General features: G+C 38.6%; 8 protein-coding genes across 15 annotated transcripts; 3 read left to right on the forward strand and 5 right to left on the reverse strand.

Moving 5' to 3' along the window:
- Nucleotides 1–9,997: 9,997 nt before the first annotated feature.
- Nucleotides 9,998–14,568, reverse strand: LOC124187195 (cell division cycle protein 20 homolog). The gene is made up of 7 exons (XM_046579555.1): nucleotides 14,047–14,568; nucleotides 13,375–13,511; nucleotides 12,477–12,571; nucleotides 12,087–12,372; nucleotides 11,692–11,989; nucleotides 11,279–11,595; nucleotides 9,998–11,166 (listed from the first exon to the last, which is right to left on the reverse strand). The coding sequence occupies exons 1-7, from the start codon at nucleotides 14,157–14,159 to the stop codon at nucleotides 10,838–10,840; spliced, it is 1,575 nt and encodes a 524-aa protein (XP_046435511.1). The 5' UTR covers nucleotides 14,160–14,568; the 3' UTR covers nucleotides 9,998–10,837.
- Nucleotides 14,569–15,558: 990 nt separating this feature from the next.
- On the reverse strand, nucleotides 15,559–22,068 carry LOC124187191 (germinal-center associated nuclear protein). The gene is made up of 4 exons (XM_046579544.1): nucleotides 20,184–22,068; nucleotides 17,106–19,763; nucleotides 16,630–16,911; nucleotides 15,559–16,539 (listed from the first exon to the last, which is right to left on the reverse strand). Exons 1-4 carry the CDS (start codon nucleotides 21,587–21,589, stop codon nucleotides 15,945–15,947), a joined length of 4,941 nt encoding a protein of 1,646 aa, XP_046435500.1. The 5' UTR covers nucleotides 21,590–22,068; the 3' UTR covers nucleotides 15,559–15,944.
- A 90-nt stretch (nucleotides 22,069–22,158) lies between these two features.
- LOC124187196 (methylthioribulose-1-phosphate dehydratase) lies at nucleotides 22,159–23,966 on the forward strand. The gene is made up of 5 exons (XM_046579556.1): nucleotides 22,159–22,365; nucleotides 22,494–22,588; nucleotides 23,027–23,295; nucleotides 23,370–23,571; nucleotides 23,759–23,966. Exons 1-5 carry the CDS (start codon nucleotides 22,336–22,338, stop codon nucleotides 23,874–23,876), a joined length of 714 nt encoding a protein of 237 aa, XP_046435512.1. The 5' UTR covers nucleotides 22,159–22,335; the 3' UTR covers nucleotides 23,877–23,966.
- LOC124187194 (CWF19-like protein 1) lies at nucleotides 23,898–25,946 on the reverse strand. Its single transcript, XM_046579554.1, has 3 exons — nucleotides 25,162–25,946; nucleotides 24,401–25,058; nucleotides 23,898–24,328 (listed from the first exon to the last, which is right to left on the reverse strand). The coding sequence occupies exons 1-3, from the start codon at nucleotides 25,779–25,781 to the stop codon at nucleotides 24,029–24,031; spliced, it is 1,578 nt and encodes a 525-aa protein (XP_046435510.1). The 5' UTR covers nucleotides 25,782–25,946; the 3' UTR covers nucleotides 23,898–24,028.
- Nucleotides 25,947–29,089: 3,143 nt separating this feature from the next.
- LOC124187193 (protein single-minded) lies at nucleotides 29,090–90,010 on the forward strand. Of its 8 annotated transcripts, none has more exons than XM_046579551.1 (9): nucleotides 29,090–29,933; nucleotides 70,201–70,575; nucleotides 75,533–75,618; nucleotides 75,722–75,814; nucleotides 77,060–77,284; nucleotides 82,218–82,429; nucleotides 82,551–82,657; nucleotides 85,539–86,111; nucleotides 87,290–90,010. In XM_046579551.1, exons 2-9 carry the CDS (start codon nucleotides 70,401–70,403, stop codon nucleotides 88,003–88,005), a joined length of 2,187 nt encoding a protein of 728 aa, XP_046435507.1. In that variant the 5' UTR covers nucleotides 29,090–29,933; nucleotides 70,201–70,400; the 3' UTR covers nucleotides 88,006–90,010. The 8 variants fall into 8 exon arrangements, with proteins under 8 accessions (XP_046435507.1, XP_046435509.1, XP_046435503.1 ...); XM_046579553.1 differs by lacking the exon at nucleotides 29,090–29,933 and adding an exon at nucleotides 44,797–44,837; XM_046579547.1 differs by lacking the exon at nucleotides 29,090–29,933 and adding an exon at nucleotides 45,038–45,061.
- A 20,306-nt stretch (nucleotides 90,011–110,316) lies between these two features.
- On the reverse strand, nucleotides 110,317–113,229 carry LOC124186245 (transmembrane protein 267). The gene is made up of 2 exons (XM_046577794.1): nucleotides 112,173–113,229; nucleotides 110,317–110,802 (listed from the first exon to the last, which is right to left on the reverse strand). The coding sequence occupies exons 1-2, from the start codon at nucleotides 112,458–112,460 to the stop codon at nucleotides 110,470–110,472; spliced, it is 621 nt and encodes a 206-aa protein (XP_046433750.1). The 5' UTR covers nucleotides 112,461–113,229; the 3' UTR covers nucleotides 110,317–110,469.
- Nucleotide 113,230: 1 nt separating this feature from the next.
- On the forward strand, nucleotides 113,231–114,757 carry LOC124186247 (c-Myc-binding protein). Its single transcript, XM_046577796.1, has 3 exons — nucleotides 113,231–113,421; nucleotides 113,688–113,809; nucleotides 114,098–114,757. The coding sequence occupies exons 1-3, from the start codon at nucleotides 113,392–113,394 to the stop codon at nucleotides 114,240–114,242; spliced, it is 297 nt and encodes a 98-aa protein (XP_046433752.1). The 5' UTR covers nucleotides 113,231–113,391; the 3' UTR covers nucleotides 114,243–114,757.
- A 72-nt stretch (nucleotides 114,758–114,829) lies between these two features.
- On the reverse strand, nucleotides 114,830–117,122 carry LOC124186246 (prefoldin subunit 3). The gene is made up of 2 exons (XM_046577795.1): nucleotides 116,933–117,122; nucleotides 114,830–116,121 (listed from the first exon to the last, which is right to left on the reverse strand). Exons 1-2 carry the CDS (start codon nucleotides 117,014–117,016, stop codon nucleotides 115,630–115,632), a joined length of 576 nt encoding a protein of 191 aa, XP_046433751.1. The 5' UTR covers nucleotides 117,017–117,122; the 3' UTR covers nucleotides 114,830–115,629.
- Between the last annotated feature and the right edge of the window lie 5,282 nt (nucleotides 117,123–122,404).

The raw sequence follows: 122,404 nt of genomic DNA on the forward strand, positions 1-122,404 counted from the left end.
TCCAATTAGTCAGAAAAAGGTCATACAAATCGAATCGGAGACCCAAAATTTTTGGTCGAAAAATGAAGAAAAAGTAAGGCTAACCCCTTTGCATTTTTTGCGAAAATTTTCGCGATTTCCAAAAGTGCTGGAATCGATTCATTGTGGCACTAATCCGACGTAATTTTGCGAGAGAAATCGATTGGGCGCAGTCCCAATACGCTGCGATTATTGTATAAAAAGTTACAGCCAGAAAACGAGAACCTGTGTTTTCGACATTTTTCAGCAGGTGCTTTTTCCTTCGCCATTTCTCTCCTGTTGATCCCACGCTCTTTTCGCTGCGTTTTCTGAGTCCCGGAGGGTCCAATTAGTCAGAAAAAGGTCATACAAATCGAATCGGAGACCCAAAATTTTTGGTCGAAAAATGAAGAAAAAGTAAGGCTAACCCCTTTGCATTTTTTGCGAAAATTTTCGCGATTTCCAAAAGTGCTGGAATCGATTCATTGTAGCACTAATCCGACGTAATTTTGCGAGAGAAATCGATTGGGCGCAGTCCCAATACGCTGCGATTATTGTATAAAAAGTTACAGCCAGAAAACGAGAACCTGTGTTTTCGACATTTTTCAGCAGGTGCTTTTTCCTTCGCCATTTCTCTCCTGTTGATCCCACGCTCTTTTCGCTGCGTTTTCTGAGTTCCGGAGGGTCCAATTAGTCAGAAAAAGGTCATACAAATCGAATCGGAGACCCAAAATTTTTGGTCGAAAAATGAAGAAAAAGTAAGGCTAACCCCTTTGCATTTTTTGCGAAAATTTTCGCGATTTCCAAAAGTGCTGGAATCGATTCATTGTGGCACTAATCCGACGTAATCTTGCGTGAGAAATCGATTGGGCGTAGTCCCGATACGCTGCGATTATTGTATAAAAAGTTACAGCCAGAAAACGAGAACCTGTGTTTTCGACATTTTTCAGCAGGTGCTTTTTCCTTCGCCATTTCTCTCCTGTTGATCCCACGCTCTTTCCGCTGCGTTTTCTGAGTTCCGGAGGGTCCAATTAGTCGGAAAAAGGTCATACAAATCGAATCGGAGACCCAAAATTTTTGGTCGAAAAATGAAGAAAAAGTAAGGCTAACCCCTTTGCATTTTTTGCGAAAATTTTCGCGATTTCCAAATGTGCTGGAATCGATTCATTGTGGCACTAATCCGACGTAATTTTGCGAGAGAAATCGATTGGGCGCAGTCCCAATACGCTGCGATTATTGTATAAAAAGTTACAGCCAGAAAACGAGAACCTGTGTTTTCGACATTTTTCAGCAGGTGCTTTTTCCTTCGCCATTTCTCTCCTGTTGATCCCACGCTCTTTTCGCTGCGTTTTCTGAGTTCCGGAGGGTCCAATTAGTCAGAAAAAGGTCATACAAATCAAATCGGAGACCCAAAATTTTTGGTCGAAAAATGAAGAAAAAGTAAGGCTAACCCCTTTGCATTTTTTGCGAAAATTTTCGCGATTTCCAAAAGTGCTGGAATCGATTCATTGTGGCACTAATCCGACGTAATCTTGCGAGAGAAATCGATTGGGCGCAGTCCCAATACGCTGCGATTATTGTATAAAAAGTTACAGCCAGAAAACGAGAACATGTGTTTTCGACATTTTTCAGCAGGTGCTTTTTCCTTCGCCATTTCTCTCCTGTTGATCCCACGCTCTTTTCGCTGCGTTTTCTGAGTTCCGGAGGGTCCAATTAGTCAGAAAAAGGTCATACAAATCGAATCGGAGACCCAAAATTTTTGGTCGAAAAATGAAGAAAAAGTAAGGCTAACCCCTTTGCATTTTTTGCGAAAATTTTCGCGATTTCCAAATGTGCTGGAATCGATTCATTGTGGCACTAATCCGACGTAATTTTGCGAGAGAAATCGATTGGGCGCAGTCCCAATACGCTGCGATTATTGTATAAAAAGTTACAGCCAGAAAACGAGAACCTGTGTTTTCGACATTTTTCAGCAGGTGCTTTTTCCTTCGCCATTTCTCTCCTGTTGATCCCACGCTCTTTTCGCTGCGTTTTCTGAGTTCCGGAGGGTCCAATTAGTCAGAAAAAGGTCATACAAATCAAATCGGAGACCCAAAATTTTTGGTCGAAAAATGAAGAAAAAGTAAGGCTAACCCCTTTGCATTTTTTGCGAAAATTTTCGCGATTTCCAAAAGTGCTGGAATCGATTCATTGTGGCACTAATCCGACGTAATCTTGCGAGAGAAATCGATTGGGCGCAGTCCCAATACGCTGCGATTATTGTATAAAAAGTTACAGCCAGAAAACGAGAACATGTGTTTTCGACATTTTTCAGCAGGTGCTTTTTCCTTCGCCATTTCTCTCCTGTTGATCCCACGCTCTTTTCGCTGCGTTTTCTGAGTTCCGGAGGGTCCAATTAGTCAGAAAAAGGTCATACAAATCGAATCGGAGACCCAAAATTTTTGGTCGAAAAATGAAGAAAAAGTAAGGCTAACCCCTTTGCATTTTTTGCGAAAATTTTCGCGATTTCCAAAAGTGCTGGAATCGATTCATTGTGGCACTAATCCGACGTAATTTTGCGAGAGAAATCGATTGGGCGCAGTCCCAATACGCTGCGATTATTGTATAAAAAGTTACAGCCAGAAAACGAGAACCTGTGTTTTCGACATTTTTCAGCAGGTGCTTTTTCCTTCGCCATTTCTCTCCTGTTGATCCCACGCTCTTTTCGCTGCGTTTTCTGAGTTCCGGAGGGTCCAATTAGTCAGAAAAAGGTCATACAAATCAAATCGGAGACCCAAAATTTTTGGTCGAAAAATGAAGAAAAAGTAAGGCTAACCCCTTTGCATTTTTTGCGAAAATTTTCGCGATTTCCAAAAGTGCTGGAATCGATTCATTGTGGCACTAATCCGACGTAATCTTGCGAGAGAAATCGATTGGGCGCAGTCCCAATACGCTGCGATTATTGTATAAAAAGTTACAGCCAGAAAACGAGAACATGTGTTTTCGACATTTTTCAGCAGGTGCTTTTTCCTTCGCCATTTCTCTCCTGTTGATCCCACGCTCTTTTCGCTGCGTTTTCTGAGTTCCGGAGGGTCCAATTAGTCAGAAAAAGGTCATACAAATCGAATCGGAGACCCAAAATTTTTGGTCGAAAAATGAAGAAAAAGTAAGGCTAACCCCTTTGCATTTTTTGCGAAAATTTTCGCGATTTCCAAAAGTGCTGGAATCGATTCATTGTGGCACTAATCCGACGTAATTTTGCGAGAGAAATCGATTGGGCGCAGTCCCAATACGCTGCGATTATTGTATAAAAAGTTACAGCCAGAAAACGAGAACCTGTGTTTTCGACATTTTTCAGCAGGTGCTTTTTCCTTCGCCATTTCTCTCCTGTTGATCCCACGCTCTTTTCGCTGCGTTTTCTGAGTTCCGGAGGGTCCAATTAGTCAGAAAAAGGTCATACAAATCAAATCGGAGACCCAAAATTTTTGGTCGAAAAATGAAGAAAAAGTAAGGCTAACCCCTTTGCATTTTTTGCGAAAATTTTCGCGATTTCCAAAAGTGCTGGAATCGATTCATTGTGGCACTAATCCGACGTAATCTTGCGAGAGAAATCGATTGGGCGCAGTCCCAATACGCTGCGATTATTGTATAAAAAGTTACAGCCAGAAAACGAGAACATGTGTTTTCGACATTTTTCAGCAGGTGCTTTTTCCTTCGCCATTTCTCTCCTGTTGATCCCACGCTCTTTTCGCTGCGTTTTCTGAGTTCCGGAGGGTCCAATTAGTCAGAAAAAGGTCATACAAATCGAATCGGAGACCCAAAATTTTTGGTCGAAAAATGAAGAAAAAGTAAGGCTAACCCCTTTGCATTTTTTGCGAAAATTTTCGCGATTTCCAAAAGTGCTGGAATCGATTCATTGTGGCACTAATCCGACGTAATTTTGCGAGAGAAATCGATTGGGCGCAGTCCCAATACGCTGCGATTATTGTATAAAAAGTTACAGCCAGAAAACGAGAACCTGTGTTTTCGACATTTTTCAGCAGGTGCTTTTTCCTTCGCCATTTCTCTCCTGTTGATCCCACGCTCTTTTCGCTGCGTTTTCTGAGTTCCGGAGGGTCCAATTAGTCAGAAAAAGGTCATACAAATCAAATCGGAGACCCAAAATTTTTGGTCGAAAAATGAAGAAAAAGTAAGGCTAACCCCTTTGCATTTTTTGCGAAAATTTTCGCGATTTCCAAAAGTGCTGGAATCGATTCATTGTGGCACTAATCCGACGTAATTTTGCGAGAGAAATCGATTGGGCGCAGTCCCAATACGCTGCGATTATTGTATAAAAAGTTACAGCCAGAAAACGAGAACCTGTGTTTTCGACATTTTTCAGCAGGTGCTTTTTCCTTCGCCATTTCTCTCCTGTTGATCCCACGCTCTTTTCGCTGCGTTTTCTGAGTTCCGGAGGGTCCAATTAGTCAGAAAAAGGTCATACAAATCGAATCGGAGACCCAAAATTTTTGGTCGAAAAATGAAGAAAAAGTAAGGCTAACCCCTTTGCATTTTTTGCGAAAATTTTCGCGATTTCCAAAAGTGCTGGAATCGATTCATTGTGGCACTAATCCGACGTAATTTTGCGAGAGAAATCGATTGGGCGCAGTCCCAATACGCTGCGATTATTGTATAAAAAGTTACAGCCAGAAAACGAGAACCTGTGTTTTCGACATTTTTCAGCAGGTGCTTTTTCCTTCGCCATTTCTCTCCTGTTGATCCCACGCTCTTTTCGCTGCGTTTTCTGAGTTCCGGAGGGTCCAATTAGTCAGAAAAAGGTCATACAAATCAAATCGGAGACCCAAAATTTTTGGTCGAAAAATGAAGAAAAAGTAAGGCTAACCCCTTTGCATTTTTTGCGAAAATTTTCGCGATTTCCAAAAGTGCTGGAATCGATTCATTGTGGCACTAATCCGACGTAATCTTGCGAGAGAAATCGATTGGGCGCAGTCCCAATACGCTGCGATTATTGTATAAAAAGTTACAGCCAGAAAACGAGAACATGTGTTTTCGACATTTTTCAGCAGGTGCTTTTTCCTTCTCCATTTCTCTCCTGTTGATCCCACGCTCTTTTCGCTGCGTTTTCTGAGTTCCGGAGGGTCCAATTAGTCAGAAAAAGGTCATACAAATCGAATCGGAGACCCAAAATTTTTGGTCGAAAAATGAAGAAAAAGTAAGGCTAACCCCTTTGCATTTTTTGCGAAAATTTTCGCGATTTCCAAATGTGCTGGAATCGATTCATTGTGGCACTAATCCGACGTAATTTTGCGAGAGAAATCGATTGGGCGCAGTCCCAATACGCTGCGATTATTGTATAAAAAGTTACAGCCAGAAAACGAGAACCTGTGTTTTCGACATTTTTCAGCAGGTGCTTTTTCCTTCGCCATTTCTCTCCTGTTGATCCCACGCTCTTTTCGCTGCGTTTTCTGAGTTCCGGAGGGTCCAATTAGTCAGAAAAAGGTCATACAAATCAAATCGGAGACCCAAAATTTTTGGTCGAAAAATGAAGAAAAAGTAAGGCTAACCCCTTTGCATTTTTTGCGAAAATTTTCGCGATTTCCAAAAGTGCTGGAATCGATTCATTGTGGCACTAATCCGACGTAATCTTGCGAGAGAAATCGATTGGGCGCAGTCCCAATACGCTGCGATTATTGTATAAAAAGTTACAGCCAGAAAACGAGAACATGTGTTTTCGACATTTTTCAGCAGGTGCTTTTTCCTTCGCCATTTCTCTCCTGTTGATCCCACGCTCTTTTCGCTGCGTTTTCTGAGTTCCGGAGGGTCCAATTAGTCAGAAAAAGGTCATACAAATCGAATCGGAGACCCAAAATTTTTGGTCGAAAAATGAAGAAAAAGTAAGGCTAACCCCTTTGCATTTTTTGCGAAAATTTTCGCGATTTCCAAAAGTGCTGGAATCGATTCATTGTGGCACTAATCCGACGTAATTTTGCGAGAGAAATCGATTGGGCGCAGTCCCAATACGCTGCGATTATTGTATAAAAAGTTACAGCCAGAAAACGAGAACCTGTGTTTTCGACATTTTTCAGCAGGTGCTTTTTCCTTCGCCATTTCTCTCCTGTTGATCCCACGCTCTTTTCGCTGCGTTTTCTGAGTTCCGGAGGGTCCAATTAGTCAGAAAAAGGTCATACAAATCAAATCGGAGACCCAAAATTTTTGGTCGAAAAATGAAGAAAAAGTAAGGCTAACCCCTTTGCATTTTTTGCGAAAATTTTCGCGATTTCCAAAAGTGCTGGAATCGATTCATTGTGGCACTAATCCGACGTAATTTTGCGAGAGAAATCGATTGGGCGCAGTCCCAATACGCTGCGATTATTGTATAAAAAGTTACAGCCAGAAAACGAGAACCTGTGTTTTCGACATTTTTCAGCAGGTGCTTTTTCCTTCGCCATTTCTCTCCTGTTGATCCCACGCTCTTTTCGCTGCGTTTTCTGAGTTCCGGAGGGTCCAATTAGTCAGAAAAAGGTCATACAAATCGAATCGGAGACCCAAAATTTTTGGTCGAAAAATGAAGAAAAAGTAAGGCTAACCCCTTTGCATTTTTTGCGAAAATTTTCGCGATTTCCAAATGTGCTGGAATCGATTCATTGTGGCACTAATCCGACGTAATTTTGCGAGAGAAATCGATTGGGCGCAGTCCCAATACGCTGCGATTATTGTATAAAAAGTTACAGCCAGAAAACGAGAACCTGTGTTTTCGACATTTTTCAGCAGGTGCTTTTTCCTTCGCCATTTCTCTCCTGTTGATCCCACGCTCTTTTCGCTGCGTTTTCAGAGTCCCGGAGGGTCCAATTAGTCAGAAAAAGGTCATACAAATCGAATCGGAGACCCAAAATTTTTGGTCGAAAAATGAAGAAAAAGTAAGGCTAACCCCTTTGCATTTTTTGCGAAAATTTTCGCGATTTCCAAAAGTGCTGGAATCGATTCATTGTGGCACTAATCCGACGTAATTTTGCGAGAGAAATCGATTGGGCGCAGTCCCAATACGCTGCGATTATTGTATAAAAAGTTACAGCCAGAAAACGAGAACCTGTGTTTTCGACATTTTTCAGCAGGTGCTTTTTCCTTCGCCATTTCTCTCCTGTTGATCCCACGCTCATTTCGCTGCGTTTTCTGAGTTCCGGAGGGTCCAATTAGTCAGAAAAAGGTCATACAAATCGAATCGGAGACCCAAAATTTTTGGTCGAAAAATGAAGAAAAAGTAAGGCTAACCCCTTTGCATTTTTTGCGAAAATTTCCGCGATTTCCAAAAGTGCTGGAATCGATTCATTGTGGCACTAATCCGACGTAATTTTGCGAAAGACATCGATTGGGCGCAGTCCCAATACGCTGCGATTATTGTATAAAAAGTTACAGCCAGAAAACGAGAACCCGTGTTTTCGACATTTTTCAGCAGGTGCTTTTTCCTTCGCCATTTCTCTCCTGTTGATCCCACGCTCTTTTCGCTGCGTTTTCTGAGTTCCGGAGGGTCCAATTAGTCAGAAAAAGGTCATACAAATCGAATCGGAGACCCAAAATTTTTGGTCGAAAAATGAAGAAAAAGTAAGGCTAACCCCTTTGCATTTTTTGCGAAAATTTTCGCGATTTCCAAAAGTGCTGGAATCGATTCATTGTGGCACTAATCCGACGTAATTTTGCGAGAGAAATCGATTGGGCGCAGTCCCAATACGCTGCGATTATTGTATAAAAAGTTACAGCCAGAAAACGAGAACCTGTGTTTTCGACATTTTTCAGCAGGTGCTTTTTCCTTCGCCATTTCTCTCCTGTTGATCCCACGCTCATTTCGCTGCGTTTTCTGAGTTCCGGAGGGTCCAATTAGTCAGAAAAAGGTCATACAAATCGAATCGGAGACCCAAAATTTTTGGTCGAAAAATGAAGAAAAAGTAAGGCTAACCCCTTTGCATTTTTTGCGAAAATTTTCGCGATTTCCAAAAGTGCTGGAATCGATTCATTGTGGCACTAATCCGACGTCATTTTGCGAGAGAAATCGATTGGGCGCAGTCCCAATACGCTGCGATTATTGTATAAAAAGTTACAGCCAGAAAACGAGAACCTGTGTTTTCGACATTTTTCAGCAGGTGCTTTTTCCTTCGCCATTTCTCTCCTGTTGATCCCACGCTCTTTTCGCTGCGTTTTCTGAGTTCCGGAGGGTCCAATTAGTCAGAAAAAGGTCATACAAATCGAATCGGAGACCCAAAATTTTTGGTCGAAAAATGAAGAGAAAGTAAGGCTAACCCCTTTGCATTTTTTGCGAAAATTTTCGCGATTTCCAAAAGTGCTGGAATCGATTCGTTGTGGCACTAATCCGACGTAATTTTGCGAGAGAAATCGATTGGGCGCAGTCCCAATACGCTGCGATTATTGTATAAAAAGTTACAGCCAGAAAACGAGAACCTGTGTTTTCGACATTTTTCAGCAGGTGCTTTTTCCTTCGCCATTTCTCTCCTGTTGATCCCACGCTCTTTTCGCTGCGTTTTCTGAGTTCCGGAGGGTCCAATTAGTCAGAAAAAGGTCATACAAATCGAATCGGAGACCCAAAATTTTTGGTCGAAAAATGAAGAAAAAGTAAGGCTAACCCCTTTGCATTTTTTGCGAAAATTTTCGCGATTTCCAAAAGTGCTGGAATCGATTCGTTGTGGCACTAATCCGACGTAATTTTGCGAGAGAAATCGATTGGGCGCAGTCCCAATACGCTGCGATTATTGTATAAAAAGTTACAGCCAGAAAACGAGAACCTGTGTTTTCGACATTTTTCAGCAGGTGCTTTTTCCTTCGCCATTTCTCTCCTGTTGATCCCACGCTCTTTTCGCTGCGTTTTCTGAGTTCCGGAGGGTCCAATTAGTCAGAAAAAGGTCATACAAATCGAATCGGAGACCCAAAATTTTTGGTCGAAAAATGAAGAAAAAGTAAGGCTAACCCCTTTGCATTTTTTGCGAAAATTTTCGCGATTTCCAAAAGTGCTGGAATCGATTCATTGTGGCACTAATCCGACGTAATTTTGCGAGAGAAATCGATTGGGCGCAGTCCCAATACGCTGCGATTATTGTATAAAAAGTTACCGCCAGAAAACGAGAACCTGTGTTTTCGACATTTTTCAGCAGGTGCTTTTTCCTTCGCCATTTCTCTCCTGTTGATCCCACGCTCTTTTCGCTGCGTTTTCTGAGTTCCGGAGGGTCCAATTAGTCAGAAAAAGGTCATACAAATCGAATCGGAGACCCAAAATTTTTGGTCGAAAAATGAAGAAAAAGTAAGGCTAACCCCTTTGCATTTTTTGCGAAAATTCTCGCGATTTTGAAAAGTGCAAGATTAAACGATTTGTCCACCATTCCGACGTAATTTTACGTGAGGAATCGTTCAAAAGCAGTGCCAATGCGCTGCAATTTTTCATTAAGAATATGAATCAGACATGCGAACCGCACACGAAGAATATCGTTCCCGTAGCAAAATTCGCCAACAATTCCTTATATCAACTCAGCAGATCGAGCATTTCCATGGACATGACAGGACGAATTAGCATTCTACAGACTGACCAAGAAGGCCTGATTAGAAGGCCGTTAGACGAGATTTTAAAGCGAAATGATATAGTTGTGCACAATTCTAGTGTAAACTGATAAATTTACATGTATTTTGCACAGTCTTTTATTCTCAAATGTACTAACACTTAATTATTAACTGAAAAGATTTTATTGTAGTTAATGGTTAATTGTTAAAATGGCACCAATTCATTATTTGAAACTTAGTGAATTCCTCATGGTAAGAATTAGAATTTGGTGTACGAAAAAAAAACTCCTCACACGCGAAGAAGTCATGGATACATTACTTTCGCATGCAAAAAATCGTTATCGTATAATTAAAGAGCATTCTTATCATCCATCAATATATATCATGAATATCTTTGCTCGAGTCAAGTATATGATTGTATAATCACGTAGAATTGCTTCTTTGCAATCAAAATAATTGAATTTTATTGAATTAAATGTGATACAATTAAACTACGAACATGATTGTAATCAATCATAAATTAGGAAACATTTATACTAAGTGTTCGTCGAACAAAAAATTTCCAATCACCGAAATACATGTTCGTATAATACAATCTTAGTTACCGTAAAGACTATATTTGTACAATAATCACCTGTTCTGCGTAAATGTGTACAAGTCAGTCAATAGGGATTTCGATATTATTTGCAATTGCACAGAATAATCTAATATAATAAGAATTTCATATTTCTTATTTGTAGACAAACCATTCTGTGACATTTATTGTTTGGGAAACGGGAGGTCAACTCTTTTGCCGCCTTCATCTGACTTGAGCACGTTTACATGATGCACATAATAACGAAATAGATACATTACTATTGTCTATATTGATTATATTTAAAGCGAAGTTCTTATGAAGGCAATGTGTATTGTTCACCTATAATCCTTCACCTCACAGTCACGGTTACAAGTACTATAATTACAATGAACACATTACCAAACGTTAAGTCAAGAAAAAGATGAATTTGTGCGCGGATAACACAGATAATCGTATGGGCATTTTGAATACGAAGTCAACAAAGAAACCGCAGTGTGAAATAATGGTTAGAAAAATACAGTGATATTCATTGCTTACACACGTCATTATTAACTATAATATCATTTTACAAAAGTATTGAAAAGTCTTTATTCTCTAAAACTAATTTCCGCCGTTACAAGCTAAGGTAGAGTTTACACAATAAAATATTATACGTTCATTGAAAATAAATTATACAAAAAAATTAATTTACTCTAATCAATGATCGAGTCCTACAAGAATTACGTTTTATCGGATGGATTGTTTGAGTCTAGATGCAACGGATTTGACTTCCGTTATCTCCTTCTTCTTGTGCGGGTCGGGCTGGAAGCATTTCCATAGTCTCAAAGTTTCGTCTGCTCCTGCACTTAGGACCGTCGTACCGTCCGGCGACATGGCCAAATGCAACACTCTGCTAGAGTGCCCTGTTAGTTCCGCGACCTTTGTCATTCCCGGATATTTCCATATGGTCAATTGATTCTGAGCGTAACCATGGCCAGATACGATTTCCTTGTATGTGGTTGACCAGAGCAGTGAACATACTTGTGACTTTGTGTCTATCGTGTTGACACAGGCACCTGTAACAGAACAGGAACAAACTTTGATTCACAACTTCGAATCTGACTTCAACATATCGTCTTCATGTATTCATAATTCTTTCTTTTTCACAATCACAAAATGCGAATATACCTGTATTGCAATTCCAGAATCGTATAGTTCTATCCGCAGTTCCACCGCCACTGGCCAAGATATTATTCTGCCACGGGCACCAAGCGAGAGCCTTCACAGCAGCCTGATGTTGATTAAGGGAGTAAATAGGCTGGGTATGCGAGTGATTTTGGCCAGCAACCGCAGACCAAACCATCAACATATTGTCGTTTGCTCCACTAGCGAGATATTTCCCATCAGGTGACCACTTCAAGCCACAAACTTCTTGGGCGTGTGCGTTTATGGAAGCGACTATGTGATCCCGTTGTCTAACATCATGGTGTACGATTTGCCCAGATCTGTGGAAACGGTTTAACATTTTTCACTCAAGTAACAATAAATTAAAAGCAATTAAAGAACTGAAACCCACGTTTGTGCGCAACTTTAATTCTTACCTGCATCCAGTTGATAATACATGCGAATTCCATGCCAGGGAACCAACTCTGGAGACGTGCCCATTCATCACTCGCACTCTTTTCATTTGACTGCAATCCCATAGCTCAGTATTTCCTGTTGTTGTACCTACAGCTAAGTATGGTCCCTCTTGAATCCATCCCACAGAACACACGTAGTCAGAGCCTTCTAGCTCCAGAAGTTGTTCAATGGTTCCTGATCCTGCATTCCATAGATATACGTTTGCTCCCAGAGCTACTGCTAACAGGTTTGACGATGACCAGTCAACGAGATTTAGATCTGAAGTGGGGGAAAAATTGATAATAAATTTTTAAAAAAGATGATATACGTAAGTCACATAGCTATTTGATGCCTGGTACATGGTAAACCGACTTACAGTAATCATCTATGATATCTGGAGCATCCAAAATCCTGTCTGGTGCCTGCGGAATGTATCTTGTAGAAGCTTTGACACTGGCAGGTGTCTTTGTTTGGCTATAGACAACTCTGAGTGGATTTTGATAGCCTTCGGGTGGTGCTGGGGCTTTATTTTGGTAGGAGAGAACCCTCATGCTGTTAATGTCACCACCGTGCAAATTTTCCCCTATTAGGCGCTGCATTTCTCTCTTTGAAGGACTAATCGTTTCACCCTTATCTGCGTCATCAGTATTTTGTTGCTGAAGCTGAGTAACATTAGGAAATGAGAATAAGTTACCAAGTATAACAGAGTTATTCTTATCCTGCCATTATACAAAGCTAGAATTGTTTTCACTCTCTTCAAAATTACCTTGTAGTGGCCCAAGTCAAAATTCGTCGTTGATCTCGAGGGTATGAACCTATCCCCTCCACTAGGGGTCTTCGCTGGAGTCGTTGAAGCTCGACCTATCACCAAAAGCAGGTTCAACATTTCAGCCACTACACACAGACAACACACACAGCAATATTAATCACACAGTACAAGCATACTAGGCAATCAACAAGGGGCAGATAATAATAAAAAGTATTGAAGATATTTAATAATTGCTACATCATGCTACAGAGATGTCAAAAATTTTCGAAAGCATTTGACAAATAACAATAAACATGGGAAAAGCGTGATATGACATTTAGAATATGCCTTATTAAGGTGTTTTATTTTCTACAAAGTTTGAAATTTCAGCTTTGTAATACTTTTTTTTAATGATATTCATCATAAAATGTGAGGCTGGCTGATGCTTTCTTCTGAAACCTTTGATGATTTTTTGATAAAAAATTATGTTTTGGCTTAGGTCTGATAATTTCTTTGGAAATGCTCGATAATTTACCATTGATGATGACATATCGTAAAATAAAACTAATAAAATGTACTAATATAATTTTGTGTTGAAGTAAAAAATAAATTTATTAATGAATAACAACCAAATGGAAGTGGGACCTAATGCATTTGAAATAAAAAAAAAAAAGGTTTCGGTCAGGATCGTATAGTCTAATCATCTATGATTACTTACACAAACAATTCGAATTGCAGGTTTAAAATGAAACTTGCAAGTGATTTTTCTGGATTTTGAAACTTGTAATAACCATGAGTCAAAGATACAGGTTAAAAATGAGGTACTAACTACTGCCGCACATACACCTCATTCGTACAAAAAATCCAATAGCATACACATTATACATATTGAAGACAAACTGAAAATTGTACTCACTGGGAGATTTTTTCGTGGCCTTAGCCGGTGTTTTTTTACCCCGTGTTTCAGATCGTTTGGTCGGTGTTTTACTCGTTGTTGAATTTGCAAATGATCCACTCATTATTTTTCGTGACGAATTTAGGCTCACGTTGATGCTGTAAAATTAAACATTGTAAAATTAATGAGGAGAAAATAAAAATCAAAGAGAAATGTTGACAAATATTTCTCCTATCAGAAACCAAGCTTAATTGAGAATTAGAAGTCATTTTCTGACAAGAAATCTATTACATACGGACCGTTAAAAATTTCAAATACTCCACAGCGATTTAAGGCGACATTTCAATTTTACTTGACCGACTGGAATTACTCGAGTAAAAAATTATTTTCGCAATATTCAAATCATTTGATTATCTGGCAAAATGCAATCACGATATCTCGTACCGAATCATAAAAAATAGAGAAGACAAATGTATTCGGTAGTGTTAATTTTCATATCTAAAGAAAGAGAAAAAACTGTCAATCTCCGTTACCGACGGTTCGTAGTTTCTGCAGTTAAGACGCTGTGGAAGTGAAAAAAAAGTTTTATCCACGTTCTTCACCGAGTAGTAGAGGGAAAAAAACCGGAGATATGAAATAGCGAGGTAAAAATTTGGAAAGGTAAAAAAACAAAGCAAAGAGCCCAATCAATACCTTGAATTCGATGCTTCCAAACATTTCTTCTGCCACCTGGGAACAGGGCCCTTAACCGGCTCGTCCATGCGGGTTAAGCTGTTGAGCTCTTTCATGTACTTGAGATGAGACATGTTACTTGAAATATTAATAGCAAATTCTACAAGCAGCACGTGTAAACACGTATAATTGATAACAGAGAAGGCAGGTGTTTAGTAAATTGGTATAGCAGTTGAGACGGACACTCAATTCAACATCACAGCTGCTTTTCTTCCCTCGGGTATCCGTCGGTGATCCGCAGGCTCCAGAGTTTTCGGTTAAATTGTACTCGCGGTTCTCGTCAAAAATTCACACTGATTCAATGCCGCGAGTTTATCTTGGATCTTGTTGTCCCTTAAGCGTGAAACACGACGCCACGAGTATCCGCCACAGGTAAAAAATCCGTTCAAAAACCACGGCGTAAGTGCGCGAGATTCGCTTCGACCATTTAAATCGTCAACAAAACACCCGAAACGACCGTTGGGCTTTAAATGAACTCGACATTCGAAGCAATTCGAAGCTTCGACGTTTTACCGCTGAGGACTCTGATGCTGTCTATACACAAGACATCCGATTGGCTGCCGCTACTTACCACAGATTGAGCGAAGCTGATTGGCTCGTCAAGCGGTGAGGGTTCCTGGAGGGAATCAATTCGAATCAACAATAGCTTACAATCGGCGAGTCACTTAGCCATGGCTAATGAAGCCGTGACTAATAATAAGCTTGAGGAGCTCATTAAAAATAATCTCTTTCACTGCTGCTGACGCTGACCATTACTCTTTCTTCCTCCCCGTCCGTATGACTCATTATCCCGTATTATGGTTTGCGGAAATGTCGATAGTGTCGTAAATGACGCATAACGTAATACACATTCACAAACAGCTACATAATTATATCCGAGTATCCTGTAACGTCCGTAATTTAACCGGCTAAACATCGAATCCAGACGCAAATTCGGGACAGATTAATACCTGAATAAGTCACTAACGATTACACGGAAAACGGGGAAAAATCGATTTGTATTCGATGTTCGAAACATGTAAAAGAATTTGAACATTTTGCATTTGATATAGAAAATTTTATCACGATGGGATAAAATGCGGAAAATGGGGGGGATTCAAAAAAGGGGACCAAAATGACGATTTTCAGATTTTAAAAAACCCTGTAACATTCTGCTAAATGGTAATATTCCTAAGATTGTAACAGAGAAAATCATGTTCTTTTGATAGGTAGTTCAAAAGCATCTTAGAGTATAAAAAATTCGATAATTGCACAGCCTGACATTCTCGAGTTTTTATATGCAAAATTATTCTATCTGAAGATATTACAAAGCAATCTTTTATTCAATATTCTTGTCCCCTTAAATAAAATTTGGAAGTAGTTCTCTCAAGATTATAATAAACAGCATTCTTTGTATGAAAAATAATTCGTTTTCATCTGCATGTATTTTTGGCCATACTCTTTATCAAAATTATTCCAACAGGCGGAGAAAAATATAATTTACACAACATTTTATTTGAATAATTATATGTACACAACTAATTTTTAAATTGTCACTGTAGTTGTTCTTGCCCGAGTATGGTTTTTTTCCTCTGCTTGTATTGGAGGGAGTTTATTTTGCGAAATGTACAAACTTACCATAATTACAATGAAACTTACAATTTAGTTTAGATAATAATTTTATTAAGATAGCACTTGGGTTGAAAAATCAATTAAATTTCTTATAACTCGATGTAAATAATGAATTTGAGGCCGTTTCAATTATTTATTGCGGTTTTTTTTTTAACAAAGTAGAAAGGCTTTTTACTACATTATTTTAAATAAATATTTCACTCTTTTGTGTAAATGTCAAGTGCTATTAATTTATCCTACACCTAGCGTCAATTCAAAATATTTAGATCTTCGTCTAGTAAAGCTTGTTCCAAGAGCTTGTTCAGCGCTTTATTTTTCATTTTCTGTTTTTCCATATCGAGTTCAAACTGTTTACACATACCGTGTACAGTCATAACTCGGTCTTGACTTTCTTTACAATATTCAGCTAGGCTGTCATTACGATCATAGAAACTATCTACATCTAAATCATCGTTAAAATCGGGTTGCAATCGCTGCCGCTTTTCGAACGGTTCATTCATAAAAGTTTTTTCACTCGCTTGGTTTTGGATGTCAAGTTCCTTTTGTGAAATGTATTCCAACAATATACTCGATTTAAACCACCACGGCAACGTACGGAAATGTTTGACGTGATTTTTATTATACACTACTCTTAAATCCGTTTCGAGCAATAAAATCTTTCTCTTCGCGATCTCTAGAATCACCTCTATAAAACTAAGGCTTTTCGAGTTGTCGGTCATGAAAAAGAGAGCGTTCATAACTTTGTAAGCCAAGTCATCGCAATTATAGTCAGGTAATGCTTTCGAACAGTAGTTTTTTATTGCATTGTGAAGTTCCGACATGTTTGCTATTGGCCACTGATATCTGGAAAAGCACAAAATTATAAAATAAAGTTGTAGTAAGAATACATAGACAGCTTTACTGAACGTTAAAAATCGGTCAACAAATTCTTACTTCCAATCCGGCAGTCGAAAACTGTTCATAATTTGCTCAAGCTCAGATCTATTTTGCTCGTTCTTCCATGCGTTATCAAAATACTCATAGCTGTATGGCAGGTCCACCTGGTCACTCAACAGCGACTTAAATTCTCTTGGAAACTCAGTATATTGTAAGGACTCTGGGTCCAAAAATATATCGGTAAGATGCGTAACAGCTTCATTATGCAAGTTAATGATAAAAGCAGGATCGTCTAACGCTGAGGCTAGATGTTTGTTGAAGTTGGAGTGTCCTTGTATTCTGTATAAACAAAGTGAATGAATGAGAATATAGTTTGATTTCTATTAAAGCAGAACTACACGTGAAGTTAGGGAAACACAGGTAACAGAAATTATAATTGAGGCATTAGCTTCAGTAATGTGAAAACATTACAGTTCCTAATTTCTAAGAACGTATAGCGGTAATGAGGAGATTGATTAGTGAAAGTGCCTCACCTTAGCCATAATTCTTGAGTTAAACAAGCGCTCAACACCTGGTTAAGATAATCCATTTCCAAAGGTACAACAGGTGATTTATTTGTTGTTAACCAGAGTGCAGCACTTTGGATTAATCTGAGTATTTGACTTTTGTTAATTTCTTTTTCGAATACGACAGTATACTCAGATACATAGCCAGATTCCAATAGAATCTCTAAATCAAGCTCCAACTCTACATTCTCTGGCACCAGGTCATCAGGTCCCAGGAATACAATCGCTATTGGTATAGGCATGAGCTTGGATCTGGACAAAATGGTTTTTGACAAACGTCGCTTGACTGTATTCAAGTTCTCTGAAGAGGCTGCCAAAAATAACAAACCATCAGTTCCGACCAAATTATAATCATTGATTATACCCTCAAAGTGTCTTATGCATATGTTCAAGGTTTCGTACTCGTTCGGACTGTAGGTCTTCATTATCGGCTCTTGCGTATAGTTTTCAGGATTTAGGTAGGTGTTCATTATTTTTTTATACTGCCACAGTTGAACCTGGTGCTCGACGTCGGGCCATGATATAACAAGCTTCCAAAATACATTGGGGATCAGTTCGTTGTCGGACGATTTTAAATTCTCCTTTATTCCGGCATATATTATCACTTCGACTGGTGCAAGATTGTCTTCCTGTGGTGGTGAATCGGTTCTTAATCTTTTTCTCCTCATGTTGTCGAGTACCATATCCTGCTCAGGGTGATATAACAGTCTGGCGCACTCGCTGACCGAGTGATTTTGTAGCCAGACCGGTGTGTCGTCGAGAGCTTCTCTTTGACGTCTCTTTTTAGTGACATTTTGCCTCCAAGTCTTGTAATACTTTTTCATTATTCGATGTTCGATTCGTTTCGATATTCTGTTCAATCCATCTTGGATACGTATTTCTTCCTTTAGAAGTTCCGTACAAAGTTGCAACACAATTTGGTCTACTAAAGATTCTGTTTCGTTTTTGCTCAGCACGTCGTACATTTTTTGAAGATCGATCGCTTCCTTTAGCACAGATTCGCATATTTCCTTCATCATCTCGTCTTCTACCTCATCCAGGATTTGTTTGGCTTCTTTTTCTACCTCCTTCAACCTCTTTGCTCGTTCCAATTCCTTCAGTTTCTGTTTCTCAGCTTCAAGCTGTCTCTGCATCTCTTCTAATTTCTTTTTGTTCAACTCTACCTCAATTCTTTCTCTTTCTTTTTTTTCAAATTCCCTTGTCGCATCTGTTTTTACTGTTTTGGTACCTACAATTTGCACTCCGCTATCAGGTTTTCCAAAAATATTCTTCGGCGTAATCTCCGAAAATGTACTTTTTTTCTGAGGCATACAAAACGGGGAAATATCTTTAGTTTTCGACGTCTCGAGTCCATGTTGTAAACCTGTATTATTTTCGCTAATTGGTTTCTGGTTCCCAATCTGAGCTGTGCCTTGACTCAGCTTTGAAAATGCTCCAAAATTATGACTCTTAAATTTATCTCCATCCCCCAAATTTTGACAAGGCTTCACATCAGAAATTGAAGCCTTGTTTTCAAGTGGTAAACTGGTATCTGCTCTGAATACAAACGGTGTGTTAGTTTCCGACTTTTGGAAAGCAGTGGATGGTTTTATAAATGAAAATTGTACCTTTTGTACAGGAGCTTGGTCAAAGACAGTGGGAAACAATGGCGGAATTTTATCACTTTTATTAAGAACATCGCCGAAGCCAGCAGATTTGCTCGAAGATTCAGCCAAAAGTGTTTGGTTTGGTTTTCTGGTCCCAGTATCAGTTTGATCCTCTGATTTCAACTGTGGTCTTAATTTCTGCGAAGACTTAATCGTGTCTTCCTCCATAAATTCATAGGGATCATTTTTGACCGGGCCTGTTTTACATTTGTACTGTTTAGTTTGATCCTCGACGTTAATGGCGCTGGGTTGCAGGTATCCTTTTGAATCAAAACTGTCGTGGGGAATATGATTTTTGTAAATTTTCTCAGGCATTCTACCACCTGCGATGCATTGCCCGACACTCAGACGATGCCGGGTTCGTTTGGATTCCACAGTGAGAATAGCTCTGCCCTGTTCAATGGACGATTCAGGCTCGCTGAAATTTTCTTTGGTTAAAACAATGTCCATTTCATCCGTGGAAATGTTGAGCCCAACTTGTTTACAGAAGTTAACGGCTTCGTTTTCATCTTCAAATCCAAGGATGTCAATTAGTTCATAGAGTGGAAACGGGTTGAATGTGACTCTGCAGTAAGCCTTGACCATTACAGACAGGGCCTTGACCCTGACCTGCTGGAAGTACCGCAGCAGAATGCAGGCGTTAAGGTAAGTCGTCTTTTTGACAAGCTTAAAGAACTTGGAAAAGTTGTGAGAGTCAATGGACGAGTAAACTTCAATGGTGAATCTGACTTCGGGAGACTTTTGTATATCGGGTGGCAGCTTTTGGAGGTCCCACATGAAGTTAGCGTTGTCTAAATTGAGCAGCACGATATACCCCCTAAATTCTGCTTCATTTTCGCACGTGACTCCTTTCACCCTGAGGTCGTGGTACATGTACTTCAACGTCTGCAAGCACTTGGTCAAGTTCTCGGTATTTATCTTCTTGTCAAAGACGGACGGCCCCTCAGCGCACAGACGTTCCGAACAGAATATGTGAAACCTATAAAATTGATATCTCCATGAATGTATTGTCAAGATGTTAGAGCAAAATGAGGTATGAAGTAGTGAATTGGTTTGCCGAAGACTTCGTTAAAGTATGAAATAAGAATAAGTTAAATAATATATGTATTTTTTCTTTTACTTTTTACATTTTATAGAATGTATATATATATTAACTTTTTTCAATCTGCACATCATCTAAAAATGAAATGCAAAAACAAATATATAAATATCGATTAAAAGAAGACTATCAAATTCATTAATTATTTTTCATATCAATTATAATTCATGTTATATACTTAATTCTCCTTGATTAATGTTTAAAATTTATATATTTTTATGCCACATAGTGATTTTGTATTAAATGTATGGAGTGTAAACCTGTTTTTAAGTAATTAAAATGAGATTAAATAAAATAAACCTTGCGCATTGTTCAACCAGCTCAACGCTATCTACACAGCACAGTTCCTGCTGAGTTATATCTTTGCGAATGCCCCTCGTCCTGTCCCATAGGAAGTGAAACCACTCTGCCAGGTTTGTGCTCTCTGCCATGCACATGTCCATGATCTCGTGCAGCAGGTAGCTCATCGTCATTTTCAACGACGCGACAGGCCTCAATTCATGGGCCAGCGGTTCCTCCTGATCAGCTGATGACCTCGAATATTGCTTTACAGCCTTGGTGTGATTTATCCTGTATTCTCTGCTCTCGAGCTGCTCGTATAGCGCTACTTGCCGCTGCGCTTCGCGCATCAGTCGCTCCTTCTCGGGACACATATCAGGACAAGTGCCTATAGTTATTTTGGCTGCCGCCAAACTGTTTGGCTTTATTTGTTTTAGTCTTATTAATCTATCTCTCGCTTCCAGCACCTTGTACTTCTCTTCTGCGGTGTAAGCCGCTTGACGAATGATGTTTTGCAGCTCCTCGGCGCTTGCTTTAGGCACAATCGCCTGAGGCTCGTGTTCGGGTCTCTCAGACTTCAGGGCAGCCTTGGACGGCAGCTTCTCGTTTTTTGTGACCTCCCTAGACTTTTTCAATTTCGGTTTAGGGGGTAGTAAGACCTGTGGTGTTTTAACGCCGTGCATATTGTACTCCAGCCCCATCATAGCCTGGAGTTCAGCATTCACCGTGTACTTGTCGGCGGTGATGAGATTTCTCACAGCCTCTTCATCAGATTTGACTGTCCTTTTCGTTGAAGATTTAGGCGCAACTTCCGAACTCGTCCAAGACACGTCAAACATCTTTCCCGCAAATTGACCAGCTTTGTGAAACGCGGCGTTTGCCGCCGCCCTGTTAGTGTAGTGGACGGTGATGGTGGTCTTACGAGGTTTCAATGTAATCTTCACCGTTTGGCCAAACTGGGTGAAATATTCCTTCGCCGCCGTTTTGGTCAACAGTTGCTCGGGGACATTGGTGCATGTGATTGATTTTCTCGTGTCCTCTTTAACCGCAGAACGCGACTTGGCATGTTCTTTGAGATGACGGTAATCCTCGATGAGTTTATCCGTGGCCTCGAAGGGTTGCAGCGCTGAAGTGAAAAGGCCCGAAGGTGCGTTGTAAAGCTTTCTGACCGCCTTTAGTTCCTGCACCGTTTCCTCGCCAGAGTCTTCGATTTGTGAGCTGAGTTGCGAGGCGCTTGCTGGAGGTGCGAAAATGAACGAGTTCTCCTGGTTCTGGCGGGCGGAAAATACATGCTCAGAATTCACCCCGAAGTTTATTACCTTGTCAGGACTTGATACGAAACTTGGTGTAGCGAAGGTAAAGCTTTCAGAGGTTATCGTCCCTCCGTCCTCTTCCAGGTATTCCCGCAGCTCCGTTTCTTCCGACATTCTGACGATTCGCTTGTTTTTCGTATCTCGGGGTGAAAAACGTCGCCTCTGACTGTCGCTTGTTTCTGCTCTGCAGCCGCAAAGGCGAAAAGACGTGACGCAGCGCGATTAGAGAATCTTCAACAGAGACGAAGCAGCAGTTTCGTAAATTGATATTTCGGAACGGAGAATCAGGATGTCAATGATTCGACGTCTTTTTGCTCTCTGTGGATGATTTTCTAACCCAATTTCACGTTTTAGATCATCATGAAAAGGGTGAAAAACTTCACCTGCGATTGTCACTTGTTTTCGTCTGCGATCAGAGAATCTTCAACAGAGACGAACCAGCAGCTTCGTAATTCGATACAGGGAATCAGGATGTCAATGAATTGACATCATGTTGCTATCGATGGACGATTCGCTAGCCCAATTTCACGTTTTAGATCTTCATTTAGGCGGTTATGATGCGAAATTTGCGCGTAAACTGTGTACAATCACAGTCCTCACGCAGTTTCTCAAGCTAACCTAACCTAGTCAACCCAAACATAACCTAACCCTAAGTTAACGTCAACCTAACCTGGCCTAAACTCGATAAATATGCGTTATATTTTCAGAGTTCGAAGGCCCGTTTCGAAATGATCTCGTCAGGAAGATAAGGAAATTCTTATCATCTACTAAATATTCACAGTTGAGTCGAAAAATACTCGAACTCATCATTCAACGACGTGCTTCAGTGTCATAAATTATCATAATCTTTGCAATTCGCTATGGACTTCTACGACGCAAATTACCCGAAGGTATGAATTACCGAAGTGTTAGATAATTCGATCTGATTGTTGCTACTTTGAGTATAATCGTTGCGTTCTTTGAACGGAAAATTTGAAATCTGGAAACCGAATGATGAGAAATCAACTTTATTTTCTAGGAGCATCCTCGCAATTTGATTCCTGAACTTTGTAGGCAGTTTTATCACCTTGGATGGGTGACTGGAACTGGAGGCGGTATCTCTATTAAGGATGGGTTATTATCCTCATCAATTTAAAAAATAATTCAGCATGCAAGGAGAAATTCCAGGATGTCCAATAGTTACTGTAATTTTTTAAATCAAGGAATTATCGCAAGACTATGAATTACTTGGAATTCTATGATACAATATTGAAATCGAACGTGAATTTGAACTAAAAAGCAGTCTCGTTTACAAACTGGGACTTGTTTCTTTTGAAACTTTTACAATCTGCCAAATAAATTGCACTTGTAAATGGATGGCATATTCAGAAGCGAATTTACTTTTTATAATTTCTACATTCAATCAGCATATCTCATTTCTAAGATAATTATAATAAAATAATCAACTCTATTTTTAACATTTGACTGGACATCCTGGAAGTTTGATAATGTTAGCTGATCCAAGAGAAAATATCAAAGATTTATTAAATTAGTTTTTCATTTTTTGAATAGCGACGAAATTTATATAGCGCCTTCTGGTGTACAGAAAGAGCGTATCAGTCCTGACGAGATGTTTATTCACGATATAAGAGGGACCGTCAAGAAGACTCCTCCCGATGAGAAAAAGCTGAAACCATCGCAGTGCACGCCTTTGTTTATGTGCGCTTATACTGCAAGAAATGCAGGGGCGGTTATACACACCCATTCCAAATTTGCAGTCATGGTAACGCTGCTTTGGCCAGAAACAGAATTCCGCATCACTCATCTAGAGATGATAAAAGGTAGTTGTCAATAACTGCAGCAGTTGTTTGCTTGTACATTGGCTGGCATACTGAATAGATAATTCACCTTTTAGGAATTAGAAATCAGAAAACAGGACGTGCTTATCGCTACGACGAAGAGCTGGTTGTGCCGATTATAGAAAATACTCCGTTTGAGGAAGACTTGAAAGATCGTATGGCAGAGATTATTGAAAAATATCCAGAAACTTGCGCCATTCTGGTCAGAAGGCACGGCGTTTATGTATGGGGCGACACCTGGCAACAAGCTAAGACAATGTAAAAAAAAAGATTATCACTTTTCAGAAGAATTTAAAGAATGGTGTTGATATATGTGACCACATTTCCAAAACTGTGAATCAAGTTTGTTTTTTTACTAAAATTTGTCCATGCGTAAGAGTTATTCAATTTCTATTATTCAACATACTCAAATTACTAACGAATATCGATTTTCTTTCGCTTACAGGACAGAATGCTACGACTACTTGTTCGACATCGCTGTTCAGATGAAACAGCATAATTTAAACCCTTTGGCAACACCCGAGCAATACGAGTTACGGTTTCAGCGTACAGAGATTCAATAAAATATGTTTTAAAGGACGTCGAACTTTGGAGGCATTTCATATATTTACAATTTACGAAAATAAAAAGCATTTGGTGAATATGAAATGTGATTTCCATCAGCACCAAGTGGGCGATACTGCACTTTGCGTGTCTTTCAGGATTATCTCCTGTTTCATGCAGCAGGATCATACTCTTGAAATTGCTGTCTAATTTTTTTTGCCAACTGAGTTTCTTCCTCCTTGTCCAACTGGCAATCCTTCCAGTCTGCGCGATCGCTCATGTCCAATATCCGATCGCTTGCTAATGCTTCACGCCCAAACTGGATGGGGAAACTTTTCCTGATTCTGTGGTAGAGCATTTCACCACTTGGAAGTTCAACGTAAAAATAGGGCGTTCCTGCCGGGGCTATTTGTTCGAGCTGAGTTCGCGGCGGGAGTTCATCTAGTTGGAAATTACTGCTCTGCGAAAACTCCTATTGGGAAATAACAGAAAAGAAATTGAAACGTGACAAAGTTTGCTTGGTCGTTTTAATTACTCATCGTACCTCGAATGTTTCCTTTAAGGCAGGTTCCTGATTTTTGTGAACAGGAACAGCCTGTAGCTGACAGTGTGAAGTCTTGTAATTTCTTTCAAAGAATACTGGTACCCTGTCGGTACTGGCATAATACTTGGCCACGGCTTTCTTGAAAGCTTTCATTTCTTTGGCAACGTTATCTGGCAAGATGGAAAGACTGGCGTGATGTGTCACGGGCAGTATCAAGAAGTGATCGTCGACCAATCCACCCTTGGCTAAAGCGAGGTAAACTTCAGTGCCAACGGAAATGACCAAGTGTTTTGATACTTCAGGACTGGAAAGGCAAAACCAGCACTTGGCCTGGTCAAATTCAGGCCTGGGTTTTTTGTGAAAACCGCCATCGCGATTTTTGGATCGTTTTTTATCGTCCTTGGAGTCCATGTCATAAAAGAACTGGGTATTTCTCGAGTCATCCGCCTGATTGGAGTGCTTAGAATTCAGCAAAGATAGCGGATAAGGACTCTGCGTTTCGTCTGTCGTTCCTAGCGCCAGATCACAGAGTCTTGTGCGATCAACAGGTGTGAGATTCAGGGCGTAAAGCCATTTCTTTTTCTGTGTATTGCCGACTGAAGCCAGACCTATAAATCTTGAGGCTATCTCGATGCTGTCTCCATTCGGTGCGTGGTTCCTATTGAAATGAATCAGAGAATAAGGAAAATTTCTTAATACAAATCGCCAAACTTGAAACTTTTATTCAAACATGTGATAAACTTTGAAAAAAACCAATTCACCTGTACGGAGGTCTTTCGTAATGTATATCCTCAAGTCCACTGATGTGATATCTTGGTTTGATATGGGCAGCGAGCCACGCCACGAGTTTGGAGCCATGATATTTGAACTGTGGATTGTTGGGATCGAGATTTGTGACGTCTTGCGGCCAGGGAGAGCTGAGAAGAATATCAACGCCCCTGAAGCTGGGCTGTCCTTTAAGGCAAATATCTCTGATGGCCGTAACGTCGGTCTGGTTGAAATTGTAAGTGCCAGAGGATCTGGCAGAGTTTGAGTTTTCCACACCGCTGATGTAGGCGATCTTCAGCCCCGACGATGAATTGTAGAGACCTCGTCTGCCGAGGTAGGTAAGATTGGGGCATATTTCGCACCCATCTATATCGGGATAGTGCTCGACGTCTGCTTCTGTGTTTGGACCGATAACATAAGTTGGCACAGAGATGTGTCTCATACCATTTTTGTACGGCTCCAGTTCGATGTTAGTTGGACCGAAGAAGTTCCCCACGCAAAGCAGAAAGTCAAACGGTCCAGACTTCTTGTTTATTACCTCGATCTTTGTGAATAACGCTTTGAAGTTTCCTCTCACATCTCCGCATACCAACACTTTCTGCTTGTCAGACATTTCTCAGTTACTTCGGATATTTTTACCTGTGCAGAGATCAGGATGTCAACAACTCGATGGATGGTACCGATGATGCCTAACGCTCGGTACAATTTGACAGTAAACAGTGTAACAGACGAGAATTTTTCAACACAGTTTTTTAGGTTAGGTATCAAGTCGGTCGGTAACATGACGAGCTTGATGGAACGTGCGTTTTCACGATAACGCAACACTTTCCGTTTCTGTTTTACCGACGGTAAATGCGCATAGGTATCCCAATCACATCTTACACACGCGCAAACGGTAAATCATTCGAATTTCAAAATTCGAAGTGTCCGATCGAATCTTAACAAGGTTCGTTGGCTAGAGATTATTTCACCGGTAAGTTCTTTCGTAACGCATGATGACAAGTCTATAGATCAATGAAACTTATCAAGCGATACAATTTGGTTACTCTTCTATTTTTTTTTTGCAGATCTGATTATTTTCTGCAACTTTTATACGTGCGTACGAAATGACATTTGAGAAAATATAGGGGGAATTATACCAATGTATAAAATCTTCATCGTGTGATAGGCAAATTATTTTCCGATTAAGTAAGAGAGAAATATCCTAGGGAAAAAGTCACGTAAGTTTACGATCTTACTCTTGAAAAATAAAATCCGCATCCGGGGTAGTTCAAAGCATTGAATTCAAATTTCGATACAATTGATTTGCAGCTCTGTTCTTATTTTCGTGGAAGATGTAAGAATTGGAAGCCTCATATCAGAAACAGCACAGTAAGATAGGAACAATGATCAATCCTTTACTCCGAATTCATACAAAAGCTACAATAAAAGAAATTACAATAATCTTCGTGTTTTCGCAATGCAACGTATATATACAGTTTTCGTATAATGGGAGATCTGGATTCATGAGTAGTTGTACAGACATTTCGCCTTCCTAAATAACGAACCGTTCCCACGTACACTAGGCGGAATTATTCACCTGATTTACGACGTGGAAAGCGTTGTTACAGCTTGAGTAAGAATTTTCCCACAGTGCACTTGCAACACCCACGAGCAATAACCTCGTCCTACCTGTCATACACATCTATACCAATACACGGTTTCTTCTTCAGCGTGAAAAATTTTTGAAGCAAGAATTTCGTGTACCAGCATAGTAATTACAACCTGCCTGGACAGTTTGTCCCAGTAGGAGACTCGTGGGAATCCTCGGTTTGTAACTATACTGTACTTAGTTTTCGGGTACTGGAAGCGAGTTTGCCGTAGACTCGGAACAGCACATCTGGAAGCGATTTGCCTGTTATAAAATTCCTCGGCATGGGACGCGTATATATATATATATATACCTGGTGGAAAATGTACCTGCGATTCTATGGCCATGCACTGTAGCGACAGGCGTCCGTGCACCTTCTTCTACTCACCACCATAACGACGGAGAATTCAATTTACATGGTATGTCTACACAGGTGAGTTGGTACCTACACAAGTACCTACTGCAAGTGCATGGTATTGTTTACGTTTACGGGTGAACCGAGTTAACACCGTGAGAAACTTGCAAGATTTTTCAAATTCCGAATTTATTAGGATAGAATCGATACTCTCTGGGAATTTTCAGCTACCGTACACTGGGAAATATCAGAATTATGTATGGGTATTACAATCATACACGACATTGGCTGCTCAGGTGCTCGGGCAATGCTTTTAGGAACTAGTGAGTGAGTTGTCAGTGACTATTGATTTACGATTTGTATTTTCAATGATGGTTCATGTCTTCGCATAGCAAACACCCCAAACTCTCGGTTTTATAAAAGAAGGAAGAAGCGTAATTACTGTATAAAACAGATGTGATATCTTTGTAGAGCTATTGGGAGGTATTATAATGGAAATTTGATAAGATTATTGACACGCAATAATTGAAAGACGTTAGGTGTATACATTAAAAACAAAACGATCAAGAAGCCTGTATAAAACTACAGTCTTATAAAGTAACGGAGAAACACAAATTCAACAGCAGAGAATTTAAATCGGAATGTAAGCTCTGATCGAGACTTGCATTATACATATACACGTGTTTAGCTATGTCGGACTGTTTTTTCTCTCAATGATGTACCTGTAGCTGGGATAATATAATATGAAGCTAGGATTTATGTTATTTACTGCAAATTCAAGTTAAAATAATATTCCTTATCTATTTTCTTTGTGAACACAATGTTATCGGATGACGATATTACACAGAAAGTTAGTTTCTTTCAAAATACCAGGCACCATGATGTATCATACGTCCAGTTAAAAGATACGTCAATACCACTGTATAAAAGAAGACAGAAAGAAAACGTTTAGAACACCGCCAATTTTATACAGCGTAGTCTTGATTCTTATTGTTGCACTCATACAGATTATACCGATTTTAATACAGTATAAGTACAGTTAAAAATTGAGTTCATCTTATTCTATGCTTCGTATGGACAATGTAGGTAGGTCGATATTTCAGCCTGACGCAAAAAGAAACGAAATGAGACGAGTTCGACTATATTATCTGAATTTTTACTCAATACATAGAAGATTCGGAGTGAAGTGAGTATAAAGCTGGATCTCAAGTTGGGCTAATTAAATTAAATCACCAGCAGCGCAATTATCTCCCGTTCAGCAGACATCGCGCATCCCTGAAGCCGAAGCTATTCCCCCACGCTTGTAACTTCGTTTCCGTGAGAGACCGCACGCCATCAAGAAGGGTAGGTATAGGTACGTATAAGCGCATGTCGAAGGACCGGAAGAGTACAAAAAAGGAAAATAAAAAAAAAAAAAAAAAAAGAATGAATTTATACGTTCACCTTGGTGTCTAGAATGTTGTAAAAGAAATTGGTGTAAAAGCCCTTAAGCTAGTCGCGGATGAAACGAGGAGGGTTGCCAACGCCGTACGCGGCGTACGGCGTAGAAGAATATCAGTCGGGTTGATTTTCGGTTGAAAAAGAGTCACCCTGTTTAAAATCCCGGCTTACACACACAGGCGAAGCTCCTGCGTGCGCAGATTCCTCTGCGCAGTCAGGCCGGGAGGGAAAAACGGGAAGTGGGCGTGTCGGCTCCGCCCAAAAACGCGGCGCCGGCCAATCAGGATCCGAGGGGCGTGGCCAGCGCCACCGCATCGCAATTACACGCGCTAACAGCCCCCTCTTTCGACGTATACGGACGAGGGGGATCCCCCGTTGTGTGAGGAAAGTAAAACGTGGCGGGGATTGGCGGAGGGAATTGAAAGGGGCAGGGCGACGATGTTTTACGAAGCTGGGAGGAACGCGTTCGTTGGGGAGTCAACCGCGCACCGTGAACCGGAATCTCTCCGGTGAAAATACTACCAACGTTTAGGCATTGTTTTAAAATGGTAGAAAACGGGACACGTGCGCCTATTGCGTTATTTTAGATAAATGAATCGTATAATCGAACGGCATTGTCGTCAACGCCGAGTCGAGGGGAGTAATATTACGTAGTAAGATTTTTGAGGGTTGTAAGAGGGAAGCTGCGGGGCGGGATTTTTGAAACTGAATTTCAAAACATCGACATATCACGCTCGCGGGTTTTAAAAACCATTTTTTTTTTTTTTATTTAACCAACATTACTCGAGTGCTACGAGTGCGAAACACCGGGAATTGTTACAGGTGAACGTAAAATGTATCGAACCCATTGGGGTGATCGCGGCCATAACAACAACGGGCATCAGTCGAGGGTAAACGAGAATCGAAAGCAGCGGCGGTCGGTTTTTAAAATTTGAGAGGAATCTCGGCGAGATTTTTTAAATCAAATAATACCGGGAACCCAGTTCCAATTGTTAAACCTGATTAAATGCAAACTGTTATGGAAACTCACCTTGAATATCACGACGGTATTTAATCAACGCACTCGAATTAAAACAGTTCCGTGATACGAGGTCGTTTCTACGTAATGTATGATTATATTAATGAAAACCGAACAAGTGTGTCGATGGAAAATGTTGGCAAAAAGTGCAGTTTATAATTCTAACTTTGCGTTAATACCATAAAGAAACGTTTATTATAACATATTTATACATGCAACAAGAGGAATTGGATCTCCAAGAAAAGGTTCTACCCTACATTGGATCTCATAGCCCATCACCCGACGTGCTGACACAACAATTACAGATCACTTCACAGCGAAGGTTCGTTCACCATGGTTGATAACTTTCTCACCTTCTCATATTTATACTCGTATATATATATATATATATTCATTGCATACACCAGCACATCGTTTATAGGTACTTATAGGAAAACGTTCTCGTTTTGATCGAATTCAATGGTTACAATTATTGCGATAGGTACGTTCGTTCGACTCTTACAAAGGTGCAACTGATTATAAGCCAAAAGTTATAATCTTCCATTTTCACAAGCTGAGACTCACACAATGTCGGAGAATTCTACGGTGTCAATAAAAGTCCGCACACGATTGGTGTGAAATTAAACGTCATTGGTGTAAGTCGATCCATTCTCGATCACACCAAGTGGTCTTAAAATCAACACAAAAATGGTGTGGACTTCTGAGGAATACATTCGTTGTTACATTTAACACCGCATTTCAAACAGTGCATAATATTCAACCATATACGTGATTCGTTGTAACGAGAAAGATACGTTGATGTCTAAATAATACTGTATAACCTTCTACGTACGGTAGTATACGTTTCACACATTATTCCATGAAACAGTCTTTTAAACTCAACGGTGCACTTCGTAAGCTTCCAAATGTGTGTTATCACCATCGTCAATCTCCGTTTCCACTTGGCTGCTTACGCATCAACGATGTGGAAAATATCGCTGCAGGCCAAGCTCCAAGCTTTAATCTGAAAGTGAAAACCCGACGAACGCGTTGAATTTCGTGTATTATCCAACGAGCCATTGGGTTTCCGATTCGAGCCTGAAAAAAACCGGCAACCCAAAAAAGCGCACGAATAAACACCCCTGATTAGGGGCGAGTGAGGTAACATTAGGGCATGGAGCAGGCGGACTGCGGAGTGTTGTTATATTAAGTTATTCACGAGGTGTTCCGACCCAGGACTTGATCGTAGTCTTCGGTCCCGAGTCACGTTCAATTGCAAATCGTGGTTCCCGGTCGAATCTTGGTTCTTCGTTGGAAGACCAGTCGGATAGTCATGATTGCAGCGGTCGGAGCTGGTGATACTGTGGTGCTGGACGACGTCTGTTCGTTCAACTATAAACTCATTTTTCACGTAGTCAAGTTCGACGAATCCAAGTCCAATTAATTCATCGGTCATCGCCGTTGTTTCATCTCTCCCAGTCGTTAATGTCCGTACAAGTGTCGTAATACTGTTGCGGTCTAAAATTATACTTGTCAATCCAATGTCGATGAGTGAACCTTTCGGTTCATTGCAATGTGTAACTTATATCCATGGATCGGAGTCTCTCGGATCAACTGATTGTGAGCCGCGGTTCAACCGTCGCGAGTTTCAACGCTGTTTCAATCGTGGTGAAAGTGATCGAAATCAAAGCTTTTCAAATATGTTCCAAGTGAAATATCGACTCGATTTTGGATAATTTATAGAGAGCGTATATTATGCACTTATAAACGAGCAACCGCACGAGAGTTTTATCTAAAGATCCTTCAGGACTCAATTGAAAATGTTTCTTTGCACTCGGAATGTCGCAGTTCCAATTTCAGATATTAAACCAACCAATGCAGCTAATCAATTTGTGATGATTTTAAATAACTCAGAGTTATGAAGGTATTGAAAAAAATTTATCAACAGAACTTTCTCAAAAAGGATATTAACAAACTAACGAAAAATTGTTGATTTAACATTGATCGATTGCTTCTATAAAGGAGCTCAATTATATACGATATCAATTTGTTTCGTAACTTAACGAATCCGCTTTTGTCCAAAATTAACGAATGTTCGAATATCGATTCTGTCTTTTAGAATTCTGTTCTTCTTTTTCTTTTTCAGAAAATATCTAAACAGTTTTACGGAATAAAGTTATTTAACGAACGATATGTTTTAATTTTCGGTAAATGATAATCGCGGTGACTTTTTAAATCTCGTTTCGAATTTCATACACCTAATTACTCGCATGCAAAATTTATTCCCCAATGAAAACAAGTTTTCTAAATCACGGTGTGTGCAGATCGTGTGATTTTCATGAAACGTTACAGTTGATATTCTCCTAACTGACAATGAGATCAGCTACAAGTGACAGTGTTTTTGGATAAATATACAAATCATAGGTGAGTCAAATCCTTAAAAATAGAAAAAAGTGTTCCTTTCGAACAAGCTGCACTTTATACATGTGTAGAAAAATTATAAAATATATAAACTCGATCTTCGACTATTCTATCGTCTGTGTTTCGTCTTTCTATCAGTTTCAAGTTTTCTATCCTGCACGATTTGCAAAAATTTAACTCATATCATAAAGATAACGACAGCGATCGATTTTACATGGTCGAATTGACCGACGGTACAAATTTTCAAAAATAAAAAAAACAACCAGGCATTAATACCAAATTTTAAACAATTCTGTCCATTACCGACGCGTATTTCGATATCTGTAGATGGAAAATTTTGTAAAAAATTTAGCAAATCGTAAATCTCTACAACTTGACCCACAATCATGTACGCATAAAATTCTGTATAAATTCATCGAATTTTTTCACCATTACTGAATTTTTTATTTCATCGTCGCAAAACTGGTTTTCACGCATCCGGTAATGTTGATTGTGTGTACATATAATAACGATGATTATCGATTATTAATCACACGCGTAAAACCGATCGGTTAGCAGAGTACAATAATAATGTACAAATATATATTGCTGCCGCGATTTACGCACAATCTTCGCATGCTAATCATCCGTCGTTCCGAGACGTAAAACACGCGACAACGGTCTAAAATAAACAAATATGGGTAACGTTTATTCTGTAGTTTTCATTTCACCGTGTGTAGAATCTACTCAACGCCTATATGTATATGAGGTATTCCATGCCAACTGAGAGGACAGAAAATCATTCTTTGCTCCGAATATCGTGAAAGTGAAATTCTGTAACAGATACGATTTTGTAGGGCATCGATTGCGTTGTGATCGGAAACGAAGAAGATTAATGATTTTTGAAACCGTAATATAAAATGAACGTTTCGTTTACATTGATATTTATTATTCAAACGTCGAGTCATTGAAAATTTCATTCGTCGGTCGGATCGTTGAAAAACTTTCCGCGCGTTCAAATTTTTTTTCCGATCAACTCGCATTTAATTACAGGCGTATATTTTCCGTCGATCGTTCGTAGAGTGAGAATATTTTCCGATCCTCGCGACAAAAACTAGCTTCAAGAATCAAGGACCTGCAGGATTGTCGGGTCCCGTATCGTCGCGAGTGCGCAACGAGAAGCGTCGATCGATCGAATATAATCTGTCGATGAATCTGAGGTGCGCGTTATCTGCGCCAAGATATCTTAAATCAATTCATCCCTCCGTTCGTCGATCGAAAACGACGGATGATCTCAAGTCGTGGGAATTCTATCGATGCTGAGTAATTTCTCCTCTCCTCACACGCCGCATCGTTTAATGTTACAGAGCGATCCTACATCGACAGAATATTAATTGTCATCTCGAGAAACCTAAAAAGATCTGTAACTACGTTGGACAATTGGATTATCTTATATTGTAAGAATATAGATATCGGTATACGAATGTAACCTTTTCTTATAGTTTTTCCTTCAATTTTGTACAATTCGTTGCTACAATTACAATTAATAAAAAAAAAAATGTCCAAGAGAATCGACATTCGTGTTATCAAATTAAACCAGCGTGAGTTTTTCGTCTCGATTTTTATCCGGCATCTCGCCGCCGATCGGATCGATCCCAGGATAATCTTCAATCCTAAAGTGAAATTTTTTCACGATCGTTATATTTTCGAAGCTGGAAACAAAGAAAAAAAAAAAAATATGCAGACTGCTGGCCGAGCAGCGAGTAGGTGCCTACCTACAACAAAGGACAGAGCAAACGAGTGTTATACGACTCGGTGTCGTGTTCATTTTTTCATTGGTTCCCTTTCCTGCTAACTAACTTTGTCCACACACTCTCCAGCAACGCGGCTGCCGCAGGACTGCGTCCGTGAACTTCTTCCAGCAAGATAGACAATCGGGGTTTGGAATGAAATTTTTTTTTTTATTTCATACTCTTGCAGATTGGAAAAAAAAATATTTTTGACGTATTTTTTATTTTTTCGATTCAATCAAAATTGTCATCAATATAACAGATTGAAAACTGTAACATTGTGACGTAACCCGTGTTAAGATATATATATATATAAATCGGTGAAATTCAATCACCTATAACATGAAAAATTATCATTTTTAACGAAAAACAAAAAATACGTCGTCATTATTTTGGCTTGCACTGCATTATGCACCCATAAAAATGTAGAGAAAAAATTCATTCAAAATCCCAATTGGAATTTCATTATACCGACACCGATAATGTGGAAAACATTGTGTGACAAATTTTTAGGAAGGTTTTTATTCTCGTCACGTGAAACGAATTCGTTGATTTTTCTCAACACGCGTGAATTTTTTAAATAATTTTCTCATTATTTTGAAATTTCGTCGAGTTTTCGTAAAAACGTTGTACAGTACAAATAAAAAGTTTCCGGGGCATTGAACGAACAGTTTCGTAAATACAGACCTTAAAAATTTTCGAAAACCGTCATTTCCAAATAATGTGAAAATTCTTTGAAAATTCACGTGTAATCTTAAAAGTCAACGAATTCACTTCACATGACACAAAAAAAAAGATTCCCTGAGGCTGTTGTTTCATTCGTTCGTTCACCATCGGCAGCTCAAATAAAATACTGCTAAACAGTTTTTTTTTTTTTTAACGTCTTCTTCTCGCCTCCCAAATTCTGACTTAAACGATCCGACCGATTAAAATCCTTAATGGCAGAGGCATGTCGCCCAATAATTCGTATTCAGAAAGCGTAAGAACAAGATATTTAAATGTGGAAAATCACCGAAGTGATTTCGCTTTGTCGGCGTGGGTTTCAACTGAACAGCGAATCATTCGTAATTTGCCCATCAATGCCGGTCTTAAGGTAGTCAGGTAGTAATTTCGGGAATGTTTAATCCACACGAGTTTTAATTATACAATTTTTCGATTAATTTTAAACAATCCCGTAAAGTTTGAAAATGATTCACCGTTTAGTAACCGATTTTTTTTATCTTTTTTTATTTCGAACTTGAGCTATTTTATATTGTGCAGATACAGGAACTGGGATATAAAAACTGATAGTTTCGAATTGGTTGTCTTAGAATAAAATGTTTATAGGATGGGAATGGATATTGAATAAAGTAAAATGGATATTTAGGAATAACATGTCAATTTTTTGCGAATCTTGTCCGTCGTTTAATAATTAAAAACGTAATCTAAAATAAAAATAAAAATAAAAAAAAAAAAAAGAATCCGATTGTAATTTTGGTTAGGTTTTACATCATAAAATTAATTATTTTCTGCTGTTTGCATACGGTATTGCTAAAGCACTTTACTTTTGTCGTTATCTTTTTTGCAAACATCCCCTTAAATCGTAACTTATCTGACATTTTGCCATAGTCCAATTTTTACCTAGACACCCAGACATCTACAATATTTACACACGAGTAGCCATAATTCTCTTGTCCGTTTTTCCAAAAATTGACACGAACAAAGAATCCAACAATGGTCCTTGAATTTATTGCGTTTACGAACGATCAGATTTGAACGTGAGAAAGATTTCTCGTACCTAAAAAAAAAAAAACATTATCACCCTGCTCGAGTTACACGATATGTGTAACACACAGTGGTGGTTGTATGCCGGCCGTTTGTCTAGGTGTTCATAGCTGTTGTACACACCTTGTACCTGGCTGTGTCGAGTGAATAGTGAATGGGACCATATAATCAGTAACCCATTGCCAAAACTCGTAACACACCCGCATGTCTCTTCTTTCTCAACGTGGTGGGTCTGAGATGTCTATTGTAACGGTTTTTTCTTTTTCTACTTTGGATCGGATGTCGAGTTTTAAATATCAACACTCTCAGCCACGGATGATGTTATAAATCATCTTCTTCGTCTCTGGGAGCAAATTCATAGCGTGACGAAAATCGTACGCGAGACATAACGATTAAATCGAAAATATGGTCTCTGTAATATTTAGGCTTTTAAAGTCGATCGAATTTTTGTCTCCAACGATGAATGTGCGAATCGATGTGAACAATGTTCGTGAAATGACGTTCAACGACATACTTTGCAGCCAATTTCTTAGTCTCCCAAAAATAGTATATTTATAAGCAGTGAATTTCGTTACTTCTGAGCATGAAACGAAATATCGATCATGCCAATTTCGGTAACTGATTATTAAATGGAAAATATGGTCCGTTACGAAGTCTGGCTTACGAAGACAATCGAACGTTGGTCTCGAATCGCGTTCGATGCTTCATCTTTTCAGGCAACTCTGTAGTGTGAAGAAACAGTCCATTGGACAGTGAATTGTCCTGATTTCGGAGGTTTTGAAAAAAAAATTGACCCATCATAGAAAGGTACTAATTGATGAATTAAAAATACAGTCTTCTACAGTTTCCGGCTGGTATCCAAGCACAATAAAATGTCGGTATTGAACAATGACCGTGGTCATTACGAATATGATGAAAGCTTCGTGAAAACATGTCACGTTTCCAGAGGAAAGACCGTTGCAGTCCATTTTTCATCGAAAACGAATCAGCGATGCTGCTGTTGTGGCTTTTTTATTTAGACTTGAGAGAGTAGTTTGAAAAAATGGGAGCGTCGAATGAGAAAACTTGGTTTGTACTCTTACGAGAAAGCAAACCTTGGTTCTCATTTATTTGGTTTAATTGGTTCCTGTGACATCCTGGACCCATCGTGTCTTTGGATGAAGTCCTGTTGACTTACGACGACAGTCACGAACATCGTCGGCTCCACGATTTGATAAGGTGTGTCAGAATTGAATACCGATATTCGCTCAGTCTGCGCAGATCCAAGACGACGTCACGGAAGTCACCTAAGCACGTTACTCGAGGTTCGAGCTTACTTATTTCCGGTATATTCTGTTCGCTGAAAATAACAATATAACCATTAAATGCCAAAATGTCAAGGCTACAAGGCTATGACGTCACCTTGGACATGTTCTTTGATTGGTTAAAGTGAAACCTACGTCCATTGTTTAACCTTATTCCCTCGCACGTCATGATCGTCCCAAGCAATTCCAAGGAGCAGTAAGAGAAGAAAGAATCTGCGACTCTGAGAGTAGAGGAAGGAGGTTGCGGTTTCCTCAAGTCGTTTACCGTCTCCCTAAGACGTGGAGGACGTGATCCTTTCGCGTCCTGGCAAGCCAGGGACGCGCCCTTGAATGATATTCCTCCTGCAGTAGTTTTATTTCGAACCCTAAGACCCAGGAAAGTTTAAAGTTATACGTAATGGGCGTCGACGCAGCTGTCGAGGCTCGTTTTCGTTCCTTGGAGAAGGAGACTTTCACAGGCGGATGGTTTGTCTAGTTTCTGTTTTACGAAATTAACGCCCGTTCTCTCGAAGACATCGAGGGGACGGCAAAAATCCTCCCCGAGTGTGTTTCTTCTAGGTTTTAGTTTTTTTTTTTTATTTATTTTTTTTCCCTTTCCTTCTTTTTATTTTCCAGCCACTCCACGGGGTGGAAAAGTCTCGAATCCCTGGATTAAGATGTTGCGTATTTTCAATCTTTTTTACGTGTTCCCAAAGACAGCCGGGTATAACCTATATGCATACCTTGTAACGACAGTTAATCAAGACTTCTAACCAGACCGTATTTCAAACCTCTCTTCACTCCGGGCTTTCAATTTTATTTTCGTACGGTTTAAACGGGTTCGGAATTTAACTCGTTGCTGGTTTTCTTTTTTTTTCCTTTTTTTACTTTCCACTTCACTTAGGATATAATTAATACCTACGGCAGTTTTAGATTTTTAGGTTACAACGACAGGTGCGCTCTACACTTGAGTACGATGTGAAGAAATAGAAACGAAATTTGAAAAATTGTGAGTACAAATTTTCAAAAAAACATTAAAAAACACAGCAATCACGATTGACAGTTGCGAAACAACGAATAGCCAAATACAAATTTTTCTTTCGATTGTTCACAAAAATTAAAATTCATTATAATACAATGTGATGTTCGGTGAATTATGCCGATTGTCACGCGAGAAAAGATGACGATTAGAAACGATTTGAAATATCACTTGACCGGAAGCTTTTATCACCGCTACACATTTGAAACGCTTATAAAATGGTGATTCTGATCATGCTTTAACAGTACAAGATTTTTCCCACGGTATTTGAGTTTCGTATTTGAGAATGTAACGCAAACACTCGTAATTTTCAATATTTTAAGCTCCGTTCCAGATTGCGAGGAGAAAAATAAAAAAAAAAAAAATAAGAAATTTACGGTGAGATTAAAACTTGAAAGAAATAACTCAAAAATAATCCGAAACTTATGGAATCCTTAAATAATAGGACACAGTTTAACCGATTAATCGATTAACGGGGTCGGCTGTTTTTTTAAAACATTTTTTTAAGACAAACTATTCAAATAAAGTTTCTCATCATTTTCGCATTGTATTTATAAACATATCAACAAACTTTTTATTTTACGAGCTGAAGAAATGCAAAAAAAAATGCAACATGAAATTTGTTTTTTTTTTTCGTAAAACAAAAACTACCAAAGCAATCGTGATTATCTTAGTTCGCGTTCTTTTACGTACGTTCCTTTCGAACGGCATAAATCAGGTTACATACACTATTTCGTCTGCAAAAAATTCACCCAAGGTTATTTAAACGTCAATAAATATAACGTGAAAGTTATGAAAAATTTTACATCTCAATCGTTCGGCGTAAAAAAGCCCCCAATAAATCCTTTGAAAAACAACCATCACACTAGACGAACTTCTCAATCGAAAAAAACTGTTAATCGATTAATCGCGTAGCGACACTATAATAGTCAAACTTTTGAAGACATACGATACAAAGAATTTAAGAGTCCGTGTCTATTGCGCATAAATTTACAATTTTATACCAGAGAGATGAATGTGCGATTCGCGTGTATAATGATGTTTACATATATACATGCAAATCTGTGAAAAAAGTACATGTTCGCATTAAAAAAAAAAAAAAAAAAAAACAATGTTGACCTGCAAATGACCTGTAAACCTCCACCGAATCAGAAGTAAGATGGCACGGTATTTTTTTCCCCCCTTAGAACCACGAAACTTTTATTTCGAACATCTTTCTCTAAAATGGCTGGTTCTCGAGATATTCTGCTGTGTCCACTTGAATGGACCACCCTGTATATACATATATATTAAAGTGGTCCTCATTCAGGGTGTTGGAGAATTTTTGGCAGACCATCCTCCAAATCAACTTCAAACAATTCGAAAACAATCGCCTAATTTTTTCAGATTTTTACATCGAATCTAAGATGGTCCGCATTGTGATCGAAGTTTCTTACGGAAATTAACACGGGTAAAACTTTTTCTCTCGGTATATATTTTATTGCAAGAGTGACAATGTTCCAAATAATCTGTAACCGCGAGGTTTTGGTGAGAATTAGTGCTACTGTCTGGGAAAAAATAGACATCATCGTACGAGGCAATCTAGACGAATTGCACAACCACGAAACCTGACTTTCTTCTTTTATTCAGAGGAAGTGCAATTCGTCTAGATTGCCTCGTACGATGATGTCTATTTTTTTTTTCATACAGCGTCGCCAACGCCGACTGAAACCTCGCAGTTGCAGATTTTTTTGGAACATTATTACTTTCACGATAAAATATATAGTGCGAAAAAAAGTTTTTCTCACGTCATTTCCGTAAGAAACTTCGATCACAATCCGGGCTATCTCAGACTTGCTGTAAGAATCTGAAAAAATTTGGCGACTCTTTTCAGATGATTTGAAATTGATTTTAGTGATGGGGCGGTAAAAATTCGTCAACACCCTAAACGAGGACCACCCTAGTATACATACATATATATATATATATGTATATATATTCCATGTATAATATGTACAATATATACAGCTTGCCGAGCGTCGTAATTCAAGAACGAGTGTGTGGGTGGTGGTCTAGGGCCGGTAGGTAGGTACATATAGCTAATAATAGTGAGTTTGTAATGGCAATAGCAATAATTGAATGAACCGAACGGCTCGGTCCATGGCTTACAACATCCTGGCACGTGCGTAAACAGTTCTTAGGCAATTCAGGGTAAGACCTGCGGCCTGCAGGAGTAGAGGAGAACATTCGGTTACTACGCAAACTCCAAGAAGCTACCTGCCCTACACCAACCTTACGCGTGTATGTACAAGGACTGCGTTCGTTAACCGAGGCAAATTATTATTCAACGAACGCGGAAAAGCCCAACCTATTACGATATTTATACACCGTGACAATATCTTGAAATTTGAGAATCAACCGCGCGTGCGCCAAATAATTAAATCTCATTGGTCGGCGAAATCTTCACGCAGCGATATTCTTGTCTGCGACGCAGGCCGGCCAACCTAAGCAAAATGTCTACGTTTGAATTTTCAAAGAGCGTGAGCGTTAAGTTCCGACCGTTCTTTGAAGAATCAACTTTCCGTCCCAATAACAAATGCTTCCGAAACCTTTCCGAGTCACCACCTCTCAATTATTTGAGATTCTAACCTCGAAAATTCGTATCAACTACGTCGCCGGCAGAAACAAAGTTCGACGGCTGAAAACTCGGGTTGGCAAGCCTGCGCGAACAGCCGATAAAACTCGCGCATGCGCGGTTGATTTTTAAGTTTCAAGATATATTTATATCCATATGTTATCTACGCTGAACGATAGAAATAGACGCGAACTAGATTTGTTTCGAAAAATTTATTATCGTTGATTTTTCCTCCTCGATGTTGTTAACTACTACACGTGTGTAGCCTCGGGAAGTTGAAGTATTATAATCGATATTTATTTAACTTATACGTCGATTATATTAACAATCCAATATGGCGGAACGAGTTGTTTGCTTTTTTTTCTCGGGCTATTTCTCGTGTACACTCAAAAAAGTACCGTAATCAACGGAGAGAGAAAGAGAGAAAAAACAACAATGATCAGTTAAATTATTAACATACGGTTAAATGCTTAATTTGTTGACTGAAAAATGCTCGAGGTTGAAATTCGGTTTTATTTTTTCTTCTTCTTTTTCTTTTGTCATGTATTTACTCTTGACTAAATTGTCTATTTCGCAGATTCAACAATTCTTTTCGCCCGTGTGATTTTTAATTATGCGAACGCGTATATAAACTCATAGATCGATTTGGAACATCCATTTTAAATTTTATATATATATATACATATATGTATATTTTTTTTCAAGTCCAGTTTTTGCTATCTTATTGCTGGCACAATTGATCGAATGAGAAATTGTCCCATAATTGGGATACAATTTTACTGGATAAATTTATACATCAAGAGGAATGATATTAAATTTGAGGGGAGAAAGAGAAAAAAAGGAAAGAAAAGAAATCGTACGTTGAGAGATTAAAAAGTTTACTAAAAAGGAATAAGAAAACGTCGAATGAAAAAGAAATTGTAGAAAAATCTTCGATCGAATCGTTATCTAAATTTTCACACCCATAGACTTATTTGGTACGTATAACGTATCGCGTTTAACGGGTTAAACAGAGAAAAGGAGAGAGGGTGTAAATTAAAATAAATCACCGCTTTGTCGACGGCAATAAATTAGTCTCCGTATGCGATGCGTGTATAATACACACCCGGTTTGCGTGGCTGCAATGAACGGGCAAGAAACGAATAACAACAAACACAGGAAAGCATAAATTTCAGACCTACAAATCCTTTTCGAGATAACTTGAGCGTAAATTTGATATTATACATGGATATATACATATCGGGTTGATATCGACACGCGTACAACGTTCGAGTTAAAAACGAACCGTTCTTTAACTAACATGTAGCGTAATTTTTACGAACATATACGATGCATTCCACGCCAATTCTACCTGGGTTTTTTACCCTTGACCTCTCAGATTAGGCGCGCGATTTTTTCTATGATTTTTCTCACTTGCGAGGATACTGTTTCTTTTTTTTCCGTTCAATTTGAATTTCGTACAATTTTTAGAAACGATTTTATCGACCGACCAAAATTAAAAATTTGAAAAAAATCTGAAAAATCCTGCGTCGGATATAAAAATTTTTAATCTTGTAACCTGAGTGTGCCAATTTTCCCTTGTTACTGTTTTCAAGCTTTTTCCGAAAAAAAACGTTAAAAAAATTAGAGAAGCTTAAAAATTTTTATATCTGACGAAGGATTTTTCAGAATTTTTTCAAATTTTAAATTTTGGTCGGTCGATAAAATCGTTTGTAAAAATTGTAGAAAATTCAAATTGAGTCCAAAAAAAAAAAAGAAAAAAACCGAGTACCTTTCAAAGTGAGAACGATCATGGAACAAATCGCGCGACAAATCTAAGAGGTCGAATTTTCGTGGAATGCCCCATATGTATACAAGTTAGCTACATTAAATTTCGACTCCATATACGCGTCTCGTATTATATTTAAACCCATAACAAAACGCCACGGCAATCGGCACAATGGAATTCTTTGTACCTCGTACCTCGGTTTCAAATTATGGAACGACGTAAAATTTTTCACATCTCAAGTCACGGTTGGTTGGAAAAAAATTTCATCCACTTACTTCTTAATCTTCTTTCTCGTTTTTGTCGCCCGTTGAAATCGTTTTTTATCCGGTAACAAAATATCTACAATTATCCAGAAATAAGAAGTTGTTACGGAAAGGTGTTTTTGTCTCACGAATTTCTATCTTTCGCTTTAATTTTATTACGGTTTACTCATTCATCTTGTTCGTTACGAGAAGTCTTGTAGAATTTATCTTAAGATAAATTGGGGATTTGTTTAAGATGTTTGCTTTTAAGTTTTGTGAATTTTTGAAATCTTTAGCTGGTTAAATCGTGATCTTTGGTTCTCTGGTAAGACTTTTCCATTTTCGATAAACTAAAGTTTGCCAGAAACTCTCTAACGAAATTTTACAACAAAGGTGGAACGACTTAAATTGAACAACGAATTCGAATAATCTTTTTCCAGTACACTTGACGATGAAAGCGATATTAAATTCGTAAATAACTTTATTCATTATTCACAAAACGTATCAATTTCTCCAATATCTTTTACCGAACAGGTTAAATAATTTTATTGCAAACAATTTCGTTTTGTCGACTATAGTTGGGTAAATTTTAGTAACGAGCTAGTTTTTCAAGTAAACTCGTGTAATAAATAATAATAAATATAATTACAAACAGTTACTCGTACCAGTTTTTTCTTTCAAAAATCTTTTCAATATCGATTGGAATTCAATTTGCTCTCAGATGATTTCTACACGGTGAATAAAAAAATAACAAGCATAAATAAAAAAAAACATATCGTCGAATCGGAATCAATATTTCATTACCGATAATTAATTTTTTGCATTATTTTATTATCGATAATCGCGATGAAATCTTTGAAAAACAAAATCGGTTCGCATAATATCCACCTACGGTTTGTTTTAACAAGGTTTTTGTAATTTTTAAAAGAAGAGAAAGAGGGATCCGGATTTTCCTAGATCTTTAAAACTGACCGAACAGCTGTGACGCATTTTTTCACATTCATCTTTCTCACTTTCTTTCTGTTTCTTTGGGTTATAACATACCGTAAAGCCAAGGGACTGCTAAACGTTTCGACATGTGTAGAAACACGAAATTCGATATTTCGTACAAACGAAACTTCCCGCGTCAGATATTATATGCCTAGTAGTTATATATATATATGTATACACGTATACATATAAACATATAAACATATAATATACTGTTTAGAATCTTGACACTCTTTGCTACTTAATTCAATACTTAACTCACAAAAAGCACAAATACATGAATATGAAGGTTAAAAATATCACATAAATGATTTTTGTGCTTTTTGTGAGTCAAGTATCGAATTGATTAGCAAAAAAAAAAGTTTGCAGGCTCAAATTAACAGAATTAAAGTAATTTTACGTAAAAAAATAACATAAATATGGCATATGATTTTTTTTTTGTAGTTTTATTGGAAAATATTTGAAATTTTTGATTAGCGTTATTTTTGATCGCCGATATCTTTGAAACGGCTGATCTGAGGAACTTTGATCTTCGGACGTTTTTCGTAGAGCGTGAAATTTCCAACAAATCTCTATCTTCGGATTGTTGTTACGATGAACCGTTCCAAAGTAATAAAAATGCAAAAATAAAAAAAAAATTTCCCGTGTTATTTAAATGGAAAATAAAGAAATGGATAGAGGCAAACCTTACTATTGATATTAAGAGCTCATATTGGCGTCAAAATTTTTGTTTTCAGGTATACTATCAATTTTTGGACACCGTAAGAAAAAAAGAAAAAAAAAAGTTTCGTCTTTTTTTGAAACACCCTAATATATATATATACATATATGCATGTACAGCATATAATATGAAAGCGCACGTGAATGAGAGAAACGAGTGGCGGAAAGAAAGAGGAAAAGAGAAAAAGAGAGAGAGAGAGAGGGCAACGGTAGTGGGGGAGATACGTGACACCCCCGGAGGCCTGAAGAAGTATATCCACCATACATAAGTCAATTTAGTTTTGCTCAGGATCGTTCTCAGCGAATATATTCCGTCCTCGTCGATGCGTCGATAATTCGATATTACCGCACGATTGTATCGACTCGAATAAACGTATACCGCGCGAAAACTGCATACGAGAGTTGCGGTCCCAGGTTTTGCAAATTGGCATGGTGCAACGAATTATTCAAAAAAAGATTTGACAACAAAAAGGTGACAAGAAAAAAACAAAAAAAAAGAATAACAAACAAACAACGAACGAAAGATGTAATTTATCGAAAAATATACGGAAGTGTCGACGCATGAACGATTCGTTATGTGACGTGACGGGGGTTAGGGAGGGGGTGGTGGGGGGATGGAGGGATTTGATTTCGGAGGGTGAGAAAAAAATTAAGTTGTATAAATATATGCATGTATATATATATACATGTGTGTGTGTGTGTTTGTGTCGGATAATTATGTAATACGTTGTAACGTGAGTTTATCAGTTTAAAGAATACGTGATAGCGTAATTACACCTCAGAGTTTTGCGGAAGAATTATTTACAAACGCCCGCACACACACACACACAGAGAGAGAGAGACACGGTTGAATAATGAAACGTAAGTACTTGAATTATACAGAATTTAAAAGTAAGAGAGAACGAGAATGAGGAAAAAATTTTTTTGAAAAAATATCGTATTGTTACGGTTGAAAATATTTCACGTTGAATTAGAAATGAATATTGAATTGGAAAATTTATTTCGAATACACGCGTCGTTTTTTTTTTTTTAATTTTATTATTACCATCTGATTATCCGTTATTATTAGAGTCCGATTATTTTCGTTTACGTCAAATGAAAGCGCTAGTTTTGAAGAATGAAGAATAAATTTTTAACGTTTGTGTTTTTGTGATATTTTTGTTTTCAACGGTTGAAAATGTCGTCGAAAATATGGAATCCTCACGTCGTGGACAAACGGTTGTTGATATGAATATTATCTGATGCGAAATTCGTGAAATGATTATTAACCCTTAACCTGCTTATTTTCGATATTTCAAATGGTCTGAAAATTGTGAAAAAAAAAATTCACGCCTGTCTTTGAGGCGTCTAGCCGAAGATCCGATAATTTGTTCACCCTATTATTCATTTTAGAGAGAAAGCCGCGCGCCTTTTAGTTTGCAAAATATATCTTGCCGCGAAGATTTTTTTGCATTCTTAATTTTTTTTTTTTTTCCTTTTTTCGAATCAAAATTTACAAAACGCCGGTCGTTTGAACAAAAAGTAACGAATTTGGTTCATCTTTTCGACGGTTTTTCGTTGAAAAAAAAATGGAAAGATTTCAGAAAAACAAAAAAAAAAGCTCCAATGTTGTGTCCAAATTTGATACGGATGGCTTGAAAATTCTTTTTTCAAGAGTGCACGGGGTTTTCGGAAAATCTTTGAGAGTAAAAAAAAAAAAAAAACAAAAAACAAAACATCGAAAAAAACGTTTAAAAATTGATTTTCAGTTCTTCGTTACGAGCGCTTTGATTTTTGCCATCAAAGAAATCAGATTGATTATCTTATTTTAACCAAAAAAAAGAAAATAGCGTGAATCAGTTATTTTTCTACCCGCACGAACGATGAAAATTTGATTTTACGGACAACCTGAGATAATGAAGAATTTTCGAATTTTATAATTATATACGGACGTCACGTATCCAGATACGAAATGTTTTTACACGGTGTACGTATACGAGTGTGTGACTAACTCGTGCGTGTCTACGTGCCAAAATATTTGAAATAAAAAAAAAAAGAAAAAAAAGAAAGAAACGATAGGAAAAAAAAAAAAAATAAAAAAATGAGCGATTAAACACGGATGCGGATGGCGAAGAGAGGAGCGAGTGTTTCGCTTTCGTCGTATGCCGGTGGTAATAAAACTCTCGCATCGTCAGCAAAACATGTGTTTTGTATCTTATTGTTAACACCTCGTTGTTATATATATATATATATATATCCAGTGCGAGTCCCAAGGTTATGCACCGCGCGAAAATATTACATTGTCGCAACGATTAACCGCACGTGCGATCAGCGAATCAGACTTGCGAAGATATTTCCGATAGAGAACAAAGAGAGGGAGAGAAAAAAAAAAAAAAAAGAAACCTAAATAGAAAATATTTAACAGACTTATAAAATTAAAACGACACCAACTGTATTGTATATTACAGGTGTCGAAACGATATTCCGAGAGATGTTCGTGTACTACACATACAAAATGCGTAGAAGGGAAAATTTACGTTCGACTAGAATTTTTATAATTTTAGCAAAGCAACTTCTTGTATACGGGGCATTCCATGTCAAATTTACTCCCTTTTTTCCCCTCACCATTTTTCATTCGTTCCGCGATTTTTCGCACGATTCTACCGTAACGTTTCAAGATGGCGTTTCGGTTGTTGAAAATGTTTAAGGTGCTGAAAAAAAAAAAAATAGAAGAAAAAATCGGCCCATCATCGACCGGGTGTCGGTGTGATCGGAATGAGAAACTGGATCTTACGGAATTTTTTCAGATCTTTAAAAACGACCGTTTTCGAAATGGGTTTGAATGATATTTGAAAACAAAAAAAAAAAAAAAAACGTTGGCGAAAAAAATTTGAAACAATTCAGGAGTGCATTTTTTTGGATGGTGGAATCGTACAAGAAATCGCGGAACGAATCGAACATGGTGAGGGTAAAAAAGGGGTAAATTTGACACGGTATGCCCCGTATATTAGGGTGATTAAAAAAAATCATTATTTTTTTCGTAAAAAAATTGGTTGCGAAAAAACGATTCGAAATTACGAAAAAATAATGCCTGCGCGCGGATAAATTTTTTACTCAAGATTTGGATAATAGCGCAAGTCGATTTTATGTATTTGTTTAAGGTTTTTTTGTTTCGTAAAATTTAGATGAGATCGTAATTGCCGGTGTAAATATATATATTTTACGAAGAAACCACAGGATACCTTTTTTGTAGATTTATTGTTAACAAAAAAGCTGTCTCGTTAAATTAGACATAATCCACTATTTCGTGAGATATTTTTCAAAAACGCATCGACTGAAAAAAAAAAAAAAAAACTATATATTTACACCGGCAATTACGATCTCATCTAAATTTTACGAAAAGAAAAAACCTTAAACAAATACATAAAATCGACCTGCGCTATTATCCAAATCTTGAGTAAAAAATTTTTCCGCGCGCAGGCATTATTTTTTCGTAATTTCGAATCCTTTTTTCGTAAAAAAATGATGATTTTTTTTTTAATCACCCTAGTAACCGTTTCAGCGACCTCGCGAATGCCCCATACGTGCACCGAAACATACATGTATATACATATGTATAAACCCTTTTCGCAGTCTAGACCGGCAGGTAAGAATCGGTCTCCTCGAGGCGTACGGCTTGCCGATTTAGTGGCGGATCGAATCCCTCTGAGGTCCGAAGTCGCGAGTCACAGCCTAACTTCAAAACTCAGCCGACTGTTCGCTTTTCTTCACGCCAATAAATTCCCTCTATTTCGCGTTTGAATGAAGAAAAAAAAAAAGAAAAAAAGAAAAAAAAAAGAAAAAAAACCAACACACACGTGTATGTAAATGTTTGAAAATTTCCTTATCTTTTTTTCTCCATTCTTTGCCATCAAATTCACACTCTGCGCAATTACGTTCGATCGAAAATTACACTGTGATTAGTCTTGGTGTTGTTTTTTTTTTGGTTTTTTTTTTTGGTTTTTTTTTTTTCCTATGTGTCATGTTTTTAGAAAAGATCGAGCCGATTTGATCCGTACGCTGTGAGTGATTGTCAGAAAAATCGAATAACGATTTTTTTATCGCACTGTTGTATTGCGAGAATGAATAATTCGTGGGATGATAGCAATGATGGACAAACAAACAATGAAAATTATAAAAATTGTTCAAACTTTTATTTTAAACGCTCGTGTAAAATTGGCGAAACGATTGTCTCAATCATACCAGAATTATTTTACTTGTAATTTTTTTATTATTGTACGTTGATTTTTATGGGAAACTTTCAGGGTTAATGTAAAATCACGAAAAATCAAAAAGTTGGATGTGGATGAATTTTTTTCTTAACGATGAGGCGAGATGAGCGAAAGAGATCGATCGATTCGTTGATAAGATTTATTATGCCGGGTCAAGATATTGGAAGGGAAGAAGAAAAAATTTTCAAAAATAAATAGATGTAGCAAGAAAAGTTTAACAAATTAACATATCGTTGCTGTAAAGCAGAAAATTATACGGATGTAATTAAGAAAAATTAGAATCGCACGAATCGAAAAGAGAGAGAGAGAGAGAGAGAGAGAGAGAGAGAGAGAGATGCATTTCAGGCGTTCTATAAAACATAAATATAAACATAAAATGTGAACAAGTATAAAATACAATAAAACCAACGACAAAGTTGAAACTAAAGTTGAAAAAGAATGAAAAAAAAGTGATAAGAATAGATGAAAGTATATGAAACAGAAATGAGTGATGAAAAAATACAGAAACAAATGAACAAGTCGGAGAATAAATAAATAAGTGAATATACGGATAAATAGATGGAAAACAATTGATAATAAGAAAAAGAACGAATGAAAGTGACAATAAAATAAGTCAAGACGGGGGAGAATTGATAAAACGATTTTTACCGGTGACAAAATAAGAACAACGTTCGCGTACGACGGAAAAAAGAAAGTAACGTAAAATCTGTAAAAAATAACGCAGTAATTGAGAGCCGACACAAGAAATATGAGAAAAAAAAAAAAAGAAATGCATATTTCCAACAGAAAAAATGATAAGTAGTGATAAGGCGGTAATTACGATACAAAAAATAAATAGTTTAAATTCTGATTACAACGACATTGAAAGAGAGAGAGAGAGAGAGAGAGAGAGAGAGAGAGAGAGAGAGAGAGAGAGAGAGAGAGCTAATACAAGTGATTTTAGGTATAATTATTAGACTGGGCCAAAAAAATTGACTTTTTTTTTTTTTGAAAAATATATTGAGAATATCATTCAGTATGGCAAAAAAAAAATTTCATGAAATTTTAAGCCCTTAATATTAACTTTAAGAGGTCTATCGTCGCTATTTTTGATTTTTAGTAATAATTTGATGTTTTACGTCAGAACTGTCGAAATATTGAAGCGAAAAAATTTATGTTCACTTATCCCTTTATAGAATTAAATTCCCTACAAAAAAGGTCGGATTATAGATTTTTGTCAGACAAGCCGTTTCCGAGTAATTAAGCTTAATAAATTGATATAATTAATCGAGAATTAATCGAGAATTAATCGAGAATTAATCGAGAATTAATCGAGAATTAATCGAGAAATTATATCAATTTATTAAGCTTAATTACTCGGAAACGGCTTGTCTGACAAAAATCTATAATCAGACCTTTTTGTAGGGAATTTAATTTTATAAAGGGATAAGTGAACATAAATTTTTTCGCTTCAATATTTCGACAGTTCTGACGTAAAACATCAAATTATTACTAAAAATCAAAAATAGCGACGATAGACCTCTTAAAGTTAATATTAAGGGCTTAAAATTTCATGAAATTTTTTTTTTGCCATACTGAATGATATTCTCAATATATTTTTCAAAAAAAAAAATAGTCAATTTTTTTGGCCCAGTCTAATAGTTATACAGCGGTGTAATTAGGTTTGCCATTGGTGAGTCAGTGTGGGAAAAGGTGAGCCGAAGGGTCAGGAGCGTGGAGGTGATAATAACCGGTAAATAATGGCCGAGACGCATTGAGAATGCGTGAAATATCTACTCCCTTAGATTTTACGAACCAGCAAGGCACACCTGGCCTGACCGAAAAAAACCCGTCAGTTGTCTCGTTCCGATAATCGCGCTATTCGCGATTTTCAATTAGCGTGAAGCAGCTCGCCGATTTGGCGCATACCTCGCGTACGGCTGTCGTTGAGAAAATTACTGCGGGAATAATTAATTTTGGGGGAAATTTTTTAAGGAAAAGAAACTCACGCCGACACTCGGATCGTTGGTCGATTCTTTGTCCGATTCCAGGGAAGTTTTTTCAAACTTGCCGATGTTTTTGGCAAACGGAAACGAAGCTGAAAACAGTTGAAGCAAAAATTGATGCCCAAGTTTTTCGATTCGAATCGAGATATTGATTCTCGGGAGATTTTTATAACCAGTTTTTGCGGTTCGAGTTTCCGGAATTATTATGCTGAGTCAAATTTGTAACAAGATCTTTGGTTTTTGAGCTCGCTGGTTACGAATCCGAAATCATGTTTGCGAAATTCAAGATGGTGGATCCAATATGGCGGACGGAAATTTCAAATCTAATCAAATACGGTCAAAAAAATATATACAGGGGTTTTTTAGGTAGCTGATTGGATTCGCGATACTGAATTTTCAAAATCTGATTTCATATTCGTAATCAGCGACCCCGAAAAACTCTTGGACGGAGGTTTAACTTTCTTAGAAATGAATGATTCCTTAAATTCTCACGATTTTTTTCAATCAATTTCTTTCCAACAACAATAATTTACATAATATCGCAATAATTATTCTCGAGTATTGAAAACTTATTAGCATATATACTGTAAGAAATAGCAAAAAACGTCAAAGAAATATTTTTTCAAAGGTCTATAATTATACAAAAAATTTGTATAATAATGAAACAGGTGTTAAAAATTGTTATTACCACTATGACTCAAAGTCTTCAAAATCATTTCCTCTTCGAGTATTTCTCGGTACGCTTTATAACGATCTTTAATTCTCTCGAAATTAAGGATGTGAGTAATCCCCCGACTCAATGTTTCAAACATTCTTCCACTTACACTTTTCAAATCAAGTAGTTATCTTCGACCAAGTTAGTAGTTAAAATTTCGAGTTCCCTGAAACGATTCCTTAATTGATCCACGATCCATACCGTATGGATCACGTGCCTGCATGAGCCAAAGGCATTCTGCTCGACCTCGACAAAAAGAGAGAGAGAGAGAGCGAGAGAGAAAGATGTCAGTCAGTCATAGGAAGGTGACATCACGCTGGCAAAGAACGTGCCATAGAGAAAAACATGGCCGTGTTGAAATTGTCCATTTTTGCACGAAACATTGCAAAAGAGCCGAGAGATAACCGAGATTAGCGGCAAAAGCTTCGGTTCTTTCAGCCTTCAAGTTCCGACACGTAACTCTTATTATTATTGATCTCCGCACAGTCTTGCATATATTTTTAATATACACATGTATATACGGATGTTTTGTTACTTCTTACAATAACAAATAACATACGTCGTTATATCACGTTGCGCCAATATCTTAAAACAGCTGTCGTACGTGCATTTCGGTTACATTTGCACGTTTCGCGCTATCGCGGGATAAAGAAAACAAAATAAAAAAAAAAAAAATTAGAAGCACAAAAACAGCGCGATTACCGATAAAACTGATTGACGCGGATTTGTTTTAGGCACGTGATTCGACGGAATAAACGATGCGGGTAAAAGGAAACTTGGCGTGATAAATTCCGGGGGTTGTTGTTTCATCGCAGCTCGCGGAAAGTTTGAGCTTTTCGTAACGATCTCCATGACACGGGTCTGGACACTGAGAAAGAAAAAAAAAAAAAATATTTCACTTCGGCTGCTCGGGATGGTTTTCGGTTAATATTATGTTTTCGAGTTCGTTGAATCCAAAAATTTGAACGCGAAATACGAAGCGTTTGCATAAAAAAAAAACAAAAAAACAAAAAAAAAAGCATAACAATAAGAAACAGAAAACCACAATTTCGATACAACGAACTAAACGATATTTCTTATGAAATTAATCAAACAATTTTTCGATGAAATGTGCTCAACAACGGCGGAAAACGGATATCCAGAATGTAGAAGGGTCGTTATTCGGAATCGTACGATTCGGAACGATCGGTATTCCGAAAGTAACCGTATAGATGGCTTGCCACCCGAATTTCACATTCCGAGTCTATCCAACTAATCTATTTTGAATCGTGAAATATTGTATACACAGGATCGAAAAAATTCTGCAATATTTTTATCTCATTAAAAGATTGAATACCACTTTTGATGTCATAAGCTTGTATTTCTTGGCTTCTAATGTGATACGAGTTATTGACTCTTCTCATATATCGCGACTCTTCGTTCCGACGATTCCGATATACCGCAATTCTATATTCCGAGCCTTCCACGAGACAACTACTCGGAGTTCCAACCGTTCTGATTCTTGATCCTTCGCATTTACGAATTCGAACAGATGAAAATTCTACTTTACGATCAATCCGAAGGTTATTTCATTTGTGTTCGCGAGCAATCGCATTTGCCTCATTCTGCCAACGGTCTTTCGGAATTTTTACCGGTTGTGTATTCAAAATTTTATAACTTCACAAATTCCGATACTTTTATATTCTATTTCCATTGTTTCTGTCTTAACGAAGATTCGTCACTTTCTTCTTTCGTGATTGTGAGTTTTCGATGCATACATACATATTTACGTTCGGAATTCCGACCGTTATGATTTTTAGTTTTTCTCATCTTTCACCCGCACCTATACATATACAGGACTTTGGTCTCTCGCCCAACATATAGAAAAAATGGTTTGTCTGGTTGAAACCGAAGGTAGAAAAGACACCCCTCCCCCCTACCACCCTTCTCGAACACGCCGTTCGTCGCGTATAAAGGCCGCAGGGACGATGGAAACGGGGTCCTCCGTCACCTCGGTAGGTCCACTAAATATCCGGATTTCCATTCCCCGGGCATGCTTACACCCGGAGGTGGCATACCTACAACCCACCCCGAAGGTCCGTTTACGCAGGGCGGCTTGCGCCATTTTGGATATTCGTACAGCGGTACACCGATCAGTCACACTTAACGTCAGGGTGAAGTGCCGAGCTAAGGGCTGTCGAGGTTGGGTACCGAAGCCGAAGGGCTCCACCCGTTGGTGGGTCTCCCTCTCCATCCCCGTCTCCCTCCCTCTCCCTCTCTCTCTCTCTCTCTCTCTCTCTCTCTCTTTCTCTCTTTCTCTCTCGCCTCGCTCCGGGCTCGGCCACGTCGTCCGGGGTCGCAGAACAAGGGAGAGAAGTTTGATTCGCCCGAGATTCCCGCTCCGCAATGCTTTCACATCCCGATCCCAACCCTCCGATAATCCCGCATCAGCTCCGGGAGAATCGTCGAGATTCGGTCACGAGGGGTTGCCTGGAACAGCTACGCAGTTATACCGATTGTAATTCTGCTAATTGTTGTTTGTGATCAGGCCCATTACTCGAGGGCCCAGAAAACTCCGGATTAAATTTATCGCTCACACTTATTCTACCCTGCCTAATTCTCTCCCTCTCTGATTCTCTCTCTCTCTCTCTTTCTTCGCTTGGACAGATGTCACACGTACCTCTGACATTCGCTTTAACCAAATTACGGGCATCTGCGACGCGGTGTTGATGTTTTATACACTTTATTAGGTGTCGAGATGTGTTTAAGGTTCGGACTTTTGTAGACCATACAATCCGACGTCGATCCAAGTCTGTAACCATGTTTGATGCTGGCTTTCTCAATCGAACGCAAGTATTTTTGCAGAGTGTTTTAGTACACACTGGATCACCTTGACATCACACTTTTTCACAGTCCAATCCATAAAACATTCTTCATCGTATCGTATATTATACGTTTCTTGGAATTAAGAAATTTAACCATCGAATGGTCAAGGAACGCATCTTTAGACGTTTTACGGATGTTCGATGGATATTTTTAAACAGTTTTTGTTAGTCGGGATTTGGATCCAGTCTCTCAATACCAGAAAGCGCGAAATCATGTGAACCGATAAAATTCCGATCCATCCACTTCGTTGTTCATCCTGATTTAAAAACAAACAGAAATTTCTCACTCATCCCATATCGTGAGTCCAAAGATCGTCTCACCGTCATCGATTTATTGGTTTGTCAATTGTTTCAAGGAATCAGTTAGGGTGTCGTACTCTAAGGGTATAGTTGACAAACCAATGAATCGACGAATGAGAAATTTCTGTTCATTTTTAAATCTACGATGTATCGGCTTTGGTAACCTTACAGTACCAGGTACTTGAGGATCGTATTTAATGCGTAGTTCAATCTGTGGTAGGTATGGCCGAAAATTGACCACAATGACTAAAAAAAAACATGGTGTACGGTAACCTTAGACGATTCTTAATTGGATCTGAAGTGACACGGAACGTTTCTCCATTGCGAAAAAAGAATTTCTTTCATTCGTCAAGAACCGGCGATTTTTCGAGACAGTGTTTCATTCTTTGTGGCAGCTTGAGGGGTTATAGCTAGTCAGTGGGCCGAAAACAAGCGATTTTTTAAGAATTTATCACGAAGAGACATTTCAATTTATTAATATAAAAATTCATATACATATTGGGGGGGGGGGGAACGTTGAACTTCGTTCTGATATTTTTTATTTGTAAAAACAATGATTTTAAAGCTGCTAAAAATGTTAATTGTTACCAAAACGGTGGCTTCACAAAAAAAAAAAAATCGATTATCCATAAAAATGTTTCCCTTAATTTGTTTAAAAATGCAAAATATTTATCGGCAAGAAAAAACCTTCGATCAAGGATTGAAAAATATATTTACAAAGCTGGTGTTAAAATTTGATACCGATCGGTTAAGCCGTTTCCAAACTATCTTGCTCACCGACTTTGAAAACATGGTTTCGAGAAAATGGCGTTCACAGTTTCAAAAGCACTTTCAAACGCTCCGTGGCGTCTTTGCAAACGTGCGCGTAACTTGGAGAATATTTGTCGGATCGACATGAAACTTTCTGTGCATATACTCTAAGGTGGTCCTTATTCAGGGTGTTGACGAATTTTTAGCAGACTATCCTCCAAATCAACTTCAAACAATTCGAAAACAATCGCCTAATTTTTTCAGATTTTTACATCGAATCTAAGATGGTCCGCATTGTGATCGAAGTTTCTTACGGAAATTAACATGGGTAAAACTTTTTCTCTCGGTATATATTTTATTGCAAGAGTGACAATGTTCCAAATAATCTGTAACCGCGAGATTTTGGTGAGAATTAGTGCTACTGTCTGGGAAAAAATACACATCATCGTACGAGGCAATCTAGACGAATTGCACAACCACGAAACCTGACTTTCTTCTTTTATTCAGAGGAAGTGCAATTCGTCTAGATTGCCTCGTACGATGATGTCTATTTTTTTTCATACAGCGTCGCCAACGCCGACTGAAACCTCGCAGTTGCAGATTTTTTTGGAACATTATTACTTTCACGATAAAATATATAGTGCGAAAAAAAGTTTTTCTCACGTCATTTCCGTAAGAAACTTCGATCACAATCCGGGCTATCTCAGACTTGCTGTGAGAATCTGAAAAAATTTGGCGACTCTTTTCAAATGATTTGAAATTGATTTCGGTGATGGGGCGGTGAAAATTCGTCAACGCCCTAAACAAGGACCACCCTAATATACTCGGATGCATTTACATTACACTGAGAGAAATATTTAGTTCCGGTTACAGCTCGGTCCTTAAATATTTTCATTTTTTACCACGATCGAAAAACATAGTTCTAGGTAGAAAATGGAAATTAGTTTTCTAGCCGTCACCGGAAAGTCTATCATCCGTTGCTATTCTTTCTCATTGCGATCACTCCTGCTATATTTTCTTCTAACTGTTGCGAAAATTTAACGCTCGTGCAAGAATAAATTGACGTTGAAGCCTCGATTGACTAAATAAGTAGAATAAACGTCACATACTGATTTTGCGTTGCAATTATCAAAAAAGGATCGACGATAGCGCAAAACGTTTACGCGTACCTCGTTTTTCGTAATTCCAACAATATTCAAACAGTATTTTTAACGATACCTGTATTACTGAATTTTTCTAGTCACTGTAACAAATGAAATTTTTCTCAGCGTACGAGAATGAAATAAAAAAAGAAAAACAATCGTCTTTTGAAAAATGCTGACTAAATACAACCCCCTTAAGCCTTCCTCGTCCTCACCTTGGATCAAAGCCACTGGCAATGAAAGGCTTCCGAGTTCTGATCATCGACGACGGATGTCGTCGAGCCGTGCCATCGTAGCTAAAAGAGAACGCGCTCATGTTTTAACGCACACGCTTGTAAACATGCGGGCATTTTTGATTTGGTCCGGCTGTTGCCTCCTGAGACTGGAGAGACTCGGGTTTCAACCGTGCACCAGGCGTCTAAACACAGGCTCGAATTCGTGATCAATAAACCCTGGCAAACCCATCAACCTGCCTGCCTTCTCGCCCCCCAAACCCCTCCGCCATCCTTCCTTCCTCCTCTGGTTCACTGTGACAAATCTCGTCGAGATATTTGCGTCGTATGTGTACGTGTGCAAGCTTTGTGCACCTTGTACGACTGCACGTATGACCCACAAGTATTTGTTCACTTGGTCACCAACCGTACATCGTAAACAATAACGAATATCCAGCAGTGCCAATTTTTAAGTGCGCTAATTAGCAGCCACTGTCGCTTTTGACATCCGTCAAACCACGTTGATCGTACTCGGTGTTCGTGTGAATCATGATCTGCCAAAATGTTCTGCTTTCCAAGTCGACGTTTAACGTCCTACTTCTACTACCTGTAACTTCAAACGTTTGAAGATAGTAAAGCATGTTCAATATCCCGATTTACTAATTGTTAAGTTTAAGCTCAAGGTGGGGGCTGTTTAGAACCTCCTCTAACCCTTCCGAATTAGAGTTAAACCTGGTTGCCTGAAATCCTCCTTTAACGCTAAAAATCTTACCCCGTTGATGAAGGTCCATCGATTCTGATTGATTCTGATTGAGTATACAAAAATGTCGAAATGGCCGTGAATGTATCTATAGAGACGGAGTTACAGGTCCGATGTGGGAGCAGTAAATCGAACATCATCGAAATAGTTTCAATCCTCTACCAATAGCGCCAAAGTAAGGTTTGGCACTTGAACCTTTAGCGAGTTGGAGGTTCAACGCGTGGTTCGTTCTTAAATTTTTCGAAGCAAGATGGTCAGGATGTAGGATCTCTAGCTTCGGTTTCCTTCAAACTAAGTCGACACGAACCTTGGCAGTATCAAACGTAGACGCTAAACATTTCCACTTGGTTTCCGCATCGTTTCATCCATTCGACGATGCGTGTTCCTATCGTTGGGTCTTTCTCAACCGTCTCTACGGCAATGCAATCGTTCGTCGAAGTCTCTGTTCCTCCTTGGCCACCTTGATGTCCCTACCGGACTATGAGAGCACCATAACGGAGGAGCTCGGAGGAGTGAAGAGGGGGAGGATGGAGAGGGCCGCGTATTGCTTTACGGTTCTTGACGTTACGCTGACGCGACACAATGCCCTCTTTTGCTGACTGGTCGCAGTCGTATCTGAGGATTGGGGCCCCGAACGAGTATGTTGGCATGTTGGCTGATGTAGACGACACATTACGCGCCCCGTGTTCCGAACTCCGTGGATCGTACTTGGCAGGCCTGAAGCACGGTTGTATCAAGTATGAGTTTTTATACATTCGCACGTACATTTTGCTCAATATTTTAAACCGCGTTCTAAGCTTGTATAACGAACTCTGCCCACAATATCGGGCGCTGCATAAACTGCAACAAACAAGACCGAGGTCGTGTATGCGGATTTTGACTCCATGCTTCACTTGGAGTATAGTCGACGTTTCGAGTTCCTCCGCATATTGTAGGTACGGCTCTCTCACTCTCTCTCTCTCTCTCTCACATTCTCCCGGAGTTCTGCTCTCCGGAGCTGACTAATTGCAAACCTCTGCAACAACGGCTCGTGTTACTTCGTCCCTTGAACTAATTGCATATTAAGTAAATAGCTTCAACGGTTGCTTTTGCGACTGTAGATATGCACTTCTGGCCAATGGTTGGTGCTCAGCTACATGCTCTCGCCTTCTTTGCGACACGCTTGCTCAATGATATTTCGACGAATTCATCGAGTGACGTAATTCGGTACCGGAGTCACCAAAGATACTGAGGAGATGGAACGTCGCGACGACGAGGTTTATCTTAGATTTTAAGTTCGAACATCCGTTCGGCGAAAAAATGCAAGCTCTCAAGTAAAATATTGACAATTTCTAAGATTCGTCGATACTTTGAACCTGGGATGGGCGATGTTCAGAAAATAATCGATTACACGAATCGATAAACTTTCAAAAAAAAATCATACAATATCACAAAATTAGCGAAAGAAAAGGACTTGAATGAAAAAAAATAAAAAAACAAACAATTAATCGAACGGTGAAAAAACATCGACAGAAAATTACGCATCGCCCATTCCTGTATACTTTGAACGCTTGCAGAGCGAATCGAAAATTTTATAGAGAAGAAAATCAATTTCCTACGACGATTTTCAACGGTGTGGTAAGATTGGCCGAATTATTTATTTTAATCGTTGTTGGTATCGTTTACTTTATTCTTTTATTGTTTTTTTCTTTCGTCTCTCCACCGAGTAGATACAGCGAATCTACTGTACACATGTACGGAGGTATGTAAATAAATACGTATGTATACGTAGAGGAGCGTGCGTGATCTACGGTAGTTTTTTAAACAAACATATAACTATATATGAGCTCGCAGATTTTGTACACGCGACTGGAGAACGCGAGGACGTGCAACGGTAGAAGAGCTGCGAAACAATATTTGAAGAGATTTACGCGTTCGTTCGAATGTTTTCATAGCGTAAATCCGCGGCATGCGCGACGAGAATGACAACTGGGTGCAAAATGCGAAGGTTCATATATTACAAGTTGTATTTACATTCACCGAGTCTGTATGTAACGCGTATCCGTGGTGGGGAAATGAAAAAAAAAAAAAAAAAAATCTGTCACGCACACGTTCGATAAGGAAAAAAAAAAAAGTTGCACAATTTTGTCCGAAGTGTAGCTTAAAGCGTTTAATATTTTTTCGATATTATCCTTAACGGTATTTCAACAATTTGTTTTTTTTTTTTTTTTCTTTTCAAAATCAATTTTTCAACAGTCCTTAACATTCTTACGTTCGTAAGATTTTAATCGCTGAAAACTGATCTAAAAACTCATGGCGAATCACAGTGTACGATACTTCGGTTAAGTTGAGTTTTTCAACAAGCTTTGAAATACGAATCTTGTAAGACTGTCTTGAAAAATGTTTGAACACGAAAGACGCTGGTAGTTTATTGAAAGAAATCCGTTGACCAGAATTACGAAAAGTTGTGATCCGAAGAATTTGATCGGGTTTAATTTTCCGTACGAATTGTTTTACTTGCATATTTCGGGTTAAAAAAAAAATAAAAACATGTTAAACGTTTTTCGTTGAAAACGGAAAAAGAAAAGAAGAAAAAAAAAAAAAAAAAATCGTCGTCGACCCAATTCCGATTCATCCGAACTGAGTTCGAGAGTAAGGGTGGTTGGTTTGTCGACTTCGTCTTGCTGAGATCCTCTTCAAACGTACCGGGAGAATTATTATTCGGGCTGATAATTATAATCGTCGGCGTTTAATTCTTCATATATAATCTGACGCTACCCCGAAGTGGCAAACAGCAAATTGGATTTCTCAGCCTCGGGAATGGAGAAGAAAGGGCTTATTTCGGATGTTTGTTCTTTCAAAGGGTCGGTGTCGTAATACATATACATATACATATATATATATATATATATATATATATAAGGCGACGCCCCCGCCCCCCTCTCCCACGGGATGCCATCCTTACTATACGTACTCCGCGGGAAGACATAAACTGCGCAAGGGATGCTGGGACACGAAGTATGCTAATAATTTAGGCCTTGGCTGTATAATATCTTACGTCACAGCGTCAACCACCAACCACCGCCTAGTCTTTCAGCTATTATTCGGAAGCTCTCCTATTATAACTGTATATGGGTACGTACGCATGCAAAACCTCGGCGTCTTGTGTTATTATTGTTGTTGTTACATCGAGAGGTTCTCTTGATATTGTTTAACTTGTTTCATTTTCATTGGTTTGAGACCAATGATACTCAGCACTGAAAAAAACTTGGCAAACTGATTTTGCGTTGCAATAGCCAAAAAAGGATCGACGACAGCGCAAAACGGTTACAACGAACAGTTTTTTTAACGATACCTGTTTTACGGAATTTTTCTAGACACTGTGAGAAATGAAATTTTTCTCAGTGAGACCGGAGCAAATCTTCGCTGATGAGAATAGAAATTCTCTGAGATCAAACCGGTCGACAAGTGACAGTAAAACATATACCCTATTGCGAATTAAGATGATTGATTATTTATCGACAAAATTGTCCGTCTAGAGTAGCTAATTTAATTTGCCACGACGAGAGCAAACGTCGTGAATTTTTGCGTATGAAATTTGAGATTCGTTGCGGTAGAAGAAGAAGAAAAAAACACCGCAAGAGTTTTAACGCGAAAATCATTCGTTGCTCCGAATATCGTGAAAGTGAAATTCTGTAACAGATACGATTTTGTAGGGTATCGATTGCGTTGTGATCCGAAACGAAGAAGATTAATGATTTTTGAAACCGTAATATAAAATGAACGTTGCGTTTACATTGATATTTATTATTCAAACGTCGAGTCGTTGAAAATTTCATTCGTCGGTCGGATCGTTGAAAAACTTTCCGCACGTTCAAATTTTTTTTCCGATCAACTCGCATTTAATTACAGGCGTATATTTTCCGTCGATCGTTCGTAGGATGAGAATATTTTCCGATCCTCGCGACAAAAACTAGCTTCAAGAATCAAGGACCTGCAGGATTGTCGGGTCCCGTATCGTCGCGAGTGCGCAACGAGAAGCGTCGATCGATCGAATATAATCTGTCGATGAATCTGAGGTGCGCGTTATCTGCGCCAAGATATCTTAAATCAATTCATCCCTCCGTTCGTCGATCGAAAAAGACAGATGATCTCAAGTCGTGGGAATTCTATCGATGCTAAATGATTTCTCCTCTCCTCACGCGCAACAAAAAATTGCCTTGTTCGATAACGAAATCGAAAAAGAATATAGCAAAAGAGAGCTAAAATAAAGAATCTTTGTAAGTCAATAATAGACGTTCATTTTTATACGTTCTTCAAGTTGGCATATAAACCGCCCCGTTACGATGACGTAACAAGTTTTTTTTTTTTTCTTGTTATTTTCACGGGTTCCGAAATCCCCGTAACACTCTACACGGAATTCCTGACCTAGATTACGAAGCGTTGAAACGCGCGGTCACAAAAATTGGGGGTGTTGGGTTACGGCACAGAAAAATAAAAGTCAGTGAGTGAATATCGGAATAATCCCGAGTCTTTCGGAGAAGACAGTCGGGGGTGTGTTTGATTGTCTTGAAAATGATGCATCGTCGGAGCAAGGAAAACATCCCGACTCCACCCCTCGCAGCTTGCACGGAAAGCTTCAACGAGAGGCTGGAAGATCGCTCTCATAGAAAAACGAGTGAAAATATGCGGCGGAAACGGAGCTAATCCGTTCGCTGGTTGCCGAGTCGTGCCTCGTGCCGGAATTTCAGTTTTCACGACGCATTGAGCTGGTCACGAACGCCCCAAAATCACCCCCGCCGTCGACCTTCTTACGACCGTTTAACAAATTTTTCATGACCGACTCAATGGCGGAGATGAATTTTTAACTTCCGTTCATTTTTCGGGATAATTCTTCACCGAAAACCATTTCCAGAGTCTTCATTCAACGGTCACGAAACTTTTTCACCAATTCTCAATGCTTCGATTATGTACATCCCGTTTTATTCTTTTTTTTTTTTTTTTTTCTTCTACTTCGCACTTCGCTCCATTCTTCGGATATCCAGAATATTGTAAATTTTATAGGTGAAAAAATTTTAATCTGGCGATCGAATCACGGAAATCCATTGAATTGACAAATTTCACCGAAAACTGAATGTTAATTCTCGTATGGTTGGAACTACCTTAAGACGTTAGTTTATGCAGAGGAAAATCGGTGACGATCGAATGAGAGTGATTTGTTGATATCGATCAAACAAATTTCGTATAAGAATTTACGGGTTTTGAAAGATTCGAATGGATTTTAAAGATGTAATACGATTTGGAATAATTTCAATGGTTACGGAAGACGCGAAAGGATCCCAAATAATTTTAAACGATTTTATCGTATAACGCCAAATTTTTACGCAACTTTTCACGACGTCCATAAATTCGTAACAATTTCAAATAATTTCACTAGATACATACGTCGAATGATTTTTAAACTAACGCTAAGCGACGTCAAGGATTTTTTAAGATCTACAAATATATATTATGCGGTAATGTTTCACAATTTTAGGAGCAAAGTTCCGCGAGAATTCATTAAAAGTCGTTAGAGGGTTCGATTTTGCAATGGTTTACGTAGTTTTTGTAACATCGAGCTTCCTCACGTCGGATAAAGTATCGAAAAGTTCGCGAATATTAATTATCAGGATTGATTCGAAACCAAAAAAAAATTAGCTGATCGGTAAATTTGAACGAGACTGAAGTTAACGTTAACTTGACAGAATTTTCAAAGAACAAAAAAAAACCCCTGCTTTGCAGCAGCAGAAATACTTTAAACGGATTGAGTGTACAAGAGACGAGTACATTCGGTGAAAAATTTGGTTGTAATGATTAAAATTTGGTCCTGGCAAAAAAATTTCAGGGTTAACACAGACTCGAGCAAACGTTGTTTTGACGGAACAAAAAAGTTCAGTTGATTTTACAGCGCGCAGAAAGCAAAATGTTTGATCAATGTCCGAGAAAAGGTTTCGCACCACAATTCCATAGATTCTGTTGAGAATGCGAAATCAGATCTACGCAGTGAAATCATTTTGTAAATGTTGATAAATAATTGTTCAGTTGTTGTAACTGAAAAAATGATTTAATGATGTTGGATCACGAATGATTTAGTTCTACCGATTATACCAGACAGATGCCTGGAGTCCCTTCCAATAACTGCTCGTATTACTTCTCTTGCGAGAAAGGATTTTCAACGCGTTACAGAGGCTATTTTGACACTTGGATAAATTTTGATTTTTGTAGATTTACGATTTAACATATTATTTGGTAGCTATAATCAATTGATAGCTCTCGTGATTTCGTAAATTTGACTAACCTTTATCCACCGAATAGATTTAGCGAACTATATGAAACGATTTATTGTTAGTTGAATCTACCAAAGGTTGTTCAATATTTTGATGACACCGTTAAAACAGTATTATTTCATTAAATAGACTAAATTAAAATCGAGATTTCGTATTTACAAGTATCTATATTATATTCAATTAAATTTTTTTGTAACTTCGAGCCAATTATTTAATTAATTTTTCCATTTATAACAAAATATTGCGTTCCGACGAGAAAATTTTTTCCGAAATACATCGACAAATTGATTTCCGTGAAAAAGTTGAACGTTAAACTCTGACACCGGGTTTCGGACGATCCGAAAATTGCGAAATTGTGATTTTGCGAAAAGGGCAAATTATCGAGAGTAAAATCGCAAAATCCAGCCTCGCCAATTCACCCAACGGTATGTCAAACCGTTGTTGTTGTATGAAATAATTCCATGGGTATACAGAATGATTCACATTACGGCGCGTTGTTTCGTCAATGTTTATGCGGCAGCGGCTTAGCGGCCTTTCGACACTTGACAAAACACAGGAAACGGGTAGGTAGGAACAAATTCCACCCACCGAATCCTCCTCGTACCTACAGTCGGAATTTCGAATTTCTCAGCTCTAAAATAAGGTCACATTTCTCTACGAAGTCTCCGTTAATCGGGCCTCGATTCACTCGATTCCGTGAAAGTTTACTCCTTTCAAATAAAAAATAAGTCGAATAAATAAATAATAAGTATTGTATTCTCAGACCGACATCGCAACGGCTTTGATCGTAATAAAATAAATCCAATTTCAAACTGTCTCAAATTGAATTTAAAAGAACTATCGTTTCGTACTTTTACTTTTTACTTTAGCATCGTGTTAATAATTGTTTACATATTCAAAGAGTTTGAATAGTCTTCTAAAAACAAAAGAAAATGTATAAAAATCTGAAACGTGTGCCGAGAGAGAAGTGAAAAAAAAAAATATCGTAGATTTTACATCTCCTGCATTGTATATATGGACAGAATTGTTTTTTTTCTTTTTTTTTCAGTTAAATTTACATCAATCGTGGCAAGATTTACAAATCCGACAATGAGAGTCACAGTTACAATATGTTTATGTAGGTAATTCTACCGCAATCGATGTAGTTTCGACTCCAAAAAAGAGCCGTCCATTTATTTACCACAGAAAGATGTAAATCTATGTAAGAATTTTTCACCTGATACTCGTATCGGAAAAAGGTCCCGAGACCTTTTCTACCTGTCACCGACTTAGCCAATCCACAAACAACGTCTAGATTAATTTACAAGCGAAGGTAGCTCAGAGCTGTTGGAACAAGTGTTTAAAGGCATTGTTGGCGTGCGAAATACCTTTAAAACGCCACATCTGGACACCAGATGTGGGGATATTCCAACAGACACTCGCGGTGCAATGAGGATGGTCTTAGCGGCAGGTTCAGTGCGTAAAAATACCTGCGTCGCAAGTTTGAATACGTCTATTGTAGAGTACAATGCAAATGGACTGCACCTTCTACATTGCCAACACGTGTTACCTAGATTTTCCAAACTGGTATAATAAACCGTTAGTTACGACCGTTTGACCCTCCGTGCTTATGTCCCGCACTTCGCAACACATGGTTTGCATTAAGATAAGCTTTTCTCTACCTGTTCACCGCAATCCTGCAGCCTGTCCAAACTCACCATTAAGCGCTTTTCCTCCCTCGCTTACGACAACTTGGTATACTCGCTGCAGGTTCAGACCCGAGACATTGGTAGACATCTTTCCAGATAATTCCCTTACACCGTGTATTGTAACCTGAATTTAAAAACAGTTAGACTAAGTCTGGTCCGATTGACAAGTTAGACACAGGTGTCTACGACAATTTCTTTATGAATAACAAAACTTCTATGACCGATGCAAACCGGCATCCGTTCGTAACAAGACGCGCGATGTAAAACAATGCAAATGTCTATCGTTCGTTAGTTAAAATTGTTCGTTATAATACGAACTCCTGTAGCGAGTAACCTCTTGAATGATACAGCACCTGATGTTACGGAATGAAGTGACGAAAACGTTAAAGAATTCATCACGGTGCGATGGGTTTGCAATTTCATCGACTAAATCCAATCCCGTGTAGAGATATGCGGATAATTATTCCAATGAAACATTTTTCATTCAACGAGATCAACGATTTTCCACACAGAGTTAACGATGGAGAAGTTTTACAGTGGTAGGATGAGATCTGACGTTCATACTTTTGCCGGATTCTTCCTCACCTTGTCACAAACCAAATTTTTAGTCGACTTATACCGCAAGAGCGGACTCAGGAAACGCATAGAATATTTCCTCTTTGACAGCTTCTCTCATTACACAATAAATCGGTAACCTGAAAACATTGAAGGTTTCTACAGTGAGACGTAAAGGAATCGCAGCTCAACTAAGAATGTTAAAATTTTATACGAGGCAATACCAATCATCGATTCAACGATTTCATTCGGAAATATTCAGTGTTGATTAAAGTTGAGCGAAATTTAGTTACTTTCATTTAGACTCCCGAATAACCGTATACCGACAAGATCCAACGAGGGATTAATCTTTTCTAACCTCGATCCGTTTACGCATATCACGGATGCACTCTTCCGTTGACGGTTCCCAATGGTGGTAAAAAGTAACTACATTTCCGTACACCATTGGAAGCTGATCTCGAGCAGTTTCATTTGGAACTCGAGGTCTTGCCCCAGTTGAAGGTTGGAAATGAAATTGACAATCAAGGTTCCCGAGTTAGTCCATTGAAGAGTTGGGACTTTCCCAGCGGCCTTCTCGGCAGGACTTGCCGATTATCGACGGGGGTTCGGTCGGAAGGTCGCTCGTCAGGGGAACAGTGCAGCCACCAGCAATTGCCTTTCCCTTTGATTCGACCATCTACGCCCCTCCTGGATTTCCCCAGGCTTGGGATTTTCCCTCGACCCCATAGGCAGTCACTAGCTGTGTACAAGTGCGAGTACGCTACGGAGGCATGTAAGCGGGATGGATACATAGAGTGAATGAGTGAGTGAGAGACAGAGAGAGAGAGAGAGAGAGAGAGAGAGGCACCGCGTTCCCCTCTAAATGACCCTGGGAAGGGTGGGGCTTAAAGTGAGGGTGTTGAGTGCTGGGTGTTACCTACAACCCGGAGGTGATATACATAGGTATACAACCAAGCATCGCCGAGACAACGTGGGGCAGAGAAGAATTGTACATTCAGGAAATCAGTCAGTTCTTCCTGACGTCGTGGCACCGTCAGTCAGTCAGTCAGTCAGTCGAGATCGGGGGTGCGAGCGAGCGCTGCTTTTTCCACCCCGATTTCTCGGTGTCAGTTTTGACTGGCGGCGGGAAAATAAGCTGCGTGCGTCGTTGTTTTAATTTCGTCTATCTTGTTTTACCGCCTTGTCGCGTGTGAAATTATGCGGGAGACTTGTCGCAAGTTCTGCGATGCGTGAGATTGACTTTGCTGTTATTTCAAATATCGCAAAAATCGTCAAGAAAATCAATCGAAATGGGACCAATGATTCGGACGGCTGCTGGCCTGTCGGCCAGCGATCCATACGCCGAAACGTGGAAGAGGAGACGGGCTGTCGACGACACGATTCAAAAAGGTACCCGATAACCGCTCGTTTTTTATTTTTACCGAGTTTGGGAATCGCGTCGACGGAAATAAGTATTCGACAAACGGAGGCAGTGACAGGATCTGGCGGGTTTCTCTCACCGACAGAACGCATTTTAAATTTAAATCGTATCATGCCCGCGTCAACTTACGAACGTTTCGCGCTTTAGCGCAGTTTTTACAGAAAAAAAAAAATTAAAAATTGATCAATCGACAGGAGTAAAAATAATATTGGCAATGTTCTCGGTTCACGTTTCGTCGTACCGAAAAAAACAACTCTACCTCTTCGGTGAATGTGGAGTAATTGTTAGAGTTTGCTTATTCATTACAAGTATCTGTAAAGTATCGCATTTCCACACGTGGCGAAAAGTACAATGTCTACACATGGGGCGAAAATAATTTATTCAGAGAGATACTATAATAAGCTTTTATGTTCATTTTCCTGAAAAGTGCAATCCAAAAATAGTGCTTTTTTTATTCTTATTTATATTCCGAAGTTATGAAATCTCCATTTTCTAACAGGTATCCGCAAAAATTTTATTACACTTTGTAAGATTTTTCGGGAATATTTTCAGATTTTATAAAGTGGGCTTTTATTTTCAAGTTTTTTAACGATACTTCAGATACGCTGGGTCGAGATATTTTGAAAATAATTGCGTTTACGTTTTTCGTCACGTACTTTCATTGGACAAAAAATTCTAAAACCAATCTAAGACATCGATTTAGAATCTCGATCGATATATCATGGAATGCCCCGTATACTTATTCTACACACGTGCGCAGAAGCGCTTGCGTTGAATGTTGCGACACAAGCGATTCTACACACGAGCGAAGGTGCAATTAGGTACGACAGCGTGCCTCGTGTATGTCGCCATATATAATGTTACACGTTCGTACGTGTGTTATACGTAGGTGTAGATATGTTGCACCGACTTATGTAAGTTATTCCTAGAACGCGAAACGATTGCCGACTACGAGTTTGCCGCTTCGTGGTAAGCCGCTGCCATTGCCTGCAATTTTTTTTTTTTTTTTTACAACTATCGTGCTCGGTTAACCGCTCCTCAAACAATCCGAACTGTTAAAAGCCCGTTGCAACCCGCTTCCCTAGAACTGCAACGGTTCTTACGTACATGCGACATCGCGATTACGGATATCGCAACGATGATCGCAACTGTTTTTCTTGAATATGAGGCGACATTCTTATTGTTCACGTTGTAGCTGAAGTTCAGACAAATTAAACGAGTCCAAGCACATTGATTTTGGACTTACCGTTCCCGAGATATCGTGATTTCAAGTCGTAGGGGTAGCGCGAGTTGCGCGAGTTGCGCGACTAGCTAACTCGCTCTGTAAACCCAATCGCGCAACTGAAGCGAATCCCGAATTGCAAACTGCGATATCTCCGGGCTCCGCGGTCCGAAATCGGCTGACGAGGGCTCGTTGGATTCGTCTCATCCTCAGCTGTGACGTCAGTGACGAGATAATTGTCCACGGTCCTTTTCAACGCAATGTGTCGTATCCGCAAAATAGTAACGAATGTAAGAAAAAATAGATTTTTCTACTTCCAAGCCTGTTTCGTCACTCGTACTTTCGTTTATTGCCATTTTCTATTAAGCCGCGTACATAAAATATGTATTTATTGGAATATATCGTTAAACGTGAAACTATATACATCTAATTGGAAGATATTTTGTGCCTAATTGCTTTACAATAACTTCTGTAAATTATTTTCCAAGTTGAAAGGTAAAATACCTTCCTTACAGATTCCAAGAACGAGTAATCCTTAGTGAAAACTTGAGTGACTCTTGTAAACTTGTAATTAAAATTCATAAACAATTTTTTTATTTATTTTTTTTTTTCTTCTTTTTCACCCCGTCGAATGCTTATTCAGGCGAACGTGTAGGTGAGAATGCAAATTTATCGCGGATGAAAAATCCATTATTCAGACGATTTCCATATCCGGAAGAGGAAGAGAAGGATCTCTTCGTAGCTTCGTCGTTAGAATGCTCGTTTTAACGATGGCGAAGGTACCTACCACCAACCTACCTCCGCGGATGGTCTCTTCTCGACGCTTCTCTACACCGTTCGCGGGAAATAACGTTGTGGTACTTCATGTACGACAACCGTGCAGTATATATTATCGCTCGCCCTTCGTGGCGTTTTCCATCGTAGACTTGGCTTCTTCGTCCGGTAAAATTAGTCCCGACGCGTCTCGTCGAGTCATTATAACCGAGGAGAAATTTCCACCACCGCAGAAGGTTTTCCATTTTTATAATACATTTCCCATCAACTTTTCAGGCAAACTCAATTCTTGCGCATATACATATATATATATATTCGATTTGACGTATCATTTACATATTTTAGGTATACAACTAATGATCAGAATGGTTTTCCAAAAGTGTAAATCAGGAAAATTTGAATATGAAACGCATATTCAAATTTAATCGTACACAATTTTTTCTTTGGTTTATCGACCATATCGATCCGTGATCTTGGACCGAATGAGAATGCGTGTAATAACGTATATATTTGCGGAGGTAAGTACCTGTAGTTGCGTGTTTAGTACGAGGTTCAATTATGAGACATAGCAATGGGTCGTGTATCGGCAAAGCGACGATTAGGCAAACGACGACAATCCGTGTCGCAGTTAAGTTAATTCACCTTGTATGCTGATAGGGTAAATTTGACGCCGTATAAAGTACAGGCGAGGCAAGTAGATGGCACTGCCATTCCCGCTATTACAGCATTGATTTTCCACCCCCAGGGTCCAGCCTCTCTCTCTCTCCCCCGTTTTGTCATCATTGACTCGAGGTTCAACGTGATTGACTCAAAGTCAACTTCACCGGGTAGAAGGACAGAACGATGGAAAAGGATCGTTGAAACTTTTGACCAATAAATTTTTTCATTGCAGCTTTTTCCAAGTCCATATTTTCTCGAACCAGAATTTGTTTTCTACAAAGATCGGATGAAATATTTCGATATTTCTCGATGTAGAAGGTTTCCTTGATTCCTGCATTGAACTCTACCTAAAAAGCGCTTGTCAAGTAACTCGAGAATTGTCAACGGTGATGTTTCAGGTGGCGCTAATCATTCGAGTGATATTTTGGAGCTTCAGAACGCGAGTAAAATTCTTGAGAACAACAACGAGACGAGTAATAAAAACAACAACGGCTCGAGTAACAACTACGAGAAGAAGAGCAGCAGCTACGTAACTGGGACGAACGACGGTTGTTCGTTAAACGTAGCCAGCCTCGCATCCGGTCCCCAAGAAGTTGTGATGAAGGAAAAAAGCAAAAACGCGGCGCGGTCTCGTCGCGAGAAGGAAAACCAGGAATTCTTTGAACTCGCAAAGCTCCTTCCACTCCCCGCCGCCATCACCTCTCAACTCGACAAGGCCAGCATCATCAGGCTGACGACGAGCTACCTCAAAATGAGGCACGTCTTTCCTGATGGTGAGTTTCCTCCCAAAGTATACCTATATCCTCAGAAGTAAGAAAGACGTCATCTGCAAGGTGAGCTTTTCAAAAAGGAATATTCGTTTCTGCCGAAAAGTTGTTTTTTTCTTTTTTTTTTTTTTCATACATTGAAAAAAGTTTGCACCAGATACAGATTTTTCCTACTTTCTATTCTATTTTCGGATCTACGTATGTATATATTTTTTTTCCGTTTTTCGTATCATCAATTTTTTTTCAAACAAATCGAATTTTTTCAAATCATTTTCGCATCAGTCGGTGCGATTATTATTAACTTTTACAATTGGATGTCAGCAGGTTTTAAGAAAAATTCACTCACAATTTCGACAGTACCTGAAGCGTGCTTCATCGATTTTTTTCATTATGTGACATTTTTTATTAAAGTACGTTGAAAAATATGAAACCCGTTTTTAAACATGCTAATTCAGCCGTTCAAGGGGTGAATATTAATATGTTACCCATAAAATTTAGTCCCAAGAATCTGTTTTGTAGGAATTATTGATAGTAACGTAAAATTTATTGATAGACAATAATATGCTCACTGTTTTTACCCTCAGGTTTTATCTCTCATATTTTGGGGGTTAACTTTTCTTTGGTTTTTACCTGTTGAAGAGCCGAAAAAAAAACAGGTCCAATGTTTTTTGAAGTAGGTAATCAAAGATGTCACAGAACGTAGAAAATCGATGAGGTATATCACTCGGGTATATTTTTTCTGAATGATTCTTGAGTCACTTGCGAAAGGTTTTTCGTTTGAAAATAACTCGAAAATGGGTCGACCGATTTCAATCAAACTTGGTTTCATGTTTTCATCAACATTTGTTAGCAAAATTATTCTAGCAATCAGTTGTTTTTTTTTGGCGAAAATCTTGGCGAAAAAAATAAAAATTCTTAGGTTATTAATGCGAATAACGAGATTAGCTGGAAGTTTATGCTTGGCCAGAAGTTAAAGCACACACGAGTGAGTTTTTGTAAACTGTATCGAATTCTCGAACATCTGAATGAAAGTCGTTGTAGGGCGGGGTTGAAGTTTCGATTTTTAAAAGTTCCGAAAGCGCCTAATTACACTTTATTTGGTGGTGAAACTTGAGGTAAAGAAATCAAAGTTTGAAGAAACAAGAACGTTTCGAATGGTCGAAAAGCCGACGGCTCAAAGTTCCAAAATGGGAGATTTCGAAAATTCAAGTTACGATAGAACAAAATTCCGAAAAATTGAGTTTCGATAGAGTGAGATTATGAAAATTAAAATATAATCAAGTTTACTCAACGAGTGGGTGTAACAAATGAGAAAACCCGTAAATCAAAATGACCAGGATTCCGAAAGTAAAAGTATCGAGAATCCAAAACAAAGATAAATCAAAGTGGTGAAATTTCACCAAGTCAGAAATTCACCGAACTGAAAACCTCGAATCATTCGGAATTTCGATGTTTCGGATTTCTTCATTTTCGCACTTTCGGAACTTTGACTTGTCCGAGTTACCCCTTTTCGGCATTTTTTCCTTTCGCAACTTTGAGCGTCGGGTTTCGGACCGTCGAAAACTTTGATTTCTTTACTTCAAGTTTCAGCACCAAAAAATCGGGAATTTGGCGCTTTCGTAACTTTTCAAATTTGTAATTTCCACCCCGCCACGCCGCGCCGTTAGGAGCTTATCTATGTAAAGAAGGAGTAAAAACTGAGTGCGTCATTGCAATTTCCACGACGAATATCGATCATAATTCAAAATTGAAGGACCCTGTACGAAGACGTCGAGGGTCTGGTACAGAGCCCACTAGAGATCCTCGCAAAGGGCAAATAATATCGGATGAGATGGGTGTGATTGTGCACTTAGTGCATTGTTAGGCCCGGTTCTTTGTAAGCAAAGCATGGGGGCCACCGGGTGTATGGGTGTGGGTACACACTATAGTGTTACAATGGCGTTTTACCGACGGACCCCTCAATTTCTCGAGTGGTTACGTCCCTCTAGACTAGATCATCCCGTCACGCCGACGCGACGCCGTCGAGATTCTTTCTGTCTAGCCTTTAAAGTGAAATCCATTTTTGGTTTTTCCATTTTTTAAAGAAATCAAAATCTTTCCGAAAGTAGTTACGGACGACGTTCGTTTCGCCAGCTCTCGCGTTTACTATTAAATATATAGGTATATGTATATGCATGTATAATGAAGCCTTTGCAATTAAAGTCGGTCATTAAATCTCGTCTCAAGCTCAAAAATTTGTAAACTTTGCAAAAGCTGCAAATACTTTTATGATATCATGCGTATACTTTATACGTATGGGGTAACTATACAAGTGCATGGGCTACGTTGTCTGGTGAATAAATTATTGAATGAGATCGTTCGATTGATTTGTCGAAAATGTTTCGAGATCTGTTCGATAGATTGAATCGATGTAAAAATCGGGTGACAGCATATTTGGTCCAGATTCGAATCAGGTCGGAACTGTCACGATATTTTTGACGAGGCATAAATCGAGGCGCGCGATGCGGTTGACACGTTCACAGTTTGTTTGCCCGGAGTCTTTTTCTGTTGTTGAATCCTGATATTATATTCGACGTATTATTATTTTCACATTTCGAAACAAGGACAAACAGTTTTTGCGAACATTGCCAAGCGAGACAAAAAGAAAACGCAAATGAATTAGAATAAACGATCAGAATTTGAAAGAATAACAAAAGTTTTTGCTGAGATTTCAAACAACTTGAGAAACATTTTCAAAGTTTAATTATACAAAACTCGTATCAAGATAAACATATTCTTACTATTGCCCGTAGCGTATAATCGAAATTCGTGTCAAAGATGAAAATAAAACAGGCATAAAAATTTGTGTAAGCAAAGTGGAAAGCGATGAGTTGGCAAGATCAATGTTATATATATAGAAGTTTTCGAAAGAGTGAAACGTTAACCCGAAGAAAAAGGCAACAAAAGCAAAGAATAATATTGTCAAGATGTTTAAGTAAACGGAAGTGCAACACCGCGTCTTTATTTTCGTCTTATGTTTCCATTTATTTGTTTCTCCCCTTCTGATTCTTACGTATCACGTATAGTAACGTCAATGAATGCCTTAAACCTTCCGTCTAACTTGTTTTCAGTCCGAAATAAAATACGAATTCGATTCTATGCGAATTATCTAACAATAATTAGATTACGAGTCATTGTCACATAATTTGTATGGAAACAAACTCACATTTTGTTTCCGACCTTAAACAAGTTAGACGGAAGGTTAAGACATTAATGAGTTTTACTGAATTGTGAAAATGACTACCAATCTCTGAAGTCGGTAACAATAGATCGGTAGTCATTGTCGCAAACTTCGTATAAAATCAAACTCGCATTTTATTTCGGACCGAAAACAAGTTAGACTAAAGGTTAAGAGGTTTAAGACATTAGTGAGTTTTACTGAACTGTGAAAATGACTCCCAATCTCTGAAGTCGGTAACAATAGATCGGTAGTCATTGTCACAAACTTCGTATAAAATCAAATTCGCATTTTGTTTCGGACCGAAAACAAGTTAGACTAAAGGTTAAGAGGTTTAAGACATTAGTGAGTTTTACTGAACTGTGAAAATGACTCCCAATCTCTGAAGTCGGTAACAATAGATCGGTAGTCATTGTCACAAACTTCGTATAAAATCAAATTCGCATTTTGTTTCGGACCGAAAACAAGTTAGACTAAAGGTTAAGAGGTTTAAGACATTAGTGAGTTTTACTGAACTGTAAAAATGACTCCCAATCTCTGAAGTCGGTAACAATAGATCGGTAGTCATTGTCACAAACTTCGTATAAAATCAAACTCGCATTTTATTTCGGACCGAAAAAAAGTTAGACTAAAGGGGAGGGCAGTAACGAACATCACTGTACATACGCAAAACAATCGAATCGCAAAAAAGAAAACAGGAAGAAACAAGTATACGAATGACATTGGCCAAATCGGAGCTCTGTTTTATCGGCGGGCATTAGTTTAACGAACCTATCATTAATCGTAGTCGATTGTTTTCACGTTTCACTCTATGCCACAGTTTATACCTAAAACCACACACGTATGTTATACGCGGAGAAAAGTTTCATCCGCCGTACAGACTCTTCTCCCGCTAATATCGCGCCGAGGAATATAATTAATGCGCGAACACGAGCCAAGTATACTCTGTTGGATAGGTAGGAAGGTAGGTACTGCTGCAAACTGGCGACTCGAGTTTGTCACATATATGCACTGCGTCTATTTCGTTTCACCCCTGCACATTTTGCGGACATTGTATTATAATATGGTATATTAATTTATTCCGGCACGTTATTGAGGATATTAAACTTGTTTGCCAATTGTGCAATAACGGCGATATAATTGTTGTGTATAATTGTAACCGTATTATTATTTCAATTGCGCAATGATCCAGGAAGCGGAATATGTTAAAAAAAATTCAATTCTTGCGTAAGAGAAGATATATCTGGAAACAGCAAAAATTTATTTCTGAAAAGCGTAAATTTGATGAATATTGCGCGATATATTCATTACAGTTTAAAACTAGCAATATTAACAAAATCTTTGGATGATACAAAGAAAAAAAAAAAAAGGAAATAATTTCGACGGTGTAACTTATAACGTCAGCTTTCTTGTCTTTTTGTTCGATAATTCTTACAGCATTCAATGTAATAAATAGGCAACGTGGAGCTGCGGCTAGAACGAGCTACACGCGAAATCGCAGTAGTAAGAGTAAACGTTTCGGCAGACAACGATGAGATAAGCTTGTAGGGACCATCTATAACCGTATAAAAACTTAATCGACAGTTTGACTCGAATATTCTGTTATTCCGGAGGCGTTTTTTGTTAGCGCGAACAGTATCGACTGCATAAAATGAACTTCTGCGATAAATGGTGATTTTTTTAACCGTTCCGATGTTCATCGCCGACAGAAAAGTGCGAAATCTGAATTTCTAATTTGATTTTCAGGTCTCGGAGACGCTTGGGGCGCGGTTCCACCAGCAACGAATCCGCGGGAGGCTGCAATCAAGGAACTGGGCTCACATTTGTTGCAAGTAAGTGTTCAGTATTCGCTGATTGGACGATGGGAAATACTTGTTTACCCGTGAAACCTGCGAGTCTTTGACATATACTCACTGATTATATCCTTGGTTTCAGACACTGGACGGATTCATATTTGTCGTTGCACCTGACGGGAAAATCATGTACATCAGCGAGACTGCTAGTGTGCACTTAGGATTATCCCAGGTCGGAGATATCCCCTAATTTATTCATATTAAACGAAAAAGAGCCTCGGAATACGGGGTGAAAGGTCGAATGATCAATTTATCGAGTAAAAGTCGCGACGAAAGTTCCCTTAGAACGATTTCGAGCGACAGATATCTTCCGAGTTACGGATCTTCAGACATCTCCGATCCGGAAAATGTCACGTGACTCGAACGATGCGCGCGCATTTAGCGCGACGGAGCGTTCCGATTGGTCGATACAAGACATTCCGTAACTTGGAGATTATCGGTTCTTCGTACTTCTTGCAAAGCAATTCATTTGTAAATATTCGCAAGGTATTTGTCTTCTGAATTTCGTCGACTTTTAACGCCAAAAAGTGAGTACAGGGTGATTACGAGTAAATGCCGCAGTAGCATGGGTTGCCTACTACTCGGGGGAACAAATATCGATAATACAGATCACCGATTTATCGGTTTAAACTCCTCGTGAGTGAGCTGGAAATGCCCGTGTTGCCAAGCTGTATGAATTTGGCCAAGCAGTTGTTTCGTTGTTTAAATAACCTATGCTAAACAGAGTTCAGTGATCGCGTTTCAGTGTCACGTCAAAGTGATTACATGACTTGGGTTAACTACAGTGATTAAGCAGGTCGGTAGGTCTGTCTTACCGATATTTGTTCCCCTAATGGTAGGTAACTACCAACGTACTGGGCATTTACTCGGTAACACCTTGTACAAAATGTATAGTTCAACGTATTAGATAAAGGTTAACACTTGTTAACCGAAAATCGTCGACCAGCAGTAACGAAACTCATTTTAGTTCCATCTATACAGGGCTGATAGCAGGCTCCTTATCACCGATGAATATTGAAAACGATCAATTGAATTGGTCAACTTTTGTAACGGAAGAATAACTTTTTCCTTTTTACACGTTTAGAAAAATAATGTCCGAGCAGGTCGTCTAAAATTTTTTGACTCATTTAACCATTTTTTAATCTATTACTAAGTAAAAAAAAAAAAGTACAAAGTACAAATTAAATGTCGATGTGACGATTTAAATGTTAAAATTACAATAATTTGTGATGCCGTATTTATTGTAACAGAAATGTGACAAGTAACACGAACGTAAAGTCGACCTCCTGGGACGTTACGTTTAGTTAAATATTTCCAACAGCGTATCGGACAAGTCGCCAGCTTTCAGCCCTTTGCGTCAAATCCAACAATGGCCAGCATACGCATTTGTTAATAATCCTTTGAACCCTTGTTATTTTAGGTGGAACTGACCGGCAACAGTATCTACGAGTATATTTTCCCTGCGGATCACCAAGAAATGGAAGCTGTCCTAAGTCTGACCCACCTGGCAACATCTCCGAACGGACTGAGCAATCTTCCACCGCCGAATCCACGAGGTGACATCGAACTGGAACGGGCGTTTTTCATCAGGATGAAGTGTGTCCTTGCGAAAAGGAACGCCGGTCTCACAACGCACGGTTTCAAGGTTAGCTCCTCTCCTTTCCCTGTAACCAAAAACAAAAAACGTGTCAGATTATTCGAATTTCAGTTATGTGCAAAGATATTTGGAAGCGGAGTTGCAAGGATCGCGATCACTTCTTTAATATCGATTTATTGCGATTCTCGCGAGGAAAAGGGACCTCGAGTGATGAAAATCGGTTATAGCGAGCAGATTGAAGTCAATAACAGTTAATGTAACGAGATATTGAAACTAAAACGATGGTTTTTGAAATTTTTAAAGACTTTAATTTCCAAAATCTGAACACGCTTTCCCTTCTAAAAATGGAATACTCAATTTGCTACGATCCTAGAGTTGCGAGATAACGATTTTTCCTAACAATGAACGGTTACGTCAACGTTACGAAATTCACTCTCGTCTACACAGCGGCAGGTCTGCGCAAAGCCGGCAAAAACTGCACAGAGAAAAATACAGGCAAATATCATGAGCGAGTAGGCACAACCTGCAGCCAACCTTCCGATCGCCGAGAAGCGTTAACGATTAGCATAACAGAAGCCGTCCGCATCCATCCATCCGCAACAGGAAATCGTAAAACGAATAAAAATACATAAATAAAGATAAGCATGGTGGCCATGCGGCAGTGTTGCCCATTGGTTAAGCAGGGGTGGCATTGTCCTGGTCACGTGCGATCCTGCAACGGGGCGACCACCAGGTAGATATCGCTCTTGCAGTGTATTGCGTGTACCGAATACAGGCGTTGTGTGGATGTAAAGCGGAAGTTTTGGTCCGAGATGCGGAATCTGAAATTCCGAATTCCACAAATTTTTCCATACATCTTTTGCGCAGACCCTCCTCAACGGCGAAACAGTCTGACTAAGGTAAGTGTACCGGTTATTGATCCCTTTTGGTTGAATCTGTTCGATCCTCTGTTATGGAATAACCAAGAGAAATAAATTTGTATATGGTGTTTAATCATCTAGCGATTGGTTTTAGTCATCGAAAAATTCACAATTTCTGATGTCAATTTATAATTTTGCTTCGTAATAAAAGGGTCTATGATTGGGTCTAAACGTGTCAATAACCGGTACACTCAACTTGTTACTTCGCGAAACAGTTGTAACGGGTCGTAACACCCGTTTCTGATATTCATTGATTAAAATGATTATGAATTTACTATGCATTTACTGTTGAACAGAGTTGTCAATTTACATAATCAGTGCAGTGACATAAATTACGATGTTATTGTCCTGGATTTACAATGATTTACAAATTCACAAATAGACTCCAATCTTAGTTTTAGCCAAAAACGATGGAAGATGTGGGAGAAATTCATGCAAGCAAAAAAAAATAAAACACTACGCAATACGTACACGGGGTCTCCGAGACCGGAGGTTTTTCTTCGATCATTCTTCATTTTACTTGCACAAACAAGCCTGATTCGCGCACGCTCAGTTTAAAGTCTGGGGTGATAAACTGGACCTGTGACAAAGCAACGTGACCGACTCTGTTTCCGTTTTCCAAAAATAGCAAAACCAAATTGTGCTACGGGGTGTAGATTTCGCGAATGAATGACGGTGATATTTGCGTAAGGAATCAGAGTCATAGAGCAGTCTCGACACCGGCATATGCCGGGGAGGAAACATTTCAATCGGTTATTGGGGTTGCGGTAAAGTTGTTGGGAGAAAACGAGCGACGGTCGCGGGTTGAATGCGAAAATCTAAGGGACCCTCGAAATAGGAGATCTGTTTAGCAAATAGCTTACGAAGGCTTTGGCGAGTCGCAGGATCCAGGCCACCATAGAACCACCAGCTCCCCAATAACTGGGAGGCGTCAACCCGACTAGGAGACAAAGTGTAACGTCTCGTCTGGTTGGCAGAGTAGCGAGTAGATCCTCTACGGGGAGGGAAGCGAGTCGCGTCGCTCGTCTTTTCTCCCTCTAAGCTGTTAGTCAAGCTAAGGGTAGTTTTTCTATAGCACTTAAAGGAACAAAGAGGACCTAGTTGGCTTGCTGCCTTTGGTCGAGCCTGTCACACCATTGCATTATGCGCATTGTCACAGCACGCCTCGAGGCTACCTTAATCAATGTGTAATTGAGCGTGTAGGAATACACCATGGACCCTCCCTTGTACCTACCCCATGAGTCCCATGATTTAATTGGCGCGAATCACGCCGCGTTGAGTATAACAAGGGTTTATCCTTGCGCTTGGAAACGTTGTCTGTGTAAACGACGAGCCTTGATTCGATCGTCGATCTACGAATTATGTACTCGGATCAAAGATGCGGGGAATAGTTCTTGATAATAACTTGACGGGGATCGTCTTTTTAAATCATTTTTTGGACAATTTTTTAAGACAAACCTATGAAACGAATTTCACAAGAATTGCAAATTTTTTTTTCATCAAACAACAACTACCAAAGCAATCATGATTATCCTAGTTCCCGTGATGGGTATGTACGCATAATAAAGGTGCTGTAAAAATTTCAGCATAGCTGTTTTTTTACCCAAATGAAAAGCAACAAAATATACATCCCTAACAATTTAGGTACTTATTTTGAGGTTTCTTTTTTTTTTTTGTTATCCCGACAGTTGGATTAAGAAAATATTCAACAATTTAAAGATTAAAAATTAATTACGAATAAAAAATCGAATCGAAGGAGCATTTAGCACAAGTCTGGGTGAAGGCTAACCGAGGGTTAATAAATCTGGGCATTCAATTAAGCGCGAAGTCACTTTATCCGTGTTTATCGCACATTGAGATATTCCAAAATCGGCGCGTTTGTTTCAATAACAACAGCGTTAACCCTAATTTCTCACATCTCCGATACACTTTAGCTCAACGAACATTAATTTTCTCATTAGTTTGATAGTTAACGAGAAGTTCATTTCGTTATGCAAGTTATGTCAATATACACGCCGATGGCTATTCGCTCTCACAATACCGCACTATGTGCGTATAATTTACGCCCAGACACGTAATTATCTTATAACACTTACCTACAACTTGCTGGCGCGGCGTTCGGAGCAACACTGACTAGATACTGTAAGTCGGCTCTTCCGAACTCTACGCTGAGATTACAAAGGTCACGTCGTGTTTACACCTGTTCGGTTCTCACCTATTTATTTTTTTTTTCTTCTTCTACCGTATGTACACCTTTCATTCATATCACACAGTGACCGGTAACGGCCTTTGCAATAAACGAATCTGGTAACCGAAGATTATTACTTTATTTTGCTCAATTGATAGACTGAGAAATTAAAGGGCTGACCAGAACAATGAAATGAAAGAAACGTAAATATACACATAAAAGTATCGTCAACCATTGTGTAAGGAAATATTGTCTACTATGTATATTATATGTTAGTTGATCACTAGGCTTTGCACGCTTTTTTGAATCGACAATTTCCTGGATTTTCTAGATATTCAGATAAAGCTGAATAACGACAATTTCTTTACACATTAATACTAATACTTTTAGTATTATCGAGTAAATATCTTATTATATGACTATCGATTTACGAAAAACAGCCGGCGATTTTCTCCAAGAAAAAAAAACGAAACAAAGTTTGGTGTTGAGAAACAAAATTTTGAGTACACATTTTTTTCACTAGTTTGTTTCTTCGACAGACTCAAAATTCCAGGCTTATTTTTGAAATTCCCTAACCTTTCCGCGACTTTTCCCTGCTGTAAGAAATTCCCTAAATTTTCCCCTGTTTTACAGATTTTCCCTGGGCGTACAAACCCTGAATTCACTTCGAAAAATGACACATATATTCAAGTTCGAAGATTACACTTGACTTCCATGAGTCTATAAAATGTTTCTTTCTATTAGTTTTTATATTTTGAAAAAAGTCACCGTATCATTTCACCACTGGTGTTTTTTTTTTTTTTTTCTTCGATCAAGACAACATTCGTACATCAGGCTACGTTTCGACATATTATTTATTTATTTGTTTTTTTTCTTAAGAGAAGAGAAATAAATTGTTCAAAGAGGTACCGACGTAAAACGAAGACGTAAATTGAAGCAACGCCGCGAGGCTTGAAAAACCCTCGAGTTTACGTCATTGTAATTTTTTTTTTTTGTTTTTTTATTTATGTTCCTCCCAACTCTTTTTACATACGTGAGGTTACAGCGAGTCCCGGAACATATGGTTGCATATTTATAAAACACACACACAAAGACGATATGAGAAGATGCACCGCAGCTAACAAGGTTATTTGATTTACAAATTTCGAAGCCCTTGTTCAAGCCCTTTGAAACTGCAGGGATTGTATTAATTATTCAATTAAAACGTAACGTAGGTACATGTAGGAATTGGTTATTTACCCTTTACTTTATGCACAATTCTTGCATAAGCGTGAACCACCATCCCTCTCTTGGGTTGCCTGCAGTCTCGAGTGTTGCACTTTACACAGAAGGCACTCCAAGCTTTACTTGCGCGGAAGACAAAAAAAAAAAAGAAAAAGTTCTCCAACAAACTGCAGGACCAAAGAGTTGAAGGAGTCTAGGTATTCCAAGACTGCTTGGAAGAAAACATTTCGCAGGGTTGACGGATCGTTTCGACAAACTTCACCGGCATGTTTCGTTGAAGCTTGTCTTTTCGTCACTTCGTTTAAAAATCTTTCCTCGAATTTTTTCTTCCAATCTTTTGTCGATGCATCTTATAAAGTATCCTTTGTGGGGGGGGATACAGGTTGGACAATCTAAAATCATACCTATTTTTGGGGGTTCTTGTTTTTCATAGAAAATGAAAAGACTTGGAGGAATTTGAGTTTGAAAACTTTATTGCTTATAGTTTCAAGAACATTTTAGTATTTTTATTTTTTTTTTTCTAACTATAAACAACAAAGTCGTCGAATTCAAATTGCTCCAAGTATTTTCCTTAAAAAAAAAAGCTCCTTTTATTTTTTCGACATGTCACGAATCTCGAGTCTAACCTGGATTCCATTTCACGTTTCAGGTGATCCACTGTTCCGGTTACTTAAAGGTGAAGCAGTTCAGCTTGAGCGGAGGTGGCGGAACGGAGTACGAAGAAGCCGGTATTCAAAACGTGGGTTTGGTGGCCGTGGGTCACTCTCTGCCCCCGAGTTCGGTGACGGAAATAAAGCTCCATCACAACATGTTCATGTTTCGCGCCTCCCTCGACCTGAGGTTAATTTTCCTTGACGCAAGGTGATTGTCTCTGTAATTGAATCGCCTCGTTCGTTGAGCTCCTTTTCTCATTTCCTCTTGATTCAACTGTTCCCTAGCTTCTTTACGCCACTTGTAACGACGAGTACCTTATCAATTTCAGGGTCGCTCAGTTGACCGGCTACGAGCCTCAGGATTTAATCGAGAAAACTCTCTACCAGTATATCCACGGATGTGACGTCATGCAGATGAGATATTCTCATCAAATACGTAAGTAATAATCAATATCATATTTTGTAATCTCGTAACAGAATTTTAACACTTTCTTTTTTCCTGTGAACAAAATTCTTTTTTGCCCTCACGATTCGTGAGAATATTCTCTGCACATGTCACCAACACCAACTGCCTCTAAACATTAGTGCAACGACCATTAAGTGCACTGCTTATCATCCTGCACTACATAAGCGTACGATTTCATCCAGATCTCGTGAGAAAATTAACGAACGACACTTTGGGCAATTTTTGGGTTCAAGATTCCTCCCCCACGGATTCCATTCACACATACACTTCGGTCATACATGTAGTCTTAAGCGAGTGCAGTTCAGCGCGATGTTTCTAAGTGTACTCGAAAGCGCTTGGAGCTTTGCATTGTGTCGAAAACAGCTGACGTCTGACTTTGTGGCAAGAGCTAGACTGAAGAGTTTTGGAACAGAGGCAAATAATATGTGTCGTGCCTGGAGGACAGGCATCTTCGCGGGCTTGTGTGTGACGCTAAAAGGCACAACACTTGCCCGAATCTCTTTCATCTTCCAGCCAGCATCCTCATCTCACTTTGAAAGCTTCCGGAAACGGAAGACGAGACGATATGCATTTTTGGCGCACGGTACTTGCTTGACAAAAGTCAGTCAGTCACCCGTGGAAGAGTTTTTGCCTGCTTATGATAGTCCTGAAAACGCAATTGCTGGTAAAAAACCTTACAAGGAAGGTATCCCAGGTCGATATCTCCGATTTCATTGCTATTGTAATACGTTATGGTAGAATTGAAGCTAAACGACGCGTCGTTTGTTTCATCCGCCATTAAACGCTTCAAGGTGTCGAAACCACCCTCCAAATTATAAGGCGTGTCAAGCGGCGATTTGGAAGTACTTTTTCTTTTCACAGAGAAAATTACATTTTTCATTTCTCGTTGTGAGAAAAACTTTTCCAGTTGAATTGGTTAAAAAATATTACGTTCCAGTGGGTGAAATTGCCAAATCGCCACTCGACATGCCTTGCTTTGAATGGTGGTTTCACCCTCTCAAAGTGATTATTGGCAGATGAAAAAAAATACGTTTCGCTTGGTTTTTAGTCCACTATAACATATTGCAAAAGAAATGAAATCGGAGACATCGACCTGGGACATCTTCCTTGTTAGTCTAACGACACTAGCTGCGCTTCAGCCAGGCGAATGCTGCACTCGTCCGGGTTTATACCGGGTGTGTATCGCATCGATCGATGGTGCAATGCAGCAGCAGCGTGAACCGGGAATCGCCTGGAGCGAAGGAGGCTGTAGGTTGCTATCGTTGTTTGAACAGACTCGTCGTTTCCCGTGCAGGGTAGTTGAAATAATGCCCCTAATATTACCCGGGCGCTTTCCTCTCAACCCCGTCCGTAACCCACGGCAAATACATGAGCACTTGAGCACACCCACAACTTCCATCCACCCCGCGATGAACCCACTCTCATTTCACTTGTATACATAAAAATCCAAAGCCCCGCCAGTGTAAATTGCCGACTCAACGTCACGGAGTTCACGGTCGTTTGCTCGAATCTCATCCAGTCACACGGATTTTTATTTTTTTTATTTTTTTTTCTCACTCTCGTTAATCGGCGTCGACACTTTTTTCGCGAGATGAGACGAAATTTGAAGCAGCTTTCGCATAATCGTGAAAAACTTAGAGATATTCGTCTACGCTTGCCAAACTGCCCGAGTCAAAGATGCAGTTCGTGTTAATCTAAGTACCGCAATTTATCGCTCATGACAAAACAGTCCTGCAAGAATAAAGAAGAAATAATCGCAACGATCCCTTTTTAGGTGAATTTTTCACGGTTAGTCTACTTCTTTTTTTATGCAACGAGCTTTTTATGCATATGACGTAAAAGTTGATTCTTGACCTCGGTGTAATGAACAGGGTTGTTTTCTTGGAAATGAAGGTCAAATGATACGAAACAGTTTGATAACATTTCGAGCCTAGTGGGGGCCTTGTATTATATAATCTTGATTAAATGGAATCGATTGATTTCAGAATATGTAACAAAAGTGATAAATAATGTTGTTGAATTCGCAACCATTCCGATCAAAATGATAAATGATTCCTGTTAGCTCTTCTTTTGATCAATAATTAATGCAAGAAAGGGAATCGAGTATTCCTTCTCAGTTTAACGCATGATCACAGTGTCAAACAAAAAGCACACTTACTGGCCTTGGATAATGTTTTCATAAAATCATTTTCATCAATAAATCATTCCACGGTCCTCACAGTAGCTCATCTTAAAGTTTAACCCTTTCAATCACGCGTTTCGGTTTTTTTTTTTTTTTTTTTAATGGAAGTGCAATTATTCGTCCCCCATGTATTTTTCGACGCTGAATGTAAATCTGACGCCAAATTTGATAAAACGATTTTAATCCTAAAATAGGTGCAAGCCCCGATGCTATCTATACGCATCCCTAAGGAGGGTAAAAACTACCCCTGTGCCTTGAATTTTGTAAATCTAATAACGATTCTGAGATCTCTGTTAGCCAGCCAACGAATTCCAAGCTTTTTTAGCATACGTTTACTATCAAATTTCTCCGTTAACGAATTACATTCTCTAAAATACGGTTTTATTTGCATACCTTTATTTATAACAATTTCAAACAATTAGGCATTCACAAAAAAATCCTAATCATTCCAAAGTTTTAAGTATTTTCTACCTGAATGTGTAAAAAAAAATTCAGAATTTTACATGAAACGACAAAAAAAAAAAGAAAGGGCATCACTATAGTAGCTTCCGTGACTGAAAGGGTTAAACTCACTAAGTCGAGGTAAAAGCGCTGCTCCAATTGGACGAACGCGCAACGACCTGCTCCAAAAAAATTCTACACCCCTCGTTGATCGCTGCTTTCGAACAGTTTTGTACAGAGGCCAAGTAACGACGAAGTACTACAGATTCTTGACACGATCCGGTGGTTGGGTTTGGATGCAAAGTTACGTTACCATCGTTCACAATTCAAGAAGTTCAAGGCCGCACTGTATAGTCTCGGTAAACTACGTCCTCTCGGAGCAGGAGGCTTCGGATCTGGTCCTAAACTCGGAGCAGAAGCTCTCCGCTGGAACTTCTTCCTGTCCACCAGTGACGACAGTTCTACCAGGCTCCCTATCGACGGCCACGACGGTTTTGCCGGGCGCTCTGTCCTCCGCAACGACCGTCTTACCCGGCACACCGACCTCGGCACCGACTTCGGCCACCGATATTGACCTTGAGCAGAGTCCAAGCCCGCCGTATCGCACCGGAAGAGTCAACGAACCACCGGACACCGACTATGGCGACAGTTCCGGCTACTCCGGTGCCGAATTTGTCCCGGGACAAGCAACCGGACACACTCATTATCTCACGACGGGTTACGGGCCGCAGGGGAATAACAGCGGCAACAATCACGCGGAGGGATCGTACTATCCAACGGAATTGTTCTACCAGTATGGAGGTGAGATGTTAATGTAACGTATCGAGAGTAGAGGACAAGGAGGACTATGTCCGTGTGTAAAAAGTGTTTGTAAGCTAGAGTACATCACGGGGTAGTGAGAAGGAGACGACACTCGACCAGCGCTTGGCTCAAAAGTTGGTCCAGTTTTTCAGGCTACGTGAGAGGAATTGTCAAGATGCGATTTGAGCGCCTCTTGCGGCGTTGGTCCGTATAATGCTCTCCCCCCTTTCCTTATATGATCTTGTGATTCGCCGTCTGCCACCTTTTCCTCGGATTTAATGTTAAAGCAATTAACTACTCGGTTTTCACAAACGCGTATTTTACGAATCTAGGAAGTATGCTTATAGCACGGAGGTTTGTAGGTTAGGATCGCCGGTCTTCTTTTTTTTATACTTTATAGCGAAAATTTCACTTTTTTTCGTAAGAGGTGCTCAAATCGCATTCAGACAATTCTTCTTACCTTACCTTACCGAAAAATAGATATCCGCTTTGTAAAGGCGCTGTTTTCAAGGAAACTTACTAAATAACATTTTCAAGTCTCAATTAAACAAAGTTATTCATACCATTTGTTGAATCTATCGTTGAAAAACTTGAAATTTAGGATTAGGTATGATGATAACGTTTTGTCGTAAATTTTTAGGTTATGTATTGAGTACATTTTCATTTCACTACGTTAGCAATGGACCATGCATTCAGAACACTTTTATCAACTAATCTAGTCATTAGAACTATTCGCATATCTTGCTACTGCCCTTTGACATACTTCACTTGATCTATAACGGTCAGGTTCAGGTTGAACTCTTATTGCTTATCAGCGCCATTCTGGTGACTTATTGAACCACTATTCTCTCAAACTTTGTATCAATCTATAATGTATCTTTAACACTAGAACTACGAGACCAGTCAAAATGACTGATTTTTCAATTTCATTTTAACATTCCTACTTCATGTTACATTTTACCTCGGCAGTTCTAGTGTTAACAGTAAATAGCCCCAAAAGTTTACTGCTTTTAAAATCCCATATCGAGTCATATTATATCCACGTTGCTTGATTCTCACTTAAACCTGCTACACAGTATCAGACTCGATGAGATTAAGATAGTCGAAAAGTACTCCTCATCGAAAAGCAACACCATCCCGCCCATCATTTACTCATCCTCTTCGCATTGTCCACTCAGGAATGCATCACGAAGTGATGCCATCGATGCAACAACAGCAGCAGCATCAACAGCAACAATCGCAGGCTCACTCGCATCTGATCCATCACACGGTACCAACAACGATCCAACAGCAGCAACACAGCCCGCAACAGAACCACCAACAGCAACAACAGAGGCCATTTTCAGCCTCATCGAGTTCCTGCGGTAGTTCGGATGCCTCGGACGTTCACCTGCCGAGTCCGTTGGGTCTCCACTCACTTCCGACCGGTTATCCAGGCCAGCACCACCTCCTCGATTCCTCCTCCTCGTCGGCCAGCCTCGCCGACGGCAGCGTAATGTTTCCGAGTTGCGGTTTCAACAACAACAACAACAACAACAGCAGCAGCTACGCGACGGCGACGACGACGACGAGCCTCGCCCACCAGGAAAACACCTCCTATCCAGTCCACCCTGCACATCACAACCCCCGGCAATCCCACCCCCATCCCCACCCCCACCCTCACCCTCACCTTCACCCCCAGGCGCATCACCACCCCCAACACCACCACCATCACCACCATCACCACTCGCTCGAGCACCTCGACGCTCCTCCGGCTGGGTACACCAGCGTCATTGTCGACACCCAGCAGTACAGTCCTGGACAGTCGGCCCACACCGTTTCTACGGCAAACGGAACCCCGCCGCTGACCTCTCATCAGCATCACCACGAGGTTCACCACCAGTTTGTTCACTGACGTTCGCTCCAAGGGCCGACTTAGCGAGCCGTAACTCATCCTCGATCCGTAATCCCGGAACTTTGACGACGATCGCAATCGTTGGATCAAATGACAGGTGTCGGGTCCATCCTGTCGGTCAAGACGAGAACCGTGAATGACAGCTCGTGCTGGTCGCGAGTTTTATCGGTATTTTTTTTATTATACACGCCGTGTCGTCGCCGTGTTGAAATTTATATTTTATTTACCTTCGTCGTGAATGGTGAGCGCCGATTGAAACAATCGTCGACGATGTCGCTAAATTAACTTTAATCGAATAAAAAAAATTTTTTTTTTTTTTAAACGAACGCATCGCGTCTCGCAAATTATCGCTGCGCGTGTAAATATGATACATTACATATATATATATAAACGATGCGATGACATTGTTAGGTACCTAGATATTATAAATACAAAATTAATGTCAACAAAGTCGAAACGAGTATCTGGTCGCCGTTATGGCCCTAAGTTATACGTATACTTCAATACAGACTTGTTAAGTGTTGATTTCAGAATACTGATAACGGTATTGTAAATATTATACATACATAAAATATAAAACAGATAATATGCGTGTAAGTATAACGTAACTGGTTATAATACGTAGTTCGAAACAGTTTAATATATATATATATATGTATATTGTAAGGAATAAATTGACGAATGAACGAATTAATTCAGGATGAGTGTAAATGATTTATGTATATTATCTAATATAGCTGATAATGTTGAAATAAATATAATATGTATTACGCGTTAGAAAGTGTGTGTATATCTTGAATTATATAGACCCGAAGACTGACCGGTGCTCGTGCCAACCGACCAAAGATATATGCGCCCATTTATTCACCCGTACAATTATGAAGACTAGATCGTTGTATTCAATTAATTTTACTTGATTACACCATTATGCAATGTGTGTGCGTACGTACATGCATTGCAAAGGTTGAAATTTAAAGAAAATAGAGAAGAGAAAAAATTCACCCTGGTGAAAAAACTTGTAATACGTGTAATAATATATAATGTAAATAGCGTATCTCAAAGGCACACGATTCTCTATCATATAAATACGTGTAAAATATATAAACATATTATATATACATATATATATATATATATGTACGTAGGTATAATAACGATATTGTTACGAAGTATTTTAATATAATACCAATAATAATCACGATAATAATTATGATAAAAATAATATTAACGTAGTACGACTTAATAACAATGATAACAATAATTATGTAACGACATTAATAACAGCGATAATTATACAGAACATTATTTGTCTGGTAATTACATATCTTTGTTTGTTTGATTTAACTTTAGCGTTCGTCGTGTAAATAAATTACTTAGTTATGTCACACGTCCTTTGCGCGTATGTGTATTTGTATAGATATAAAAATAAGCGTGTTCGTAGAACGAAATGGCAAGTTTAAAAGCAACGTCGAACATATTTTGGTTTTTGATTTGAGTTTTAAAAAAAAGAAAAAAAGAAGAAATGTACGTACAGCGGGAGTAAAGAAAATAATGACAACGTTTCAAAATGAAAAAGTGACGCTCGATTGTATTGAACTTGGGATTTTTTCAAATTGTGTATTCGAAAATGTTAATTTCATGTTTTCAACTTTATGTTACACGGGCGAAATGAATAACAAACACGCATTGCATGTGTTATATAATATACGCGTAACGTATTTATTTATAAATATATACATATGACATATTAATTAATATAAAAATTGATTGAATAAATAAATAAATGAATAATTATGTATCATATACACACATATTTACGAGTGCGAAATATTCGTTATGTAATGTTGATACGAAGTATTGTATACATATATTATATATATAATATATATATATATATATATATTATATAAATATAATTTAAGCTCTGTATATATTGTAAAACTACAGCGCTGCACGGTAAAGCCCCAGACATATAAAAAAAAAGACTACCACGTACACACGCACACACGACACGTTATACAAAATGAAAATACATCATATTTTCCTCTGAAGTTTTTCCTTCTTCATTCATTCATAATAATAAATTAATTCCCCCCATTTTATACGATACGAATATTATATGTAGATGTTTCGTTTCAATTCACGTGAAAAAGGCTTGTGGATGCAGAGAGTGTTTTTGCTAAAAAAAATGCCACGAGATAAAAATAGATTAGAAACTGATAAATTCGTATCAGAATCGGAAAATCCGCTTCTTGAATTGGCATTTCGTGCAGTGTTAAATTTCTTCTTTTAAAATCGACAATTACCACGAAGATTTACGCGATTCTAATCGCACGTGAACGTCTCTCCGTCAGACTTACCGTAATAGGGCTTAAATCCCGGTCACTTGGAGTGACTGACGGAGTGACGAAGGACGGAAAGCGGGAAATTCCCTGGTGACGTTTTGGCCGAAAAGCTGTATAAGGTAATCAGCTGTTTAATTGCGGAGACACCCTGACGCTGGTGTTTGCCACGCTTACGCTCATTCGTCCATGGTAATCCAAAGCCGTTTAACCACCCGTCAAGAAAATCATCTACCTACCAGCTTTAGAACCGCGGCTACCTGACCCTTGGGAATCCTCTGCCTTTAACCGTCGAAGGATTTTCCTCAAGAGACATTCTGACGCGACAGGAACGAAAGGAGCTTTCAATTTCACTCGTTGCCGGAACTGCGTTCGAGACAAAAGAACTGTAACTCAGGACTTTCTTCCCCCGTGTTCTCAACTCCTTTGGATTGAGTGAAATTTTTTTTTATTTTGTTTTTATCACTTTTTAAACTCGAATCAGTCAAACGAGCTGTTGCAATTCTTTGTTTGTTTTTTTCGTTTAGCGCAGAGAACGCATATTTTCCACTTTACCAAAACACTCGATTTGAATGAAACAAAATCTGCACCGGATGTTTGGATAGCAAAGCGAAACATGTTTCAAGTCAACGTGCAGTTTGAAGCAAAATTTCACTCAGAATGGTGAAACTAATTAGTGACGAAATGTTTCCCTGTTCGTGTTATAAAATATCAAAAAAATTATCACGCGCGACGATAAATACAAAGGAATATAATATCGATCAATTAAAACTAAGAAGAATAACGAGTAACGAATATAAAAAAAAAAAAAAAAAAAAAAAACAAGAGCTCAACTAATTGTTCGACGAAGGCAATTATTTCGCTCCATGGGGGGAAAAAGTGTGTGTGTGTGTATATATATATATATATGTATACCATGGGCAAAAGTTTGGCAAACGCGTGCGGCTCAGCGGGTGGGACACGTGACCAGTATAACAATCGGAGAACAGTCGCGTCTTAATGGGGGGGAGGATAAAATAGGCGTTTGACTAGTCAAGTCAGAGGACGTAGAAAAGGGAAAAAGAGAGAGAAAGATGGAAGGAGAGAAGGAGGACTATTATACCGAGGGAACATAGGCAAGGTGCGGGCAAAAGCTGTTTTAACAGCCTCGTTTCCCCTTGTTAAATTCTTCGGCTCGTGACACGCCGCAGGATCCTGTGAAATTGTGCGATCAGTTGTCAAGTATAATAATGGCTGCGCGGTAATGCCGAATTCGTTGTTTGTCGATGCGCGTAAGGGATCCACGCTTTCTTTTCTATACCGTAATTACTCGCTTCTCACCGACGATGAATGGGAGAGAAACAAACGACAAACTACGCCGAAAATCATCCCCCGATAGATCATTATGGGACTCGTTTTACCCTCGGTTCGGGTCACGCGACTTATTTTATTCCGACTGACTGACTGACTGACTGACTGACTGATTTGCGAGTGGACTGACTTCAGGTCCGCTCTTCGTCCCTTTCTCGGTTTGGTTGCGGACATTTGTGAGGCTGAAGTTATTTATAGGGTCTGAAATTCGGTAAATTTTAATAACGCAAGGCGGTATGTGTAATTCTTTTCTTTTCTTTTTTTGTTTTTTTTTTATAAACTTGCAAGTCGCTACAAAGTCGCAAAATTGCAACACCCCGCGTAGTCCCAAGAAGTCAAGTAACCCCGTTTGGGGTTTTCATCAGCAGTGGCAAAAGCTTCGTGTTTTTTTTACGCTGCCTATCAACATCACAAACGGAGTTTAGTTGACTTCTTGGAACTACACGCGGTGCTAAAATGGTTTGCGATTAACACCGAATCCAATGGATACTAAATGGGAAATTAACACTTGGCTGGGTAACTAGTGTCAATAATTACTTTATCAACTTTTTGCAAGAGGTTACACGGGCGACGTATTCGAAGTTAAGAAATTCGCATTAACTTTCGTGTCAATGTAAATGATGTTTCAGTTGCATCTTCAACTTTTGATACATTGTTGCAGCTTGTTACACTTACAAAATCGCAACAACGAGCCTAATTCGAGGCCACACGATGATCCACGGATGAACATGTACACTCGATTGAATTTTGAGTAATTGAGGTTTGCCGCTTCGTCAGATTTGTTACATCGTTGAGCGCTATTTGTTGCGGGAGAAACAAGTGTCAGTCGCCGCCTGGTGGCCAACCGCGGTACTTGTTTATAATTCGAATTTAGTTTAGTTTTAGGAGTTCCGTACACTTGGTTGGTATAAAAAAAAGCACTATCCTTTGAGTGTCTTCCCTGGAAATTTTATATAGAAAATAAGAAGGAAGAATGAGATCGACACAGCATAAAAAAGATCTGACGGTGGAATCGACGTCTCGGAAAGATCCGTCATATAAGACCCAGGAATCGACGATTTCACGTGAGTTTGAAATAAACCGGTAGTTTCATCGTCAGTCGTAAACTGAACTGAAAACTTTGAACGCGTTTTTAAAATCCGTGCCAGAAATATCTCCGCGATTTTTGGACCGATCGGGATCTAGTTTTGCACGGTCATGTTTCACACAATAATCTAGTAATTGTCGAGCCGTTTTTTCGATACCTGGCACAGGTTTTCTTTTTTTTTTTTTTTCGTTGTCTATCATAAGTATTAAACAATTTTCCGGGCAAAAAATCACTTGTTTTATTCCAGAGACTGCCATGATCATAGAAAATTGAAATTTTAAATTCCGTTTCTTTAAGTGCTAGTTTTATCCGTCTACTGTAAGAAATGTTTCTTTTTTTTTTCAGCCAAAGAACGGCGGAGGCATGTCTGGTACAGCAAATGTTGTCAACAAAAACACATCTCAGGAAAATGACTGTAACTTTTGTACCGTTTGAGATTTATCAACCAAATTTTGCACAAAGTAGAGATAAAATTTCATACTTTAAAATATGTACAACGGTTGTCGAATAACGTTCAGTTTCATAGACGAGAAAAATTCTTAAACATAAGCCTAGTTTTAGCCGTCCCAGGTACTTGTAATCCCGTAAAGCAATGGAACAACACAAGCGTCGAGTAAGCCTGTAACCCTGAATTATCCCAGTCAAAACTAACTAATCCTCTAACTAAATCTAACTAAAAAACACTCTCTGCTGGTGCGGAAAGAAACGTATCGCGGTGTAGAGACAGTGCAATAACAATAAACAGTTCGTACCGCAATTTACACTAAAACCAACCGTTCGTAACCACCGGGTATCAATTTGTAGTCTACACTCGTAACAGTGTTAATAATTATTAACGAGCACCATTTTTTCCTTTACAACATCCGAAGTGCAGTTTCTAGTTTTCCTCGGTGTTAAAATTAGACATCCAAAAATTACCGTGTTGAAGTTGTAGTAACGATTGATGCTTAGAGAAAACCGTCGTTTCGCGATTTTGGAATTGTTTGAAATTCAGTGAAACTGTAATAAAAAAAAAAAATAAATAAACCTGATAGTATTTTGAAATCTTAGTTCGTTGAATGTCACTGTAAAAATAAGAAAATAGTCTTCTTTCCGGGATGTTTCGTTACGATAACGCTACTAACTTTAATTTCGACAAAGATTTTGACTACGCATGTCTATCTCTTTCTGAAACAAGGCACCGCGCCTAGTTTTCATGATCTGAGGGTTAAAAATTGCACTCAGAGCACTGATTTCGATCGACTCCGAAATCGACATGTGCAGCAGTTGTGACGCGAAGGAAGGAATGAGAAAAAATGCGTATCACGACATACGTTGTGTCCAAATAATCGGATAATGCAGGTTATACTTAATACGTAGCATTCAGGGAAACAGGTCAGAGCGCAGAGATAATCCTGGTTGAAGTAATAACGGCCATGGCCGTAAGCCGTTGACAAATGCGTCTACTTCGGCAGAATTTGGGTAAATATGAAAAATCGTAACAACGTTGTACACATCGAAGAACGTAATGAAACGCGGTTCTGGGATGAAACACGTCGCGGTAATATAAATAATAATCGGCCATGCGGGAGCCTCACAGTGTGGCAAAATGGACGAAAGTCCGGCCGCGACTTGATTCTTAACGGATTTGAAGAAAATAAAATTTAAAGTACTTGGTCGGGAGTCTGCTGACTTATTCCAGTGCGATTTTTAATAATTATATCTTTAATCCATAAAAATAGTGTGAAATAACATGTGATCAGAGGATACGATTTATATAACTACGTATTGAGTCACTGTTGCAGGTCTAAGTTTTGTGGGTTAGGTTATTATAGGCCTACTATTAACAGAAAGTATTTTTGACACCATAAAAAGTTTTATAATTCTGAGAGTCATGGGATAGGCTAACAAAAGTGAGACCTTATATCGAGAGACTGGATATTGACAGGTTAGATATCGCAAGCTTTGGTTTTGCGTGATTCGGGTCTATGACCCAGGTTATATGAATTCAAGAATTTCTGAATCACGTGGAATTAGTATTGATTTATTTATAAATCTTCAACCGTCGGTTGTAAAATTTTGGTCAATTAGGTTTCAACTTCTTCAACATTAAGTTTCAACAGACGCCGTTGCGCACAGTTTCGGTAACGCGGAACGAAAGGGAAATTAAAAAAGTTACATCATATTCCCTGCCAAGTACCTACTTTGAATTTGACGTCGTTTAAATCCGTTAGGAATTAAGCCCCGTCCGGACTTTTGTCCATTTTGCGACACTGTGAGCCTGTGCGCGCGCACCTTTTGCACTGCAGCTCAATGTTACACTATTGCGCGTAAAAACGTCGCGTCGCTATTGTGAAAACAAGGAGATGGCGGAGAAGGAGATGAAGAGGAGGAGGGCGATTCCCGTGGCACGAAGTCAAGTTTTGTTGCCTTTCGCGCTGGTCGCTCGTAAAAATATGAAACCTGAAAGGTTTCAAGCCTTTATATTGCTCGGAGCTTACACGGTCCGCATTCTCGTCGTTGCGAAAGAGTCCAGCGTTAAGACACACCTAAGCTTTTCACCCACACGTCCACACTTCCGGCGTAAGCCGTGAACGGCTGGGCCGAGAAAATAATGAGACTCGGTCCCTGTATACGTGTACAGCCGTGAAAAAATTCTTCAAACGTTTGTCCGTGCCGTTTTATTTTCGATATGTATGTACAGGTACTCCACACGTCGAGTACACCTAATCAATTACCCACGCTGAACATTTTCTTGTTCTCGGTTTTTGTTTTATTTGTGTGTGTGTTTTTTTTCCTCTCTCTCTCTTACTTTCTTTCTTTTCATCGTTTTGCAAAACTCGAGAAACCAAACCCGAACCTATTTCTAACCAACTACGGATTCGTTGCCTTGGCGATTTCTCAAAGTTTTAAATTACTCAGGTTGTGTGATTTAAATACTGGAGAGAAATGTTTTTTAATTTATTACTATATTTGCTACTTCGATCAGATGTATAACGAATTAACAATCCTAGGCTCTGGACCCCGTTTAAAGAAGCTTCTGAACACCTGAATACAGGAATTTTTTCTTTTTTTCATCAATTTAGAAAACAGAATTAGGTAGATGCCAGGAAAAAGAAAAGAAGAAGTTACGAAGGAAGGAATTGAAATTGAATGGTACAAAAATGAGAGAGAAGGAAGGCTATAAACAGACTAGAGAAAAAAGTGAAGAATTTGACCATGACTAGCTATACCATACGTCTAACTATATGTCTAACAATGAGTGTGAAGGGGCTAAAATGACACGTGAATTTCTCATCTGTATTCCACGCATTTAACTCTCGTTCTATTTCTTGCAAAGAATTTTTTCTTTTTCTCTTCAATTTAGAAAATAGAATTAGCTAGATGCCAGAGAAAGAAAAGAAGGAGTTACGAAAGAAGGAATTGAAATTGAATGGTACAAAAATGAGAGAGAAGGAAGGCTATAAATAGAATAGAGAAAACAGTGAAGAATATGTCTATATATATATATATATATATATGTATGTATATATCGATGTTTACCAAGGCTATAAGTTGAGCCATCAACGACGCTGCATGTATGCGTCGTATACAGTATAATACAGAGTGCACACAAATGGTTTATCGAATCGCGTGTGTTAACAGATGGAGATCGGGGAGGAGGGATAGAGGACCGTGTTGGTTCTCTAAGTAATTCGTAGTAATTCTGTGGAACGGTAACGAGAATGGGTTCGGATATCGGTAATACCTGATGGGCGCAGAGCCGTCAGCCCATAAAATAAAATAAACACTTGAAACGACGGCGTGCGTTGCGGCAACACTCGGGCGCGAGGTGCAAGTGTGAGGTTGTACATAAACCCATGATATTATAGTGCATTATACAACCGCACCGTAGGACCATCCACGCTTACCAACCTTCGACCACCACCCTGAATTATACGCCAGGGGTTCGTCGCTCCTCTCGTTCGGAATGGGTAAAGAATATAATGTGTATGCGCACATACGAGCATTAAATCCTCCCCCCTCCGCCGCCAAAATCGACGCGCCGTCGATGGGATTTAATGCGGATTTCCTTATGTAAATTCAATCAGGCAAAAACACTCGCGATATATGTAGGTATACCATATAATACCATGTACGTGCACGGTTTTTATTTCAGCAGGCATTAGCGCGAGGATTTTTTCACCCTGGCGATTTTTAAAAATCTTTAGTCGAGGTTGGTGGATGTAAATACGGTCGTCAATTATACGGGATGACGGAAACATTTTTTTTATCGAGATTATATTCGAATTAATTGAGTTTTGATTGTTTAGATCGAATAATAGTTTCCAAGTTTTTGGTTGTTTTTTTTTTTTGTATAAACGGCAAGTAGAACAGCATGTTGAAAGAAATCAAAACACAGACTAAAAATTCGTGTTGATCGGTGTTATTTTCATTCGATACGATAATCGAAAAATATGCGCTTAGTTATGGGTTCAAAATGAGAATCACTTCTGTATCTGTGAACCGGATGATCTATAGTACGTGTTAATATTTTTAAATATATTTTTTTCAAGAAGAAAGCGAATACAAAGCTTGTTATTATAATCTACAAACCGAGAATGAAACGTTTAGAGTTTCGATTGGATGTCGACGTTTTGAGTTGTTAAAAAAATCATCTCTAACCATTCTCAGTGTGGTGCTTGTGTTGCGTCTGATGAATTTTTCGAGGCATTTTTCTACTCAGAACTTCGTTCAGTCCAGCGGTTTACGATTCAATTGAACACCAATCAAAATCGATGAAAAAAAAACAAGATTCCATTTTCGAATGATCTACGACCACGAAACGGACCCAAGATCAACCGTATCAACGATTTATTTAAAAGTCTCCTTCCTCTTTCCCTGACATCAGATTCAGACGTTCCACATCCGATCGATCCTTTCTTTCGCTGCGGATTAAAAAAAACATCAGTCCATATTTCCAAGACTCGAAGGATATCCAGGACAGCTGCGAGGCACCCTACTGACTTTACACGCGTCACATCCGTACGTACATGTGACACGCGTGGGTGTCCAGATCCTAAAGAGAGTCAACACAGGTACCTACCTTACCTACATACCCAAACGTTTCTAGCATTGCGTCAAATCGGCACGCGGCTATGGACCGAAGAGGGGGGAATAGGGTCGGGTAAAGAGGTGGGCGGAGAGGGGGGGGAGGGGGGGGGGGGGGGGGGGTGGCGCAGTAGTCCAAATAACGAGCGTCGACGGGGATGCCGCTCGTGCGTCGCTGGTTGCCGCTTTGCTCCCGCGGCGAGAAACTCGGTCGGTAACCAAGGCGACGGCACGTCAGGCCGCCCACAACCCTCCGGCTGTCTTGTCCGATGTGTTTGCTCAACGATTTCATACCAATTACAGCCTACTACCACCCGATGCCTGCCTACCCCTTGTGCCTACCCACCCTGCATCGGTCCTGCATACCAACACACGCGATTCGTTCGTTCCCCTCTCTCTCTCTCTCTCTCTGCCGCCCTTGAACCCTTGGAAAGTCGCGACATGCGTGTTTATAATAAACAGCACGCGTATTTCCCATTTTTTTTTTTTTTTTTTATCTTTTCATTACCGTTCTTTTTATTTTTCGAAAATTTCATTTTTTCAGGTATATGCACGCCTACCTGTTATATTTTAACGTATCGTACCCTTTCTTTTTTTCTTGGCCACCATCTCTGACCCGAATTGGTGAAAACGCAAACTTTGTACCCCTGGTGAAAATGATTTCTACGTTTATTGAATTTCGAATTTTTTGAAGGAAATTGGAACATTTCGTAAAGATTGTTTTCGTAAAGAAAAAGTTTTTCATACGAAAAAATATGCATATTTACAATTTTTTTGCGGAATAATGCGCAATGTTTCAAGTTCTGTAAAAATTTGTAGTAGGTTGTAGAAAATTTTCCACCGAGGCATGTAGTCGTTACGTATTTTAACGGGATTAATTAATTGCTGCAGGGATTGCTCATTTCGGGTCCCATTCCAATTGAATAGAACCTGCTTTTAGCGGGTTTTTATTGTTCATTTTTATGACGTTAGAATATCAAACTTCCGTTTAAAATTACAAAAAACCAACCGTCCAAACTTGTTGCTTATTTCTGTTTTCCAACCTACAAGAATTATAGCTCTCTTGATCATCAACTAGTAACATTTGGACAAATTAATTGTTCGTCTCACACTTTCTTTATGGTATTTAATTTTTCTCGATTGAATGTAAAAATCGTTTTTCCCTGATAATTTCTGTTACGAAAAACTTGCATTCATTCAATGAAAACGAATATTATTATTACTGTGAAGACGGTAAAATTTTCTTTTTAAATTATTTTTATTACTCAAAGTAAGGAAGAAAATTTTGTACGTAATTATACACATCAGGGTGTATATGACAGGGTTGAACAAAAGTCGTACTTTTAGTTTGATTAATTTACCATAATTCAATGCTTTGAAACTTATATCTATAAATCGGGAATCGATTACATAATTCCCACGACATTTCCGATAGAGCCTGAAGTGTGCGTGTTACTATACATTGTCGATTGTGGTAAAAAATGAAAATAATTAGCGGAACTAAAAATTTCTCTCAGTGTACATACACGTTGAGGATGAAACCGAATCTGCGGGCTTCGGAAACACCCGTTACGTCGAGTGCCCTGAGACAATAGAGGCTCGTAACAGCTGACGCAAGGACCTCTTAGGACACCCCCTAAATGGATTCGGATTTCATTCGCCATTGGTTTTTCCTCGACACTCTCACGCGCATTACAAGTATAACTAACCGAGAATATATTGCACGTAATATACCCAAGGTTGGTATAATAATGAGGCGAAGTTGTCGATAAACGTGCGTGCGGGGTGGTTGATTCTTTCCCTCTTCCTCTTCCTCTTCCTCTTCCTCTTCTCGCCCCCTCCAGCCCCTTTGTTCTCTGGCTTTTTTCAGACCCGCGATGACAGACGACTCCGTTTCGAGCCAACTGAACGACCGCTTCAAGAGCCTAATCGATTTCGCTAATGTGTTAAATCATCCTCTCTCAAAGACCCCGCAGCGTGTATTCAGCTTACAATCTCCCTTTCAACGGAGGGTGAAAATCAACTTCAATTAATTTTCACCTATAATCACGAGCCAAGACGCGCGGTGCGTACCGATGAATTAAAAATGGAAAAGGAGAGGGAAAAACGGGTTCGAAATAGTAAAACGGCGAGAATACACTGAGAAAAGTTTATTTTAGGGGAAAGTTTGTTTGTTTTTTTTTTTTTTTTTTTTTTTCAAAGAAAATGAAAACACTTGGAGCAGCTTTAGTTTGAGGACTTTATTATTTATAGTTTCGGGAACATTATGGAATTTTTGCCATGAAATTAATAACAAAATGGCGGCATGCCGCATGCAAGTAGCGAACGACCACATTTTCGATCCGTTGGTGAAGATTTCTCGGTCAATTTTTGATCCTATCGACTTGAAATTTTGACGCAATCTTTAAAGCTTGTTTATCCGATTCGAGATCGTGGCTAGATTTTTGAATCTCAGTCCCAAAATTTTTTCGTAGAAATTTTTTCAACAAATTTTTGATCGTAAAATGAAATTTCTTGTTGCCGCGATTTTGTTACTAATCCAAGTGAAAACATTCTAACATATTCTTGAACCTATAAATAACAAAACCCTCGAACTTAAATTCCTCCAAGTGTTTTCATTTTCTTTGAAAAAAAAATAATGAAACTCTTGGAAATATACTCGTATATGGATTTCAGACTGTCCAAGCTGTACCCCTCCCTTATTGTTAACAAATGCATATTTGAATACGGTGAGATAAATATTTTTTTATAATTATCAAATTTCAGTTGATCCAAATAACGATCGATAGAAATTTTTCATTAGTCAACAAATCATGTTTGGCTCGACTAAAATTTGACAACTGTAACGAAACATTTATTTCGCCATATTCAAATATACATTTGTTGATAATAAATAAATTCTCTTCTCAGTGTGTAACTTCTATGGGTAAATTTTACATGTACAGAAATTATAACGCAAATTTCTTTTCAGGAAATATACGAAATGTTGTCCTGTGAATCTCTTTACCAAAATTTGATTTTTTATTTGCCTCAAAGTTTCCGCTGTGCCTCAATTTTTTATTAATATTATTAATATTATTATTATTATTATTATTGTTCCCTGGGGAAAAAATGCTTAACGAGCGAACTTCTTCAACACTTCATATCACCGTCTCTGTCAAAACGTTGGACTTGCATTTTTCGTGAATTTCTGAATTCTATAATATAAGCCCAATTTGTCTAAATTTTTTCTGCTCAATTCAAATTCTGTTAGTCATTAAAATAATAATTATCGTTAAAGTTTCTGAAATTTTTATACGAAGGTTGTGTAACTCTAAATCGATGTGGAGATATTTGTAGAAAGAACTGACCAATAAATAAATTCACAAGTTTTATAATAATCTCGATTTGTATAAGGATTCGGGTTGCGGATAGTTAAAAATTTACGTAATTTACATAATTTAGTAGGTTTAATCTTTGAGTTTAATTATTATTAAACATACGTTATAAATATAGTAAACATTCTATCTCTAGTTATTCTAGGATAATACAGCAGGTGATCTTTGTATTAAAATAATATGTAAAATCTTCTTTGGTAGGTTAATTGATACGAAGTCTATGAATTATGCGATTTCGTATTAAAACTTTTTTTTCCCCCGTCAGTTTTCTAATTAGGTCAGATTCAATTCAGCCCAAATCCTACAACAGATATTGAATCTTGTTTGACAATTTTGTTAGCATTAATTTTCCCTGTAAGTTGTATAAAAAATATATTGTTTTTTTTGGCAATCGTAAGAGGGTTCGTTTGGTGAAAGAAAAGTCGTTTCGTAACTAATTCAATCGAATCACTAACAAAAAGATTTCGAATATTTTTTTTACCGACAATCCTCGCGCGGTTGGTAAGATTGCGGTGATGTTTTAAGCAGTCGATAAGTTGCCAATAGAAAATCGCCTTACCGACGTTTTATCGATAAGTGATTACCGATCGAACGGGTATTTCTGTCTCGCTTTCATTTATTTCCCGCGACTTTCCGCGTTTGAAATTGATCGATCGATCCCTCGCTTCATTTTCTTTAATTCCTTGATTCCTCTGGTTTCGAAGACGTTGGCGTTGTATTGATATTTGAATTTAACGGTATTTTAAAGATCCGCCTAAAATTTAGACCTGCTTTCATCGTGATTGGAATAATCTTTGGCGTGATGGTGAGTGTCGATCTCGTCAGAGGTGAAGTGATTCGAACCGCTGTACATGGAGAATCCTCTCCTCGATAATTCTTCGCCAGGTACAATCGTCGGATTAGTGTAACAAAAATCAGCCATCATTTCTTTTTGTCTCGCAAGTTGATTCGATCTGCAATCCACACGTATATACGTACATACTGTAAGAACTGTTGGTAAAAATTATTCCTCCAAACACTTTTTCAGTTCTCCAAAAATTTTCCCGCCCGAATAATAATTCACTAAACGAGTCCGGTGTTAAGTTAAGTAAACAATAATATACACAAGCTTTTCTGTAGTTATTTCATACAATTCAAGGCTCGACAGATAACGATCATCGTTTCGTCTAGCAGGTCTGTAAGACGCAGGATCTGCAGGGCAGTAACTACGTGTAACGTTAATATCTTTGTTACAATGCTAAATTAAACAAACAATCATTCGAAACGTAGTAAAGATAAGATATCGCAATACTTCGTCATCCTTTGAATTTAATATATTACTCATTCACCGTGTGCTTGATGATCAGATAAACGAGTACTTCTATCTTCTCAAGACTGCAATGAGCAACGGGGGAAAATAACATCGTTAAGGGGACATTTAGAGGAATTTCAGGAATTTCCTGAGTATTTTAGTTAATTATTATTTCATGCAGGAAGAGTTGTAAAAAATTTAGAGATTTTAGGTACGAATTTCTCACATCTTTTAGAGTAAATTTGGCTAATTAGATTCTCATTTAAATGTGCCAAGGTGACAAACCAAGAGTGCAATTTTACTAGATTGTAAAAACGTGAAAATTCACTGCACGAAAGATTTCTCACTTAATATTTGTCGCACAGCATACGGATTTTTCCAACATAATTTACTTAAAAATACCCACAAATTTTTATAGAAGTTTTACAACAGATTCGTTTTGAAAGAAAATACATCGTTTTTAAAAATCCTGACAGAAAAATTAGCCATTTTTCAACATAAAATTTAGGGTATGGCCAAATCCTATGAAAATGTGTGAAAATTTCAGACGAATCGGTAAAAAAACTTTACACGAGAAACCTTGGGCGCAAGTTTGAAAAGTCAAAAGTTGAGAAAAATTAATTTAAAATTTAAATTATCAAAGAATCGCAGTATGCAGCCTCGTGAAAATTAAAGCTTTACAAGGCCCAAAAATTTTGTTTAGGGAAAAAATCGATACGGGCTTGTCCAGGTGAGGAATGAAAGTGTACAAAAATGGAAAAAACCGAGAATCGATTCTTCCATTAATCATTATAGTCGAAATAATCGTTTACGAACAGCATCAAGATAAAAGTTGAAAGAATTTATTTGTACCAACGATTTGAAGAGGAACAGAGATGAAAGAAGAAGAATTTGAGACACACCTTTTTCAACCAGTCGATAAAGGCACCGTTAATTGCATATCGTGCATCTACTCGAGCGAAAGACGTTATGTTACACCTAGAATGAACAATGCGGAGTGTCTGCATCTGGATTTTCTAAAGACATCGCGTATTTCCTTTCAAACGCGGTATACCTGGTGTACTTACTTGTCGGAGATGAGCCTGTTTACCCTGACGAATAGAACGGCGACGAGGATAAACAGGATGATTAACACCGCCGCGGCGATCCCACTAGCGATGTAAAAATACAATGCGAGATCTTCGACGGTCGTCTGAAAAGAGCGGTGTTACGATTGTTTTCTTTTTTTTTAATCCTTTTTTTACTTCTTTTTTCGAAACAACAGAAATTAGGATAATTGGTCAATTATCTGCACTGAGAGAAATTTTTAGTTTCAGTTACCGCTCGGTCCTTGACTATTTTCATTTTTTACCACGATCGACAAAATATAGTTCTAGGTAGAAAATGAAAATTAGTTTTCCAGCCGTTACCGGAAAGTCTGGTATCCGTTAATATATAAATTTAACGCTCGTGCAATAATAAATTGACGTTAAAGCCTTGTTTAACTAAAAAAGTAGAGTAAACCGAAGAAACTGGTTTTGCGTTGCAATTGACAAAAAAGTTAGGCGTACCTCGTTTTTCGTTATTCCAACAATATTGGAACAGTTTTTTTTAACGATACCTGTTTTACGGAATTTTTCTAGTTACTGTAACTAATGAAATTTTTCTCAGTGTGTGGTAGAAATGATGATATCGGGGAATCGATCGGCTGCGTAAAGTGAAAGGAAAAGAAGCTCGATCGAAGGTTGAAGCGTCGCTGATTCTGCGTGTTTCAGTTCATTAATCTTCAACGATTTATTCAATAACTGTGAGTAAAACCACATATACTTGATAGTTTGCCAGAAATATCATCCGCAAACCGAAAATATTTATTTGAACGAAGTTTTCTCTAATATAGATTTCTAATTTATACGTATTTTTTTTTTTTTTTTTTTTCAAAGATGCGAATTGATTTACTTTCTTGGCGAAAAATTGGTCCGATTCCAACTGCCCGAAGTCTCCGACTCTTCAGGTGAGGGGAGAAACGATTTAAGCAACAGCGTGTTAGAAAAATAGCCGATATACGCTTCGGTGAAAATTCTTATTCGTTTTTAGCAAACTGTAATCAATTAACCAAAACGTCATTTACACTTGTAATTCTCTGTCAAATTTGTAAGTCTGTCAAAGCCGATTCGTCATCGCGAGGTCCCGTCATCGGTTCGAGATAACTTGAAACTGGTTGATAACAGGTCCGAAAACTTGTATGAATTAACAAAGATGAAGATGAAGTTACGAGGAAGGTTAATGATGAAAGTAGAAAGAAGGAAAAGCCAAAAGTGAAAAAGAAAGTTTAAACAGTGATTGCAGTACACTGCAAGTAGCGCTAAAGTGACTATAATTGTACGAACAAGCGATCAAACAGCGATAATATTCTCTGGCATTATCTGCAGACTGCGATACCAACTAAAAAATGGATGAGAAACAAATTTATCAGGTGAATCAAGCAAGTTCTTTTCACCATACGACCTAAAATCCGAATGCGTTGTTAATGTTAATGGTTGACAGAGTTAAGGCCGCGGGATTAGCAGACACGCACACACACACACGTGTTACGTTATCGCGGTTTCGCATGAGCGAATATCTCTGCAAGCAAGCAGTCAAGACCCAAGGAGAAGGACGGAGCGATTCGCTTTGCAGGAAATGACACAACTTTGGATGCTTGGCAATACTTTTCAAGTATGTACTATTTCACTCCCGCTACCTGCTGCCTATAACCCGTCTTATTGCCAAGCTTGTTTATTTATTCTCGTGCCATCACGCACGACTGCACGACACTTCCGGAAAACGTTTCGCAATTTAGCGCGTTCAGGTGCGTACATAATGAATGTTAAAAGCGTTCGCGGAGAAAAATTTGGGGATGAAAAAATTGGAGGACAGTTATGTCGAATTTTCATAGGCGCCAAAGTCTTATTCGTATTATTTAAAAATTTGGAAGGTCTGAGGATGGAAAATTCAGGGTTAGTTTAATTTTTTCGCCGACCAGGAAGTCACGTGGTTTAAGGTTTGTTCGGGAAGAGAATGAGATTTTTTCATTAACTTTTCGACTGTCCATAACTAGGTTAAAATGTTCTTAAATGTGATTTTTATCAAATATTTAAGAGTAATATTTTTCGACTTTCACGTCACTTTAGCAATAACAGCGATAAATGTAACAATATGTTACGTAGGTAGAAAGAAAAAAGATAAAATTTTGTTTAAATCGATATAACAATACATGAGACTCAAAATTGAAAATAAAAAATGTAAACGAGTATAAATATTCCGTATATTGCTGAAATCTAAGTTAATAATTAACCTGAGAGCAAAATTTTCAGGTACATTAGTAAAATTTCATGACGTTTTAAGGGTCGCATCGAATTTCGTAACGTTCAAAAATTTACAGGTTTTTTCGGGTCGCTAGACACCCAGAAAGTATAATTATTCTTCTATTCTTTTACTTCTCCATATTTATACGTTGAAAATCTCTAAATTGTATAAACACAAGTTTTCGCTTCTTTGAAAATTCGATATTGTGGCCCTTCAATTTTTTCATCTTTCCAAATTTTCATCCCCACCCGGCGGAAAGCATCTTCGTTTAAAAACCTTTTCGCTTTTGGTCTGAACAGAAAATATTAGCGAAAAACCGTCTGTATTTGTTGAGATCGCACACGATACGTGCGGACGTGAAATAAGATACGAAATGCCAGATGAACAAGCAAAGGAATTCATTGATTCAGTCGCGTCTCCTCGGCAGTTAAAGAACGAACAAGGCAAAAACCGTTCACCTCGCGATTCTACAGCGAAGCTCATAATTCGTTTCATGCAACGCGAGCATGTTTTCACACGTTTTTTCACGCGTGTTTTCCGTACACAAAGTACCCGTTTCTACGACGATAAAGCGAGTCAGCCAATGCGCATGCGCGGAGCGCTGAAAATACCAATTTCAATTTGCGCGCACGCGCGGTCGCGAAGAAATCTAACATTACGCGACCCTAACCTCAATTTCATGCGTCGTGAAAAAACGCGCAACATACTCTCGTCGTATAAAGAATCGTTGGGAACAAGGAGGCAACCGTCTTTCCCCAAAAAGATCGAGTTTGCCTCCGTGTTACACAACAAACTACAACACAGAGAGAATATTAATATACGAATCGTGACGAAGGAATCCGGCCGAAGTTATCAACGTTACGGAAACGAAACCTCAGGCTATAAAATCATCGCAACCGGTCAATTTGATAAAGATTTTCAAGAAACTGGCTATTCGAAATTAAACCACATTTTCTTTATAACGGTTGACCAAATCTCTGACGTTCCTAAAGATGCGAACTACCGATTTATCCGTTAAACGTGCATCGATGCAGTGCAACATGATCCTCGTGGGAAACAAGGTGAATAAAAACTGATTCGTGTGACTAAGATTAGCTTCGATTATAGCGTAAATATGACTCATCAACCGCGAATGGTTCGGAACGATCTGACGTGTATATCGGTATCGACGACGAGACGTTACGCAAGTTCGAAAATCGTCGAGAACGCACAAAGTATGTATAAGGTACTTGAGGTGAATGGGGTGAAAGAAAAAAAAAAAGAAAAGGAAATCGTTAAACTTACCATAACAGCTCGATAACGATGGCAACGAAGAACCGCGAGGCAGTGCGATTGACATACGATTCACAGAGAATAAGGTCCCACCTCGCGACGTTGAGGCATTCGGTATCAGCTGGTTATCATCGTTCACTTTATACGCGAGATACAAGAAAGGCGTAGCGCAGATCCTCCTCGAGCGGGACGGCAAAGGCCCCCCACCATGATCCAAAAACTACGACGACACCATGCCGCTTATCACTGATTACACGTGGTGGATGTAGCCACTCTGTATAACGAGTGTCGCGATAACGGCCGAACCGTTCTTGATCGGTTTTCGTCGTTTCGTTTCACTCCGAGGTAATATCCGCGGTAGTTTGCCAAAGAGAGAACTTCTCTCGGTGCCAATTTGCATGACACTGCACTCCAGGTGTATACAACCGCCGACAATCGTCGTCGGGAGAATTTTCTTTCACCCCGTTCGAGTCTCTGTCCGTATCGCGTATCACCGACGTTCCGAATATACCTGCCGCCGGCTAAGCAACCGACGAATCGTTGTTACGTCGAGTAAAGTGCAACGGCGACACACCGAGGAATGGATTACACGCGTTGATAATCCCCACCGTTCGTTTTCGTACTTCCATCGCGTACCGGAATTTTACTAGTATTATACTCGTGACTGGCTGAGTGACTCTTTTCGTTTATTATAGCCGCGTGACAAACCGGTGATTACAATTTTCAGCTCGAATGATTGAAAATTTAGTACCGCGCGAAAGTATTGTCGAATTACGAAAGCAGGTTGAAAACATTACAAATTTGACATAGCGACGTTGATTTCGATCTATTCGCGTGTCAAATTTACTACAAAAATTGTTGATTTTAACAAAAAAACAATTTTAAAAGAAACTAGAAAAATTTCGTTTCAATTTACAATATTTTTTTAGTAAACTTATTGTATATGTAAATTGAACATGAACAGTGAACGTGTGGCGAAATTTTTAACAGCGTAGTTTATAATGATTCGGAAACATTCGTTGAAACCTGTAACTTAATTCTTCAGTTCCGTTATGAGGTGAGATATGTGAAAATATGCACCAAAAATTGAGGATAAAAAGTGACTTTAGATACGATTTTATTTCATCTTCGATTCGTCGATTCTTCGATTCTTAGAACTGTGATGATATTTTTTTAGCCTATCTGTAAACGGGGAACTGAAGCGAACTTCAACTCGGAATGTCAGTTTACGTGGATATTAATAACGGACAGTTTGGTGAACGCGCGTTATATTATTTATACAGGATATCTTACGCGAATGCGTGTGTTTGATCCAATAGCTGAGAACTCGTGTAAAAGAGAGAGAGAGAGAGAGAGAGAGAGAGAGAGAGAGAGAGAGGGGGGGGGGAGAGAGAAACATCGGAGGAAAGACGTACGTAAACTGTAAATACAGGTGTTTTGAATTCTGTGTAAACAAATAGCAGCCGTCTTTATAATACGTAACATCGCACGGAGTGTAAACATTGCAACTCAATTTTATACAATACATACTTCTGGTATATAGGGTGTTACATGTACTTATTATACGCACTTGTGTTATACGGAGTGAATTTCTAACGACCGAACGGTTTTTGTGACGATTGATGCCTGCGCATGACTTTAATGCGCATGCGCTAAAATTCAATATGACTCAACGTTTGTACACTGAGAGAAATTTTTAGTTGCTTTTACCGCTCAGTCCTTGACTATTTTCATTTTTTAACACAATCGAAAAATATAGTTCTAGGTAGATATTGAAAATTAGTTTTACAGCCGTTACCGGAAATTCTAGTATCCGAAAATTTAATTCTTGTGCAACGATAAATTGACGTTGAAGCCTCGTTTAACTAAAAAAGGAGAGTAAACCTCACAAACTAATTTTGCGTTGAAATTAGCGCAAAATGTTTGCGCGTACCTCGTTTTTCCTAATTCCAACAATGTTCGAACAATTTTTTTAACGGTACCTGTTTTACCAAATTTATCTAGCTACTGTGACAAATGAAATTTTTCTCGGTGTACTCGAATATCTCGTAATCGGTTAGAGTTGGGAAAATTTTGCGTAAGTACTTTTTTTTTTATAGAGCGTGAAATTTCCTGTAAGAATCTGTGTTTAGATAGTTTATAAGTCAAGCCGTTTGCGAGAAGAAAATATTCGAAAATGGAAACAATAAAATAGCCACCTCTGAATATTAACCGAAATTTTGCTGCGTGTTTAGAAGAAAAAGTAAATTTGCTGCACTCGTCAAGTTTTCCAAATGAAACACCATATTATAAATAAAATACAATATTGTACAAGTTTTTAACAACATTGTATCAAAATAATACAGATGCCACTTTTAGGAAGGAGGATTTTTATGGAAAACTTTTTGAAATTCGTAAAAAGGTAAGTTATATGCGTTTAAATCTGTCGAATTTCTTTATTTTCTACAATCTTTTAGTTATAAAAAAATTAGCGAGTGCGGGTTTGCAAGGTTTTCTGGCCGCACTTTTGTTTTAAGATAAATATGTGAAAGAAAAAGTATTAATTAAGTACAAGGTACAGTATCAGAAGTAATCTACGTATGGAATCGTTATGGTAAAATAACAGATCGTAAGCCGTTGTGGTAATACTGAGTTCAGAGTTTGATTACTCTTGTAAGTTTCCCAATTTGAATTTTAATTCTGGTTGCATAAAAAAAAAAAAAAATTGGTAGGTAAAATCGACTTTTTCCACAAAAAATAATTGATTTCGAGAAATCGAATAGCGGCGGAACTAGAGCAATAATTAATGTGGAAAATCTTGGGAAAAATGATATTGTAGTAGGCATACGTATAATGGTATACAAATAAACATTTTCAAATGCCCAGAAGATGATTAACATAACCGATAATTTTAAAAGCTGAAGATTACTTGTATGAATTTTCATGCTATAATGTGTACGAGACGGTAAGAAAATATATTTTTGATTTCTTTCTTGACTTTTCGACGATGGATCGACGCGACATTTCTTCTATAATTAACAACACGACTAGAGAGCTCGAGTAAATTTCAGTTGGATGACTAAATCGAAAGTGCAGGATGTCTACTATCAATAAAACGCGTGAAATCGAAATTTTCCGAGAGTTCGAGGTGTCCAGAATTTTGGAGAAAGCATACACTCTGGTTCATCTTCATCACGGTGTCAATTTTGAAGTGAATTCGAGGCGGAAATCGACATTTTAAAAACAGTTACTCAGTGAAGGCAAATAAATAATATCGTTCGCGATAAGCCTTAAAAATAGAATATCGCTAGGACTTTATAAGGACGAGAAAACTTGAAGGACATTTCCAAGAGGTCAAGGACTTGTTAAAGCTCAAACGTGAAGGACCGAAGGCTGCAGGCGGTGATCCTCTTGGATGAAATCTTGGGGCATTAGCCAATGCAGAGAGTAGGGCAAAGCCATGGCCATGAAGAGGTAGAGATGGTAGGGCAGAGGCGACGTTGATCCGAGGAAGAGGAACCACATCCCTCTTCTGGTGGCATCGCGGATGTGGTGACTGAGGAAACCGGTTATAATTACCCATAAGTAATAGCCCGACGCCGAATGGTGGAACACCTTGTAGCTTATAGCGCTAATCAGAAAGAGCAGCAAAGGTATCGATGAGCAATGTAAGATCGGCCTCTGCCCTTCCAAGTTCCGAGCGTCCTGTGAATAACGATCATCGTGGTTTACAAATCTGCTTGTTTTCTCAGGGTTGCCACTACAGTGTGCCTTATACATATTTCCGCGACGAGGAAATCGTAACATTTAAGGTTTTTTCCCGAAGAAAATGAGCATCTTTTCGTTAACTTTTTCACGATCCATAAATGGATTAAAATTTTTATAATGATGTTGCAGCATACTCGTGTAATTTAAATTGCCTGTATAAAAATGTCCGAGCACTTGATAAAAAAAATTTTCTTTTATCGTCTGACAAAATTATTATACGTATAACGTAAAAGAATGTTATACACCTCTATTTTTTTTTTTTTTTTGTCACCCTATAACACGGATCGAAATAAAAATTGAAACTGGTTCCGTCTCTTGTTTTTGACTCGCTCGACCCTGCTGTCAAATCATTTTCAAAATTGAATAACGTGGCTTAAATATTACGCAAAAATAGAGAATAAAGGGGAAATTATTCCATACACTTATTACTGCTTTTCGTCAACGCATATCAAGCGGGCTTTTTTGGTGCTGGGTATTTGGACGCGGGTTACGATGGCTCGAGTGAGTACATAACGTTGATTACAATCTAGATCAAAATTCTATTACCATTAATTCAGATTTACATTCTCATTCTCAATTAACGATGTGTTAAAAATGTACGTGCGAAGTGACAAAATTGCATTTTTTTATCTTTTTTTTTACCATTGTGCTAATCTATAATCGTGTATCCGGATTTTATCAGATGAATCTTTCTAATTTTTGCGAAAAATAAAAAATACATTACTTGAAATGATTAGGGTTTTCTTTTGATTCTCTCTAAAACGCTTCAATATCTTACCAAGCAATTTCTTATCCAGAATTTTTCAAGAATTTTTCTCGTCCCCGTTTTCCTCATTTGTCTCCGCATAGTTTCAAATAAATTTAAACTCTGTGCTGTCAGGCAAAAAAAAAATTTAAAAAAAAATGGCAAACCATACAGGTGTATTTAAAAGTTGTATCGAAAATTTAGCGCGGACATTCGGAAGCCGGAAAGTAAAATAGAACTATATCAGTAACCGAAGCAGCTGCTAAAATTTGTTTAAATGCCTTTTCAGACTTTATAAATCATTGGCTTGATTTCTTGATGATGTTTTGAAAGCCCTTCGATTTGAACTCTACTTTAGCAATTTCAATTACCCTTCGCTTTGTGATTATACGTACGTTAACATCTGATCTGGCTAACATCCCAGCATTTGTTAAAAATATTTTAAACGCAGTAAGCGAGCCAATGTATTTGGTAAAAAATACGCATTGCAAAAAATTTTCGCCGAGAAAATGTCGCGTTTTATAGAGTTAATTAATATAAGATATTAAGGTGAAATACTCACGCGCAATCTCCAACTTTTGGCTAACAAAAAATGATCCAAATCTATGAGCGATGATATTACGAAGCACAACGCTATGCCGAACGCGTTGCGAACTATCGATTTACCCGAGAGTGCGACGATAAGGGACCAGCTCAGGCCGCCGACGATAGCATGTGTCAGGTTATCGGATACCGCGCGTAGCTCGAGACTGCTTAGCCGGTAAAGTAGAACGTCACCGATCCGCGACGTTCCTCCTATCAGGATGGTCAGGAGAATGCGAACGACGGTTTCAGCCCGCAGAAAGAACATTCTAGACGCAAAACGCTGCTCTTGACTTCGACCCACGTCGCGAATTCACTCTAATCTTCGATACGATTCAACTTAGAATCAAGAAAACGTTAAGTTTCCGCTCCATTTTACGTGTAATTATTACGCACCACGCGGTCGTCGTTGACTAGTCACACATCGCGCATCGCACGTGTCAGATTAATGTCCCGGTAGTTTTTTTTTTACCGACAGAAAACGAGCGGTTGCGTTTTCGAACCTCGGATTTACCAAGATTTTCCCATTCCCGATTGTCACTTTTTTTTTACGCAATAGATTCGAGCTTGTCTGAAATATTTACTCGAATCTCGCGAAATGTCCAACTTCTTCGATCGGTAAGAATATTTACTCCTCGATTTTTGATGACTTCGTCAGGCGTTCGAATCAATATCTAATTCTATGCTTTGATAATTTATCCGGCATCTTTTTTTCTAAATCTGTTGTAGATAGAATATTAAGTACTTCTCGAAGGGTGATGATCGTTAAATTGTTATTGTCGACAGCTTGGAATTACAGTATACGAAAATAAAGCAACTTGGGACCCGTTTCTATTTAGCGGCATTACCACGCGACTAAAGAAATCTAGCGCTATTATTGGCTGAAGATAACAGATAGCTCCATGTGTACCAAAACACGCCTGCCGGCCCAATGAGTGGGCCCAATTTTCCCATGGCACGATAACGTCGCCAAAACGAAATTGCGACAGCGACAACTTTCGACTTTCAACTCCAACTAGGCCATAGATTACGTATGATAAAACCATATCGTACGCTATCGAATGCAATCAGTATTTGCGGACGCTGTTCGGATGTCGAAAGGTTTCGCAGGCACGATTCTTTAGGATAGGATTAATTCATAATTAGTAAATCAATCGTTCTTAAGTAGCAAATAACGACGCTCAAAGTATTATTTCGACATGTCTAACTACAAACAAGAATTCAACAAGGTAAGATCATACAGGGATCATTAGAGAAGACAGAGTCTAACCTAATCCAGAAACCATAACACATTACACAAAATCGATCAATAGTACACCTGTGACAACACTCTTTTTTTTTTCCTCTAGTTACGAGTATTCTTGTCTTCGGGAAATTCTCACGTGATGGAATTTCACCAATTTAACAGATATCGAATATTCCTGTGCGATTTGCTTTCTCGATTTTTCTCTTGCTTCAATTTATCTTTCAAAATCTTGTGCTTTCTGTCCTTCAGCCAATCGATTCAAAGCGAGAGGAGTTCAGAAAATATTTGGAACGTGCCGGAGTTATGGATGCTTTGACAAAGGTGCTGGTTTCGCTGTACGAGGAGACCGAAAAGCCCGATGACGCTTTAGAGTATCCTTTGCAAAAGAATTTTTTCGACAAGAAATACTTGCTGAAAATTTTCATGTAACGTCACAGTGCTCACCGATCTGAAACATCCCTAGTCTTCTAAATGTTCTCAAATTTTTTGCGTGAAATGTTCCACGAGTTATTGTCTAAATATATTCGGCACAAGATGCGAATCCCGACCCTATTGACACAAAGAAAGTATCCCTTGTTTGGAATTTCACTTTTGCCGGTATAAAAAGAGCGGGCAATAAACTTGGTATTGAGAATATTGAACTTAACTGGAAACAACAGATACGTCCGGAAAAATTTGGGCGGCATAACGGACGCAGTATTAGAAACCGAGACGCTGAGGAAAGAGTTGGAAGAGGCAAGGATGACGATCACTAGTTTGAAAGAGAAATTAGTCAAGTATGAGTCTGACGAAGGAGCGGAGTAACAAGTTCTTGTGGCAATACAAGTCGTCAAATACTAGTCCGTTGCTTGTCTTACGCGTTAAGCTGGACAGAAAACTAAAAACCTGAAGAAAAGAAATATAAACATATATATATAAAAATATTCCAACTACCGATGTGCCTTAATTATTATATGTCTAGGAGTGAACTTTCAAAACTTAGTATCAAAATTGTAACGTGTAGACATTTTGAGAAATGTGTTATTTCCATTAGAAGTAGGCATAGTACATTCTTTACTAGAAGTGGAACATCGGTCGATTAAAACGTCTAGCTGCGTGTTGAGATGGTTTGGCAAACAAGTTCAAAACTAAATATTAAACCTCTTCGCTTTTCTCTTGACTTTCATCATTCGTTCCTATTCAAGAAAAGATAAATGGCATTTGTTACGTACTATCTGCATAGTACATACCATTAAATATTATTATTATTAATATATTATATTAAGACATAATCTAAGTTAGCTACCGTTGATTTCGAGATGAAATAATATAATGTATAAATAAGTGAATAAACTCTTTTTATACAGAATGCAGCTTGTCTTGTTTATTCATTGGTTTTATTCTTCCTTCGCTTTTAATATGGTACAGTTTTCGGTCTTTGTTGAATTTTTTTTTTTTTTTGGTTTTTTTTTTTAAATTACTATTATTAAAAGATTACGAAGTTTGTGAAATTGGCGGTATGTTTTGCATCGACACAATTGTTAAAAGTATAAATTAGGCGTACAGTTTTCAAGATACCAATCGACAATGTTCCAACAATCAAGCGTTTCCTCAGATATTTCTAAACCTCCTCGGAAGTCTCGAAGTTCTGTTTTGTCTAATTACGGCCGTAATTTTCGGGAGACCGAGTTTGAGATACGCAGATGTGAAAAAGGAATAAAATAATCGGAAAAACCTACGATCGATAAAGTAACGCTTAGAATAGTGCAAAACCTAAAATTCAGCAATCAACGCACGGATGAATAAATTTGGTTGCACGCAAATTTAGATAAGAGTTATTATTGCGCACTCTTTGAAAACATTAAAATAACAGCGAATGTTGATAGCCTAGCATCGGTAGTGTACGCAGTGAAGGCAGCATGATATTTGAGTTAGTTTAGCATGAAATTGATTTTTTAGATATGCAAAAATTGTTACAAATGTCCTCTTCAGATATGAAAACAACGAATCGAAACCACGACTTGATACATTCGCATGCTAACGATAACTTTTTGTGTTAATGGAAATTCCCCCGAGGAATTAACTTTAATTTGTTCTTTTCAACGCACAGTTGCGTGCAAGCAAGGTGAGTTTAAATAATAAAAAAAAAACAAACAACACCATCAGTTCCTGGAGCGACGATATTAATTTGTCAAATCTTAGAAAAAAAGTTTCACGTCGACTTCATAGCCTGTCTACGTTTAACATCCCAATTATAAACCCTAGCCATGTTGACTTCCGTCGTTGTAAACTGGTCGCGCAAAAAGTCCAAATCGTGCTCTAGATAGCTAAGATTTCTCTTAGCAGCCTCAATGTTTTTGACTAGCAGCTCTTGGGCGTCATCCAGCATGTATTCCAGCATCACGTTGGCTCCCAGCCAGAGGCAGACTTTATTGGTCGGCGGTACCAGGGCCCTGGCAAAGACCTGCTCCGACAGTAAAAACTGGGTCTCTAGATCCTGGCTGCTGTTCTTCTCCGCCTGAAGCTTCTCAATCATTTCAAGTGACCGCTCCAACTCCGGTATTTGCGTTCTTAGCCTCCGACGTTTGTTCGATAAATTACACTCCATGAATTTGTATTTACTGTGCTGCTCGTCCAGCTTCTTCAACACCTTGTCCACCGATCCTTCGTTATCTGGTTTCGCCATAAATGCGTCTACATCTTCCTGCCGTGCAAAAATTTTCTCCATCATTTCTTACGATTTTTTAATACAAACATTAAGCCAGAACTATCGGCCGAGGTTGGAATATCAGGTTGTCTTATTCAGAAAAGAAGAAATAAATTCGCTCCAATTAGTTCCTCAAACTTTTCAAGCAACAGTCAACAAATACTGAAACAAATTGACGAATCAATTCTGCTATTTTGTGTCTATTCTGTACCAAAAACTTGGAAAAGTATTTATCGATACGTAAACACCAATCCGAAGCGACGAACTGATATATATTTGTAACGAGATGGGTACGTTAATCCTCGACGCAGCGCAGAAAATTTTTTTAGAAATCTAAAAGACAAAGCGCAAACTGACGAGTAAAGAACGAAAGAATCATTTTTCCGATACTTGTTTGAAAAAGAAAAATATCACGCTTCGGGGACTCGATCTTTGGGCGAATAAATGTCCATTGAAAATGCGACGAAAACGAGACAACTTCAAGTGATTGAGCGAGACAAAAGATTGTCTCTATCAAATTGGAGGGTCGAAAAAACGAATGAAACCATATAAGGCAAGGAAATGTGATGGTGAAAGAAATTACGCAAGTAAGATCGATAATCGCACGGTGTTATTGCTGCCCGCGTTTTGGGCGCCGGTAAATTATTATCTCAAGAATGGTTTCGCTTGACAATTGATCGGAAAGATAAACGGATAAAAAACGTAAGTGATAGCTTTTAGATCTTAAATTCGTATCGGAGCAGATCGAGTGGATCTTTCACGATCGGTAAAAGGGATGTTGGGAAGTTAGTTTGAAATGATCACTTACCACGAAGTCTGCCTCCGGTATTCCGGCGTATGATTTTTTTTCACCTCCTAGCTTGGTCTCCGGATTATTAGTACCTTCCTCCATGTTGATATTTTCTACCTTTATTCTATTTTCTTAATCACTCTAAGCAGATCAAATCGCCGTTCTCGCGTGTCGCTGTCGGTTCGTGCGAATTTCCACGGTTTATCTGCTATGTTGTAGAGGGGACAACGTATCGCGATATTCGGCCTCGCTTACATCTAGCTTCATTGTCTCGCTTCTCCCTTCGATCGGTAAGACAGGGACCGATAAATAGTTTTCTCCTCTATGTTGCATTTCGCTGATACTTGGAAAGATTGCATTGTTGTTCGGCCTCACGTCTATCTTCATTGTCTCGCTTCTTCTTTCCATCGGTAAGACAGGGACCGATAAATAGGTTTCGCCTCTAATAATTCGTTTTTTTCCTCTATCGTGTATTTCGAAATAACGCATTGATGTTTCATTGTAAGACAGTTTTGAGGTAAATTGTCGAATGCATGATGAGTGGATTCAGAATTGAAATAAATTTTTACCGTATATTTCTCCTCTTACTTCTTCACTTTAAATTCACAATGAAGAAAAAGCGCGCATCATTCTTGAAATTAGTAGAATGATAAATTGAGAAAAAATAATCTAAACAAGGCGTAGAAGATTCTAGTTTTCAACTAAATGGAAAACGTAATCATCTGCAAAACTGTTTAATCTATGTGATACTAAAGAAATAAAGTCTGAATTATTGTTTACCGAGTGATCTTCTTTTTCAAATATCAGCAGAAATATTTTGATTAAAAGTATTTTTTTTTCCACGTTGAAAGAAGAATTACTTGTGCATCTCGCTTCGTTTAGAAACCTCAATAATGCTGAAGTAGCATTTTTTAATCACACGATCGCAGTACTGATTTGATGCATTTCTCTCACGAGCTGCGCAGTTAGAATCTGGAAGGACTTTGACACAGTCGGCACGAGCAATTTTGCAATATCGATGAAAGAATAACTCGAATCATTCGAAGATCAGTCCGTGATTAATGATCACGATGACACACTGCAGTAAATAGTCACGATATGGCCATAGTTAAATATGCATATTTTCTCCGTGAGTTGGATGATTCGTCTTTGCTACAACGATCGTGATCTTTCAATAGAGTTAATTTCGATCTGACAAAAACCGATAGACGTTTTTTCGACTTAAAGCATCAATGGTGCGGCATAACGTCGTTTGCTCGCAGCTTACAGAGTACTATTATTTCACTTTAATCCGAGGAATAAACACCGAATGAAATTTGGTGTAAGTAAATTGAGAGTCTGGAAAGTTAGTAAACACATTTACGACGCGTATTTTACTAGTTTTATTCGTCAAGATAATGGGGGACTGGGACCGTAATACAAGTATCACTGGTACGTTGCATGACGATTATTCCCAACATCTGACCACGCGCCAGAGCTATACTCTTAAATTAAACCGTTTTATGTAACGTCTAGCTGCTCATCAAACCGACGATAAACGACCGTTTCTATAACAGCGCAATTACTCGCGACTCTAATTTATACGAATTAGATCCACCTGCGTCCATCAGGTGCTGATTCGTGTATTGCGGCCAATTGACGGAATTGATGTATAAAAAGGGGGAGTGAATTGACTTGTCTCCTTTTTCCGTAAACATTAAGAATTCAGAATTTACTAAAGTACCTACTTATTGCAAGGACATGAGAAATTTCACAGTGAAATACAGGAGAATTCTGATGGAAGCACGTCAAAACAGGACACGATGATTGCCCATAAAACAATTGAATAAAGTAAATTATACAAAGATCAAAACGTCCCGTTGTAAGCTTGGAAAAAAATCCGTCAGTCGTTTTGAATATCATTTCTTTACTCTGTAATAGGTATTTGTTATCATTCAATAGATAAATTTTGTATTTCCTATAAATAATAATTCGAATTTTTAATTCCATCAAAATTTTTACGGGTGATTACAGCTGTTGTGAGAAATTGTCACGATTTTTTGTAGATTTTTTTTTTCGTTCGTGTGTTCTTGAGATATGAATTTAAAAAAACAAATTTTTTTTATCGAAAATCACAGCTTCCCGAAAGATTGACCATATGAGTTGTTTTTTTTTTTTTTTATAATCTTTGAACTCATCAATTGCGATACGATTTTTTGATTTAAAGATCAAACTTCACGATTTCGAGAGTTTGGACATTTTTTATTTATTTATTTTTTTTTTTTTTATTTTTCTAATTTCTTATAAAAATCAATGTATGAAGTTTTTTTTTTTTTTTACAAATCATGCCGTCGCATTTATCGTGGGGGTCACATCTCATTCTATTTTTTTTCTTCTTTTTTTTTCTTTTTTCGTTTCGAATTTGAAATTTCGTTGAAATTTGGTGAAATGAAAAATTCGAATTCTCATTCCCGTACGTTTTGACAGAGAATGCTTGAAATGGAATTTGTCATCGAGAAGACAAATCCATCTGATCGAATATTTTAGTGGAAAAACGATCGGGATAATGGATAGAAATTTTTTGAGGAATTAATAAACAGCAATCGCGGTTCTTTGGGCCAGACAACACGCTGCACGCTCTCACATTTATTATACATGTATGTATATATATATATATATACATATACATACACAATATATTACGTATGTATCTACGCTTTGTACATATATGTATATAAATGACGAGTGTCATGCAATCCGCACCCGCACCCCGCATATTATGAGCATCGCGCAGCTCCAGACGGATGGATTGACTTGCCTGGAGCACAGCGTATTATCTCCCACATCCCTAATAGCGCTAATAGATCTCTTCACCCTCTTCAGACATCGTATTCTCTCTCTCTCTCTCTCTCTCTCTCTCTCTCTCTCTCTCTCTCTCTCTTCTCTTTATCTCAGTGTTTTAATAACCGAGTTAATCCACGCTATACTCGTAGAATTTCTTCTTTGCAGGCTACCGTATCGTAAAATTCCACAATACTTGTTTTTCAGTGTTGAATTTTATTTCAATTCTCTTCATTTTCTATTGACAATTAGTATCCAATATAATACACACACACACACACACACACACACTATTATGTTTTTAATTATTATTCTTTTCGCTTTGGATCCGACATGGCGGATGAAAATCAACTGTTGACGTTTCTGATTATTGTCAGAATACGTTTGGTACGAAATCTAATTCAATGAACAAAACGGCGCAGAGACAATGCTCTGACTCTTGAATTACGTGACAGAAGTCGAGAGAACGAAAGAGCATACATATTACTAAAAACTGCGGGGTAAAAATTTGCCAACATGGACTTATGCATAGGTAGAACAATTTTTAACGTCGATCCAGAAATTTATAATTTCATATTTATTTATGATACTAGTAATGAGAAAGAATAGTAAGGGATACCAGACATTTCGGTAACAGCTAGAAAACTAATTTTCATTTTCTACCTCGAACTATATTTTTCGATTGTGGTAAAAAATGAAAACAGTTATATGGACCGAGCGGTAACCGGAACTGGAAATATCCCTCAATGTCAGTGTGAATAACGAAAATCACTCCGTCGAAGACTAAAATCTGCTATCGTTTTTTATTTTCACCTTTTTCCTTCAAGTTTTGAGTTAAATCTGCGCTCTCATTCTCATCTCCGTCCGTGGTGAGATTAACGATTCTCCGTTGTATCTGTACGGCGAGGCTCGTGATCCGGGTGTCGCGATGTCGGTTGCAGATAGCAAACAGGAGCAGCACTCTGGCCGTTGGTGAATGGCTGAGGCTCCGCGGCCGATGGATAGGATAGGAGTAAGCTCGTACATTGGCCATTTCCGCAGGAAGTCCAGCTACCAACCTGTACTGTAACGGTCGTTGAGATTGGAATTGAGCTCGCTATATGTTTCCTACGTAATGCATCGATCTCGATTCACCTCCTCCGGTCGTTCATGGTCGACGGCCAATTCAATATGTCCCGCATAGTTATCGAAAGAGATCGGTCGCTTAAAGAGCTACTCAATTAAGGTTTACAAATCCCAACGGAGACCAATCTGGTATGTACCAATACTTTGCTCAGGATGCATGGGACGTAGTCAGGCCAAAAATGTGTGCGAAACGCTGAACGTTAGAAAACGAAAGTATGAAAAGTGCTACTCGAGCCAATCAACTCAAATCTAATTTCAAAAGAATCGGCGATACGCGGTATTGTTTTCGTAAAACACTCGATTACAAATATAGACACTTTATTTTTAACAACGTCCGAAGGTAAATCGTATGATTTTACTATTTTTCATCACCGAAAAAACAGTCCCGTTGATTTTATCCGCGATCGTTGGTATATAATAAAAAAATCGACATGTTCGTTAAAACACACGTTCAGAGTTTAAACATTTTTTGCAAATCAGATTTCATTAGATCTGCAGCTTTGACAGTCGTACTTTTAAAAAATTTTTTTTTCGCAACACATTTTTCAGCTAACTGTACATCTCGTAAACCCTGAAACTACTAGTTCAACGGTCAATTATCGAACCGAGTATAATTGATTTGGAACGATAAATTATCAACGGATTCATTGAATTTATTGTTCGCTCTTTCATCTGTTAGAAAACAGCCTTGAAATTCGCGCCAAGGTTTAAATTATACCAACTTTACACAAATGTATGTACAAACAATAGAAAGACAAAAAAATTGATGGTAAATAATTCCTCGAAACTGCAGTTTCTCGGTTAACAAATCACGACTTTGGTTCAAATGCAGACCCTGCGGCTCGCAGGGATTTGATTTTCGTATTTACATACCCTAATTGTGTCGGCTGTGGGGGAAAAGGAAGTCTGAAAGGTTCTCTAATTATTGACCATTCGTTGAGGCGACCAGCATGCCGAGGGATTCGAAAAATCGAGAGTAAATAATAAAATTTCGTAGCAAACATCAGACGGCGAAGGATATGTATGTATATATATATGTGTTTCCCTCGTTTCTTCGTCCCGCAAACATTTCAGAAAGTCACGTGTTTGTCCTTGTCGAAGATGCGGCTGCAGGGAGAGTATAATAAAGAAGAACGAGAGAATACATTACAAGACGACGAAGAAAAAAAGAAAAAAAAAAGAAGAAGAAGAAGAAGAACGCAGAGGGAAAAAACGCGGAGAAAAAGGTTTGTTTGACGATCTTTTCTCCGTTTGTTTTGTCCCTACGAAGTGTGATCGACACAATGGACCGAAAGGCAAAGGTCAGACAGTCGTCGGCACCGCCCGCCTTTTTACACAAGTACGACCTCACGTACCGACCAAGAACCAACCGCAAGAGAAGATGCGGTCCGGACCCGCATACGAGGAGGAGGAACAGACGCGGAGAGGACGCACACACGCGTCGAAATGCATTTAATACGTGGTCACAATGCCTTGGCTTGCGACGAAGAGAAGAGAGGAGTCGGGACGTCGGTGTAAACGATACAGAAGAAGAGCGCACGCGAC

This window comes from Neodiprion fabricii, chromosome 7, assembly GCF_021155785.1.
Source record: "Neodiprion fabricii isolate iyNeoFabr1 chromosome 7, iyNeoFabr1.1, whole genome shotgun sequence".
NCBI lineage: Eukaryota > Metazoa > Arthropoda > Insecta > Hymenoptera > Diprionidae > Neodiprion > Neodiprion fabricii.

Coding starts and splice junctions, on each gene's coding strand:
- LOC124187196 (XM_046579556.1), top strand. CDS start 22,336: ATGGACTTCTACGACGCAAATTACCCGAAG. Junction 23,296..23,369: donor TCATCTAGAGATGATAAAAG/GTAGTTGTCAAT, acceptor TTCACCTTTTAG/GAATTAGAAATCAGAAAACA. Junction 23,572..23,758: donor TGGCAACAAGCTAAGACAAT/GTAAAAAAAAAG, acceptor TTTCGCTTACAG/GACAGAATGCTACGACTACT.
- LOC124186247 (XM_046577796.1), top strand. CDS start 113,392: ATGTCTAACTACAAACAAGAATTCAACAAG. Junction 113,422..113,687: donor ACAAACAAGAATTCAACAAG/GTAAGATCATAC, acceptor TCTGTCCTTCAG/CCAATCGATTCAAAGCGAGA. Junction 113,810..114,097: donor AAGCCCGATGACGCTTTAGA/GTATCCTTTGCA, acceptor TGGAAACAACAG/ATACGTCCGGAAAAATTTGG.
- LOC124187194 (XM_046579554.1), bottom strand. CDS start 25,781: ATGTCTGACAAGCAGAAAGTGTTGGTATGCGGAGATGTGAGAGGAAAC. Junction 25,059..25,161: donor TACGAAAGACCTCCGTACAG/GTGAATTGGTTT, acceptor TCATTTCAATAG/GAACCACGCACCGAATGGAG. Junction 24,329..24,400: donor CCTTAAAGGAAACATTCGAG/GTACGATGAGTA, acceptor ATTTCCCAATAG/GAGTTTTCGCAGAGCAGTAA.
- LOC124187193 (XM_046579545.1), top strand. CDS start 67,016: ATGGGACCAATGATTCGGACGGCTGCTGGCCTGTCGGCCAGCGATCCA. Junction 77,285..82,217: donor TCACAACGCACGGTTTCAAG/GTTAGCTCCTCT, acceptor TTCACGTTTCAG/GTGATCCACTGTTCCGGTTA. Junction 86,112..87,289: donor ATTGTTCTACCAGTATGGAG/GTGAGATGTTAA, acceptor TTGTCCACTCAG/GAATGCATCACGAAGTGATG.
- LOC124186245 (XM_046577794.1), bottom strand. CDS start 112,460: ATGTTCTTTCTGCGGGCTGAAACCGTCGTTCGCATTCTCCTGACCATC. Junction 110,803..112,172: donor CCAAAAGTTGGAGATTGCGC/GTGAGTATTTCA, acceptor CGTTATTCACAG/GACGCTCGGAACTTGGAAGG.
- LOC124187195 (XM_046579555.1), bottom strand. CDS start 14,159: ATGTCTCATCTCAAGTACATGAAAGAGCTCAACAGCTTAACCCGCATG. Junction 11,596..11,691: donor GTATTATCAACTGGATGCAG/GTAAGAATTAAA, acceptor CCGTTTCCACAG/ATCTGGGCAAATCGTACACC. Junction 11,167..11,278: donor ATTCTGGAATTGCAATACAG/GTATATTCGCAT, acceptor GTTCTGTTACAG/GTGCCTGTGTCAACACGATA.
- LOC124186246 (XM_046577795.1), bottom strand. CDS start 117,016: ATGGAGGAAGGTACTAATAATCCGGAGACCAAGCTAGGAGGTGAAAAA. Junction 116,122..116,932: donor TACCGGAGGCAGACTTCGTG/GTAAGTGATCAT, acceptor TTTGCACGGCAG/GAAGATGTAGACGCATTTAT.
- LOC124187191 (XM_046579544.1), bottom strand. CDS start 21,589: ATGTCGGAAGAAACGGAGCTGCGGGAATACCTGGAAGAGGACGGAGGG. Junction 19,764..20,183: donor CTGGTTGAACAATGCGCAAG/GTTTATTTTATT, acceptor TCAATTTTATAG/GTTTCACATATTCTGTTCGG. Junction 16,912..17,105: donor ACTCAAGAATTATGGCTAAG/GTGAGGCACTTT, acceptor TTGTTTATACAG/AATACAAGGACACTCCAACT.